General features: G+C 38.7%; 5 protein-coding genes across 13 annotated transcripts; 2 read left to right on the top strand and 3 right to left on the bottom strand.

Moving 5' to 3' along the window:
- Nucleotides 1–31116: 31116 nt before the first annotated feature.
- EFHB (EF-hand domain family member B) lies at nt 31117–42964 on the bottom strand (the record flags this gene model as incomplete). Its single annotated transcript, XM_082044597.1, has 13 exons — nt 31117–31281; nt 32379–32560; nt 33089–33295; nt 33667–33874; nt 34690–34844; nt 36218–36285; nt 37246–37329; nt 37706–37835; nt 38895–39005; nt 39642–39822; nt 41370–41513; nt 42522–42584; nt 42731–42964. 13 exons carry the CDS (start codon nt 42962–42964, stop codon nt 31117–31119), a joined length of 1932 nt encoding a protein of 643 aa, XP_081900723.1.
- Nucleotides 42965–51618: 8654 nt separating this feature from the next.
- On the top strand, nt 51619–69389 carry RAB5A (RAB5A, member RAS oncogene family). 2 transcript variants are annotated; one of them, XM_082046046.1, is made up of 6 exons: nt 51619–51905; nt 58404–58654; nt 62383–62534; nt 63566–63688; nt 65479–65572; nt 68519–69389. In XM_082046046.1, exons 2-6 carry the CDS (start codon nt 58492–58494, stop codon nt 68632–68634), a joined length of 648 nt encoding a protein of 215 aa, XP_081902172.1. In that variant the 5' UTR covers nt 51619–51905; nt 58404–58491; the 3' UTR covers nt 68635–69389. The 2 variants fall into 2 exon arrangements, with proteins under 2 accessions (XP_081902172.1, XP_081902173.1); XM_082046047.1 differs by having other exon boundaries at nt 51619–51959.
- Nucleotides 69390–70030: 641 nt separating this feature from the next.
- Nucleotides 70031–85886, bottom strand: PP2D1 (protein phosphatase 2C like domain containing 1). Of its 5 annotated transcripts, none has more exons than XM_082046041.1 (4): nt 84619–85886; nt 80804–81122; nt 74945–75963; nt 70031–71440 (listed from the first exon to the last, which is right to left on the bottom strand). In XM_082046041.1, exons 3-4 carry the CDS (start codon nt 75960–75962, stop codon nt 70197–70199), a joined length of 2262 nt encoding a protein of 753 aa, XP_081902167.1. In that variant the 5' UTR covers nt 75963; nt 80804–81122; nt 84619–85886; the 3' UTR covers nt 70031–70196. The 5 variants fall into 5 exon arrangements, with proteins under 5 accessions (XP_081902167.1, XP_081902168.1, XP_081902170.1 ...); XM_082046042.1 differs by having other exon boundaries at nt 80977–81122; XM_082046044.1 differs by having other exon boundaries at nt 85278–85886.
- Nucleotides 85887–87253: 1367 nt separating this feature from the next.
- On the top strand, nt 87254–131052 carry KAT2B (lysine acetyltransferase 2B). Of its 3 annotated transcripts, XM_082045329.1 has the most exons (18): nt 87255–87488; nt 95720–95846; nt 99666–99811; nt 100323–100412; nt 102120–102301; nt 104757–104948; nt 108271–108377; nt 110110–110235; nt 112537–112673; nt 114069–114277; nt 116620–116746; nt 119911–120021; nt 122124–122267; nt 124576–124690; nt 125446–125482; nt 125788–125851; nt 125949–126033; nt 129057–131052. In XM_082045329.1, exons 1-18 carry the CDS (start codon nt 87291–87293, stop codon nt 129248–129250), a joined length of 2391 nt encoding a protein of 796 aa, XP_081901455.1. In that variant the 5' UTR covers nt 87255–87290; the 3' UTR covers nt 129251–131052. The 3 variants fall into 3 exon arrangements, with proteins under 3 accessions (XP_081901456.1, XP_081901455.1, XP_081901457.1); XM_082045330.1 differs by lacking the exon at nt 125949–126033 and having other exon boundaries at nt 87254–87488; nt 129057–129207; XM_082045331.1 differs by lacking the exon at nt 87255–87488 and having other exon boundaries at nt 95720–96016.
- Nucleotides 131053–133322: 2270 nt separating this feature from the next.
- SGO1 (shugoshin 1) lies at nt 133323–139063 on the bottom strand. 2 transcript variants are annotated; one of them, XM_082045333.1, is made up of 9 exons: nt 138933–139063; nt 138038–138180; nt 137759–137955; nt 137308–137412; nt 136640–136704; nt 136329–136480; nt 134891–135745; nt 134137–134308; nt 133323–133904 (listed from the first exon to the last, which is right to left on the bottom strand). In XM_082045333.1, exons 2-9 carry the CDS (start codon nt 138171–138173, stop codon nt 133763–133765), a joined length of 1824 nt encoding a protein of 607 aa, XP_081901459.1. In that variant the 5' UTR covers nt 138174–138180; nt 138933–139063; the 3' UTR covers nt 133323–133762. The 2 variants fall into 2 exon arrangements, with proteins under 2 accessions (XP_081901459.1, XP_081901458.1); XM_082045332.1 differs by lacking the exon at nt 138933–139063 and adding an exon at nt 138772–138872.
- Between the last annotated feature and the right edge of the window lie 5116 nt (nt 139064–144179).

Raw genomic sequence — 144179 nt, 5'->3', positions numbered from 1 at the left:
GGGAAACAAAATGCTCCCTCAGGGGCTCCTCAAATAAGGGGAGCAGCAGGCAATGTTAAAAGGACTTGCACAACAAGGGCTTTCAAGGGTCAGGTCCATAGGAGGGAAGGGTTCTTGCAGCACTTAAGGATGCATGATGCTCTGGAGTGGAAGGTTAACTCCTTATTAGGAACTGGGGTTTGGGAAATGCCAAAAAGTGCATATGTGGGAAGCAGGGTCCCAGATTTATTACAGAGGGAGGGAAAAAAAAAAAAAGAAAAAAAAAAAAAAAAAAGAAAGAGGCTGTCCAAAAACATTAAAAAGAAATGGCTAGATAAATCACATAGCCTGTAAGTTCCAGAACAACTGCAGTGTTTTGCTTAAACATGCACAATATTGATTCTTAACCGTAAGAGTATTTGATTTTTCTAAGCCAAGGAATTGAGCAGGATACAGAACACATCTGTCCATGTGCAGAGCAACAGGCTGCAATGCATAAAGTCCCTTATTCCATGAAGTCCTGCAAGTGAGTGTTCTGCAGATTTTGTCTGGTCTTATCTAGACTTTAACCTGTAAAACTCATGACAATATGAAAGAGATCATTATCAGTTTTCAGAAAGATAAATGAAGCACACACAAAGGAAGAGATTTTCCTACCACCATAGAGTTGCTATATGGCAAGAAACCAATTTTTTCTGCATTGCAGCCAAGTACCCTGCTTTGAAACCATACTGCTTGACAAGAATAGGATCTCCTTTGTTGTTTAGACAGTCCCAACCTTTCATTAAGTCACTTATACCCATCACAAGGCTCCTGTGGCTTTCCAGATTAGAGTAGATACTATGAATGTAAATCAAAATTTTGTTGAGCATATTATTGCTATAAATGAATCATAATTTGTTTCAAAGGTTAAGCATGAAGGGGCTTTACTATGGATTCACAGCCTTAGGAGACCACTTTCTCCACAGTGCACTTCTCAGTACAGAATGACTGTTACAGGGTTACGTGCAGTACCTTGACTGCTGTTGTGAGCCTTCCCCCTACTTATCAAAGACTTCCAGAAAAGAACACATTTATTTACATAGATATTTCAAAAAAGATACCCAAAATGGAAGCTACAGAATTCTTTAAAGTGTCACAAGTACCACAGATGTACTTTTCTCTTCAATCTGCCGCTTAAACTCGTGTCTTTAACCTTTAAGTATCCATCCTCCCCCCTGCTCCCAAACAGCCTCAGGAAAATATGCTGAAAGAGTGCAAATCCACTCTTGGCATAGCTCCACAGACCATTGGAAGTGTACCAGGGACAAATCTAACCCCTGCCTTTAGTGCAACATGGTGCTTAACTGCATTCATCTTGGCAAACTTCCAATTAAATTATAATGAATGCTGTTAGAAAGTGTGTGTTTGGTTGGGGGTGGTGTTTCTTTTGTTCTTTTTTAATAAAAGCACTCTAAATATTCATTACCACCCACACTGCTGCTCTAGTGTCACAGAAAGAAGAAAGAAATTGCTTGGATATTTTCTATAGGCAGCTATCCACACTGCTGAACTGCCATTTAACCTAAAAAAAACCACTAACAAATTTGTACAACTAATGATATTTCAAAGAAGACATGCTATGGAAAATAACAAGCACATAGTGGTGGACCAGGTAAGCAGTTAAATCCAATGAAGTTATTTATGTCTAGTATCAATTAAATTTGACACTTATTCTGGGAGTCATAGGGTTGGTGAAACTCACCCCATGAGAGACAGCACCATATATTAGCTTTGTCCTAGCAGTGTCCCATCTCCCTATCAGAAACATCAACAAATCCCTACAATTTGTTAGGCACTGTAAGAGTAGCAGGTAAAATAAGGATGGAAGGATGACTCATTCACCTTTTTATTTTCCAATCTGAGAAAACAGCTTTAGGGAGGAAAAAGAAAAATAAAATAAAACAAATCAATGTTAATTGGCTCTCTGTATAGCACACAGGAGAGCAACACCTTTAATCCTAGGGAACTGTCATTCACAAAGCGGGGGAAAGAAACCTACCGCACATTCACACATTTGCAAGGATCAGCTGCCTTTGTTGCAGAAAAGCCTTTGACTACAAATAGGCTCCCCAGGACCCTGATCTTAGGACACACAGACTTTTCAGGGCTTGACTCTTTACTGAGACAGCTGAGGCTTATGATGCAGTGCCAGAAAATAGATTGAAATGCAAAGCATACTGAGATGTGGAGCAGGATTCAGACAGCCACTAATGGGGGACAGGAACAGTCTTGTACAGTTTGTGCTTCCCACTATCTTCATTTTTACTCATTGTGGCTGTGAAGAAACATCAGTGTCACTGGCTATCTTGGGCAAACTTCTGAACAGAAAAAAGAAAATCTTTCAAATGGTGACTACGACACTCTTCTCACTGTCCTCACATGAGCTGGGTTTGCCAAATCCTATTTAAAATAGTTCTATGGACATGCCTAAAAAAAAAAAATCACCACACACACCAAAAACACACAGAAAAAATGTGCAAGTTAACTCAGCCTGTCTAACAGATGGCAGTCAGGTTAACCCAGCCTGCCTGATGCTCACTGCCTGCGGGATGTAGGATGTCAGCACAAAGAGACAGGTTTCTTTCCATCTTCCTTTGAACAACTTCAATCTGCATAATTCAGGCAGTTCCTTTTGTTCACTGACCAAATATGGGAATATGCAGGTAGTGACCTAGTCCTCTTAGGACAGAAATCATAAGATCACAAGGAAACAAGGAAATTACATCTGCCTCCAGCTAGGTGTTAGGCTATTAATAATTATTCCCATACCTGCTGCTCACTTTTTGCTTAAGAACCAATAGGGCAAAGAGTCCACCTAGGAAAGCCCCAGCTCTGGTCCTTGGGTGCCAGTGAGCCCGACAGATGTAGGCCCTGCCTCCCACAGGCATCCTCCCCACTTATTTTATGAACGTGCAAGACCTGTGATTCTGTGATATCAACCACAGCTTCATTGTTAGCATCCTCTGATCTTCACCAGAGATGAGAAGAATTGTTGCCCTATCTACACTGATAAGATTTTTTGTGGTTTGGGGGTTGGTTTGTTCATTGTTTTTGCGGGTCTTTTGGGGTTTTTTGTTTGTTTGTCTGGGTTTGTTTTGTTTTGTGGTGTTTGGGGTTTTGTTTGGGTTGGGATTTTTTTTTTTTTGAAATCCAGGCATGGTCCAGGTCCACGGTCCACCTGGTCCTGGAAGCTTACCTTGAAATCCTGGTCATGCTTCCTCCCAACCAAGAACCTTAAATGCCATGCATCTGGAAACGTTAACAGAAGAAGGGCAGCCAGGGAGAGACCTCTGCATTCTGATGGCAGGATCCTAACTAGTAGACCTGCATCCTACTCCACCAGAGAGGGGAGCAGAATAACAGAATGTTAGGGATTGGAAGGGATTTCAAAAGATCACCTAGTCCAATCCCCCTGCCGGAGCACGAACACTTAGATGAGGCTACACAGGAAGGTGTCCTGGCAGATTTTGAATGTCTTCAGAGTAGGAGACTCCACAACCTGCCCTGGGCAGCCTGTTCCAGTGTTCTGTTGCCAACACTGGGAAGAAGTTTCTTCTCAAATTTAAGTGGAACCTCTTGTGTTCCAGTTTGAACCCATTACCCCTTGTTCTACCGCTGGTTGTCATCGAGAAGAGCCTGGCTCCATCCTTGTGACACTCACCCTTTATATATTTGTAAACATTAATAAGGTCACCCCTCAGTCTCTTCTTCTCCAAGCTAAAGAGACCCAGTTCCCACAGCCTTTTCTCATAAGGGAGATGCTCCACTCCCTTACTCATCTTTGCTGCCCTGCGCTGGACTCTCTCCAGCAGTTCCCTGCCCTTCCTGAACTGAGGGGCCCAGAACTGGACACAATATTCCAAGTGCAGTCTCACCAGGGCAGAGTAGAAGGGGAGGAGAACCTCTCTCAACCTACTAACCACCCCTCTTCTAATACACCTCAGGATGCCATCAGCCTTCTTGGCCATAAGGGCACAGTACTGACTCATGGTCACCCTGCTGTCCACCAGGACCACCAGGTCCCTTTTCCCTACATGAGGCCATCGGTGCTGTCTGTGTTCACATAAGCATTCCAAATACCTGGCCACAACCTGTGTGACCACCACATACATGTTTGTGCCTGCTGAGAATATGCTTTCAGTTTCACTACTGGACCTGGAGACAAGGAGCTGCAGCAGCCTCACCTATCTCAAGCTGTGGGAACAAGCAGGAAATATTTTCCTTTAATGCTTCCCAGACCTTACAAGTTCAGCCTGCAAGGACAAATGCCCAAGCAATTAACAAATTATACTCGGAGACACATCCAGTCTATTACATCTGTCTCTTTTCTTTCCTGTTGTCATCCACTGCTCTATCCTGCCCAGCAAACACACCTCAGCAATTTTAGTCCAGACCTCTCCAGCCTGCTTCCCCATCCTACCAGGCCTGTTGTGCTACTCTACCCTTGCCAGTGGCTGAGGAGGACTCTAACAACCAGGACAGGCTACCTTAAATTTTTTTTTTTTTTCCCCTTCTCAATGCAAGTGATTTCTTTGGAGACAAGTTCAACTGCTATTCTCAGATTTTTTTAGAAAGGATGAGTTGGTGTAACTTAGGTTAAAGACTAGTATTAAATATGTTCCATGGTACACCCTAAGTGCAAAGTTTACAGAAAGCTGAGATATTCTAATCACAGTCTCTACAGAGCACAGGAAGTTACACCGGTCTTTACTCAGCTCAAGGAGACTAAACTGTGATTAGTTACATCACAGAAAAACAAAGTTGTAATTTAACTGTTCGTTCATTACATCACACTTATAATTAGTCACTGTATTTTGGCATAAATTCCAGTAATGAAGAAACCTTGCAGTACTTAGATAAAGCACTAGAAAGCAAGCTTTTAAAAATCCTTTTTCTTCATTTAGGAAGGTATAATGACTGTCAAATTCTACAACAGAATTATACTAGTAGTTACCAGCTAAAGGAGAGAAGAAATTTTAAATGGAAATTCTGTTGGACATGGATGCTTCTGGACCACTCTTTATTCATAGTTCAGGTCTTTTCTCTCCAGTGGCCACATCTATTGGAACATCTCATTGGGCTTTGTCTATTCACACAGACAAGTTAACTTAAGAGAGCCGTGAGATGTCTCCAGTCATTCACTTAACCATACAGATCAACTACTTAAAAAAAAAAAATGTTTTACCAGGCATCTAACTCTTCTGGAGACCAGAGGTGCTGCATCAAGAGGGCTCTTCCTTGGATTATCATTTAGATTCTACCACTCTTTAGGGAAAACTCACACCCTTAGCTTGAAAGGAAAATAAATCTTCCTTGACAAAACAGACTTCCAGTATCGTAATCCCTTAAAGGGACACTAGCCTTCTCAAAAAAACAAAATAAAAATAACCCCACTCAACTAAAGAGAAGACAGAAAAAAAAAAAATGGGAAAAAAAAAAAAGACACACAACAACAACAAATAAAAAATTAACAGAAAGAACCACAAATACAGACACAAAACAAACAAACACCACCACCCAGTGTCCCCACACTTCCTGGGTGCAACAACTTCAGCTGGAGGACCAGGAAACAAACAACAGCCAACCCGTTCTTTTTAAGCTACGAGGCTGAACCACTGATGGCAGAGACTATTTTTGAGGAGTAAGCCTGAGGGCTCAGAGTTACCCTATTATTTTGGCCATTCCTTCTATGATTCACTTTCCCAAGACACCTTTCAAGAAGACTTTTGTAGGAGGAACATAAAAAAATAACATCCTGGCAGGCCTCCAAAACTGACAATCCTAGCACAGGTCTCAGATCCCCTACTAAGCCAGCATGGAAGATTGTGAAGACCACCCTCAGGTCCCACCAAGCCTTTCAGCATATTACTATGGAGTCTGCCCATCTCCTGGCAGGCCTGGATCTCAGTAGAGTTTTGATTACCTGAGCCACAGCCAAATGTGAGCGAAGCAGCATTCTTTAGCAGGAGAATTTATTAGCTCTAGTAGCAATTTCTTAATGTCTATAACACTTCACGAAAACAGGGAGCAACAGCCTGACAATCTTAACCTCCCACCTCACCACCACCTTTGAAGTAAAGAGAGCAAAAGGCAGATAAATATCACTCTAGTTATAAACATCATAGGAGTAATTATGAATCAATTGCAATCCTTTCAATGCCTGACTCCAATTTATTTTTCAGATTTAAACACGGCAAGTATGACCTCAAGTGAGATAGGAAGCCACATCTGAAGTGGCAGAGAATAACCACATTCCCAATTGGAAGAAAAATATTTGGAAAATATTGTAGCTTATTGTACTGCTAACTTTGTAGGTACTCCTCCGTATCTCACTTTGATGAGTTATTAAAATTACCCAGACCATTCTCATCCACTGGAAATGCATTATTTAAGCTAGGAACATGTAATTGCAATGCAAAAGAGGTTTTCATGGCCCTGTATTTAGTTTGAGCACGTGGTACTTCAACAAACTTTCTTTCACTTAGAAGTTCCTGAGTCTTTACCTCTCATGAGGACATTACTGAGTTAATATCAGGCAAAAGTGATAGATTTAAAGGTTACCTGCCACACACAGGGAAAACAAAATAAAACACACCTCAAGCAGCAACACTCATTTTTTGTCTATTTACAGACACATGAAATACACACATAATGTCACCCAAAATCCCAAGCAAATGGATGTTTAAAGCCATTCTAATAAGAGCAAATAAAAATAAATGTCAGCCAACTGAAAATATCTATTTTGCCTTTTAGCTGCAGTTGATGCTCTGCTCTGTCTTCTGCACAAATTTTGAATAAGCCATCAAAAGACAGGGATTATTTTCATTAATCACCAGTTCTTTCCTGTTGGCAGCAGTTCCAATCTACGGGATTACAGAGAGCTTTTTTTATGCAGACGTGGATTTACTGAGGAAGAAGATGGATCTGGCCCCTTCCCTCACCCCTACTTGATGCTGTACACGGATGCTCCTGTGCCCCAGCCAAACTGCAGCGGTCCTCACCCACCTCTTTTCATCTAAAGTCAAAAGCAGCTGTACAGTTTTCACAGAATTACTGACTCACTCCCCTGGAGGGTAACAGTGCGTTACCTCCACATTCTCAACAGTTAAACCCACCCTGATGGGTTTAAAAACTTAACCTATTGCCATGAAGCTCTCACATTTGTCCTTGCAGCAGGTTTCGCCTCGGGTATTTGTTTAAGACCTGAGCTGCAAGAACTCCTGTATGTATTTAATCTACCCCAACACCATTTATGTATGAATCACCTCCTCAGTATCTCCTGCTCTTCCCCACACCCCACCCCCCTACCCCCCCCAATCTCTTACTGAATATTGTTTGGGTTTTTTTAAGGAGTGCTTTTGGAGAAGCTGATGTTCTGAAGATTTTTCTTAATCAAACATCTAATACTTAGTTGCATACAGAAGGACTTATGGTACTGTTAACCAGTTTCTATCAAAGTTTCCAATTCAGATTTGTACCACATTTCTGACGTACACATAGTGAAACAGCATTTAGGTTTACAGTTAAGTGTAGTTCAGGGAAAAGGAGAACTGAGGTGTGATGAAAATGGACACTTTTTACAAAAATATACAAAAATACAAGGGGAAAAATATTATCAAACTTGTCATAGCAGTTGAAAAAGGCAGAGATCTGCCTTTAAGTCAGGTGGGTTTGTTTTGTTGGTTGGTCGCTTTTTTAGAAAAGTGACATAAGTCCATTTTTTGGAAGCTGTGTATTAGAGTAGCTCTGTCACCTGCAACATCCTGCCTGCCAGCTCTCTCCCTCCTGCCTCATGGAACAGCTGCTCATGAGTAGGAGCTCCCATTTGGTCCATTGATTGCAACTGTCACCCACCACAAACCATCACCTGTCACTTTGTCACAGCAGCAGCTGGCAATACTGCCTGGCACTGGTACATGCTGTGTTCCCTTTCACTGCTGGCACAGGTCAGAAAGGTGCAGGATGGGAGGCAACCCTTGATGCTGCAGCCACTCTTGCTACCATCTGATGGCCACAGAAGGTTTGTAGGTAACAGACTGCTAACAAAGCACAGACTTCCTCATGGCAGTGAAGGGCAAGCAGTCCTCTTCTTCAGCCAGGTCTTCTCTAGGCAGTAGAACATTTTGCAAGTGTTCAAGTGGCTTGTGTTGCTCTGACCACTGGTATCAGCAACTTATTTCCACGTAGTATGGTTTATATTAACACTTCTGGAGATATTAATTATAGCAATAATCATAAATAGTTAAGCAAAGATGCATCAGGTCAACTACAAGCAATAATATCTTTTTCCACATCAGCTGTATTGGGAAAAGATTACAGAAGAGGCTTGTATTTGTTTTCTGTAAAAACAAATTTTTAATCTTTGCATTTTGTCACCTACACTTTAAATTATAATAAAGCAAGTATTTTCAAGGTCGGTTAAATCATGCCTTGTGATGTTCACATTTTTTGCAAGCTGTTTATATTTTAAGCTGACTCTTTCAGTTGTATAACCTGGCTCCATATCTCAGAAATATACAATTAAACTTCACTGATCTCTGCAAAAGCTTAAAAACAGCAATGCTCACTTGAAGATCTCTATGGATATTAAATACTGAATAAATCTGGATATGTAACATATTTCTTATCCCAAAGTAACTTCCCTGAAGTACAAGGTAAAACAACATTGTTCACCCCTTCTCCTGCAATTTTTTGAAAAGTTCAGCTGTATTCAATCTTTTTAAGAGTGGCACAAAAGTTTTATTTGTGTTGTTCTCAGAAAATATTTCCTACCTCCCTCAAAATTCTCTCTGGAGGCAGATGTTTACGTACAGTCATTTCCTTCAAGCAATTCATTCACTGAAAAGAAAAAGTGTGTACCAACGCCCAAATTCCTCTACATTCAGGGAAAAAGAGGCATGCTGCAACTTATTTTTCCTTAGTTCCAAGGCTCTTTCCAGACAGTATTTACCCCAAAGGCATTATCAAAACTTTTTCCAAGGACCATTTCTACAGCTCTCATTTGACTATACAGTTCATTTTCTGCAGCTTCTTTCTGTCATTTGTCATCAAAACAAAGCCGGCATGGTTCTGTTTCTGGCTAGAATTTCAGTCCCCTGAGTTTGACAATATTTTTAGAAAAAAGTAACTGAATCCACTCAAAAAAGCATTTAACAGCTTCTGAAAAGTCATTACATCTACCTGAGGTTTTAGCCAGTCCACAAAGAACTGACAAAGCTGATCCTAAATGCATCAGCTGCTATAGATTTCTTTCAGGCAGTCCCATTTAAGATACTACTAACCTTTTTCACATGGCTTTTGATAGATTATCATTATTTGGCAGTCTGCAAGTAATAACCCCTCAAAAAACAATTTTAATACAAGACTGAGAATATTGAAAAAAAAAAAAAAAAAAAACACAACACACACCACAGAGTAGAAGGACTGACAAGTAACTTATAACTGAGACGTTTTACCTCAAACAATGAGTCAACGGTCTCAGTAAGCATGCAGCTTTTCTTTCTCCACAAAGTTATTTTTTGCTCATTCTTTGAAATGGAAAAACATTGTATCTATTACTGCTTCAATATCTCTGAAAGCTTTTCTACCTCTCAGCATAAATATAGCTACATAAATTATATCTCAAAACTGTCAGTAGCACATATGAATTTTTGTTATTTGACAAAAGTCCCAAGAAAATATTGGGTTTTGCTCAAAACCATCAGTTAAGGGCTCTGAAGTTTGGAGGCATTTTGGGGGAGAGAGGATGTTTGCTTTTTTCCAAGTCTTTCTAAGAACAATAAAAGTTGTTCAGAGGGGTGGTATTGAATTTTCAGAGGCAGATGAGACACAGTGCACAGATGAAGGTTTTGGAAAGCAAATATCATGTGCTTCCTTTCCCATCACTTCTGCAGGAAGGCAGATTGCATGGTGAAGATTTCCCAAGTGCTGATAAGCTCCAGAAGCCAATGTTCTGTTGAATCTGCAAGGACTGATAGACTTGGGCCACAAGGTTCTGCTTGACCTGTAGGAGGCCACTAGCACATACCAGCATCAGCCAGGGGTTGTCCAAACCAGACCATGTGGAGACAAAGCCACGGGGACACCTACACACCTGCTGGAACCAAGGACACTCCAAGCAGCTGCCTGGCAGCCCCTGGGGCACAGACACCCCCCTCTGCATCTGAGCATCCAGCTTGGGTTGGCCCATCAGCTGTGGCTCCACCAAAAGCACTTCAGTGAACATGGGAGTGAGGTACACCAACAAATACGTGCATGTTTTGTTTGAACAGCTACTTACTAATTACCATCTAATGAATGAAGGCATTATTAATAACACTGGTGATCTGTGTTTTACACACACACTAGGGAGCAGGAAATTCATAATGCATACAGTTATACAACATTTATATCTTTATAAAGAGAAAATTTGATCAGATATTTCCACTGATGTTTTATAAACACATTTACAGAGGTATTTACCTGCAGACCTCTATGTCAGTTTAGCACATGTACTTAGTCTCCAAAAAATACTTTCTTGAGCAATAATTATTGCTAATATACTATATCCTAAAACCTTATTGTTTTCAGCTACTCTGCAGTTTCCATTTCAGAAGCACACAGTACTAGCTTTTGTTATTTCCTCTTCCTGGTTTAAGCCAGCAATTCTACACTTGCACAACAAAAACTCATTTAGAAAAAATAAATAAATAAATAAATAAATTAAACAACAAAAAAATACCAAGTTCAAATTCAGAGAATGCTATTAGAAAATATCCACATAACCAGATACTTCCACACCTAGTTACTTTTATATGCATTGACATAATTCTAATTTGTTAATCTGCTGTCTGCATGTACATTGCTTTAAAGAAATTGGCACTGTATCCAAGCTCCATGTCATATGTAAATCTAAGTGAAGATCAACTCATTTAGCAATTCCAATCTAATTCAAAAGAAAATACAACAGGCTACCTGCTTTCAATAGTACCATGCTGATCAGCATTAGCTTTGCTAACATTACTGTCTGATTGCATCCCTTATCAGTCTCAATCATCTTGCCTGGCGTCAGTGTCCAGGCAACCAGCCCAGTTACCTAGGTTATTTTGTCTATTCTGTTTGAGTGCTGAAGAGACCATACTTTTTCTTCCTATTTCCTGGAACATCCCCAGACTTACAAGATTTTTATTTGAAAGAAAATCACAACCAATAATAATGGTTGTAACAGTTCTTAGTAGAATTTCTCTGTGGACATTAAAAAAATGTTAATAGTAGCAGTTGGAAAGTTGCCACAGCGCTGTGAAGATCTGTGTTTGATATACACTAACATGCATCTATCCTTGCCACTGAATAGCAGAAACATGAATATTACAGATTCAAGATATTTAACTGGTAAACATGGTTGTGGCAGTTTATTGTGTTACTATCTGCAGCTGTTCATCCCATACCTTGCTTCCTCACAGTTAATATCCTTGTAGCAGGAGTGAAAAATCAGAATAAGCACTCAGATCCCAGCTGTCCCAGTTCGCAGCATATTGTCCCAGCCAGAGACCCACAGTCAACATCAATTTACACTTAAGTGCAGCAGCCAAGTCACAAGTATTCAAGTTCCTCCTCTTGCACTGGCGACTGCGTGGACATTGCTGAAGGAAAACACAAACTATTACGGCTTCTTACTTTGCTAGCCATTTGTAAGTGGTCTAAGTAGGAAAATGGTGCTTTGAAACTGTCAGCTGCTAAACTTGGTCAAAGAGGTTTTTGCCTCTTTGCTTCCTGGGAGTTGTCCTGTAAGTTGTCATCCATTAAGAGCTGGTTGTTTTCTTCTTTTAGGTTTGCTTTACAGGAAATATTGCCAGTGAAACTTTATTTTTTTTTTCTATTATTAAAAATAAGTGTGTGTTTTTACTTTAACGACATATACGTCAAAATATTATGAAAATTATGGGATTTTTTTTGGTCATTTATTTGCTTAAGAAATTAACACAAGAAAGTCAAGCGGAATTCTTGTAACAATCTAGATACCTTTGTAACACCCAACAAGCTATTTGTACAAATCTAAGTTAGGATGGATAAGAGCATACTGAGTTCTTTTAATATCTGCCTCCTTATTAAAAAAAACAGTGCATCCATTTAACTTAGAAAGAGGCTGTTCAAGTAACCAAAGACTATCACATAGAGAAATAAAAAAATGGCAGCATACTAAAGCAAACAAAACAACTGAAATTCAACATCTTACTCAAAGGTGATATATTCAGAGGGACTTAAAAGAACAGAAGTTTTGTCTCCTATTCTTACTCAAATAATTTAGTACAAGTAAAAGATTGTGTAGTTCTACCAGAAATGTCCTTTTGCATTAAGAACTCCATATTCAAACCTGTTCTGCACAGATGAACGGTGTATTTAAAAAAAAAAAAACAGGCCAAAAGACCATTCTTCTGGCTCAGAAAAGAACATCACTAGGCAAATGATACCGCCTGCACACATTTCAGTTTTAACTACTCTTTTTTGTACTAAATGTATGGCAAGCTGCTGAAAGCCCTGTCAAAGATTACATTTCTTTTCCACTTGCAAGAGTTATTTTTCAGTGACAGATAATACTACATGAAAGAAAGGGAAAAATTAATACAAGCTAGAGATAGACCATTGCAGTCTTGCTCCACTAGTTTGCCATTTCTAGCACCTGTATTCACTTAGATGAGCAGTAAACTTGGAAGTGTTAAGTTTACAGTAGGACTCAATGATCTTAAAGGTCTTCTCCAGTCTAAATGATTTTATGCCTACTTCTCTCTTGAGGCTGCTGAGCAAACCACAAGACTTCTTGAAAATAACTTCTGCACGACATACCTACTGACCCCCATCCTTACAACACACCCACAATCCTCAAAGAGAATGTGGGTACCAGTCCACATCACTGAAAAGAAGGTACAGCCACCAGAGCATGGCCATCACTTGCTTCCTTCAATACACTGCAAATTCTGCAAGGAAGTTCCCTCTTCCAATAGCTCTCTGTAAAGTTCCTAGAGCACTTTGAGGGTCTCACAAGTAAACAAAAAATACTTCTGGAGGAGATAACATTTTTAATGTTCATTTAGAGCATTTAAATTTGTCTTGAGAAATCACTGTATGTGTCTAAGGAAAAGCAGATATTAGAAGAAATGCAAAATACTACTCTACATCTCTTTAACATTGCAGCAAATTATCTGTTTTCCTCTCTTTCCCTCCTTTCTCCAAGAACAAAGATTTAAACAGGTTTCAGTCAATATATTCCAGGAGTTTAAATCATATACACAGTACATGAATCGTAGTGATAATTTAGTGGCTTAAATGTTGATCTAGGTAATATTCTACTGATTTCTGAACATGTCAGGGGAGACAAACTAAGATTAGTCAGTTTCTCCTCACTTTATTAGGTCATTGCATTGTAGGTGCTGTTTGTTAGCAGCTACAAAACACAAGACCAACTTGTAATTTACACCAGATCAGTTCATTCTTTCACCGCACTGATGTTTAGACAAAAGGAGGAAAATGGAGAAGAGGAACAATTTTGATTGCTTGAAGTATTATTGATCAACCACCTGACTGCTCTGGAAACCCTGCACAGAGTTGATAATTTTATTCGAGGTGTATCATTTTCACATAGCAACACAATCCAATAGAGAACATGAATGTTTTTTGGTATTTTTTCAGCAGCATCTTAATCACTGAAACAACTTTGAAATGTTGGGCAGATTTTATTTCGTGAGTACGAATGTAAAAAGACTGACATTTATTTCTAGGACTGTTTCAATACTTATCTTGTCTGTATTTCTCCTTTCTGCAATAAAAGAGCATGGCTCAGCAACTTGGACTCCAGGCTGTACTTCAGAAGATTCTAGCATGAACTCCCCAGATTATCACCCACTAACCCATGTGACTTCACACAAGTCACTGAGGGAATGAAGGTTTAGGAAGATTTAGGAGGCAGATATCAGCACCTTTGACTTCAGGCTACATGGACAGGATAAATACCTCAAGGAATGTCAGAAGCTCAGTTAGTATTTTACTAGTGACCATTAAAATATTGAAGATCTATCTAATAAAAGAAAAAAAAAAAAGCACACCCCATAATCTTGTTTAAGTAGTGCATTAGTCAACAACACTACTTCCCATCTGCACGACCTCCTCCATTTTAGAGGAGCAATTCCTTTTGCCAGCTTTTTATTTAGTAACCTTTGTTTAGCTTCATCAGATCTGATTTTCAAAGAGGCAAAAGTACATGTAAGTGTTAGGGAAAAATAGAATAGTCTCAGTGACCTCTTCAGCATGTAATTCATGCAGGAAATTTTTTTGAAACATAAGCCTTAACCCCTAAGCATTGAATTGGGTACATAGTCCAGGGGTGTAGGAGGCATTGTGCATAGTTAACATCTGTAGAACCTGTAGAAAGGATACAGGGATTATTCCTTGATGGGCAAGGTGCAGCAGCTCTGCCCTTAGAGCAGATTTATTTGCATGAAGCAACAGCTGCCTGTCTTCCCTATGCACCTATGTGCAATGAAAGGGGAATAAACCATTTCATCCTATTCTCTTCTGCCTCGTGGGACACAAAGGAAGAACTGTCAAATCACAAGTTTTATTGCAGCAGTATGGCATGATTTTTCCTCTGAAGCATTAAATAAAAACTAGCAATAGGCAAAAAATAGAGAATAGAATTCAACAGAACAAAATTACAAGAAAGGATTTCTAATCTTTTTCTTCTGAGCAGAGAAAAAAATCAGGATACAAAATATATGGCTACAATTGTTCGTCTTAGGAAGCTTTTAAAAGAACAGGTACAAAACTTCAGATAGAGTGTTTGGGAACCAGGTTCATTCTTTCCTCCCCTCCCCCTTTCTGCTTTTGGGAGGGGAGGCACAAAAGAACAATAAAATAACTATTCTGTAGATTTCTTATCTAGAGAAGACAATAGTAATACTCTTTTTTTTCTTTTAGCCTGAAAAAGGGAAAACTATTCAGTACACGTGGATTTAAAACCTAAGGCAGTTAGAGACATTAGCCAAAACATTTATTCTTGGTTAGAAATGTCTGGTGTTAGAAGGACAAAGCTAAAACAATTAAGGAACATTGCAGCTGAATTTCTGCAACCTCATCTACAGAACTCTCCACAGTCACCTTTTATTTATGTGTTTACTGTTTTCTCATCATTACTAGCTAAAAAAAGTCTGAGCACCTTCTGTTTTATATACAATCATTCATAACAGGTTCACTGTTTTCCTAATGTGAATGTTTTCAACAGTTTATTTATTTATATTCCGTTCAAGAATTATAGTCCTTTTTCTTAAACTGAATAACCAGTACTCAAATATTCTAAACATAGTCACTAAATCATGAGTGGTCATGCATCCCCCCATGTTCAAGGACAGCACTGAATATCATAAACAGCCATCATTCTGTACAGCTGAATTCCTCATCCAGGATACCACTGAGGACAGCAGTATTGTCTGATTTTGCACCAATCAAGACATAATAGGCATTTGTACCATGCTTGTCATGTTTTGGGAGGTTTTTTTTTTGGTTTGTTTGTTTTGTTGGGTTTTTAGCTAGATCTAAAGATTGGCCTTGCTCTCATCTTTCTGACAAGATAGTTTACAGCCTGTTTATAACCAGCATTACTGCAAGCAGAACCAAATTATTGACCTGGACAGCACTGAAGAACAGAGGATTTGTAACACATGCCTAAAGTAGATCTCTAACATATTACAACCAGCTTTGTTTTTCCATATCAAAAAGGACAGGGCCAAAACCACACATCTGTGAAATTATAAAGCAGATAGAAAACGGTATGAAACAAAACTTCTAAGGAGAACAAACAACAAACAAGTTTTGATTAAGTCTGTTTTGATGTTTGTTAGGGCAGCTTCTTGGGTACAGGGGGAAAGAAGAAATAAATAAATATGCTTACTCTAAGCCAGGGGTGTCAAACTCATTTTCACTGGGGTCCGCATCATGCTCACAGTTGCCTTCAAAGGGCCAAAGGTAATTTTAGGACTGTATCAATGCAACTACTCCTACATTTATACAGTCCTAAAATTCTTCAGCTCTTTGAAGGCAACCATGAGGCTGATACAAGCCCCAGTGAAAATGAGTTCAACACCCTGCTCTAACCTTAAGTTCCAAGCCCTTACGTCACTCATTAATCTCAGTTTCAAGGGTTATTTGCCCAGTTTGAAAAACATCATGGCATATTTTATAAAAGCATCAACCACCAGGAAGAATAACTCCACCCTCTTGCTACATAGTACTTTTCAGTGACTCTTCCAAGTATTGCTTTAAAGGCATAAGAATTAAAAAAGCTTTTATTTAAAGAAAAAAAAAAAAGTAAAAGTAAAATTTTTATATAACTCTAGGACTGTGGCTTGAACAAAAGCACACAAACCACATAGATACCACAACAATTAACAACACTGAAAAAAACATCACATACCTCTCATCATTCTGTCTCAACATGAAGTCACTGGAGCATTAGCTGGGATCCCACCACAAAATTACCAAATCAGCAGAACAAGGGAAAGCAGAAAGCTAGCTACACCACACCACATAAATTAGAAGTTCTCTACCCTCTTCTCCACACAAACAGAATACCAGGAGACATTAGCAACACCACCTGAATCCAATCCCAACCTAATTGTGCAGTGGAGAAACAAGAGAGATGTGGGGGAAGAAAAGCTTTTTTTTCTTGCATTCATTTTCTCATCTGAGTGTTATTTTCAGTTAATGCAAGCAGCTGTAACTCTTCCCAGGTGAAAGACATTATCATATCCCCTTTCAGGCTGAGAGCAGGCTACCCAAACATTGACACAGTGTCCAGTGCAACTAAAGTACATGTACCTGGTAGAAAGAGCAAAAGAGACCAGAGGGCAATATGGGGTTTTGGAGAAGAGAAAGTACTAAAGAAAGTACTAAAGAAAGCCTAAACCAGCAGAAGTAAGCAATGATTTCTATTAATCAAACTGGTTGCTTTACAAAAACATGCTTTGAAAGCAATCATTAACTGTAAAAACAATCTAAATAAACAGTTTTACTTTCCTTCTAGAGTTCTCATCCACCAAAGCTCCCCTAACACTGCTCATTCTTGGTCTCCATTTCCCTGAACATGTATGAGGAAGAGGAACACAGTTAAAATATTTTGTGCTTCTTTCACTATTTGCTACAGTAAGATATCATTTGAGTGTGAAAGGGAGGACTGAATTAGTTTGTCTGCTCCTGTATCAATGCTTTCATTATTTTCCATTCCACTAATACGTTTCACATAGAATATAATCTCTCTTTGTATTCCATCACACAGTCACAAGTAATATCTGAACACAATTTTCACTGTGGAAAATGCTGTTTCATGAGAAAAAAGACAGTGTTTTGCTAGATTGTCCTTTGAGTCTAGATAAATTTTATGAGAAGTTTATGTATTTATTAATGTAAAGATACACTCATCTTGATATAACAAAAACCCAGAAATAAAAATTAGAGTATTATTACACAAGATTATGCTGAAATTCACTGATTTATCCATGTTGTTAATTTTTGTTCTACATTTCTTTATTCATTAAATTTGAGTAACTAGAATATAAACCAAATACACCTTAGTACATTTGAAGTACTAACACTTTTCCATTTACTTTAAAGTTTTTTTTCACCTCTCGGACATGCATCAACCCAACACCAATAAACGTAATTGCGTTAAGGCTTTAAAACAATGGGGTAAGTACAGTAAACACAGCTTTGTTTATAATTTTAAATTGCAAATACTTAGCAATAACATTTGTCTTTAAGAATACAAAAAAGCATACTTAAAGTTAATACATTTCCTGACAATTTCACCTTACCTAGCAATAAGTGAATGAGTCATTCAAGCACAAAAACCTGTTGTATTTGCATTAAAGCATGTAGTTTTGAAGAACAGTGGAATAAGAAGAGTATAGTAAAAATGGAGGTGACTAAACACAGCATTAAGTATTGCAGCAAGCCCATAAGTTTATTTAACTATGAATTTCTAAAATAAACTTTAAAAAGGTGATGGGAAAGCTAGAAGTAAAGAAGCATCATTGCACTAACATGTAAAACAAAACAGGTATTAAGGAAATTAAAACAGAAATAGCTTTGTAAAGTTGTTTTAGGGACAGCATTTACACCTGTGGATTAATACTAATCTTAGTCCACTGCATCTGTTAATGTTGCTTGCTGTATTTGCGAAGTTAAAACCTAAAGGAAATGCCATGCAGAGATTTCAACAGAAGATGTTGCTTAAAAGTATTTTAATGGAGATGAAAAAAGGAAAAAAATCTAGCAGCTTTCACTGGGATTGTGGGGTTTCTTTATTTTTTTCTTTAGGGAAATTAGCCATAAATCATTTTGAAAAAAATTATTTTCTCTCTATTTTCATTGGGCACAGATGTCTGACTTATTCAATTTTTATTGTCTGTTAAATCACCTACAAAACATACATTAGAGTATTAGAAAAAGCAGATACATTCTTCACAAGGCAAGATCAGTGAGGGCCTCACATCCCATAGCTTAACCACCCTCAAGACAGAGAAACATTGGTTGCTCCACTACAGCCACTACAAAAGCATGAGCTCAATTACTTAATTAATTCATTATTTTGGTATCCAGTGGAAGCACCCAAATCCAACATATTTTATTCATGTTTTAGTCCAAAAGCCACAGTAAGTAGAGAGGAAAGCCGGCTTCTGCACCATCTGCAATGGAGTTCCATTTGACTCACATCTAGTAACATATACACTTAAAATTATATTTTCTCAGATTTCAGCCCAATACCAGTTGCATTTAGTTACACAAACACTTATTTCAGTCTGTACACAGGGTCTGTTTCTCCTTGCATTAGTTATTCACTTTTGTGTCTATGTGGATTTTTTTCTGCTTTATACCTACAGAAGCAATGTTAGACTTAGAGGTCAATGCTCAATGGCAGAACTGTCATAGCCAATAGAACCAACTCCTAAAAATGATCCTTAACAAACTGTCAGAGCTTGATTCAGCATTATTAGAGTCAGGAAGCTCGGGCAACGGAAGAATAATTTGTGCAGTATCCTGCTTTAATTTCAAAGGTTGAAGTAGCTGGAAGCAGCAAGTAATAGCAAAAACTTAAAATCTTCTTTCCCAGCCTGCATACATATGCATGCACACACAAAAACCTGCTGTCCCAAGTGGAGAAGAGGAAATGTTCTGAAACTGAAAATTTCAGATCAGTATCCTACTATTGTTGTAACATATAACTGGTATTTGTCTTCACTAAATCGTATGAAACATCACCTATTTTGTTCCTTTGTGCTGCTACTATATACAGGTAGTAATGTCAACACTGGCAAGGAGATAAATATTTTTTTTTCATTTGCAGAAGGACATACGCATATATCTACTTATTTTTGAAGAAATACCTTCCATGATTTTCCAATATTTTTTAAATTTGTCTAAGGCAAACAGTGACAGAATTTGGCAAGTTTTTCAGGGTTACAAGTCTAATTTAACTGTACTTTTACAAATTAAACATGAATAATAGAGGTAGATAACAAGAGCTGGAAAATACTGCTTCTTGTAGAAGCGTTTGGCAGCATCTCACTCCTATTTTCCCCGAATTTGGGCATTTCTAGTTATTGGGAGCTAGGATTTGCTGTCTTCTGTAGCTTACTAGCTGTCTAGAAGTCTCTTAGCACTTTCAAAGTAAGCCTATCAACTCACACTGATTTGGGGATTTAACTGAAAGAATCAACGTAAACATCTGTGAGAGGCAATACCTTCTAGCTCTGACCAGCTCTACTGCATGCAAATCAGAAGTCTACCTGCCCTCATAGTTTTTGAACCCTGTGCTACACCTTTGGTTTTATGTTAAGACAGTGTAGTTCAGATCCCAACCCTTTGAAGCTTTGGCACCTGACTTTCACCACCATCTGTGTCTATCCACAGGCACAGAAAGGTCCTGTTCTCTCCTCAAGGATGTCTCCCCATACATGACAAACACATGGGGTCAGATGCAGCCCAGAGAACAGAGGTCTATTTATTAAAGTACTTCAGGTATCTTTAAAATGTTTCATTGTTGAAAAACAACAGGTGTATTTGCATTTTAAGGAAGGAAGGATCTAAGTATAGAGAAGGATCTAAGATTAGGGAAGGGATCTGTTTGATACACAGTAAAATAGGGTTTGTGTCATGAATATGATTGGGAAAGGCATAAAAATAGTAGTGGGAGTAGTCACAGAAGGGTAACACAAGTAAAGGAAGGAGTAAAGGGAAGCAAGAATCAGAGAGGTAAAAAAAAGGGCAAACTACCAGATTGAGTTAGCCTCATTGACAGATACACTTAAACTTCATGGGGGGAAAAAAAAAAAAAATAGAATAAAATAAAAGGATTTAGAGATTGACATAAAAAAGGGGGGTGGACACACATTGTTCATCGTACAATACTTGTGCAGTCATTTTATTTGCGTAATTTTAAGTGGAGCAAATAGGTGAGGGGATGATACGGTGGAAGATAAGGAAGATTATGTTAAAGCAGTTAGGGAAAAAGGTTTTAGAATACTTTTGGAGGACAATATAAAATAATTTGATGCAAGATAGACTCAAGCAAAGAAGAAAAGTCTTTAGTAACACAGTAAATTTGTGGTTCCAGGAGAGAAAGCAAAGTGAAATTTAAAGAGTAGTTTGAAAGGGAAAACTTGTAAAGAGAAGCCTTCATCATGAGACCATAGTAGGAACTTTGGGACAGATGTCAGGAATGAGAGTTTGCAGAAAAAAGGGATAGCTAAAATTCAATATCAATTTGGAGTTCTGAGATTTTAGTCAGAGATGAAAGCTTTGGCAGTGAATGAACTCAAGAGCACAAATAAGTGAAAGACATAATTTTGCTAGTTCCAAGAGAATAATTGCCATTTAACCTATTCAGTTATACTTATGAAAGCATTTGAAATAATTTTCAAGTACCATAAGAAAACAGTGGGTAGGTGAATAGCCCTTAATTAAATAATCTCATTTCCAGATACAAGCCCACACACTGAACAAAGTACAGAACATGGCTCAAGCAATTTGCCCTATGGTCTGACCATGAACTGTTTGTCCACAGGTTAATATGCAGTGTCAGCCTGTCACCAACTTCTGTGTCACTATCATCACTTTCTGCAGCGCTGCCAGCGGCAAGAGCTCTTGCTAAGATGGAGACTTTCTTTGCAAGGGCTGCAACGTTTTGCTGTTGGGTGGCACTGGAGAGGATGCGCTTTTGCAAGCAAAGCATCATTCTCATTCAACCCTAAGGGTAGATTCAAATCAAGTCAAAAGACTCTTACAGTTGTAGTTGCTCTTTCAGCTGAATTTTTAGAATTTTCACTAACACTTAAGTAAATGTTAAGAAAAAAATAAAACATCTGGCACCTTGACAAGATCGGGACTGACTTAATTTTCCCCATATTCACCAGAAAAAGTAATGCACAAGTGGAGAACTGAGATGTTGGCTCAATTTTTTTGCCATTAGACAAGAGTGTCATAACCAATTTAGGACTTGCTGCCTATTCACTTCTTTTAAAGAAGAAGTTAAATTCAGGAACCCTGTAACAATGTTAGAGTATGAATCACTGGAAGATGATGGGTAAGGTAATATAAAGACATACTACTTTGCTTGTGGTGTCTCCTGCCTGTGAGTGCCTACATTTCTAGTTACTCTGTGAGGAACGTTAATGGCCTTTACTTTTAGAAAATGCTGATAGCCTATCCTTCGAAATACCAGACCTCTTAAAAGTAATTTAAGTGGTCCCAGAAAACAAACAAACAAAAAAGGCAGCAAGTTAAGTATCCAGCACTTAAAAAAAAAAAAAAGTTGAAAGTTGTCCTCATAAAAACAGATGTTTATTTCTTCCATCTCTATGACATTACAGAAAGATGTCTTTTGGGTCAAAGTCTAGGTTTTTATTTGAAAAATAGATTTGTCGAATAGGGAATTAAGAGGGGAAAAAAAATCATATACTCTCAGGTGTTGCTTAACACAGGAACAATTTCATTGATTTTCAGCTCAATTTGTTTTGGTTTCATTTTGCTTTCTATAGAGAAAGACTGATAGGTTTTAATACAGCTCAAACTGAAGGGCTGGAAATGTGTCATTCCCCTGCTCTGCAACAGTTCCTGAGGGCAGATATTTAGAGTAAATTTGTTACTGAGTGACTTGGAGTACATTTTATCATGAAGTAAGTTTAGCATTGAGCGGATATGAGAATCAAACAGAAAACGCATTACCAGTATGTGTTCGAGCAACAGAGAAACTGATTCACTGCTGAAAACCCTATACATAGCCCAATGTTTAACTCAAAACACGTTTTTTACCAGGCTTGTCAGCAGTAAAATATAGTAACCAGTTGTAATTTTTAAGAGTAATTTTCCCATACTTTTACTCCAAGTGTATCTTATCTTATTGATACTTAAAACCAAACCAACACAAAAAAAAACACAAACAAAAAATCTTTTTCATCTTTTGATTACTGAAAACCTGTATATTAACAACTAGGACATGAATATTTCTCTAATACATGCACTCACTAATTAATCTTTTCCTGTAGTTATTAGGTTATTGTAAATTGTTATTGCAACACTACCATAAAACATCCTGTGTCTTTTGGAGATCCTTTAGGGATTTTTCTTTCTTCCCATTTTAATCATGATTCACTGTGACTGCCACATGTCAAATCACAAACTTAACCATTAAAGAGATAAGTTTTTTATATATAACTTTGCATTATTATTTGCATCAATGACAAAATGTGATGTTTCCTGAAGATCTCTGAGCTATAAAATAAGGTTACTATAGATACACACTAACCCTAACAGACAAAAAAAATATTCTTATGTTAATCTGTATAAGCATTTGCAAGTTGATTTCCTACTTACTGAAGTTGACTGAGAATCTGTTACTTGCTTACATTTGTGTGTTGAAATCAAGTCACGCAAACACTACAAAAAACAAATTAATAACACAGATGTATAGGAGGATAAAAAGTATTATATGGCATTTATTTACACATAAAAATATTTGGAGTTATTAAATTTAATTTCTCTCAGAAAGCAAGGTTATATGGACCAGAATGAGCGAACAGTATCAGACATCTCCAAAATAATGCTACCCCTAAAGACTCATCAGGGAGAACGGGACGTCATTCGCTCTGTGCCTCAGCAGAAGCGACGTGCATCACCTGGCGCTATTCACTGTGGAAAATGCAGCGTTAGGCGCTCCCACCCGCTGGTGAGCAGCTGCTGCTCCTGTGCCGGAGCCTTCTGTGCCGGAGGGGCCGTGCCGGGGCCGTGCCGGGGCCGTGCCGGGGCCGTGCCGGGGCTGTGCGGGTCGGCGGTACCGGAACGGGCAGCGACAGCGTGACCGGCGGCGGTACGAGAGCGCCCCCTGCCGCGGGAACGGCCGCTCCGGCGGGTGCGGCACTGAAACCGCCACAAAGCCAGGAGAAAAATAAAAACACGTTTGTTTTTTTGGTTTTGGGTTTTGTTTTTTTTTTCCCTCCTCAGCTATATTCAATTTAAAAAGCTACAGCGGTGGAAAATTGAATCTAAACTTTTTTTTTTTTTTTCTACAGACAGACTTTTTTCTTTTTCTACAGTCTTTTCTACTGCCACTTGGTAAAAACAAATAGCTTTAAAAATCACATGAATCATCAAGAGCAAGTGTTGAGCCAACACTGTGCCACAATGCAAGGCCTTTGGTTAAAACAAAACAAAACACTAGTAAATCAAACTCACAAGTGAATTAATGTCACAGAATTGCAGAATGGTTGGGGTTGGAAGGGACCTCTGGAGATCATCTAGTGCAACCCACCTGCTAAAGCAGGTTCACCCAGAGCAAATCACACAGGAATGTGTCCAGGCAGCTTTTTAATGTCTCCAGAGAAGGAGACTCCACAGCCTCTCTGGGCAGCCTGTTCCAGTGCTCTGGCACCCTCAAAGTAAAGAAGTTTCTCCTCATATTCAGATGGAACTCCATGTGTTTCAGTTTGTGGCCATTGCCCCTTACCCTGTCCTTGGGACCCACTAAAAAAACCCATCTCAAGGAAAATTGTCCTACATGGTAATCAAATGGATGTATAAGTGGAAGGCATATTGTTCTGGGTTAGGTTAAAACAAGACCAATTCCCCATTAGTGAATTTTTCAATAACACATATATAACTTTCATATACTTCTAAACTGATGTTTATTTCCTGTATCACTACGGGAATTTATAATCAGACTTACAGTCCTAGAGAGCATATCTAGACATGAAACAAATATGATCTGTAGTACAACCAACCTGTATAAAAACTCTTTCCATAAAAGCTGCTGTATATTGCACATGCTGGGGAGCCAGGCACACATTGTACTGGCACACTACTATCATACAATCCAATACACAACATTTCTCAACATTTCAAATCATCTTTTACTATTGAGGAATGACTACTACTCTATAGACAGGTAAAACAGATCTTTCCTCACAAACCCTCTGCTGTATTTCAAGGGTCAATGTACTTTCAGGCATTTCCCCTTAGAGAATCACAGCTTTCTTCCATGTAGGCTCTTTGGCAGAAATGGATGGAGCTGACTGAAAAGCCCCTTCAGGCTTTTGTTCTTCTTATCAAAGAAAAACAAACAAACCAAGTCATTTTGATGCAAGTTTTTCTCCTCATTGAAATGAAAAATTATGTCTTTTCATACACCACTCATTTCTAATTTACGCACTTTCTCCAATTTTCTTCTTATTGTGTTTGTTCTACTTTCTTCAGTGGAATAATGAAAAAGAGGAGAGACTGTGTTTCCCTGCCTCCTTGTTTTTTTTGGCACTCAAGAAGAGAATAATCCACAGAAACTGTAACAGCATACAAAACATTAGTCTATTTTCCATTTGTTCCAAACAGGGTTCTTTTTCCCCCCACCAATTCTGTTAACTGGTTAACCAGGGGGAGAACTTAACATGACATTTGACATCTTTCCAGCCCCAGGGCCTAAGCTCTTCAATTCACAAAAAGCTCATTTCAGGATAGCACTCTGCTTACCTAATTCTCCAGCAAAGAAGCAGTAGAATGGGAAACAATCATCACTCAGTTGAACCATGCCTAGTTTATGAACAAACGTTTGTCAAGCAGCATTTTATTCAATAATCTCTCAGTTCTTCTTGTTCTCAAATAATAAGACCAATAATCACGACACTGGAGCATTGTTAGCATATCTCTGACTACCTGCAAACATTATTAGGCAGCGTGTTCCTACTATCCCCACTAATATTCCTAAATAAATTGCCTGAACTGAAAAGCTGACAAACAAAATAAATGGGCGCAAAAGGCTGTAATGAAGTACTGGCACTTTCTGTGACAACATAAGCTACTGCTATCACTTCCAGCATTTAAAAAAAATTAAAAAATAAAACAAACAAAAACCCCACCTTTTAAGAAACAACTATTATTCAAGTGAGAAATATGTTTTATTATATATAAGCTTTTGGTCCCAATCTTATCTCTGTGTTACTGGTATTAGGTTTCATGTCAAAGCAACTTTAGAGATGAACTGTGTACTAACTTAAGCATGTATTAAACATTAGTGATGGTTTAACTAGTGTTAACTGATGATTTAACAAAGGTTAACTGGTTTACTTAACCACCTGTGTGATTAAATGAGAAAAGAAAACCAGGTCTGTTACAGACAATGATATGCCTGCATGTATGCAGGGACAGTTGCCTACTGTCTTCAGCAGACGGCTGCACAGCTACAAGCACACAACACTTGTCCTAAAAAAAATAGCAGTATCAGCCTTTGTTTCCCTGCCTGTAGCATAAGGACAAAAGCAAACTTAAAAAGAAGCAGGGCAGGGGGAAGCACCCTATGCATCATGTTACTATTTATTTTAACTGTAATTTAAGTCCACTTCAAATGAGGTAATTAATCATTATCTTGTTTTTTACCCAGAAATTCTTTGTACTGCTTTCCATTCTACAGAGGGTGCAAATAAGGACTTCAAAGGAAATGCTTATTGAGAGATCAGAAGTCTGGAATCCATTCACATTTGGCTTTCAGCGGTACTGTACTTTGAGTGAATCACTGTACGAGTGCTGTTTAGTTACCCATATAAATCCAGTGGAAGAAGAAGACCACTAAGTACAGAGACAGCATTATTCTACACTCCCACTGAGACCAAACAACAAAAAGAACACTGGCAGATAGCATTAGCTTTGGCCCTAGATCAAGAGACCTGGCATTTAAGAAAGCTAGCAGGCTGAATCTGATCTTTATTTGCAGGAGGTTAGCAGGAGCTTGTGCACTAATCGAGGCCTATTATAGAAGTATGAGGTAGCTAGATCCCTTTGCTGAATTTATGCAGAGGAAGAATTACATCTCAGTACAATGAACATCTCTCACTAGCAGCTTAACAATTTACCTTCCTATATATACCATGGTGGCATTGAAACAGAGTATTTATTAAAGCAAAAGCAATTTAATCTTAGGCTTCACCTTTCATCCAACACTTCAAAAGCACTTTATGAAAGAAAACATGTAGACTGTCCAGGGGTATAAACTGAACCAAATTCTATTCTCACAACATCATGCAGACTGGAATCAAATCCACTCGATCCAGTGTATTTAGAAGAGCAAAGCAGGTCATAGGGGAACAGGTTTGCATTAAGCATACAACTACATATCACTAGGTTGCTGCCCTCAGTAGTGCTTTACTGACAGTCTGTTCTCACTGCCCTATAATCATACAAAATGTTTGAAATACAATAATAATTTCTAATACAGTTATTAGGGGAAATACACTGACAGCACAGAGGAAGCTCCCACCTGCCACTTTTAAATCCATGTTCACTGTATCTCAGAAAATGTGCTGCAGAATCAGAAAAACTTCAGAGAAAAGTAGCATGCTGAAAGAACACTGAATAATTTCTATACAGGTAATAGGTAGGCAAGCAGTCCCCAGCAAGGATTTAGGGAAGTGACAAAGGTCTATAAACATCTGTATCACTGACAGTGTCTAGAAATGAATTTGTTTGTTGTTTCTTCAAACAGAATAATTATCTTGCAGAAAATTGCCCTAAATTTTGTTATGCATTCAGCTTTGTCACTCACTGTGGGGAGGACACTTTTAGTAAAGTATCCACATGGGACTGCATATGTATGTTTCTATATTCTGTTGAAAACTGCTGGGAAAATAAAATCATCGCCTGATTAACTCGTATCAATTTAAAACCTTCTTCTCTTATTTCAGTCCTTTGTTCCAACTCAGATTCAAAGAAATACTTGGCATTTTCTAGAATCTGCAGCTATAGAAAACCTATTTCTAGAAGTACATGTTCTTAAGCTACTTTGTCTGCTTTTGATCTGATTGTGTGGTAGAACCTTATCTAGTAACTATACAACACATGCAAGATTACTGCCTTTTTTAAGATGCAGAACATATGATCTCTATTATTAGAGGAAGAGATACTTCACAAAAAACAAATTAATAAAAATCTATCAGTGATATTCAGGCCCTTCTCTTTTTTCAGTTTAGGTCTTGTTTTTGACATTTTCATTTGCATCTAGGCGCTGGACTGAGGAGTTAGGAAAACATGCAGAATACACCAAAGATTTACTATTTAGGTATTATGGAATTTACCACCTAATCTCCTAGAGTATAATTTCAGAACATAGCTGCACATGCTTTTGTCAAAAGGAATATAAATTTTCCATGGTTATGACTTTTTGAAATCAAGAATGTGGATCTGGCAAGTACAAGTTCACACATTTGGCAGAAAACAAGAAGCACCTATCTTAGCAAATGGGAACACAGTGGAGATGGTTTTACCTACCTTTCCCTTCACAGATTCATCCTGATCAAAGATGCCAAAATCTTACCTATAGGTTTGCCTAATCTAGGTTGGCATTTTCGAAATTAATATAGTTTTAAAGAGTAATAAAGAAATATAGATGCTACACCAGCTACTCAACCATGTAGCAGTTAGCGGTTCTTTGGCATATCTAAAACTCATACCCATCTGCTAGAAAAGCATTCTGGCCATTCAGCAAGGTGGAGCCACACAGGCAGATGGTGCCCAATGATAGACTGTCAAATGCAAATAACCAGTTTCCAAAGAAACACCTCCTAATGGCAAATACCAACTAATTAGGCTGCATAAGCCGTTCCAAAAACATCCTACCTGCTCATATCTGTTGGCAAGATGAAGACTTAAATCATATTTCTGGGCACTCTGCCCCAATACCTCCTTTTCTGCTTAGACATCCATTTGAAGTATTCTTAGTATAAAGGATTACTAGCATTTATTTAGCACCCAAATAATTACATACAGTTGTTTAAAAGACTAAACAACTAAACAAAACTGTCTTTTCACTTCTAAGAAATAGTTAGAGGACCAGGAAGTTTACTTGTGTTGGGTAAATCACTGAAAAAAAAAATTACTTAACTCTTTTAAAAACATACATTTAAGTTGTATCGTAACAATATCAAGGCAAGGTCTGGAACAGTTTGTACACACATTTCTATGGGACACAGTGGGCTGGATCTTTCAGCATCTCAAACACAAGTCATTGCGCAGACAAACTTTTCCTTTAGAGAACCGTAAAAAGAATAATCAGGTCTAACATCTGCTTTACAGAGCACAAGTCACTGCCAAATCAGTCACATTAGCCGCATGCTTATCTGTCCTAATTCGTATTCTAAATATTAAGAGCTAGAAATATAGAATAAGTAACAAACAATTTTGCACATTCAAATCTTCAGCCTTATCTTTCACAGGTAAGCGTTTTCAGATGTTGAAAATCAGTAGCCTTGGCATGGCTTTTGGGGAGAAGAAAACACTGGCCGCTAACTCTGTAGAAAGGAAGAGCTCCCCACTTTGTTGCTGGAAACCAATACATCTGCTCTAAGATGAACTTAAGGGGAGTTCAATTCATTTGACAGAACCAATTAAAAATGCATAATTACTAAATGTGCTATTCTTTAGAATAATCACTGTAGGGAACCAAAAGATTAGTGGAGAAATAATGTCTGAATATCCTGTGTCTTTTATACAGTGTCTATTTCTTTCAAAATTCTATCATGAAATTTAGCCTAAAATATCTACAACTCACTGATTTTTACAAAATATTTACTTTTATCAGGATTAACTGTTTACTAGTCTTGTCCACAAAGTCTTAGTCAACATGTTTACAGTCTCTGTAATTTTGTAATATAACTGTTAACAGAACAAATTCACTCAAGCGCTAAATTTGTGCATTTGCTCACAGAACTCACAGCTTTTGAATCACAGTGAGGTTGTTTTGCCAACCCTTTCTGGAAAACTTTGCCTGGGATACAGCCCACATGTTAGTGAGAGGTAGTGTGCTGTTCCGTTTAAATCAACTTTGTACGTAGATAAAGGCAATCACACTGCAATGTAGAAAAAAGCAAACTCTTTATTTTCTGTCAACTGTAATATATTAAGGGAAGCATTAAAAAAAAAAATCACGGAATACAACTTTCAGCTCTAAAGCTTATAAATATGTAATTGAATTCACACATGTTGGGAAGTCAAACAGAAATTAAATACAAAAATCTTCACAAAGACCCGTATGCATAAAGCTTTTCACAAAAGGAAAGGATTGGGAAACACCACAGAAGTAACTGTCTGTGTCACAGTGATTAAATCTTTCAGGGGCCTCCTATGTATATTGTGATGAAAAACAAGCACCTACAAGTAGAATTTATAGCTCTGAGTGATTAATCCTTTAAAGCTTCAGAAGAGGTAAGCTTAGGTGACCATCACCTCCAGTTCATTTTAAACCCATAATCAAAAGAAAACCTTTACTCTGTGGTTAGAAACACACAAAAAGCGAAATTATGATTTATCACTTTTCTTTATTCTCAGACTTATTTAGCAGACTGCCCAATAAAAACATTAATTCCATTTCACTGACAAAGGAAAAGATTCTATGGAAAGTAGAGGAATGGAAGTGGGTATCTTTACAGTAGGTTCAAGAAACACAGAATTTCCAGCTGCTGAACAAACACAACAGATCTCATATACACACATGCAGATATGGTAACTTTTTTTTTCCCCCCTGAAGTGAGCTTAAACCTTTCATCTAAAATTTCCTATTGAAGGAGAAAAACAATGTTTTGGTTTTTAAGTAATTCTGTTTGATGTTTTTGGAAGCATATCACAACAAAGGTACAGGACTCTTTCCTCCTACCTTACAAGAGCAAAAGAGGATCTTTAGAGAATGTCACTGGAGGCGGTAAAATCGTGACACAATAAATTAAATGGAAATTACCAGTACATTAATCTTTGTCATGATTTCACTTGGGATGTTCACAGTCTGCCTCCTGCATGCTTTTCAGTGCATGCACAGGGTTCCCAGAAGGATGGGAAGGCAAGGTAACAACAGCGCAGAACAACTTTCATTCACAGCAGGAAAGAAGCTGCCTTCGTAAAGCAGCATTTCCACCACCTGCTCCCTACAGATACCAGGAAGCAATTTTTTTTCTACTTGATGAAGGACAGTGACTATTGATGCCACAATAATAATGTACAAAAGGGTCTGGCTTGTGGATCTCATATAACAAGCTAGTAAATTACGGGCACCTAGAGCACTGGCAGAACAGGAATCGTAACAATTGGGTGAGTAAAGCATTACAATGAAATCCTAAGCTGGCATTACACATGCATTCCTACTATTTAAGACATTGAGAAAAACTGTAGGACTCAGTAAAACTTTGGTTAGCAACATCCTCCAAATCCTACTAGATTATTTAAAGAAAAGATAAATTCAAAAATTTATCCATGCTCAAAGTATTGCTACTTAGATTTAGAAACACTGTAAAAAAGATAAAGAAGATAAAATAAATATTTGCATTCCATTTATAAACATGTGGTATCCTCTTTTATTCCTGTGGATACCAGTTCCTACTAACTGCAATGACTGCACCAAGATTCATATATATATGATGAACCCACTATTCAGAAAGACAAGAAACAGTGAACTCAACTTCTGTAAACACACGTTATTGAAAATGTTTATTGTATTCAGCAATCATGACTGGTGTCAATTTAAATAAATGCAATGCCTAAAGACTAGAATTAGCAACTGGGTTTTGTGTGTGATCCATGTATCTCATCCAGTACATTCATGATGCTTTCTACGCAAACCTCTTCATTCTGATGTGTCATACCAGCTTGCTTCCACATCTCTTCAAACCTTTCATCTGAAGTGTACACACCCATGTTGCAGAGAATTTGTTTAATCTACAAAGTAATACAGTTCATGTAATTCTGGTCAGCATTTTATTTATATTAGCAATATCTATCTAGTTTATGTAAAATCCAGACTCCATTTGCCAAAGAATATTTTCCCTCTCTTAAATAAAAACTACAGACCACATCCTGCATCCTTAACCAAAGAAGTTCCTATTTACGTAGATCTGAATCTTCTTGGGATGAAAGCTGTGGTGTACAAAATTGTCTTTAGTTAATAAAGTAATGCCGCTGCAACTTCAGCATTGGAAAAATAAAAAACAGAAGATTCAGGGAAAAGGAAAAATTTTCTAAAAGCCCCAGGTTAGGTCCTGTTTATCCATTGCATTTTTTCTGTTTGCAGTTATCAACATAAATCAGGTTAAATGATTGTATTCACAGATCTTTTGCAGATCTGCGTCTATGACCCTGACTCAGCAGAGCACTTAAAAGGTCTATTTGAGCAGTTTGCTGAATTTGTCATTAGTAAAACCTGCAAGTTTGTTTGAGGAAAGACACCTCGGGTAAAATTTTCCACTGAACATGCCTCTGTCACAGAAACTAGTTTTACACAGATGTAAAGAACTTCTTGTAGAACTTTTAAAGACATCTACTTGTAGAATCATAGAATAACTCAGGTTGGAAGAGATCTCTGGATATCATCCACCTAACTACCTAATCAAAGCAGGGCTAACTCTACCATTACTTGGGACCTTGCTCAGAAATTTGAAAGTAGGCAAGGACAGAAATTTCACAACTGTTTTGCTCTTCTCACTGCAGCAATGATGATTCATAGACTCTTAAGCCTTAGATTAATTAGCAACCCTCAGTGACACAGCATTTAAGCATGTGAGTAGCAATAACCTGACATAATTCCTTATATTACTTATTGAAGTTGGATCTCACTAAAATTAATATCTACCACCTTTATGAATAATTATGAATGCGAAGAGTACAAATTTTTCAGATAGTTGAATGACTGTAAAGAAAGATGGTAATGTTCCAACACTGAATTTTACAACCTGCTTATTTGATAATATGACTTGCCACTCCTACACGGCTAGAGATATGTTTATCTTGGAAGAATATTCTGAAGAAATACACTATACCTCTTCCTTTGGTCTTGTTTTAAAAAAGTCGCTTTCATACACTCCCTTTTGACTGAAGACAGAAGGGAACAATAATCCATAAGCATTTGCCTCATCACCATAGTTAGTTCTGTCATCGACGCGGCGAATCCGAGGAGCAGGAATATCTGAGCGAATAGTTGGAACACCACACACTCGATAACCTGTGGGAATCAACCAACAGGTAGCATGGAAAAGTCTGTGTGGAAAGATAGTGCCAGGGATGATAAAATATTTTGTGTGAAATAAGAACAAATTTGATACTTCGTCTCACATAGGGTCAATTAAGAATTGTTATTATTTATTTTATTCCTCATCTCTTTTTTCATGTTTTAGAATTCCCCACTTCAGCTATATCATGAAGCATGACAACAGGAAATCTTTCAGTAATGTTCTAGTACTTATCCAGTATTTCCAGCTAAGAACATTTTAGGTGATTCCAATGAGATATTGCTCTCCTAAAATCACTAGTAATTTCTCAGAGACTTCTACATTAACTTTCGTGTTTTGAATGGATTAACCATGCCAAACATCCAAGACATGTCAACTTCCAAGTCACAATCCTAAACAAATTTAGATTAATTAATTCACTATGATACATTAGTAGAACCTGTAGCAATAGTTTCTGAACTTTTTCCCAATTTTGTCTTAAACAATGCTCAGAAGTGAGAAGTACAGTCCATTTTACTTACAGGTTGTTGGGAGACCACCTACTACGGCATTATACTGAGAAGAAGTTGTTTTATAATTTGCAGATACACGATCTGTTGATCTTGTAAGCGTTTTTGGTGTCTTTTCTGAGCTTCCTGCTTCTTTTAACACAAGATCTTCCTGCTTCAGCAGTGGCTCCTCATTTGTCTTTGTGTCTTCAGGCAGAGCAGGTGCATTTAAGTTTTTCCCTATAAACAGAAGTTATGGTATGGCCAGGATTTATTATCAGCACATTGCAGACCAAGAGGTAAAAAACATTGCTTGAATCCTTGAAAAACTATAAAGTAGACCACATAAGATAATTAATCTGCATATCGGATAATGATTCTATGAGATTTTTTACTTTCTCCTGATTTATGGGACACTATCAGCATGCAATACAGAACTCCAGGGTTCTGAAATACATTTGTATCTGAGGCTCTGCTGGTGACAGGCAAGGATTAAATACAATCTAAATCCTACCCCTCTAAAAAAGCACCTACTCTGTCAGCAATGTTCTTTCAATAGCTGTTGTAAGAATAGGATCATCTCCACAATTTCCCAGTATTAAGCGATTTACCTTTTGTAATTATTTTTTCTTCAAACTCTTTAACAGCCATTTTGTCTTTCCAGTTCAGAAAGTTTGCAAACTCCAGATAATTAATCAAACCATCTTTATCCAAATCACAATAGTCAAACAAGGAATCCAGGAGCTCATCATCTAGACTCAGATTAAGCTGAAAACAGGACTTTCGCAGGTCTTCCTTGTCTATCATTCCGTCACCATTCTATTATAAATAAAAGAATTTGTTTAAAAATGCCTCACCAAAAGGAATGCATGTTTATATATACAAAGATAGATAGATAGATAGATAGATAGATAGATAGATAGATAGATAGATAGATAGATAGATAGATAGATAGATAGATAGGGGTAGGCACAACATTTCAGAAAAGTAACATTGCTGAGTCGAAAAAGAGACCCTGAGTAACATAGAAATCAAAAATCCAAATATAAAAGTGTCAATAAATAGTTTTCAACAAGTAATACAGTGATTTGAGATCAAAAGAAAGTCAGAGTGACAGAGTATTGTGACAAGATAACAATCTAATAATAAATGCTGAGGTAAAGCCAAGATTTCCTTTGAAAGTAAGGCATCAGTCATTCTGTATACATTACAATTAATGTTATATATTAAATGTCAATTATATTTTCTTACAGCAAGAAAAAAAAAGGAAATATAATAAATTCTGATGCTTGGTGATTCAGTCAAAAAGTACAGCTTTGAAGAAAATACAAACATAATCCCTTCAACCATATTTATTTTAGGAAGAAATACCTGATTTTGAATAGCAAAAAATGCTAAGAATACTCCTGCTCACAAATCACTTGCTTGCTGTTAACTTGGATACTCCAAATACTCTTGTGTTTAATTCCACAGCATATTAAACATACAATTACTATAAAGTTACCTTTTCTTTATAGTCTTCATCTGTATTTGACTTACTATACTTGTGTTTCTTTGTGTCTGTATCCCCAGGTTGTCACAGAAGTCCTAATTTCACACACTCCTTTACATTTATACTTTTTCAAAGCACTAACCTTATCATAATGCCTGAATGCTTCTAGTAACATGTCAAAATTCTCATAGTTAACTTTCTTCAAACTTTGCCGAACTGCAGTCAAGACAGCTCGCTCTCTGTCTTTACCACGTAGGAACTCACAGGGAAGCCGGCAGTGAATAAGATCACCAACTCCTATAAAAAATAAACAGTTTCTCAATTAGTCGTGCATATACAGAAAACGGACATTAAAAAAAAGGCCCACACTCTTAAGGAAAAGGAGAATTTGAAGTTCAAGATGCTGATTTTCAGCACTGCTAAACATCTGAAATGGGCATTTTGTTTAAACATCAAATGCTCCATATGATGATTTCTCTACTCGTGTGCAGTTAATATAAAATATTTGAAATATCTTAATAAGGCTTCAAAAATCCATCCATTGCTTCCAAAAGCTTCTGACGGCATTAAGTTACTTGATGTTCAGATAGTTGAACACAAAAGAACACAGATTAATCTATCACTTCCAGTCTGTTGTATTTGAGGATACTCACATGAACCAATGGAAAAGTCAATTGAATATTTCAGGGAATTACATATACCATTGATTTCTAGAAAGACAATGTACTATTTTTGTGTTACACTTCCCATTTTCTACATATTCTAACTTTATTACTATTTTTAAACACTTTGGCACACTGAGCTACAATCTTCATTCCAGTTCCCAAGGTCCAATAACAAATAGCAGTAACTCACCTAATCCCCTTCTATGATAACAGCAACATACATGCATTATTTTCTACTTGTTAATAATGAATTCTTTTGTTTGGTTCCTTCTGCTATTCTCTATAGGACAAGCATACCTACACAATTAAAATATTTAACTCTATTACCCCACATAGTAAAGTATTTATAAAAACTTATGCAGAATTTGAAGAAGCCTTCTCTGGTCTTGAATAATTAAATAAATGTGAGCCACTTCCATTTTTTTGCTGCCTAAATATTCACTGTATTCCCTAGTCATCAAACATAACATTAAAACACCATCAATCCCAACATTGACTATTTGAGTTTACTACTTCTCAAAATTTTGTCATAATAAAAAGCAAAAATTTTTTATTTTCCTTCTGTTTTCTGTCTCCCTGCTACCTTCAAAAACTTATTATTATTATTATTTAATGCTTGTTACTTTTTCCTTTTTTTTTTTTTAATAGAAGTGCTGGAAAAATCATTGAGAGAAAATACACGTAAGCGATTTAAATAGTGATTTTAACTTTGTCACTTAGATGTCAATATGAGTTTTCTGCCATTTCTCATTTTGTTTACATTCAGATACCGAGGCTTAAGAAAACACCAAAAAACTAAAGTTTCTTCATTTCTGACATTCATTTATTTTCTGCTAGCAATTTCAATTCTCCTCAAATTTTCCCTCCAAAAATTTAGTGTCACTTGTACATTTTTGTACCTCGCCTCTAGGATTTTAGGAAAATTATATACTACACACCCAACACTAATTACTTCAGCATAGTTTTCATCAACAAGATAAGATGTTATTCTACCCCTGAACTTACCACACTCATCTGGACGGAGTAACACTCCAAATGTATGGTCTGGGGGAACATTCATAGTTTCTGCTATACTGTCAATAAGCACATTTCTTTGTTAATTGCCAAATACTTTGTTAACAGCCAAAATAAAGCCTATGCTACTATTAAAAAATATGCTCACACTCCAAATCTACTCCACAGTAAGGCAGGATGCAGAGAAGGGGAGAGGAGAAACCGAGTCATGTTTGCATTCACTCCCTACAGGTACTACTGACATAGTTCTCCACTGTTACTTAAGCCTGTAGTCTTGAGCTTAAAATTAAATTTTGCTACCAAAGCAAATAATGTAGTTTGCAAGACTCCAGATACAGTTTTGCATAAATCTGGAGCATTTGCAAAGGCAGTCTTCATATACATTCAGGAGCCTTAGATTTGCAGCACAGCTGGATCCTGACCACACTCTACCTTAGGACTACTATAGCCCTTCATAAGCACCACTTTGTAAAAATTAAAAAGCTGTTCCAGATCACCCAATGTTTATGAATCATTGTAGCAATATGACTGAGGGTTGATATATGCAGCTAGATAATAATACAATTTAATTACATGTCCTTTTCCAAGGAATTAATAAAGTGAGAATACAGTTAATGTAACAAAAATAACCAGAAATAGGGTCAGAGTAAGAAAAATAGTAAAATCCCCAAACAATAGGTGAGACATTTCCATTCCTGCAAACCATCCTAAATGCAAAATAAGGAAGTGTTACAGCATGCTTGTAATTTTTCCTGGTGCACATCAATCTGATCAATTCAGATATAGACTATTTAAACAAATAAGACTTAAGCTCACCATACAGACACAATACAGCCCTCATCAGTAACCTATGTGTTTATCAGACTAATCAGCGCAAGTAGAAAATCGCTTTCTGTAATTGACTGATGTAGTGGAAGCAATGAGCACATTTACAATTTTTACCCACAACAGAAAAAGACACTGGAGACTTCACAAACGGGAGTGAATTTTGTTCCTGGAATGTATCTTTGCTCACTTACGGATCAAGGACTTTTCCAAGCTGAGGCTGAAATTTTTCCTTGAAATCGTCACTTCGTTTTGATACGATTTGTGCTGCTCTCTTCCTACAAATGATGAAAATAACTCTTACATATTTAACAATATTCACCATTTTCTCAATAATATTTTAAAAATATATTAATATATGTTAGAAGGAAAGAGCAACTCCTCTGCAAGACAAACACAAATTTAGTAATTGAAAAATCTTTCTATATAAAATGAAAGGTGTTTTTACATAATACTAAACACATCCCAAGTGCTGTTATACTATGGTAGAACCGATTTGGATAAACTATCGTGAAAATGTCTCCCTGCATTTTCTATTCAATTCAATATAGTTAAAGATGGGATTGTGAGATGTAAAATTATCTTCAAATACAAAGATTCACTCTTCTTAAGAACTCACACCGCTAATTAACTAGTGAACTCCTTGCAACTTACGATTGCAGGTCACAAAGCCAATTTAAGCATTTGGAGACATTTCGCCCATCATCAAAGTGAGGGGTTTCTATTCCATAAAGAAAAGACTTGCAGAAGTTTGGAGAGTCATACTTCCTATTTATTGCTTCTCCTGTGGAAAAAAATGTTTCAACCTGCATTAAACACCTCAGGAATAAAAAAGTTTCAAGTATCTTCAATCTTGGACAAAACAATTACAAAAAAACCTCAAATAACTAATTAACAATTCTGTTCAATTAAAGACAACTAAATTGCATTCTTCATGCTTATTAAGTAGTTAGGAATAATCTCATTGTCAATAAAAGGCAAAATATAAAGCAAAAACTGCCTTGGTGGTGAAACAGTTGGATATCCTTTTATGTCTGATTAAAGACAAACCCAACAGAATTAGTGAAAAAATACCAGGCAGCCTAAGTAGTGAAGGTCATGCAAAAAAATAACTTTATAATGTCCATACCTGAGCACAGACATGCACCATTTAATTTACTAGTTCTTAAAAACCAAAAATACTAAAAGGAAAAAAAAAAGTTTTTGAGGTGCTGTACACTTGCTATGTTGATTTCAATGGAAATTCCACCACTGACTTCACTATAAACAAGACATTACCCTCATTGTTCACTGATCTATTAATCCAGTCTTGCCCATAAAATGAAGTTTCACATACAAGAATGTCACATAAGTAGTCTATGTAAGTAAGCTGTACGCATGTTTCTTGTCACAGAAAAAAAAATGTCCTTCTGTTTCTTCAAGTTCTTTTCAATCACCTTTTGAAAGATATGGCAATTAGAACTTTAAAAAAATATTATTCACTGCATGCTTGCTGATAAGGGTTTCCTCTGTTTGTATGGCAGCATGGAATTTTTATGTTATTATTCAAAACCAGGGCACATATTTGACACCTTTTTTTGCTGTCTCATTTTGGCTTGGTCTCTCCATGATCTTGTGGATAGAAGTTGCGAAAGAGACAGAAACATAATGAACTATTCCACTAAAACACCAAAGGAATGTGGGGAAGAAAGAAAATAAAATTACAAGATTATATAAATAGAGTAGTAAAAAGTAATAGTTTATATCTCAAAAAGTAGCATACAATATGTGTCAAAGACTCAAAGAGAAACAATTCTATTTATATCAGAACATTATGCAGTTTCTTATCAGCCTTTGAACTTACCTGCATAATAGTCATCATGTGACACAATGTACAGATCATGTCCTTCTCTGGCTTCTTTATCCACTTCCTCAAAAGTTTTTGGTGGATTTACGAGCTCTCCAGCTGATGCATCTGGAAAGTAAGGAATAAAGATATGGTTAGGGGAGGTAAGGTGGGAGGGGGGTGTGTTTTGTTTGGCGGGATCTTAATTTTAAACAATATCTTATTAGAGAAGAGGTTAATACTGTGGAAGAATGATACTTCTTACCACATTTCTTTTCAATCTATAGAAATAATACATCATAATGACATGGGACTAGGGAGAAGGAATAAAAAAAAAATTTAAAAAAAAAAAAAATCAGAAAAACTAAGATGACCGTAACTGTTGCAATAGAGTTACATGCTCAGCACACACGTGATTTGCTCCAGTCTATGGAGGAAAGATTCACAGGTAAAGATAATATCTTTTATTAGACCTATTAGAATAGCTGAAAAAAGGAAGGTAAGTTCTCAACTACCTAAACACATCTCCAGGGAAATAAAAAGGAACAGGGCCAAAAGTATTACTAGTTACCAAGTATTCTCAGTTGCTTGTTTCTTCACCATAACTGAAAAATACTAGTACATTTTTATGCCTTTCAATAACTGGTATAATAACAACTATTCTATTAAGATGGAATTGTTGCAAGCACAAAATATGTACTAGATACTAAATTCCAGATTACCTTGTGTTTAGAAGAAATATGTTTTAAAGCTAAATTTTCCTACCTTTGATGACTTTTGTTCCAAATGTAGTATTAATGATATCCAAGCCCTTAGGTAACATAGAAGATTGATCATGTGATCTGCCCAAGGGTGCTTGACGATTACTAAGGTAGATTGCTTCTTTTTTGTCTTGCATTTTTTGTTGAAAATTAGTTTTAGGAGGTGGATTTACCAATGAAGCTACCTAAAGACATCACGAAAAACACAAGAGGCAGGAAAAGCAGCAAAATTTAATAATTCACACCTCAATATGGCTATCCCCTCACACACAGAGGAACAAAAGTTTGATCGTTAAGTGTTCTGAGATCTTACATGATTACACTTACATATGTTTATCTACTAAGTTGCAAAACAAACTGTATTTTGAGAGAAGACCACTAATAACCAATGCTATGCTAAATCTCCAGCTAAATAAAATACATATTGTGAGACAGAACTTTTATGTGAGTTTTTCCACTTGTTAATTCATAAAATTTCAGCCTGCAGCCTTTCTGTTCTCAGAGAATACTAGAAACTATAGTCAAATTATAATATGGCCAAAAGCTTAAGTGTGAAAATGATTATAGTTGTAACATCTTTGGATCGAAGTCTCCTGGTGTTTATGATTAAAATCAGCTGTTGTCTAGAGGTCAAGACTATCTGTTCTCTTTTCAAAGTTTAGCACTAGGTTAGACAAAATTTTCTTCTCAGTGTAGACATTGGGCTTGGGTAAATAGAAGTTAATTGTAAAATTAGGTAAACTTCAAGGGGGAAAAAGAAAATCTCAAAAAAAGGTTCAAAAATGTCAAAACAGGGTATTTTGATCTTCTCAAATAATTTGATTTTTCAGGCTAACCATCAAAGTAATTGGTAGTCTAGAGAGGGTATAGTATAAGACTCTTGTTGAACGTCATATAAAGGAATACAGAAAGAAGTAGTGGCAAATACAATGGATCCAAACCCACACTTAGAGAACTCACTGAGATTCCAACTCTTCCTCCAGTTACTATTTAATTAATAATGAAAAGTGAAACAGTCTTCCACTGACAGTACAGGCTAAACAAATCAAGCCATTCAATGTAAAACTTCCAGGAAATGGCACTAAGAACCTTTTTTTTTTTTTTTTTTTTTTTTGGATATGCCTAATAAATGTCCTATCCAACATCCTCTGATATCAGGACTTATGTGTTTCAACTTCAATACCCATTTTTGAGAACTGAACTGTTATTTTTAGAGATTTGAACAATAACTGTGACAAAAATCAGCATTTATATACACACAAAATAGTCTGACATATCCAAAACATCACTTTTTAGCAAACAAAATCAGTTTCAACACAATGGTAAGAAAGGATACATAATCATTGCACTGAACTCTAAACACCTTCTCAGATAGCAGCTCTCATTAAGAGCTCAACAGGTTTACATCTGTAATCAGCAAAGAAGAAAGCAGCACAATTTGTGGGTAGAAGACTGTTCGTTTACTTAAACGTTGAAATGAGTAATTCAGTAGTCATTGTAAAAGTTAAGTCACTGATAAGAGAAAGTCATTGAACTACAAGCGTTCTCCTATTTCAATTATGCTAGTTAAATCCTATGAATTGACCTCAGAATTCAGATAATCCACAACAGTTGTGAAATGCTACAGTGTAAATGTAGCTTTATCCCTGACTATGAAGAAATCAGTTGCACTTATTAAGGACGTTCTTAAGTGATCCATTCTTAAACAAAAGTAAATGAGTCACATTCTTACACTGGGTGAAGTACGTGACTCGATGCCATGTGTCAAGTGAGCTGCAATGTCAGGATCATCTGCTCTGCCGTAGAATATTCTTTCAACACCAGGAGCCGGATTTGTTGTATTTCGAAACTTTCGCACAGTAGTTGGAGTAATGGGCTATGTACAAGGCAAAGCAAAAACAATTTTACACCAGATATTCACAAAGTATTAATGAAAAGAAAATATACTGCAGTCATTTTGGTGTGATTCCACAGAGGTAAGAACAAAATATGAAGACCTTTTTGGGCTGTAACGCATGGACTCCTGAAGATGCCAATGTTCTGAGCATAAGGTCAACATGGCCCAGCCTAAATTTTATCAAACCAGCAACAAAAGTAATGAAACAGTTGGTAAGTTTCAACTATCTGGTTCCATCTTTAAAAGGGATAACAGCTTCTTCACGTATATTTCATGAAAAGTAGATGTTACATTTATTACCTTCAGAAACCTTCAGCTTGATTGACAATTCCACCACCCATGAAAAAATTTCAGAAGTTACTTTAACTACAACTTTGATGGGTTTTTCTGTTTGGTTGTTTGTGGTGGTTTTTTTGTTTTAGTGGGTTTGGTTTTTGTTTCTTTGTTTTGGTTTTGTTGTGGTGCTCTTTTGGGGTTATTTTGAGGGGGTGTTTTTTCTGGTTTTGTTTTGTTTTTGATTACCCATTTAAAGGGAGAGTGGCTAATTAAGGGATGTTTGTATCTCAGTGCTCTCTAATTCTTCAAGGATATGGGGAACAACCTGTGGCAAGCACAACTCTGAGGGGCATCCTTCGTGAAGAAGAAGGACCTCCATCAGAAGTAATAATAATTCCTAACAATAATTGCTATAATTGTATTACCAGAGAAAAACTGTCCAAAACTCAACTACGCAGGCACGATAAATCTTGTAAAACAGGTAGAGTGTAAAAGAACTGCCAGAAATGTTTTACAATTCTACCAGCTATTACATGTATATTATACGTGTTTTGTAGAAACTACCTGTAGTTCCTACAGAGAAGTGATGTAGGGAAAAAAAAACAGGGTTTCACTGATTTTTTTTTTTTTTTAAGGTCTGTCTCAAAGCACAATTACTAATGGGAAATTATGACAGAAGTTTCGCAAGGAGTGTCTGAAAAAAAAACTCACCCTGGGTAAAGCCTCAGTGAGACAATTCGCAGCCGTCTCGCCAGTGGGAAACAACTTTCCAGCCTAAAAACACCATCAAAAAAACAAGGCATAACCAAACCCATTGTGCTAACAAGCACAGCTAGTCAAATTGGGATCTGACACCTTGCATGAAATGTTGTGTAACTGTCCCCGTTTCGATAAAAGGGGAAAAAAAACAAGAGCCACACGCGTTTTTGAGGGTAGAGACAGGTGACCGCAGCGAGGTGCGCCCACCAACCCCACAAGCTGCGCCTCCTGCAGCCTCTTCCCCCAGCCCACGGCGAGACCCCGGCCGCAAAAAGGCGCAGAGAGCGAGCAGGCGGCAGCGGCGGGACCCCTTGGGCGAAGGCACTCACGGCCGACAGCTCGGGAAACCTGTCGGTGAACTTCCCCTCGTAGACGGGCCGCAGCTGCTCCGCCATGGCTGCACGGGGCCGCGGCGGCCGGTTACCCTGCTCGCCTGGTAACGGCGGCGGGCGGCGCCACCGCGTCACCTGCAGGCAGCGACGGGAGCGATCGTGCGGGACGGGTGGCAGAGCCGCCTCTCACAGCCCTCCCGCCACCTCCCTCACCATCCCTCACCCTGTTAGACCTCCTTGAGAAATCCAGGAAACAAATTGCACTCAGGCTATTTTGTAACCATAATGATCTAAGGAATAATTAGGTTCAACTGCAGCTGTACAATTACACGGAATCACAGAAATGTGTCCAGGCAGGTTTTGAATGTCTCCAGAGGAGACTCCACAACTGCCCTGAGCAGCCTGTTCCAGTGTTCTGTTACCCTCACTGAGAAGAAGTTTCTTAATTTTAAGTGGAACCTCTTGCATTCCAGTTTGCCTTCACTGCCCCTTGTCTTACCATTGGTTGTCACTGAGAAGAGCCTGACTCCATCCTCGTGACACTCACCCTTTATATATCTGTAAACATTAATAAGGTCACCCCTCAGTCTCCTCTTCTCCAAGGTAAAGAGACCCAGCTTCCTCAGCCTTTCCTCATATGGGAGATGCTCCACTCCCTTAATCATCTTTGTTGCCCTGCACTGGACTCTCTCCAGCAGTTCCCTGTCCTTCTTGAACTGAGGGGCCCAGAACTGAACACAATATTCCAGGTGTAGTCTAACCAGGGCAGAGTAGAGGGGAAGGAGAACCTCTCTCTACCTACTAATCACCCCCCTTCTAATACACCCCAGGATGCCATTGGCCTTCTTGGCCACAAGGGCACAGTGCTGGCTCATGGTCGTAATTATTTGAAGTCCTTGAAAAGTTAAAGCTTAGACCAATTATTTAAAGTCCTTGAAAATCCATCAGCTTTCAGACAGGTGGGTTGAGTCATCTTTGGGTTGAAAGAAGGTCTTACGTGATCAAAACTCTGATCGAACTTTAAATCTTTATTAATTGTTCTAATAAAAAATACACCCCCTTTCACAAATGTTGTCACATGTATAAACACATAAAACATTTTATACTGAGACTGTTCCTCTAGAGAAAACTGCAACTCCCATCTACACAACAGCAGAGAGGTGGGTGAGAGAAGCCTGTCAGCACCACCCGTGTATCAGGACAGGTGAATGGCTCTCACAGTTTGTCTTAAATGAGTCAACACGTCACCTGCTTAAACCACTGTATTTGCCTTTCAGAAACAGATGTGGATTATTTCAGAAATGCAGCATGGGTAAGACTAAACAAGTTTCACCAGTGTTTAAAGCTCCTCGGCTCTTACAAAGACTTTTACTCTCAGGTGACATTTAGTAAAGTTTTCCTTTCTTCCCAGCAAAACATCTAAATTTAATCACATCCTGCTCCATTCTCTGTAGTCCTATGATGGCAAAACCAATTTTAGATAAACATACAGACCTTAACCTTAATTAATTAACAAACATTACCAGCTGTTGCCATTTTATTCTCAGCTCTAACATGTTTCATAAGGATTTAAAATGAAGGAAACTAAATTAAAACTGAATTCTCAGGACCCTTTCCTACAAATAGAAGACAGGAGGCTTGGGCAGCGATTGCTCTCTCATGACCGGGCCAGCACGTGCTAGGGATGCCTGACTACCAGCTCTGGCTGTTGGAGGCATCAACAGTAGATGTCAGTATGATGGTCAGCTAGCTTCTTGCACACAGGAACATAGCTTAATCTTCTCCAGGTAACATATGCTGTCTTCAGCTATTATCCAGCTGTGACACTGCTAACATCCATGACTGCTTGGGAACTAAAGAAGCTCTTTTAAACTCTTAACATGTTCAGTGCATTTATACTTCAGTCATATTTGTTGTTACTTAGTGTCCTCCTGTCAAATAAAGCAATAATTGTTGGTAGCTTAATAAATAAAGTGATCAGTTACCTCTTGCCCTGTGATCTGTTCTTCTGTCAGATGCAATTTCTATCTAGTAAAGGCTAAACTGTGATTTAAACAAAACTGCAGGTGTTAGAAATCAGGGATGGATTTGATCTGATTGAGGGGAGTAACTGGGTAAGGACAAAGCTGTCAGAAGAGGGAACTATTTATACATAGGAAGAGCGAAGTATAGCATCACAAAAATTATATTCTAATAGTATGACACAGGAAACTGGGACTTAGATTTTTATTCTTGTGTTTGTTGCAGTTCTAGCTGGCTATCTACCTGTGCTCAAGTTATTACCATTTTGTACATTCTGTTATTTCAGACTTATTTTACTTTTTTTTTTTTTCCCCAGTAGGTGGCCACACTTGCTAATTGGAAGAATCCACTCAGCCCCTATGGAGTGGCTTCCATCAAAAGCAGAAAAACAGGACCTTGCAGTCTAAAAACAATAACTATTGCTGAAACAAGTAAAGCACAAGTCCTCAGCCTTCTCTGTTTTTCCCCTCCATGTTTTGCAGCAGAGATGCAGGCCCCTATAAATCAATTTGAAAGCTAGTAACAACATATATGCTATCTTTCCACATCTCTTGGAAGCAGGCCCTAAAAAAACGGCTCTTAGAAATGCTCTCTTTTGCTAGCCTCCTTGTGGAAGAGGGGGATGCCTTGCTGGATGCTTTTATGGGAGACACATCAAGGTGCCAGAGAAAGCAGGAAAACATTTTTATCTGCAGGAGCTGCTTCTGTTATAAATTACTGTGGATACTGTAGAAAACCGGCCAGTGAAAAGGTACAGAAGAACACATTTCTTTCACCTCCTATATACAAAAGCTATTATTAAGTGGTAAAAAATGCATCTATATTTTCACCCCCATCAGAAAAAAAATAACGTTCTTAAAAATGTGAATCTTCGAGTCACAGAAATGAAACTAAAATAGTAGTGAATGTATTTGGAAAGATTTTGCCTTCATATTATATGAATTGCATTAAAAGTAGACAGGATTCAGCCTGGTCAAAGCCAGGGTAGGTGCATTCTCAGCATATTATCTGTGGATACACAGTATGAGAAACAGTAGTAAAAGCTAGGGTTTTTTACTTCTATTTTCTAGGTGTTTTCTTAAGCCCACAGTGCAGATAAAAAATGTGAATTCAAAGTTTTGTGCAGATGTTTCTAATGAGAGAGCTGCCCCTTTTCCCTATAATCCTGCTCATTTTAGGAATCAGTGACATATTCATTCTTTCTTAGATTGGAAGTTAGTTGGTCTGCAGGAAGAATATCTGTAGGGTAGGAAAGATCTATAAATTGTAAAGATAAGCTGATGATTAACGGCAACAAAAATTAACTCAATTATAGAAAAGACAAAAACTTTCTTGACTAAAGCATGAATTTGTCATCTCCTATGTAAAAAAAAAAAAAAAAAAATAGGATGTCTAGAGAAATGTGTTTTGGAAAAAGCTGAAAAAAATATTCCCTTTTACAGCAGTACTTTTTTACCTAGCAGTACTCCTCATTCAAATGTTACCACTATTTGCTGACATCCAATTCCCACAATAGAGTGCCTCTTTCTGTTTTGTTCACACTAAACCTGAGGAATGGAAACTGCTTAAACCCCTGCATTTTACTTTCTTTATGAAGCACAAAGTCCCCATGTTCTGCAACACAGTTCTCATTCTGACTATGGTGCTGGCATCATGGCAGACAAGACATCTAGTTTGTAAATGCCTTGAGGTCTCTGAACGCCAGAGAACTCAATGTAAAATGCTGCAAATTTTGTGGAACTCTTAAAGGATGGTAACCATGCTGATATACTTTGCTGTTGTTATTGCCCGATTAGTTTCATGTTTTCTATTCAACTCATTTATGGATAGAAAATTCCTGCTTTGTATGTGGTGCACACATTCTATATGCTATGATATGACCAAACCAATGGATGTATAGAGAAAATATACATAAGCAGAGATAGAAGACAGAAAAAAATAATATTATAGCAGATGGACACATAAAAAAATAGAGAAGTTCAAACAGAATAGAGAGTTTGGCATGTCCTCTAAAGCCAACTTCCGTTTATTACCGCACATCTAGAGTCATATTTAAACACAAAAAGACTGAACAGAGCATATTATTACACTCTTGCAGAGAAATGCTGAAATAGAAGAAATCCATCTGGTGCAATCATGACACACTAACATAATTTTTGATTTGTTGACATCATCCAACAGTTTCACTTTGGTATTTGCTGTATGACCCAAGATGAGATAAAATATGAAAACATGAACACTGGTAGAGCTATCTGAGTGATTTCAGAGCTTTTCTTAAGTAGCTATTTGTCCACACCACAACAGAAGAAACTCATCTTCACCATTAACATTCACAGACCAGTCAAATCCAAAATACAGTAACTGGAACTTGGTCACTTGCTTACTGCCACACATTCTCCTGCCTCTGTTTCATACATTCACAGTGAATCTTTGCTGTCTGCTGACCCTGTATGTCAGTGTCAACCAGCTGTGAACAATCTGGGAGTTTCACAAAGCAAAAGAAACATACTATAGCTCAGTGTTGCAGTCGCGGAGTTAGCAAGCCAGTAGGAACCTCATGCAGGTAACACATGCTTTCTCACAGCACACTGGTATCATAGCTCTGCTGTTGTAGAATCCGAGTCTCAGAGTGCATCCATCACATAATCCAAAACACGGACTGCCTACATACTTAACAGATAAAAAGCATGTGAGAGTTGCATTCATGCTAGCAGTTTCAGCAAAATGGCCTATTACAACGTATCTTAAGACTGCTCAAAGGATTTTCAAGAGAAAAATTGTCTTACCTCTCAAGCAAAATAATACATTATTCCATTGGCCTTTTTTGTTAGTACAACTGTATCACATGAATATAATTCTTGCATCGCAAATTCCACTCAGCCTTGAATTTCAGATACATTTGCTAATCTGAAAGATTATGCTGATTTTAGAAAGAATTTATTTATTTATATTAGAAGTATGGAATATCTGATCCCTACATATGGAATGCTACAGTTCTTTTCTGAACATTGCTGCATTATGGTTTGTATTTTCTCTCATTCTTCTTGTGTAAATTGAGCATGTGGTTTCACATTACACCTAACCAAATTTTACTGCCAAAAAAGTGGTTCTTGGCTCTTTGTCTGCTCTGAACTCATGCTCCTTTACTCTTATCTGCACCAGATCTAGTGAATCTGCAGCCACAGATGAGTTGGTTCAGTCAGCTGAGCCAAACTATGTCTTTTGGTGAATAATTTTTGCATTACAACAGTAGTTGATCAAACTCTGCAGCTGTACTCAACGTACAACGTACCCAACTCACAACGTACTCAAGAGGTATAAGGTTGCAGCTGGAAACAGAAATGGACAAGGATCATAGCTTCCATTAGTGGCTCTTCATTTCAGTAGATTAAGTAAAACATGAAATGCCACATGTGACATGAGGATTTAATCTCTAAATTTAACTTCAAGTAATTCTAAAGATTCACAGCACAGTATTTTATTTTTTTCACCCAGAACTGTTTGTGTATGTATTGGGTCTGGCTGGCATGGAGTTAATTTTCCTCACAGCAGCCTCTATGGTGTTGTGTTTTGGATGTGTGACTATTTGTGCTTTGTTGATAACATGGCAATACTTCAGCTGCTGCTGAACAGTCCTTGCATAGGGTCAAGGCTTTATCTTTCTCCTCACTTTGTCATCATCCCCACGCAGGGGGGACTCTCAGGGTGGGAAAAAAACTTGTGAGGGGAACACAGCTAGGACAGCTGACCCAAATTGATCAAAGGCATATTCTATATCCCATAGCATCATGCTCAGCAATAAAAATTGCAGGTAGAGGAAGAAGAAGCTGGCTTCCAAGACAGCTGCTGCTTGGAGACTGGTTGGACACTGGTCTGTTGGGGGGGGCGGGGCTGGTGAGTGATTTCCTTCATATGGCCTTTCCCCCTCACCTCTTTCCTTCATCTATTAAACTGTCTTTATCTTGACCCACAAGTTTTCTCGCTTTTGTTCTTCGTATTCTGTTCTCTATCTCATTGCAGGGAGGTGAGCAAGGAAGCAGCTGCAGGTTAGTTGGATGCTGGATGGTGCTTGGATATATGCTGATAATTTATAAACTAAAAAACTTCTGCTTATCAGAATTTTGATGTTTTGGTCAGCAAATCCTATAGTCTAATTGAACATACTGAAACCAGTCAGAAGGTTGTGGCAAATAAACAGTACATTAGGGCAGTATTACCTGATTTAAGGGGCAACTTCTACAAATATTCTAAAAAACAGTCTTTACGGTAAGCTTCAACAAGCTTACAGCTCAGAAAACTCACATATTTTCAAACACATTTCTCTGGAGCTAGTCTGGCATTCTACATCACTGGTGAACTCAAAGTCTTTTTCACTTTTTAAAAATTACATATTGGCCTTACAAAAACCATTTATGTAAGTGATTAACTTTTACTTAGTAAAGCAGAATGGTGAAATTATTACTCTGAGACCAATCTGCTAACAATGGAAAAGTACATGGAAAAGAAGAATTGAAGAAGATGAAAAGAAAAGTCTGGTTTTATTCCATTCACTTCAATAATTTTTAAAGCATTGAAATGTCCATACTAGGGAAGGGAAAAAAAAAAAAAAAAAGAGAATGAAAGGAAAAATCACAAACAAACAAAAACACCAAAAAGCCTCCGAAACAAACAAAACAAAAAGACACAAAAAACAAAACCACCCCCCCCAAACAAACAAAACCACAAACAAAAAAAAGCAAACAACAACCCCCCCCCAAACCACCAAATCAGCCAAATATGAGATTTGTTGATTTCCTTCTCATCCTACATGGCCATCAGCTATAATATTTCACAAGAAGCAAGATATTTCTAAAGCAGCACTACATAGTGGAGATGATTAAAAAAAAATACTGTGACATGATTGATTATACCTTTTTTTTTTTTTCCTCAGCATATTTCTAAAGTAGCAGCAAAACCAGGAGAAGTTAAGCCTGCCCTGGCAAGAGGACTGAACAACTAATGGTAAAGTCATATATTTTATGAATGAATGAAATAGTGGAGCCTCAGCCCTAGTATAATGTTGGCCATAGGCTTTACCTAACTTAATTTTGGTTCAATTAAATAAATGTGGCTAAACTAAAGCATATTTTGAGAAGACATCAACATCGAATCTTGATTCAATATTTCCAGTGACGGAGTATCTAAACAATCTTCATTAAATTGTACCAATGATTAAATATCATTATTGATAAACTTATTAAATGTCTTGCCAGTTCTGGTTTTTATTTCCTTCAAATGCCAGCTATTAGATCTTGTTAAATCTGATAGACTGAAGAAATACTTATCATTACAGGTTTGATTCCTATACAGTCCACTTAGCCTGTGATCAAGGGTTCCTTACAAGGTCAGCAGGTCTTCACATCTTCCACTGTGAGGTAAGTTTTTTTCCAGTCTTTTAACCATTCTTAAAGGCCATCCCCAAATTATTACTATTTTATTCTTTCTCACCTATAGATATAAAAAGGCACACAGGACTACAGAGGCTTCACAAAATACACCAGCAATACAGAAAATCAATGATGCTTGTCCAACAATCTCTAGAGTAAGGTGTGTTAATATTTCCATGTACTAAGTCAGATTGTATCCACCTACTAAGCCATCACGACTTGTTCTGTGTTAGCAATCTGTTCTCTTAAGTTTCAGTATTCTTCCAAAAATGAGTCTATCTCTAAGGCTTTAACAATGGTTGTTTATTTTTTAAAAAAGTTAGGTAAATTCCCAATTGTAACTCATATTTTCCAGTGTAGTTCCTTCTTTCAATTCAATTGACTCATAGCTTTGGGAACTAGTTAAAACCATTAACCATTAAACCGTGGCTTTTCTGGATGTCACTCCAGTCTTCAAAAAGGGCAAGAAGGACAACCCAGGAAACTACAGGCTAACTCTGGGCTCCCCAGTTTAAGAAGGACAAAGAATTACTGGGAGTCCAGTGGTGGGCTAAGAAGGACTGAGAGAGCTGGGTCTGTTCAGCCTAGAGAAGAGAAGGCTTAGCGGGGATCTCAGCAATATTTATAAATATCTCAACGGTGGATGTCAAGAGGATGGGACCAGAGTCCTTTCAGTGATGCCCAACAACAGGATGCGGGGCAATGGGCACAGACTGAAGCACAGGAGGTTCCATCTGAGTAGGAGGAGAAACTTCTTTACTCTGAGGGTGCCAGAGCACTGGAACAGGCTGCCCAGAGAGCTTGTGGAGTCTCCTTCTCTGGAGACATTTAAAACCTGCCTGGACACATTCCTGTGTGATCTGCTGTGGGTGAACCTGCTTTAGCAGATGGGTTGGACTAGATAATCTCCAGAGGTCACTTCTAACCCAACCATTCTGTGGTTCTGTGTGATACCCAGCTCCCACCCCTGGCACCTTGGAGGCCTCCTCAGGCTGCCCTGCACCCGCGGTCCCTGGGGGACGGGGCCAGATGCGTGGCGGCTCCCAGAGACTCTTCTCCTTGGCGCTGAGGAGAATCAGGGGGCACGGGACCCCCTGCGGATCAAACGGACGGAGCTGCCACCCTGCTGACAGGCCAGCTCCGCAGCGACGGCGCGGCAGGGCGGGGGGAAGAGGAAACAAAACGAGGAAGGAGAAAAAGGTGGGAAAGAAACGGGACCACGTGATGGGCGGGCGAACCGGAAGCGCATGCCGCGTGCGGGCCGTGACGTGGAGGCGGGCGGCGGAAGTGCGTGTGTGTGAGTGTGTGTTTTGGTCAGGGCCGAGGCGGCGGAAGTCTCGGCGGCGGGGCTGGGTGAGGCACGCGCTGCGCCCCCGCCCCCACCCCCCTCCCGCGCCCCGCCGGGCTGAGCCGCCTCCCCTCCCCCTCCTCCGCCCGCCCTGCCCCGGCTCGCCCGCCAGCCCCGCCGGACGGACAGACGCCGCTGCGCCGCCGCCCGCTTCCCCCGGCTCCGCGTCCTCCCCCTCTCCCGCTCACGGCCGCTGCGGCCCGGCCAGGTGAGGGGGCGGTGGCGGGTGAGGGGCTGCGCTCGCGGGACGGCGGGTCTCCAGGTGTGTGGGAGGGGGGCGTCTGTTGTTCGGGCTTCTGCCGGCCGCCGCCTCCCCGGGAGCCGCCGCCGGGCCCTGCGGGAAGCCCGGGCCTCGGTGCGAGCTGCTGAGGTGGGCAGCCCGCCGTGCGGGGAGGAGAGGCTGGTCTCTCCCTTTCCGTCTCAAAATGGCGCCCCCGATTTTCTCACTTCCCCTTATTCCTGTGCCTGGAAGGGAGCCGCGGGGGAGGGGAGGTGGTGGCGGCCGTGGTGGCGGCGGCGGGGGTTGGAGGGCTGGGCCCGGGGCTCCAGCGAGTAGGAGAGAGCGGGGATCCTCCCCTGCTTGCGGGCTCTCCTGTAGTGCGTTATCACTGTCTGTGTCCAGTTACAAGGACAGGGTTGTCCCTTCAAGTTGCTTGTGAGAGATGGTAGGAGAGATTGGGAGATAGGTCTCTCGCTTTCCCTTTCACTTGCGGCTGGTGGGGGAGGACGGTGAATACGGCGAGAAGTGCTCAGACAACACGTCGCCATCTGCGATATCACGACAGGCCTAGTGCACTGGGTATACTCTTAGTTAGAGCTAGACATAAAGCTGGAGTACAGTGGAGGAGCAAACCTATGCCCTCTTATGTTTTGGAGGAAGGCTGAGTTGTGTAAGAACTATCAAAATGTTCCTAACAACAGGACCATGAAAGGTTATTCTCTCAGCTTTTTTGTTGGTTTTTACATTTTTTTTTCCCCTACCTTATGCCTCTTTTAGAGTCTGGGAATGGAAAAGAGAGGCTGAACAGCTAATTAAGCAGCTGAAGTTAATCAGCTTCTTCCACATAACATTCAAACTAAGTAAAAAGCATGTCATATTTGGGTTTTTTTTTTCAGTTTGGTAGTGACTTTTCAGAGTTTCAAGCAGGCTAGATTGCATGTTGGTATTGTTATTCTGTAACAAGAAATGTCAGGAAAAAGGTAGATGTTGGCTCAAGTGGGATGGCTGGACACAGTGGTAGTACATTCATCATTACTTACATTTCCTGCATGATAAACCAGTTTATCTGAAAGCAATTGGTAGTATACATCATTCATGTGAGCTTATGAGATGGTTATTATCTTTAATTGGAAGGCTATAATTTTTTTGCAGTGACTGTGTTGACTCGTTAAACTTACTGTGTCATTTTGTTTCAATATAAACTGTCTTATATGTGACAAGGATTTTGATAGTTGTATGTATCACGGTCTCGAATACTGCAGTAAGATGTCACACTAACCCTGCCAAACCTGGAAGGGAATAACAAGAAAGGTTTTTTAGATACTTCTTTTTAGAACATTTAAGATAGTGCAGTGTAAAAAAATTAAAGTAGATAGTGGTTGCAACCTCACCATTGTATGATGGGTCACTGTTCATGAAGTGTGAAAAAGTTTAATAGAAAATACTACAACAGTGTGTTCATGGTAAGAAACACTGTCATTTGCTCTGAAATATAAAAGCGGCAGAATGTTCCAGTGTTAAATGTATCTTGAGTTTGTGTTGTGGTCTTTGTATTTGATAATGCACTTAATCACATTCATTGTAGTAACAGTGTTAGATGTCTTAATCTCTTTAGTAGGTGGGTTTTTGTCAGTAGTGTTTGTTATTTTGATATGTCTGTGTTAACTTTCTTGTAGTTTAAAACAGGCACTGCTCTGAACACTTACACACCTATGAATTATGCCATTAAATTGGGAGTTTGTAGGTATTGGATGGGACTGTTGCTATTTTGTATGCAGACTGAAATGTAATAAAATTTGTGTGGTCATCTATTAAAATACTTGTGACTCTTCTCTTTCATAAATAAAACTCACTACTAACAAAGACTATATAGCAGCATATAAATTTCTCATCTTAAGTGCTGAGAATACCCAGCATCTGCTAAAGTACTTGGTGGGATTAACTGGAGTACTTCCTTAATAATATGCTCCAAACTTTGTTCTGGCATTTCACCATGGAGCTGCTGTCCATTTGGGGGATGTTCATGAGAAGAGAGAAGAGTTCCTACTTACCAGAAGGACCTATGTATTTGTAGAGCCCAAGACTGCAAAATGGGTCTCGCTTTTTAATATATGCTGGAGTTCCCATATTAAACTCCGTTAAAGAAAATCTTGCCATCCATCTAAGAAAATTCCATAGTATTTTCCTCAGCAGTTTTTTTATATCTGTAATTCCCTTAAATAATTTCCAAATATATCTGTTTAAGAGCTGGGTTCTAGTCAAACAACTGCATACTTGCTTTTGTGTAGATGAATGAAAATGTCTTTTCAAGGTTTTCTTTCTTCACATGTTCCAAAGATATCAATAGATTCCAAATTTTAATTAGCATACAAAAATGGGGGACGGGGGGAGCACATTAGTGGACCTTTTCCTGGAGATTTTCACCAAAGCTAAGAGTAAGAAATAGATAGGGCTGCTAAGCCCTTCAAGTGAGTCTTCAAAGTTATCTTGCAAGTGATTTGTCAAAAAAGACTTGAATTTGCAGAGTGTGTAGGGTACTGAGTGTAGTATTCCTCTTTTGTGTGGTGGTGTGTTTGGTTTTTTTTTTTTTTTTGACCCTCAAAGCTAGTGTTTTACAGATTACTTAGGGAACTGGAGGATGAATGTGACTTAGTTTGTAGTGTGCATGGGATCTGTAGCATTGAAAGATACTTTTAAATCCTTGTGAAGTTCTGTGTTCAGCACACAAATCTAAAAAAACAGGCCAAACCCATTCTGTAATGGCTACATTAAACTGTAGTACTGCTTCTCTTCTGATTAATAAATTTCTTCGCTTGTGTTTCATGTCTGTATGCTGCCATGTTGTGAGCTTACTGAACAGTTTCAATACAATCTGAAACTTCAAGAGATTATGATTTCCATATACACTTATAGAAGGTGTTAGTGACTTGTTTTAATATATCCAAGTCATCTGGATGCGCTCTATCAGGTTTTGAGTCTTGGGGGCGAGGGGGTTGTGGGTGTGTGTGTGTTTTTGTTTTTAATCCTGAGCTGTTAAAAAACGGGTGGTATGACTGTAGTATGTTTTATTATTAAGTTATTAGATATATAAATGTGACTATTGAATGAATGATGTCTGCAGGGTGTTTCCAGGACTTGATGGCCTTCCTCACAGGTAGTGTGATTTCTTATCAGCTTGACTGCTGGTTATTTTTGTACATGGTGTCTGAGTCTTTAGAATGTTTTTTGGTAAGGGGAGAGAGGTGTTGTAAGGGTGTAAACTTTGAAGTTCTCTAATAACTACAGCTTCTGTAGCTTGGACATCTCTAAAAATTGAATTAGGTATTTTTCTTGACAATCTGTTTCGGCTTTGAGTCCTAAAGGAGTTTTGCAAGGGGTTTTGGAAGTGACATTAATCTGAAAACTAAAAGCTGTAAATGGCTAGTTGCAACAAATAGATATGATTAGAGTTAGATCAATCTTACCTGTTTTTCTGTTGTGCCTCCTTTTGTTCTCAATATGGAAGACAGTAAGCAAAAATGTAGTCATAGCAAGTTACCAGTGCGGTGGATTTATTTCCTCACTGTGTGTCATCTAGAATCACTTGCTCCAAAGAGGACTAACGTACACGGTCATTGGATGTAGCCCTTATGTCTTTAATAATGCTGCAGAGTCTAGAAAAACATGGGATGAGTTAAGATTAAAGGGATTTTCACTAGAATGCTACAGCAAACAGATGTCTTTTATTGTGAAGAAGAAATAACTTGATTGCCTTCATTGCATTTCTAAAGAAAAAGATAAACTAATGCATAACGGTATTCTGAGCTACCTGTATTTTGGCTATGCCTTGCTGCTTTCTTGCTTGTAGTATAATTAGGAAAGATTAACAGTTGTCACTGATCCATTTTTATCCCAATTGCTCCATAACTTCTGTAGTGTATTTCAGCAGCACAGGTAGCAGGGGAGGAGTCTTGCCTGAGAACCAGTACACCAGCTGCACATGAATTGGTTTATGCTGTAAGGATGAAAGGTCTGGTATTTTTACAATAACTGGATCCATTCCTGTATTCTAAAATATTCAACCAAAATTAATAACTCTAATATGTAGTTATCATAGTATTCATAATAAGGGTGGTGGGATATGCAGGGGCTTTTTTGCTTCATAGAAATGTTCTTTCACCATGATACACTTTCACATGTTTGTAAGAACATAAATCTAAAATTAGATATTTATTAGATCATGTTGTGCAAATAAAAAAATATATTGTTTTAAGAATATCATAATAGTAAAATGGGACACAAACTCAGGACAGACAGGGATGAACACAGTATTGGAATATCCTACCTGAAAACAGCTAAATTATTTTGAGAGGTATTGGAAATGGAGCAACATAAGCAAATACGTGTGTTAAGATGTTGAAAATATTTTTTTTCTAAGACCTATATTCACGTTCTGTTTACAGTGACTGATAAAGTACCTTTTTTTTTTTTACCCAACTGTTATGTTGGTAAAGAAATAATGCAAAGATTTCTTTCTTATGCATGGAAATTAGTTTGTAGGGGCGTATCTTAGTGGAGGATGGGATTCTGCTGGAGTGCTGGAAGCACTTTCCAGAAAAGAAAATTCTTCATTACTTGTGTTAGGTTTACAAACAGTAGAGGTAGAAAGGAGTATGAAAGCTTAGTGTCTGAGTTAGGTGTGTAGCGAACTGAAATGCTCAAGTGCCTGATACACGTGCAAAGTGGTTTGAAGTGGGAAAATGACTAAAGGCTACTGCTTAGTTTTAAAATGTAGTTGCTTTACCATGTGGAAGGAAGACCAAGAAGTCATTTTAAAGTAGTAGCTTACCTCTTTGCAATATGTGCATTAAAACCATTTTCTGCATCAGGTGAATGTGCTCTAAAGTAACTTGCTTGCATCCTAGGTTCTTGAATTGTGCACACTTGTTGGGGATACAGCTTTTGTGGAAAATAATCAACAAGGGTAAAGTTATAGGCTGGTTTGGTTTTTATTTATCAGAAATACAGAAGCGGATGTTTTTTCTCACTGAGAGCTGACTGTCGCTTAGAGGTGTTTCCTATGGGCTCACTGGGAATTTTATTTTGGGAAGTCGGAGGAAGGAGAATACAGAAAGTTGTGATGCTGGTCTTTCATAACAGAAATACCTACCTGCAAGAAAGATTTAATCTCTACTGCTAAGTGTGTAAGAACATAAATTTTAGGCTCAGAAGTGATACCAGTGGAGGTAAAGGCTTCCCTCTCCACATGAATAAATAATGTGATTTTTGTTTCATTTTGGTTTTTAAGGAGTTAAAAAGAAAAGTAGGTAGACTAAGGAATACACTGTTCATACTTGTTCTTAATAGAGATCTCTATTGTTAATATTTATCTGCTAGGACGTGTTGGTATTGGAAATATCAATTTATCATAATCATAGAATGTCCTGAGTTGGAAGGGACTCACAAGGATCATTGAGTCCAACTTCTGTCCCTGCGTAGGACAACTTCACAGTTCACACCATGTGTCTGAGGGCATTGTCCGGTCTCTTCTTAAACACTGTCAGGCTTGGGGCTGTGACTGCCTCCCTGGGGAGCCTGTTCCAGTGCTCCACCACCCTCTGGGTGAGGAACCTTTTCCTAACATCCATCCTAAACCTCCCCTGTCACATCTTCCTGCCATTCCCTTGGGTTCTGTCATTGGTCACTGAAGAGAAGAGTTCGGTGCCTACCCTTCCTCCTCTCCTTGTGAGGAAGCTGTAGACTGCAATGAGGTCTCCCCTTAGCCTCATCTTCTCCAGGCTGAACAAACCAAGTGAAAATATAATTCTCTGGTGGCTTGCACAAACTCATCCGGAATTGTTAGTGGTCAAGAAAATCCATTTTTGTACATATAGAATGCTTTGTATTTTTGCTTCTCAAAGGAAAGTTGTCAGCTAGAGAAGGTATTAGTGATTTGTGTGTCAAGATCTTCTATACTTTTATTTAAGGAAATTGCATTTGATATACATGATAGAATTTAATTGATACTTGCAAAGAACTTGATGTGGTGATTGAGTTTTCACTATTTGCTCAATTTTTTAGCACACTTTAGTGATGCTGACTTCAGAATATTGCTTAACATTAGCAAAACTATGAGAAAAAAATACTATTTCTTGTCATGTGATTTTTTACTAATAATGTGACAGAATCACAGACTGTCTGTTATACTTCAGCCTTGATATGTTAAGAAAGAAGAGCCTGAAGTCTTGGAAGAAGAAACATTATTGGGTATTAATGTCCTAATTTGAAGCTTTAATGGGAGGACTAGGTATTGAAGAAGATAACTGGTTCATTTGTCACTGATTTTGTCTGTAGCTGACATCTTAACAGTGATCTTGGCTGTGCTCTGGACTGTTGACTTCAATAAATATTAGGACAAGTTATATATAATCCATGTTGCATGGGTGAATTAGATTTTTTTAACTTGGTTTGTAAAGCTAATACTGTCCATTGTCTTTTCATAAACAGGTTGTTACTGGCAGAGGCACGACTGAGATCTGAATCCTGGAACTTGTTTTCGAGAGCGTGAAACAAAGGACTTCTTTCTAATTTGGGCATGGCTAATCGAGGAGCAACAAGACCCAATGGGCCAAATGCTGGAAATAAAATTTGCCAGTTCAAACTAGTACTTTTAGGAGAGTCTGCAGTTGGAAAATCTAGTTTGGTGCTTCGTTTTGTAAAAGGACAGTTTCATGAGTTTCAAGAAAGTACGATTGGAGGTAAGAAAGTTTTCCTGTTGATTTGTTTTACTTTGAGTTTATATTGTCCTTGCCCGTGACAACCTTGAATGTAATGGAACTTCTAGAATGAGTCATTGACAGCAAGAATCAAATCTGAGAACTATAACTTTCTAAGCTAAAAGTTGTAGTTGGCACAAGGCAGTAGCAAGCATCCATGTCAAGTAGAAAAAGCAAATGCATCCTTGAACTGCATAGTTTTGAAAACTGGGCTTTATTTTACATATTGTTTGTGGGTTGATCTGTGGTTGTTTTAATTGTTCTGTATGCTTAATGCATGAAACAACTGCTTAATAAGAATTAAGAACTTGCTTTCTATGAACAGAGTGCTGCATCTTCCAAAAAAATTGTGTTGTCATTTTTGCATCCTGGTTTTGGTTTGGGAGAACTTACTGCATTCCTTGATATTCCTTTTTTTTGTTAGTAATCACATAATATAATGTGCTGGTTTTACAGTTTGAACAGATTTTTATGCTCCCTATCCAGCAGATTTCCTCTGTCATATTTTATGTTGAAGTTTTTTGTGCTTTGAGCTGTATTCCTCCTTGGATAAATTTAAAATTATCCTAAAACTACCTAACAGCATACACACTTAAACAAAATCTGGATTTTATGGACTGATAAATATTCTCTAGTAGTCCCTGTTGCTGCTTGCATGAATCAGTCTGTTTCGTTGTAATATTTATGTGACGCTCTTTCAGTGGTGTGTCTCTCTATAGATGGATAGTTGTTGAAATGCAAAAAAAGTCTACAAAGCTTAGAAAAATAAATACAGATTGAATTTCATTGAGTCATTTTTTTACCCTATTGCTAGCTGTTACATGGATTTATTTTGTCTATCTGCCAGCATAAATGGAGAACCACTTTTTTCCTCCTTTAACAGTCTTACTAATGCTCGCTTTTGGCTTTGTGCATTTTATAGTGGCTTTAGGATAGGTGTTAGTGTGAAAGGTTTCCCTGTTATCTCCTACAGCTATGTGGTGATATGGAAAGCATTCTGAAAACATCTATAGTGAATCAGCTTCCCAATATCAGTGTGGTTTTCAATTAAAAGAACAAACAAACCACACAACACCCAAGCCTATTAAAATTAAGTGAAATGCGTTGTTCAGTTTTGATGATCTCCAATTCATTCAACCTCCTTTTTTTTTTTTTTTCTTGTTTTAGTGTCCAGGTAGAACTAAGGAAAACCCAAATCCTGTTACGCTGTTTAAAATCTATACAAAGTTTAAGCAAAGCTTAAGTTCAAGTTCAGATATACAGAGTTTAGTGTAATCTCTTTATTAACTTGCATCTCTTCTATATAAAATAGAAACAAGGTAATGCCATATAATACAGCTGAGAGATGCTAAATGCAGCAATGTGGAGATTCAGAAAAAGATATCTATATAGAAGGCTGTCTAACTCTGTAGCTTGTAGTTACCTAAAGCATAATTTTCTTTGTATGCAGAATGTTAACAGAGAGGCTTATGTGCATTGTGAATCTGAATAAAAACACTTGAAAGAGTGTGCAGTTAAAGGCAGACAAGTTGGATGGTGATGGTGTGTTTTTGCCACTCCAGACTAGTGTAGCAGTGCCTGTTAGTTGCTTAAGACAAAAGTATGACTGTTAATAGGCTTTCAGATAATTAGCACAGCTGATTAATAGTCAATTTACTATAGCCTTGCAAGACAGAAGAAAGTTACCTTGTTTGCAGAAATAAGCTGGCATTTTGTGGTGGTTGAAATGCTCCTTTCAAAAAACCAAGAGGATATCATTGAATAAAACCTATGTTTTAGTTATCTTCCTGAGTGCATCCCTTTGTTTATGGAGTGTAGATACATTCTTCCATCTAGGAGAATAATGTCTGTGAGAACTTCAAATTTCACTTGTTTAACATCTTTTTTCTGCCTTGGAGAAATATAATACTGAGCTGGTTCTGACGAGGAAATCCTTAGTCTGATGCAGGTTGTACATAGCAGGTTTTTTTCTCTTTTATTTTGGTTCTGGGCTGCTTAGGGAGCTACCAAAAGAAGCCTGTTTTGCCAGTGCTTGGATACTTAGCATTTAGAGAGATTAATGGTGATTTAACATTGGAACATCAAAGCCTTTACCTTCTCCAACCTGCCTGCTCATCTGTGATGGATGCTAATACCCCTGAAGCAGGAACACCTGACCACTTAACTAGTCAGCTTCTATATGTTAGTTACAGTGTCCTTTATAAAGCAAGATTGACTTGCTTTTGGTTTACTGTAATGAGTTGGAAGTTGCAGCACTCTTGGAATGATTCATAAGCTGTGCATGGAGTATGTGGAACAGGGTGACATCTCAGGTATGCAAGGGTTATGGGTCATTGCCTCTTCAGACATTTGATTTAAATCAGTCACAATCTGTCAGTGTGCTTAGTGATGAGAGTCCCCAGTTCAGCCAAGTAGGGGGTTTCATTCAGCATTTCAGCAAGCAGAAGGTCTTAATTTTTTTGTTGTTGTTTGTGGAAGGAGCAAGGGCAAGCAAGTCCACAGTATTTCACTGAATGTCTGTCATGACTGGAAAAACAACTGCAAGCATTTATGCTGGATTGCTCAAGCTTTCTTCTAAATTCTTGGAATTGTTGTTTTCTGCTGTGTATACATTATAAGTGGGCAAACAACATGACTATAAAGCAGGTAATCAAGACAGCTTGTTAGACAACTGTAATCATTGTGTGCTTATTTTTAAACTTCAAAAGCTAAGGTAGAATAGATGGCGGAGTTAAAACTCAAAGGGTTAGGAGAACTCAGTAGAAGGAAATCTTGGTTTTTAGTGCTTTGGTGTTTTTTTTTGTGGGGTGTGTGTGGCTTTGGGTTTTGGTGGTTGGTTGTTGGTTTGGGTTTTTTTGTTTGGTGTTTTGTTGTTGGTTTGGGGTTTTTTGGTTTGGTTGTTTGGTTTTGTTTGGTTTTTGTCTTGTTGTTCCTGGTTTTTACCCCAATAAATTCTTGAAATTCTAGCTCACTTTTGTAATATGTGTTTCTATATTGTCTGGGTACTCACCTCTTTATTTCTAATACCTACCATTACCTGAATGGACAATATTTATTAGCATTAACTGTTTGAAGACTTGGAATAAGTTACTTGCTGTTTTCTGTAGTTATAAGACCATTATTTATGGTCATGCATTGAGCTGTAGTGGTGGTGGATGCCATTTCCCCTGAAACTGCAGGCTGTCAAAATTATGCTGAAATTCTGGTTATTGCTTGCAAAGTCAAAAGCATGGCTGCTATAAGAACAAGAACTTTGAGAAGTGGTTCTTTCTTCCATACCCATTAGCTAAGGTGGAGCTGTCAGGAGCTGAAAATCAAAGCTTTCACTTACTATTCAAGTGATGTAAATTTGTAGAACTGTAAAAATCTGAACTGTTGGATTATAGCATGATGGGATGCTGTTAACTGGTACTCTGTATAGTCTGTTGAAGCAGGATTAAATGTATCTAGACGGCTTGTACTAACTCAGATTCACTATTGCAAAAAGTTATTACTTATGTGTTTAGCTTGAGGAAAGGCTGGCTGTTTAACTGTTCTGTGTTGATCAGAGTTATGGTTTGCCAGCTAATGCTTGCTTCAAACCTGCTATATTCTAATAATAGGCTGGAATTGTTCAAAGAAATTATATTTGCATCTTTATGAACATAATTTTATATTAATATAGAGGTATAAGCAGACTTCTGGTTTCAGCACCTCTATATCTTTTGTAGCTGCTTTTCTGACCCAGACTGTATGTCTTGACGATACAACGGTAAAATTTGAGATTTGGGATACAGCTGGGCAAGAGCGGTACCACAGTTTAGCACCCATGTACTACAGAGGAGCACAAGCAGCTATAGTGGTATATGACATTACAAATGAGGTAAGTACTGTATTAAGGAGGCACAAGGGGGATTTGGAAGCTAGCAGTCCTGAATTGATCTTTCCTTGATTTTTCTGACTAACTTGTGTGAATCAATTCAGCATTTCGTAGAATGGTTTGGGTTGGAATGGAACTTTAAAAGTCATTTAGTCCAATCCCTTCCTGCTGTGGGCAGGGACATCTTCAACTATATCAGGCTACTTATTTCATATTTAGCTATGTAATGTTATATTGTGTCTGTAAACTTTTCTTGCCAAAAGACCATTTCTCATTTTTGGGGGGTTTGGTGTTTGGGTTTTTTTGGTTGGTTGGTGTTGTGTGGTGTGGGGTTTTTTTGGTTTTGTTTTGTTTTAAAGAAAAGGGCAAATCCCATTGTAGAAGTGTTTCAAACCCACCTTTAAATCAGTTCACCAGAACAGAGCTGTTAAGCTCACCACATTGTTTATGACAGTTTATTTCTGATAGTGAAGGACATTATTTTAGTATTGTATTATTGCAAGTTATAGGTGAGGACTGGAAAGGACACAAGCCATTGAGACCAAAACCTGAGATTATTTGATTTCTTTTTCTTTAACTTAAATCAGATAAGCACCACTTTCTTTGATAAAATGAGACTTAAGACCCGAAAACCCAGAAACCCTGTACCATAATGAACAGTTCTCAGTAATTAGAAAGTGTTTTGAGACTATTTCAATATAGCTGCTCATAAATATTATTCTTCTAGAGGAGAAATTAAAATTCCCTTTTTTTTTTTTTTTCTCTGAGCCACTTCTCTTTCCTTACCTTGTCTACATAAAGATCTTCCTATCTTTACTTACTTTTTCAGCATTATCCCAACTAAGCACATTTGAGAACTAAGGTAGGAATGTTTCATTTTAAAAACTCAGTTGGCAAGTTGGAGTGTGCCTTTGGACAAGGGTAGCAGCCTTGCATTGGCCTTTTGCCTGAAGTATAGATAACAGAGATTGGGATAATAGGTGAGTACAAAAGCATGATAAAACTCAGTTGCATCATTTTGCAATCATTAACAGGAGTCGTTTGCCAGAGCGAAAAATTGGGTCAAAGAACTTCAGCGACAAGCAAGTCCTAACATTGTAATAGCTTTAGCAGGAAACAAAGCTGATCTAGCTAACAAAAGAGCTGTGGATTTCCAGGTATGTACATAACTTCTGTTATAAAAGTAACAATTTTGGAATAGAAAGTAAATAAATGTAGGAGGAGCTTATATGCATAACCTAGCTGGTTGTTATAGAGGTCATGCTGTTAAATATAAACGTCAACTGAGACTAAATTACACATGCTGCTGAAAAATCTATTTCTGTACAAGTGATATGTACCAATAGACTTTTTTTGAATAATTGTTTGACTTTGAGGAATAACTAATGTATTTGCATATCTTTAAAGCTAATTGAATTCTTTTCTTTGCTGTGACCTCTCCCTGTCTTCTACCCAAAATTACCAGTAACTAGAGCTTCAATGGATGAGATAGTAGTAACTCTTGGTGCAAACCATTCTCTCTAACTTGTCAGCAGGAGAATTTTGAAAGCTGATTGTTTGTGCTGGACTTGCATAGGCTATACTGTTAAAGCAGTGTTTAAGTTTTAATTGTGTTTTTCATGGCATTCTTTTTTGGTTTAATGGATTTGCGCTGCTGTGTTTTATCTTCTAGAAAGTTTGACCAAGTAATCAGAAAATAGCTTTCGAAGCAAATAAAACCTACAGCAAACTCTTGATTGATTGAATTTGAATTAAGATCGTATTAGTAATTAATTTTCTTACAGACTTAACCTGTATGTGGTGTCACTGAGTGAGATACTGCTGTGTATAGTAAATCCTTTTGTAACTATAGGAGTTAGATTATGAAGGTTAACAGTGTTTTAGGTATTTTTCTGCCAGAAATCTACAGCTTGCTTTTCTAATTTTGTACTTCTGTGTCAACTATAACATAAAGCTGTTTGACAGAAAACCTTTGTGTCTTGTGAAAAATGGTGGTATTTAACAAAAAATACATAAGCGTGTGTAGTCAAAAACTTAATCAAATTTAATTACCACAGTAGAACTACCTTTTATCCGTACAATTACAATCTTAATATTTTTCAAATGTTTTTGGTTTTTGTTTGTGTGGATTTGTGGGCTTCTGGCAGGTTTGACATCCTTTTTCCTTGCAAAGCACATTTTAGATTTCTGGTTATTTGTTAGTGTTATATTTCAGATATAGTCACCTAGATCTTAGCAGATGTCAGTCAAATGAATATAGTATGCTGTAGATTTTTTTCATCACAGGTGTTCTGTAGTTTGGCTTTTTACAGATTTCCTATTGAATGCAAAGGCAGTTACATAATCATAAGAAGGTGGGGATTCTCAGATGAATTGACTAACAGGAAGTGCCAAAACTAGAAAACTTTTTATAGATAGTGTATTTCAGATCAAAATTCAGACTGAAAATTGAGATAATGTGATAGGATAGTAAATACTACTTATTTGTTGGTGAATTTATCTCAGGATAATGAAACTGTTCTGATCCATCTTCCTCAATGGTTGAAAGATTCAAGATCACAAACTGCCTCTTTCCAGGGTAATAATAGACTTTCTGGAGATTATTTGTTCTTGCTGTCACAGATCAGGGATGTCTTTTTAAGAAATATTTTTATTTATTATTTAGTTTTGCCTGAGATTTTTCCATCTGGATCTTTTTAAGATGAGTAGTGATTTTTAAGATTGCATTCCTGGATGTTTAACTGCTTGATGGAATTGTAACTTCTTCATAGCTGATGAATAACACATTGTCAGATGAGTGTTCCAGCAAACTTTCAAAATGGTATAGAGATTGTTCTTTGGTAGCCATAAAAGTACAATGTGTAAAGATTGTGTTTTGGATTTTGATTGTTTAGTTGTTTGTTTGCTTTTTTTAAACGAAGTAATGCATTCTTATTTTAACTTTCAGGAAGCACAGGCTTATGCAGATGACAACAGCTTATTGTTCATGGAGACTTCTGCCAAAACATCTATGAATGTAAATGAAATATTCATGGCAATTGGTGAGTTTATGAACAAATGGAGAATTTAAGGGAATTGTTTTAATGAGATATGTACCACCATAGTCTTCCTAACTCAGGACCTTTTTTTTTCACTTAAATCATTTCTGGTGCTGAAACTTCCTTAGGCACTTTCATATCCTTTTTGATGTTCAGAAGTGAGATAAACTTACTTGAAGCACAGTTGCACAGGTTTTATGTCAAGTACCAAAACACTTGGATTAACTTGGAATAGCTAAGCTAAGTTACCTTTGAATTCTATCAGCAAGTTCTGTGTACCTGTTTTGACTCCATGATGAAAATTTGTACTGCTTCAAATTCAAGCAAAATTAAGCTTTAGTTGTTATATTAAAAAAGCTTTTTCCGTGGTAGGTAACAATTATAGGTAACGTGGTAGGTAACGTTATAGGTAACAATTAAAAGCTTTACACAGCTTTTCTTGATTGTAAGATATACTTGGCATTTGTTAAGCAAGTCAGTGTAAGAACGTAAGTGTATAAATCTGTGCCTTTTGATGATACGTTTTTTTTCAATGGATTCTGCGCTACCTTAGGTGCAGAGCCTGGAATAATGTACCTTTATTGAGATGGTGGTAATTGAAGCTGGAAATATTTCAAAATGGGAGAATAATAATGGATTTACTTAAAAAAAAAAAGTGTTCATTTTACTCTAAACAAAATATTTCCTAATAACACATTTGTGATAAACTTGTTCGAATTCCAAATGCAGCTATCCAAAAGTTGTGCCAAAGATAACAATGTGTGTGCTTAAATTCAGTATCCAAGTGTAAGTAAAGGATACTTCATGTGATAAGTGAATTTACTAACATATTTTTAGCCCTAACGTAATCTTAGGCATTTCTCTAAAGATGTTAACATGTAATAGTCAACATAAATTACTAAGAAATTTTCTGAATTACATTGTTAGACAAAAAATTGTATTTCATTGTCAATAAAACACTGAAAGTGGAGGAAAAAGAAAGCACGCATTTTTAGATTGGTTACCAGCCTATTTAGTAATAACCTTAATGACACTAGTGGCTCTGCTACTGGGGAATAATAATGTATAGTGTCAAATAACCTTATTGAATCTGTTTCATATTTTGCACTACAGTTACCTCTGTATCCCACTTTTTGTGGAAAAATGGCATTGCTATCAAAACTAAATATTTCTGAAGAGCTCTTAATCTGCTTTTCAAGTCAGTAAAGCAGAAGGTAATTTGTGGTGTGGTTCAAACTTCCAGCAGATGCAAATTAAATCATCACTATAGCAACACTTTATAAGAAGTACTTGCTTCATATTAACTATAAATACTTGGGGAAAAAAACATAACTGTATGAATGGAAAGTATATTTTTCTCATAAATGATCAAGATAGACCTGTATTTAATCATACAGAAATGCTCAATTACACTGCTCTAGTGAAATTTTAAAATAATTTTGTTTAAAGGTGCAGTGTGCATCTTTTTAAAAAAAAAGAAAAATCCCCACATCTGATTTTTTTTTTTTTTATTTCAACAATAATTCTTGTCTGTCCATATTTCAATGAAGTATACAAAGTAAATTTGAGAAATTAATGCCCAATTAGTACCTGGGTATTTTGTCTTCAAGGTTGGTTGTCAATTCTTTTACATCAGTGGGTGAAATTTAGCTTTTAACGGTGCATGAGAAAAAGATCTCTGTAGCAACGGACCCTGAAAAGAAATTTTGAGAATACAAGTATTGCATGGAATTTGAAACAGCCTTTTGCGCAATATGGATTCAGTTCTCAGGACCATGTGTAAACCTTAAAAAAGGGAGAAAATGAAAAATGAGCACGTGGACAGAACTGAGAGATGCAGGCTACAACTGCTTGTAAACTGGCTGCTTTAGAGCTCATTCGGAACTTCCAATTAAACTCAGGTTAATTTACAGTTCCAGAATGTATCTAGAATCCAAAATGCCGGTGCTCCGAGGGCATTTTTCTACTGGTGCTTTGTCCCTTTGTGCTGTCTCAAAAGCTTAGTACTACATGAACTCTTGGATTCTGTCACAGAATTGTAGAACAGCTCAAGTTGGAAGGCGCCTCAAAAGATCATCTGGTCCAGCCTTCTGTGGGAAAGGGGGCCTATGTGAGATTACCTAGCACCCTGGGGCTATCTAACACCGCAACACATCTTGGTGTATACTGTGCTGGTGCTCTGGTAGTAATACTTGCATTTTGTTCCTTTTAGGGAAAGTTGTTCTTTAAAAAGCTGGCCAAAGTAGTTACTTTGGAGTCAAAGCATGCGGCTGAACTGTAGATCAGGGATGGTTGTTGGATCCTGTTAATATAGGCAAGACAGCCTCACTGAAGTTTTTTTTATGTGGGACTTAGCAATCTTCTGATGGACAGAAAGCTAGGAGGAGCTGCTGCTCAGAAGAGTAGCATTTGTCACCAAGGAGCTACCCTGGAGCTACAAGGACAACAAAGAAATTATCAGAGTCAATTGACTCATTAAGAGCTGGAGAGAAGAGGCAGCTTGAAAAAAAAGAGGAGAGACTTGCTTTAGTGCTGAGGGCCATTTTATGTGTTGTATGCAAATACTTTGCCTAGGTAGATGGGCAGTAGTTAGGCCCATTTCTGTCTCCGTTTTGTGCCTTTTCATTATTTCTGTATTTTTTGGCACTAACATCGTGATCTTAAAGCCCGTTCTGCGTAGGTGAATTCCCACAAGAGCTGTCATCTGCTGGCATAGCATAACTGTGCAGAAAGATTGTACTGCTCAGGTTACTAATGTATTTCACTCTTGACAATCATAGATAAGGTAGTTAATCATTAAGTAGTTAAGTGTCTTAACTTCTTTTATTACCAACACACTGAATCAAATAAGATTTTATAGTGATTATATTGATATGCTTATGGAGTAATAAAATGTTGACTGTTTGCACTTGAACTCAGTTTTAACTCTTTTTCTTATTGATTTTATAGCAAAAAAATTGCCCAAGAGTGAACCACAGAGTGCAGGAGCCAACTCTGCCAGAGGAAGAGGAGTAGACCTTACTGAACCCACGCAACAACCCAAGAGTCAATGTTGTAGTAACTAAAACATCAGTTGCTTTAAACTGTTCTGAATATTCTTCTGCTTCCTAACTGTTAATAACCATGGAATTGGAGTGCTTAACCTGGCCCAGTACAGCTTCCAAACAGCGAAGAGACTTACAATAATAGTCAAGTTCATGATACAGAGTTTTCTTTTGACCTAAAATTTTAACATGCATGTATCCACCACTGGCTGTAATGTTTCAGTAGTAGAGGGGAGATGGAAGCAGAATAAACTTCCTTCAGTTCAAAGGTTTTAAAAATCACTTGCCATTAGGGGTGTAGGAGAACTACTTTCCATGGACCTAATTGGCCAGTTCCTGTAGCCTCAATACTGATTACTGTTATAATAAATAGGATTGGGACTTTTCTTAATTCTCAGTTGTGCTTTAAAACTTTTTTAGAAACAGGGTCTAAAAATTACTTAAACTTATTCACAGTATTGATGCAACCAGTTGTTTCTGCAGGTATATACTGTTTAGTTATACATTCCATAGTTTAATAATTTAATTACGAATAATACTTGCATTAACAATTTTGAGAACCCTGTGCTTGCAGGAAAGTGGAGTTTTAGTTGGTACACTGTATGTAAATTGTATCAACCCAGTTAGTTATCTAAAGGAATTAGTGATAAATCAAGTTTAACTTAATTTCTAATCTGTTCAGAGGGTACAGCCCAGTAAATTCAACTTTATGACTTAAATTTTTTTTCCCTCTACAAACTGTAAGAGCTCTTCAAGTAAAACCACAACAAACTCGGTGTCTGTGACTTCTTTCTTGGTTTTGATCATTGCTGGCCATTACAGTTTTATGGGTTTTTTTCCTCTAAGGAAAAAAAATAGTGCACTAACGATTATGTACATCCAACTTGATTTTAAATTTGGGTATTAATGTACTGTAAATAGGTACTCTGCATTGTAGTCTACATTTGTTTAATACTTTCTGTAATATTTAAGAGTTGCTTAAAGGTATACAGAATGTACAGTTACTTAAAGCTAACTTTTTTCCTCTCTAATCAAAGGGGGTTCTGAGTTCTTCCTCTATGGCTAGAACAGTAATAAATGATGCTCCTGTATCTGTAACATAAGTACTGCTGTCTGTCAGTAATGAACTTTGCAACTTTGTTTTCCAAAGTACATTTTATTTTGATCTGTCCAGTATATTGCACTAATTCTTTTAGTTATTTTCATTATATGAAATCTACCAAGTGTGTCAGAAGAGATGAATTAGTCTATTTAAATGTTGAACTGGTAGCAGAAACTTACTTGTGCAGATTTTAAATTTGCGGTAATCTGGGTTTAGCAAGGAAAATGACAGTTCACCAGTGTTTAGTTTTATATTGAGGTGCTCAGGTTTGAATAAAATGGTTTAAAAAAGAAAAAAATAGATTTTTGATTACCGTTTTTTATTGCGAGTTTCAGAAGGTTTTATTGTATTTGAACAGTTTCAGACAAGATGTCTGAATATGGGTCAGCATTTAAGATGATTACAAGTAAATTCATGACACAGCTAAATGTAAGCTTGTCCTATATCTACTGTGCCACCCCAGTTATCCTATGATAATTTTTTAAATGTTGAGGTAATTGGGTATCTTATCGCATCCATTTAGAAGTACAATCAAAATAGTAATGTTATCTCTTGAACCTGCAGCTAATGCAGTCTGTACAAGTCGTTCACTGATGTAGCTTGCTGCATTGTTGTACAGTGTCTCAGAGGTGACTCTGTCTCCTCCTGCAGTTTGTGATTCACAATTGGATGGGTATGTTTCTGTGTCCTCTTCAAACTGTGGTGATAGTTTAGAACCCATTGGTGATACAGTCTTTTGCAGTTCTTGACCAGCACAACTTGTAAGTTTGTCACAAAAAATCTTGGAGTCCATTTTTTCAGCCAGTTGTGGACCTGAGTCAGTTAGGCATGCTTTTATGTCTTTTGGGGGCTGTTTTGTGTCTTCAGACCCTATTGCCAGTACATTCTCTTGCAGCTCTTTATGGTTGCAGCTTGGACCTGCTGCACAGAAAGTGTCTGTATCTGTTTCTTTTTGCACTGCAATCTGTGACTGTGGCTGAAAACTGTTACTTAGATTAAGTTCTCTGTACTCAAACTCTTCCAGTGCTTCAGAGCTACCTTGTGTGCTAGAATCAGACTGTTTTCTCTCTCCGTTCTGTGAATTTATTTTGTTGTGACTGAAAAGAGACAGTTCTGGATCAGCTTGATTTTTGTGGTCATCGCTTTCCTTAGGAACTTCATCTTCACTTTGCAAATAGCTCATCCTAGAATATTTGGGCTTATTTCGTTCCAAGTTGCCTTTTGATTCAGTGAGAAAAATGTCTGTGGAGCACAGTATCTCTATTCCGGCTTGCGGATCTTTAATGGCCTTTGAGTCTTTTAAATTGTCTTCACTGAGCGGCATCAAATACTGACAGTTACATGGAGAAGTACCATTTTGTTGAACACATTCATGCATTCTCAAATACTGAGTGAATGTTGTTAGAGTTAAAGCAAGTACTTCATTGTAATCCAAAACCTCCCAAAGCCCATTAGAAGCTAAAATAAGAAACTGACAAGTATCATCAATAGGGACAGATATAGTATGAGGTACAGGTATAATGGATCTTTTCAGTACCGGATCTCCATGATGTCCAAGACCCCTTGTAGTTCTCAGGTACCCCTCCACTAATCCGTCCGGTTCATTAGTGCTGATATTTCCACCATTCTGAAATATGCGTTTTCTCTCACTTGCATTAGAAGTGCTGTGCTCTTTTGAGAGGCAGTGACTCTTTCCATTTTTACATAAGACTGCATGTGCGTTACCTAAAATTGAAATAAGATATTTTGAATTAGCATATTGTGTTTTGTTGTTGTTTTTTTTTTTTAAGGATACTACTGTTACATTAACAGCCTTTTGCTAAGGACTGGGGAAAAAAATGAACTCATAGTTTAATTATCTACTGCCACAGGCAACAATGTATCCGTCAATTAATATTTTACAGCAAAGTTTTCTGTGATTGTTTTTTTTCTCTCTCATTATTCAGAGGACTGTTCCAGAACCTTATTCTTCTGACTGCAACTAAACTCTTATGAGGAGTCCCAAGTGACATTTCAGTCTGACAGAAATATTGCCTCTTGACTGTATTTTAAGCAGAAGTGCATGTTTTTCTCAAATACACTGTTTTTTGAGGGGGGGAGGGGAGTGTTGGTTTTGTGGTGTTTTTTTTGTTTGTTTTCTAGGAGAGTGTGTGCTTTTAAGATACTATGGCTGAATGAACTCATCAGGAAGTTTCAGGTTCAGGCTATTTTTAGCCATATAAAATTTCTAGTACCTGAAAATAATTTGGATGTGTGTAGAATTTACAGTTTATTAATGTGATGCCTTAAATCTCTTCCTTGGTTAAGGCACCCAAGGGAATAAGAGTTCTCACATCCATCATGAGAAGTCAAGGACTAACTCATTTCCTTTGGTAGGAATAGGTACTTTAGTTTTCTCTTAATACTTTTGAAATCTGCAGGGTGAGAATGAAACATGTTAGGAAATTGCAACACTGCAAGTGACTAGTCTTGTCAAAACTGAATGCAGAGCATAAACGAAAGCAGCTCTGAAACAAAGTGATGTATTGTTTGTGATCCTCTATGGCTACACTGGGAGAAGACCATTTTTTTGTGTTAGGGGAGGTTATTGGTCTACTTCCATGTGTTGGCATAAAGGCAAAAGTGATGCCTTACAGAAGGAACTTGAGAAGAGTGGTATCTTTCCAGACACTAAGCTGGCTGCAGTGTGATCATTTAAATTGTATTTTTAATATCATCTGGCTAGACTAGGGCACAGATCTATGAAAAGTATTTATAAGTAGGTACTGCTTATACAGCAGTTCTATTTTTTGGGAAGTGTTGGCATTGTCTGTTGTAGGAGACAGCTAAGTGCAGGCTGTGAAAGGCACATTTCTCTAGAATGTGATTCAGAATATCAAACTGAAGGATGCACCTGTTTTATCGATTATAGAATGTAGATGCCTTAAGTTATGCTGTGTGAATGTTTCCTTGTGCTTGCTCCCTCCTGCTTCCTCTGATTTCCATGGAGAGCTACAAGATTGTCTAAAATTTCCTTCGAACCCTCGGAGTAAGACCACCAGCTGTAAGCCTAACAAAGAGCATAATATGACCCATGTGGAATAGTTGACTGCAAGAGCGAGCAAAGTCTAGTCACTTTTGGATGCAAGTCTCTTGTCTGCGAACCAGAGACAGGGCAAAAGGATTGACAAAAACTAGCTGATCTGTCAATGCCGGACTAAATGAAAAAGGCAAAGTTGGCCAGTGCCACCATCTCCTGCTCGTCCTCTTCAGTCGTTTACCCGGTGCTGATGGAACATGTCTGTACTAATGTAAGAACACATTCCCAGGGGAGTGGGAATGAAGGTTGATGTTGTGCAAATCTTCTTCTATGATGTGATACATTTGGTGGAAAATTAAGTGTATTAGATTAAATAAATGTGTTTAGAAGTGGTTCAGAAATGTGGACTTCAATCATAAAGGGCTTAAAGCATCTCTGATCAACTTCAAGCTTTAACTCGAGCAGAGCTTGAGTTTACAGTATCTCTAATTGTAGCCAGCATAAAACCTTAATCTGGGAGGGAAGGATGGATGCAGGTAACAAGAACCAGAGAACTTAGATTGGGTGAATTCTCCACCAGATTTTCTTACCTTCATCCTACCTCTCAAGCTCATTGTAGTAAAAATGTTTCTTCCCCAGTTAGGTGAAAACGAATGCATTTGTTAGCTCTGAAAAGCTTATAACCTTTATGTGAGTTTTTCGTGTATTATCTCCTGCAAAAATACCTGAGCTAATGCTAAACTACCAATTTTGGTATCAGTAACAATAAAGTTGTAGTAGCTGCAAAAATGCTTGTTGGGGGTAGAGAAATATGGATAAAGCAACAAGTGTTGGGAAAATGGAGGAGAGAAAAAGGAGGACCACAGTTACTTATTATGGTGTCAGTGCGTGTTTGTTCTCAGACTGGCAGAGGATTGCTTATAATTGTCAAGCATTTTTTTTAAATCCGGAATCATTTTTTTCCAGATGTGGAATATATTTTTAGTTTGTTGTTTTGTTTGTTGATTTTTGGGTTGTTTGTATTTTTCCTCCTGAAGAAATGGAAACTGTTGAATGTTATCACCTTTTCCTACTGATCTTTGGCCCTTTTGACTAATTTTTGTCAAAATCCAGATGAAGAAAGATGAATGAGTCTTACAAGTTTTGTGAATACATTCACCTCAGGAGGAAAGAGTGCCCATGTTTATGGAAAGTTGCAGTATTAGTGCAGTCCTTACTAATACTAGGGAGAGTAATAGGAAAGTATTATAGTGCTGGGCATGTGCTTCAAGCAGAGACTGAAAGACACTGGAGAATATAACTATAGATACAAATCTGTTTGAAACTATTCAGCCAACAGCTTTTTTTGTATAATTCTGCATGTGTACTCCTTTATGGGAAAGCAAGTGCCTTGCTTGTAATCTTACAGCTGCCTTATGTACTTGGGAAATTAACTGGTAACACAAATCACCAAGTGGGAACATAAAATGAGTAGAGCTGCTAATATCTGCAAGAGCTTTGTCTAGTGTTGCCTGCAGCAGGGCTGGGTGGAGAAGAATAAGGAATATATCAGTGTTTCTGATTGTAATTAATGCCTGATTTCTCTACACTACAGAAAGGCAAAGCAGGATTCTCCTTCATAAGGAAACAAGTTGAATAGATCTTCCATAATAATAGTAAATAACAACCAATTCCGATTTCAGAAATTAATAATTCAGATGATCCCCACAGATCGTGCTTTCAGTTTGCTGGTAGAAAAATGTAGTGTCACTTATTCTTTTTATTAATTTTTTTCGTGGAGACTATCTTAAGCACGTTTCATTGACACAAGGGATTTACCAGATCTAAAATCAGATTTATGATTGTCTGCCCTAAAATGACGCCATAAATTTCCTCTTGAATTAAAAAAACCCACTGTCCTTACTACTCTTGCAGAGGTCACTTGTGTATTACGGAATGTTTCTTAATTGTGTCTTTTGCATTAGTGAATTGACTTTACTGCTTTAACTCAAATATATTGAAGGTACTTTATTAGATAAGCATAATATTTATTGCCTGATACCAATATCAGTTGCAAGGGAATTATCTTGTCTCCTTCACATTATCAAGTTAAAGCAATTGCAGCTTTTTGTCTCCAAATATCTACTGCAAATAAATCTCTAGATTAGCTTATGTTTCCTCTTTTTATAGGGTGGAGGAAAAAAAAGTGTCCCAGTGTGGAACGCACGTACCTACATTAGCAATGTGCAGTAACCCAGCAGCACCTTTGGCTGTCCTGGTTAATGGACTGTCTATGTTGTTTTCAGAATGTTTTCTTCCTTCTTCCTCAGTGACATCTGTCTCCTCGCTGGGGATTCTTTCCACCAAACAGGTAACAGCTGAACAGCCACTCCAGCGAACTTTGGAAACCTCGTTCCTTCCCAGTCGTAAAAGTCTATCCATTCTCCAAAAGGACTTGGCATATGCTTTGTGAATCCATTTGTAAGTATTGGTCTTGTTGGTCTTGCCACTGCCTGGTTTATCAGAGAAAATCTTCTCTTTTTTCTTGTAATCTGCATTGATTACTGTGGCAAAAGAATCTAGAATTTGCTGTTCATCCTTACTCTTTTTGTAGGAGGAATCCATTTGAGCAAGCTGGTCAAGAAATAAAAGTGGGAGCTCTGCTGCAACTGTTTCTGCAGCTGCCACACCGTGAGAGCCATCAACTAACCCCAGAAAACATGTATCTGACCTATTTCCATAGTTGTCAAGCACGATAAATCTGTCTTCCATGTCTCTCTGCCATGTGGAGTTTTTATCTTGACAAATTGCTAATGCATTTATTAAAGAATTATTTACTTTCTTAAAAGTACTAGGATTGGTAACGTCAGGAAGATCCCAATGTGATGTAGGAGTGCAATTATCCATAAGGAATTCAAATGAATAATCAATCTTCTGCCTTTGTTTCTCAGAATATTTAGGAGTCTGGGTCAATTCTGATATAAGTTTCTGTCTATGAGCTAAAAGTCGTTTGTTGTCAGTCTTTCTTTGTGGGCTATAAAAACCCAGCAAAGTTAGGGCTTTGTGGGTTTTTTTGTGATTAAAAAGGTGGTGTGGATATATTGGTTGTTGACACGTAGAGCAAAGAACTGAAATGTGCTTTGAATCATTGTTCTCTGGTTCAACCTTCTCCAGCTGATGATCTTCATCTCTGGAACGTTCAAAATCAGGTGGGTTTGTTTTGTCTTGTGACTCTTCCTCCCATGTCATTCTATAAGGGAGTTGAATGTGTTAGGAGTTTTCATATTTTTATATTTAAATATTTTAACGTTGGGTAACACTACATTTACCTAAGCCTTATTCTGACTCTCTTACAAACTCTGAATTGCATTGTCTACTATTCTGTATGTGATCAAGAAACTGGAAAACCCACATGAGATTATATAGAAAATTGTAACTAATAACTGTTAAAAATTAGTAATAGAGCAAATTCAAGAAGTGAAAAGTTTGGGATTACAGAATTCATGACACAGTTGAGGTTATTCTTGTACCTCGTGAGGTCTCAGTCAGTTGTTTCCTCTTTGTGATTCTGTACGTAGCCCTGTGCCTCCACACTGTCAGAACTGTAAATATGAAGTAGTTTCTCATCAGCTTTTCTGTATCTATTAATCACTTTCCAGACATGGCAGTGGAGTGTAATTCCTACTTTCACAAAAAATACGGCATATTTGAGATAAGATAAAAAGACCTGCCAGTCTTGCATGAAACATGGCCAGAAGCATTGGTGTATATAATCATATCTCACTCCCATTGTCATCAATTTGGGTTGTGAGGACTTTTAAGAGCCAACTGGAAAACACTGAATTGTTTTATACCATTGTTTTTAGGCACGCAGAAGATAAATTAGATTTATGTGGACAATATTCTATTGTATTTCTTGCTTACAAGAGCTAGATTTTGCAATGTTCATGTTCCTTTCATGTAGGATGGATTTTGAATGTGTCGGTTTCTAAATCAAGAAAGCATAATGAAGAACAAAAGTAGCATCAAATGGGCCAAGCAGCATTTGAGCTTGTAGGTCTCTGTGGGAAGCAGCCTTGCTGCTTGAGCTTTGAGATCTGCGAGCAGCAGCATGTGCCCTCTGTGTTCTCCAGCCATCAGGACGGAAGGAGAGATGCACTTGGCAACAGAGCTCGTGGAAGAGCAGTGAGGCTGAAAATGTGAAGTCGAGGCCATGTACTGCAAGGACAAAGGGTGTCATCTGCATAAGCCTCTCTGCCAGTTCCCCAGCCAAAGCAGACCTCTTCCTTCTGTCCCCATGTGCCTCCTTTCTCCCACTTCAGCTCCTTGGTCCAGCCTCAACTTCAGCCCAGTATCTTCTCACTCTTGTTCCTCAGCGCTGTCTTATCTCTCAAGTCCTGGGACTCTCCATACTCCACACTTAATGTTTTTTGTGTATCTACTTCCAAATACCACTCCTGCTGCTGGTGGTGGGGATATGTGTGTTTAAAAACACCTTCAGTCTTCTCCCATTACTAAAGGGAGTACTGAGAACCAGGATAAAAAAATGACATTATTCTTAGGTCTGATACCTGGCGCTACAGACCCAAGAGCTGGAGGTGTAGAATAAGTCCTAGTGAGGTGCTGCCTGATAGAGGCCAGCCGATGCTTAAGGGATTGCCTGAATTCAGCACCTACACACTAGTGTGTCTCCACTCTGCCCCAGCAAATTGACTCTTCTTTAATATTTTAACTTGCTCCGATTCAGGTGAATTTAAAGAATGATGAAAGGTGCACCTCTGATTCCATCTCAGCCAAATTTCTAGCCCTAATTTAAAACTTGGCAATCTTAGAGCTTCTCTATAAAATAGTTATTGGAATTCTATTTTTATGCAAGAAAACAAACAATTTTCATATTATATTCTCAGAAACAGCTAAACCATATTACCTGGAACTTTTTCAAATGATCCTGCATCAGGCTTGGGAAATTTCAGTATGAACAGTTAGAACCAAGCAGAATTTTAAGTTACGGAAAACATGAGGTGACCCTATTGGTAGCAGCACTAATAATTCTGCCTATCATTTGAAATGGATAAGAAAACATGTATATAACATACAGAGGAGATATTATATTGCTTAAGCAGCAGATGAAATTAAAGTTGTTTGAGTGGCTGCTGTGACCTATAAAGTGATGTGCAGCTCAGCCTTACAGCTGCTTGCATAACATCCTCTTCCCCTAGATTAGCACATAACATGCAGGTACAGACACCATTATAGCACAAAATCCTGACACCATGCGAGAAACTCAGCTTGCCAGCCTATACATCATCTGTCTACCAAGTATGAAAACAGTGTGTTTACATTTCAATTCACTATGCTTATTCTATTCAGTGTTTAGTATTTGTGTGTAAGGATGAGAAATACCAGACAAAGATTTCTGACTTTCAGTTTGTCAACTGCTGTTAATCTACCACCAGGGCAAACAGCAGTGGTTTTGCAGCGGTAATATCCCACAGCATCATCACACGAGTAGCCTTTGGTAATTTCATCCTGCTTCAGCCTCATCCATTTTTGGGGACTCTCTCTTCAAACTTGATACAACCACACTTTAACTATTTTGCAACTGTTGTATCTTCCAGAATTTCAGCTGGGAAGTACATTTTCTTCTCTGTCATTATTTCTGCCCATCACCTCTGGGTTATAAGCATTTCTAATTATTTGTTTTTCAAGGCATGCACTTTTTTCCTATGGTGATTGTTAACAAAATTCCTTTAACTCTTTGAGAATTACAGGAGCATTAAAAAGAAAAAGCCTCAGGCTTTGCCAGCTCAAATCAGTATGTCTTGAAGAATCAAATGCCTCTGATCAGCTGAGTTAGATTTTCTTTTAAAAATTTTATAATTGATCTCTTTAGTGGAGGTGATACCACTTAAAAAACCCTAATGGCACTGTAGGATACCTTGTCCTTGCAGAGAGGAGCTTGCAGCTGGCTACGGCTCTCAATCTGCTGTAGGACCAGTTTATGGGAAAGTCCATCTCTCCACAAGAGGTGAGCAGCAGACCCCTCTAGAAATGCTGCAGCCACTTTAGTGAGGCAAGATAACAAGGCGTGTGATCAAAATAGCAGGGAAAGAGATGCTGTGCAGATCCCTTTTTCCTTTATTCTGCTTAGTTTGAATTTGAGACTGGGAGATCACACAAGCCTTTTCACTGCTGTCATCGTGATGATGCATTCAGGCATGAGAAAAATTAGGACTAATATATACAGAAGATCTGGTAAGCTGCTTTTTGTCAGCCTTTTAAGTATGAACTCATTTTACATTTAGTGTATATAAAAGCCCCTTGGATTAGAGACAAGAAATTGAAAACTTCACAAAATGTTAGTTTGACCTCGGTAAACTTAATTCATAACAAACATAATTTCTAGATGTTTATATCTCTGTAAGTGGGTGTAAGTGCTAACAAATCATAATTTCAGAGCACCAAAACAGTCCCACTTCATTACAATGTGTAAATAACCAGGATAAAATTCATAATAACTCATGTAGAATAAAAAGATCTGCTGCAACTCTTCAGTTGCAATCATTTTGCTCATGATTATTAAGTCATGATTATGCTCATGATTTTTTTGTTTGGTTGGTTTGGGTTTTTTAGTATGCATACACTGCATATGTCAATAGCTGAAAACCTTGTAAAAATGAAACAAAAAAGGAAATATTTCCTTTGTGGATTTCTTATGAAGTAATAAGATTAGTCTGTATTTCCTTCTCCTTGCATTTCCCTCATCAGGAACACAGACAGACTCTCAAGTTTTTTTGCTGTCAGCTCAACTGACAACACAATACATGAAGCTGAAGTGCTCTCAGCCTCAGAAAGCGAAAGATAAAATTCAGCTTTTTAGTTCACTGCACTTTCCCTGTGCCTATTTAGGGAGCCAAAACCCAGCACTGTTTAATGTTCTGACCTGAAAACAGAATCAGATTAAAAAAAAAAAAAAGTAGAAGAATGGGGAGTGAACCACAGTTTGAGATTGTATGTGTTTTCAAGTGCAAAGATCAAATGTACTGTTTGTGTCACAACAGAGACCTCCTTGGCCAGTGCTTATTCCTGCTACTAGGAAGGGGAGTCTGTTTCACCTCTCTGCCCTGTTGGTAAGAGGAACAGAACTGAGGGAGAGCACAAGACTGCAGACCAGGGACTTGTATGGCAGAGGAGGACATCATCCAGGTAAACCTCATATTTCTGGCAACCCTCTCTAGCTGCAGGCACTTGGGGTTGCTTGCTGTTCATAGAGCAAGGTGAGGTTATTTTTCTGTTTCTGCAGTTTGGCACTACAATCTCATTTTTTATTTAGTGAAGATGTCACTAATTCACCTTTGAGGACCCAGGATTTGTATCGAGAGGAGTCCTATATGCAGTCATCTCCCTCTGACACATGTCATTCCTGTCTCCACCCAGAGTGTGCTTCTTCCTCACCTTTGTCAGTCAGCAGTTAACTTGCACAATCTCTAGTCCTGACCTCCTTCCTCCATGAGGTCTGTTTTATTATTATTATTTGCTACATTTGCTCTTAGAAAATGGTGACTATTATTAATGCTGAAAGCAGCACTAGAGAGATGTCTGCCTGCCTGCCTGCAGGTGACAGGGAAGCAGAGGAGGGCTGTGTGATGTAAAATTGAGGTCACAGTCTCCCTGAGCTTCTCATCACACTATTATCAGCTAATATATATAAACAGGCCTTACTGCTGCAAATTCTTGATGAATGAGCATTGGCTTGCCTGTCTTTTCCTTCTTCCTCACTTCTTGCCATGCCTTTCCTCCGCTCATGCCTCAGCCAGTGCTTTCCTCTTCACGCCCCCTTTCCCACATGCCTGTGATGCCACAATATGGCTTCTGTTGTCTCCATGCATTCAGCGCTGTTCCTCTGCTGACCAATGGCACAGCTCCAGCCAGGGTACAGGCAAGAACTGTCACCTGTGCAGGGACCGCCTTACCAAGTCCCAGTTTTACATGGTCACCTTTGGCCCAAGCAGCAAAGAGCTAATATCTCATGTGAAAACCCTTATGTAGCCTTTCTTAAACTCACATAAGGCCTCCGAAAAACTCTTCACCTGAAAAGACAAACTCATTTGCTCATCTGGCATGCATGCCCTATGCCTTCCACCAGTTTTAGCAGAGCTGGTTTTCTCATTCTCCAAAATCATCTACAGAAGGAATGATGCAAAAGGAACAAGACATCTTCTCCCAAGTGAGTCAACTTAGGTGTGCGTAGTAGCCTACTTACTGTATCCTCAGAAGAAACTGATGCAGCTTCAAGGAAGTCTTGTTATGAAAGGTGTGGGAAGAGATAAAGATGAACCTGGTGAGTCATAGGAGCATGCTGGGGGCAGAGCCTGCCTTCAGGACTTGGGAACACTCCCACCTCTAGACCTGATAATGGGCAAGAAAGAAGGAAGTGAATTATTAATTAAAATAATTATAGAATAAATTAAGATTAGTCTCCTTATTTATCTTCTTAAGTGTTGTCCAAAACTAGAATCTTAGGAATCCAGGCCCACTGGTTTTCTGTCATCCTATAAAGTGGAAACAGCCTCTATCATTAGGTCTTCTTAGATGCAAGTTATAATTTGTAACACTGTCTGCTTGGGCAGAGGTGTAGCTTTGCAGCTGGGAAGAAGCATCAAACTAGGAAATGAGAGTAGCAAAACCAGTACTTTCCCCACCCCGGGTATTTTTGCACCTGCTCTTGGTAGCTGAGTCTGTCTTGGTGGGGCAGAGATGGCAGTTTGTAGCCCATCGGGTACTTGTGTGGGGCAGAGCGAGGGGGTGCAGAGAGGGTATGAAGCATTGAGTGGGGGTTGCAAGCCCACTGTGCTCAACACAGGAGGGGAAGCACACAGGACAGGTGAGGTTTTGGGGATCCACAAGGAGAAAGCTGTGGCAGAAGGTGGAAGATGGGTGAAGATAATATAACTGCCTCCTGCACTCTCCTCCCAGTGACACCCTGCCTCTCCCACACCACAAATCCACACCTGGGGTTACTGCTGTACTCCTGGGGATCCTCTACTTTTTCTAACCATACACATTGCAATTACAGTTGGCCTAAATGAAGGGTTTTAACCTGTTTCATTTCTGAGGTTTAGCCAAGTGACTAGTCATGGTGCTTGTGGTTGTGTCCATAGTTCTTAGCATTTCCAGGTGCTCTCCCACACAGATATGGGGAAGGCCCAGGAGTGGGCTTGGCCCAGTCAAATGTGCTTAGGCCAGTGTAATTTCATCTTACAGAAATAAAAAGAATTTTCAATGTGGAGTTCTTTTATTTAAATCAGTGTCATATCAAGGGTTCTGGTCAGTGGCTACTCAAGTGCCCCTTCCCTCCCACCTGCCATCAGGTGAGCCTGTGCCAGTTGCATAGGGGTCTGTAAGGCTGCCACCACTAACTAACCTGCCCCACACAGGAATGGTAGAATCATAAAATAGTTTGGGTTGGAAGGGTGCTTCAAAGCTCATACAGTCCAACCCCCCTGCAATGAGCAGGGACATCTTCAACTAGATCAGGTTGCTCAGAGCCCCATCCAGCCTGGCCTTGAATGTCTCTGGGGATGTGGCTGGCATCTACCACCTCTCTGGGCAACCTGTTCCAGTGTTTCACCAACCCCATTGTAAAAAAAAAAAATGCCTTCTTCATGTCTAGCTTGGTTTAAAACCATTGCCCCGTGTTCCATCACAACAGGCCCTGCTAAAAAGTCTGTCCCCGTCAATGGGGTGGTTTAGCAAAACGGTCAAAGCACAGGCAAAGTACACTGAGTGAGGTCCCAGAGAATTGTGGTGATTTCTACCACATATTAAGTAGCAGGAAGAAAAGTATGTTAGAGGAAGGAATAGACAAAAAAAATGTGGAGAGGCTGGAGAAAAAAAAGGTAAGGGAAAAACAGATAGTGCATCCTATTCTGCATGAAGTAATCTAGAGTGCTCACTGACACAAAATAACACAGTGTAAGCTTATGTAGTGACCACAGATAGCTAAATACCTTTAGCAAAGAACTTCTGAACTTGGCACACACAATTCATATTGTACTGGCAAAAGCAGTAAATGTCCTGTCCTGCTTGAGCCCTGCCTTTGCTTTTCCTGCTTAGTTTGTGTTAAATCAAAACTCTGACTGCAGTCAAGAAGAGCATCATCAGGGTAAGAAGTGAATAAAACTGGCTAAGTGCTCCATCACTAACAAAAAGTTTATGTTATTAAAACAGCCATGAGTGTTGCAGTGACATTTTCTCCATTTTCTTTTGCGTTTTTTTTCCACATCTTTAAAACCTGAGTAGTTGGGCTGTGAGATTCCTTATAACAGACAAAGGCCTAATGGGAAGGTCTGCCATCTGTATTATTTAAGTCATGTGTAAGCACCATGGGAAGCTGACAGGATGCTAAAGACAGCATAACAAATAAAACTCTCATACTGTTAATACTTCCTGTGATTCTCAAAATATTGATAGCTTTCCTGAATATGTGGTAGCCAAGAAGGAGGCCACTTCACCCACAAGAAATGCACTAATGAAAGGACACAATAGGATTTTATACTTGGAGAAATTCCCAGGAGGGGCAAGAGCTCCTCTTTTCACATTTGCGTTGAATGGCAAGAAGAAAAACAGGTGGGAAAGCAGGAATAAAGTCCCATCTTGAAAAAAAAGGAGAGGTAGAGAGGGCTGGGATGGGCAGGCTCACTCCTGTTAAACTGGGAGATGGGGATGAGGGGTAGGGGTGGGCCCTGAAGCTCAGCAGTGGGCTGGGAGGTCCCTCTCAGAGAGGCAGCATTAGGCACTTGGCTGCTATTAGTTGAGTCATTCTTTAATTTATGTGACCAAGATAGGCCTCAAAAGCCCTAAGTGATAACTAGGTAATAACCAGGCATCAGGCACACCCTAAACTGCATTTTAATTTCCTCTTTTGTGACTTGGCATCAAGAATGCACCTGCCTCCCTTACTGGAATAACACACATGCTCTTGCACTTAAGCCTGTCAGGTGTTCACAGTGAATTTCGGGCCAGAGCAGCAAATGCAAGATGCACGTGTTGGCTGGGAGAACCAGCCCTGAGCAGGCACCTCCTTAGGGCTGTCAGCGGCCTGAGAGACCAGAGAAATCACAGGAGCTGGCACTCGGGTCTCATCCAATTCCTGGCTTGCTTCATTTGATGCAGATGAGTAGTCTTCCTGAAGTCATGGGGCTCCTCATCTGCGTTTGCCAGCTGAGAAGCACAGGCAGGTAGGCTCACTCTGCTCCCACCAGCGCTTGCTAAATGCCGGCTTCAGAGTCAGCTTGGCTTGTGCAAACCCGCTGATGTGCCCCGAAGGACAGAAACTGAAAAAAACTGTTTTTCAGACAATGCTTGGAGTTTGAAACTAATTTAGTATCTTCATAGTGTGTGTTTAATGGTGAAAAATAAGCACCAGAGTGATTCTGTTGTGTTCTGTTGCGCAGAGTTACTCATGCATTACGATTATAAAATTAATATATACTTGCTGGTAAACTCAGTCAACAGAAAAAGCTAGCTTGGATATATGAAATAAAAAATTATATGCATACATTCATATGTCAAAGCACTTTTTTTTTTCCTAATGTAGTGTAACCTGCCATGGCCAAATTACACTCACCGAAGCCACCACAACTCAATACAGCCCAAGTTATAGGCCCATGTTTCCAGACAGCTAATGATCTTTTCATTCCTTATTCTTGCCAGAATTGTGAATGTAATATTTTACCTGTCATTGGAAGCAGTTTAACACAGTTTAACACAAGACCACGCTACCTTTTTTTTTTTTTTTTTTAATGTATTTGCACAGAGTTAGAATGAGAGCAATTATTTAAATCAGGCTTTAGGGTAAAAAAAAAAAAAAAAAAAAAAGAAAAAAAAAAAGAGAAAGACCTACCTATTTGCAGTTAGAGAGTGATTTTTTTCTAAGCTGTTCCTCTGCAGTAGCAGGCGGTAGTTCGGCATGTGTTGTGAAATTAGTGTTTATAAATGTTACTATAGTAACTGTATCCCTAGCCACAGGCTGGTAGATTTACTGTTCTCATTATCTAGTGAGCAGCAAGGTAAAAAGGTAAAAAAAAAAAAATAAAAAAGGTATAGTAGAACAGCTGTGCTCTTGAGGATTCAAGAAGGAACCGCAATAAAAATATTATTTGCCTTTATACTAACCAGTGCCTTATTGGATGCAATACAATGGTGTTTTTCCAATTAGACCCTCATAAACACACCATGAAATGTAAACAAATACTCGGGAATTTAACCAAAGTCAGCATCTGCTTCGTAACAACATCCACCTTTGATTTTTCTTTAATGGAATTAAAAACTTCTCAGGTTTTTAAGGACCTTGAAGAATAAGGTCATTTGCCTATGCTGTGATCCTGTGAACACTCCCCTGTGCAGCTTCAGACATAAACACATGCTGAGTGGCGTTAATAAACACCAGTGGAGTCACTTATCTGTGTGAAAATGGTAAACATACTTTCGGAATTGAAAATTTCTAATTCATTTATATGCAGCTGTGCAAACTTAACGCTGGGTTAAATATCATTAGCTTACCGTTTAAAGGAGAAGCTGGTGACAGGAAAGGATAGGAAAGGAAAGGGAAAAAGAAAAAAGGAAAAGAAAAAGAGAAAAAAGAAAAGAAGAAAAGAAAACCATATTGGGTGATTTAAAAGCCACAGCAGCTCCCAGGAGAACTAAGCGTCTATGTTCAGGCATGGACATTAAGTCGTCCATAGGAGCCAATTTGTTGTTCCAGATGCGCTCTTTGCTTGTAACGTTTGCTACCGAAGAAGAGTAGTTGAAAAGCTGAAAGTGAAACTAAGCAGTAACAGTTTCATTTTCAAGTCAGAGAGTAGAAACCTAACCGGCATTAAAAAGATGCAAGCAAAGATGTTCTTAGGTGACTGTTACCATACAGCGGCTATTTGTTATTTTAAAACATGATTTAGACACGTAAAAATTTTTAAAAATATTATCTGTTAAATTTGAAATAAATCTACTTTCCTCACCCCTCCCTCCCCGTTTAACTTGCTGTAAAGCTTGGGACAGCCGCCTCCCAGGGCAGCGGCTCCTCCACCTTAACAGTCCGTCTTAAAGTACGGGGGATTGCAGCAGCCATCTTACTGGGTCGCTGTCACAGCTGCTGGGAAGCCCTGAGCCAGCCCCGAGCCAGCCCCAGCCTCCGCCGCGATCTCCCCGGGACCGAGGTCCCCCGGCGCCGGGAAGCCGGGGTGCAGGTCCCGACCGCCCCCTCCATCAACCCTCCGTCGATTTTAATACCCGCCCCCCAAAAAGAAAACCAAACCCAGACCTGCTTTTTCATGAAAATACTACAGCTTTTTATTACATTTTCACCCATATCATCTAATGTAAAAGCCAACTGACCATATAACCTTCTGCTTGAATATATCCCCAGGAGCTGAGAAGATGAGGGAAGAGGGAGACCACAGGGAGAATGTTTTCCCTCTACCCCCCTCCCCACTCCTAACTTTGCAGAAGTCTGGAGTCATCTTTCCTTGCCCCGTGCAAGGTGTTAAGGCCCTGCATCTGTGAGAGCTCTTAATAGGCTGGGGTTCCCTTTCAAACTAATATTGCAGCTTCAGGTTTGCACATCAAAGAGCTGTAGATCACATGCAAACACCCAGTCTCAATCCCAACCTTTGAAACCGTGCTGCCGTGCTATAGAACTGCCATTTGTGGTTTCTCACAGCTCAACCACGTTTTTACATATGTGCAACGGAGCGCAACCGCCTCAAAACCGAAGCACTTGCTTCTGTCCATCGAGTGCAGTTTCTGTAGCTGGATCATTTACTTAATTTTAGCTTTCAGTTAAAAGGCAATCCCTTTAAGACTTAAGTTTATGTGCTGTCAACACTTGTTCCTGGATAAAGGAAAAAAAGCCAGCCCCAAAAACATGATGCGAAGAACTGAGCGGAGTTGTTGAATTCTCCTGTATTTAAAACTGAAGGCTATTTCTATACTGAATCAGAAATCATCTGGGGGAAAAATGAATCCTTTAAGAGCTGCCGCAAAGTGCACAGTGGAGAAATACAATGGTTAAGCCAAACGAAGTAATGGCACTAGGAGGGGGAACTGAGCCTGTGGCAGCCCCGCGGGCTCACTGTGGTTCGGGAGCGCGGCCGCTCCGCGCTGCCACCGCCGCCGGCCCGGGTTCAGCGCAGTGCGCGCAGCCAGCCATGTCGCCTCTTTCTAGGGCAACTTTCCCCGCAACCTCCCGGAGGGCCGGGATGGCTCCGTTGCAGCCTCCCGCACGCAGCGAGTGCCGCCGCCACCCTCTCCGCGGGGGCGCAGGGCGCCGCCCGCCCCTGCGCAGGGACGCGGGCGCTCCCCCCGCGGTGCGCTCCCCCCGCGGTGCGCAGCAGCGGGAGGCGGGTGTCGGCCCCCCCCAGCCCCCGCCCGGCGGGGCAGGAGCCGCCCGCGGAGCGGCGGATCCCTCCTCCCGCCCCCCCCGGGGAGCAGCCGGCGGCGGCGCGGCGAAGGGGAGGGTCTAGGGCCGGGCGCACCGTGCCGGCCGGCCGGACGGGCGGCTGCCGCCGCGCCGCGGGCATGGCGGAGCCTGGCGGTGCCGGGGCGGCGGGCGGCGGGCCGCAGCAGGGCTCCCCGGCCGCCGGGGGCCCGGCCCGCAGCGCCGCCGAGAGCCCTGGGGGGCCAGGCTCGGCGCGCACCGCGGGGAAGAAGGCGCAGCTGCGCGCCGCGCCGCGGGCCAAGAAGCTGGAGAAGCTGGGCGTCTACTCAGCTTGCAAGGTACCCGGCCGCGGGCGCCCACCCGCCCACGGAGGGTGGGGATTGACGGAAGGGAGGGGAGGGAAGGAGGCGGTGGGGAAGGGCTGTGCCGGGCGGGGGAGGCGGCCCGGCTGCAGCCCGACGCTCCCCGCGGAAGTGGCCGTGCCGGTGAATCCTGCTCCCTGGAGCTTTCCGGCCGGTGGTTGAAAAAATAAAGCCCAAACGCACCAAAGACGGGACTGTGGGGGCAGCGCCGCCCTCCCTCCTGCCCTAGCCGGGCGGCAGTGGAGGTGCCCAACCCCAGCGCCTGTCTGTCCGTCCTTCTGCGGGAGGCGGCGGCGGGCGGGGTGGCTTCTGGTGCCGGCGGTGAGCGCTAGGTTGACAGCGCTGCCGCAGCTGCCAGCCGCGTAAAGACCCCGGCGGGGAGGGGGGACACCCGCCTGCCCATGGGAGGCGGCCCCCCCAGCCCCTGCTCTGTCCCCGCTCCGCGGGAGCGCACCCCCGGCCCCGGGCGGGGGCTGCCTGTCGGCCAGGGTGCGGCGGCGGCCTCGCAGCGCAGGGCTGTTGACATCGCAAAAGCCGCTGCCCCGAGCTGGCACCGTCAGCAGCCGCTTTGGCAGAGATGCGAAGGGGCGCGGCCTCCGGGTTTGGGAAAGTTGTGTCCCCGCCGGTCACGTCGCGCCGTCCCGCTGTCCGGTGCCCGGGTCGGCAGCGGCTACCGCCGCCCGCCTGAACCCTGCCCCGGCGGGGATCTCTTCTCCAGCGCCTGCCTGGTGCTTGCTTCTCATATTCGGCAGAGCTGCCCAGGGTTTTCCTCCACAAGTACTTTCCCTCCACCCGCAATTTTCTAATTGCTGGGAGAAGCAGGACTTGCCTGTGTGTCGGAGATGGAGGAAGCCAGGTCAGAGCTGTCGCTCCTGCCTTTGGAGGCCTGTGACAACTGGCATTGTCATCTGTGCGCGTGCACATGCGGCACACACAGGAGGACCAGTGCGGTCGGAGCACGGGCCGCTGGCTGCAGTGCTGCTGTCAGGGCATTTCCTGGCTGAACAGCAGGTCTGACATATTCAGATTGGCAGTGCTGATGTCAAGTCCGCTAGTAATGCTTTTGTTATTGAAAATAGCTGTTCGGGAGAAATGTGCATCTTATTTTCTCTGTTCCATTACTTTGGAAGCCTCGAAAGGGCAAACATTAAGTGAAAGGCCAAAATAAATGCTAATGTACATGGGGAAGCATCGTAGTATGACTTCATAGCCCTGTCTGGTGGTGTGCGGAGCTTTAACTGTATGCTGAAGGTGTGGCGCAATGCTGTCATGTGAGGGCAAATTAAGGAAGCCACATGTTTCAATTTTTTAGCTGTTTCCATGTGTGCAGGCACCTCCACTTCAGCTTTGGTGCGTATATAGGACATTGCAAGATTACACCCATGTCAGTAAGTTAAAAGAGCAGCTAGTGTACCTGAAACCTGTGACCCTCATTGCAGGCTGGGTGGCATGGTTTGAAGCTTTCCCAGTGCTGAGTCCCCTTTGCACCCCCATATTGTAAAGTTACCAAGACTTGCTGTTAAATGATCCTGGATGTGTCACGGGCTGTTTGGAGTGTGTGTGTGTGAATTGCTTTTTTATTCTGTGGTCGGTTCTTTTTTCTTCCTCTGATATACCTCCAGATGATCTTCGTGAGGGCAAAAGTAAAAACCTCTTCTGAGGTGCTTTGCCCCACAGAGGTAGCTGTGCTGCGAAGAATTGCAGGCAGCCTTGTCTCCTTTCAAACCCTTGGCTTTTTTGGGGACCCACCAGTGCCATGTGTGCACTGCCACAGGTGCTTTATTGGGAGGGGGACAAGGGCCATTTCAGAGGCGTGGAGGACGTCCTGTAGCCTGCTGCCAGCCCTTCTTTCCCTCTCACAGAGCTCTGGTGGTGGGGTGCACTGTGGTGACAGCTCGTGCTGCTGGTGCTCCGCTGGGGTGGCCTTACTGTCCCTCTTCTGTGAGAAGCCCTGTGTGTGTGCCCCATTGGCACTCCAGTGATGGATGGAGCAGGACCCATGGCCGAGGGCACCACAGGGCCTCTTCCTCCCACCAGGATCAAGGCAAAGCCACAGCACTAAATGCTGTTCTGTGTACAGATTAAAATGCAAAACCTACTTTTGCTATTTCACTTAAGTAATTAAGTGGCAGGCAGCTTTCTTTCAGGTCTCAAAACAAGCAAGTAGGCAGACGGGAAGCTCCTTGAAAACTAATCAAGTGGCTTCTCCTGTGGGATATAGGGGGAAGGATCCAGCAGGGTGGAAGAATGTGTTATTTTTCTTACTGAACACCTGGCAGGTGCTCCAAAATGACACTACTTGACTTGTAACATCAGTGGTTTGCAAGAAACTGTAGCAATGCAGAGTGTAACTTCGAACTTTTTCATACTTTGGGTTGCAACTTCTCTTCCATTAATTTTGCATTTCTGTGTGTGAGTGTAGAAGAGTGAGAGAAGACAAACATACCACCTCTGAAGGGGGCATCTGTATGCATTAAGTAGTGGTTGTATGTGAATCTTGTGTAAATCTACACAGCGCTGTACAAGTTGGAGTGCAGAAAATACGTAATGGCATCCGTAGCATCCATCACCTTCCCTCATGTAGATGGAGTGATTGGTGGCCATGTGAAGGATGAATATCACTGGTAACAGCAGAAATGCTAAGCAGAAGAGGGTGGAAGGCGTTGCTCTGAGGTGGGATGCTCATTCCCCGAGAGGGACCTCCTGGTCCTTCTTCAGTGATCCCTTCTCTTCACAGGAAACATGGACAATGACTGCTGGCAAAGACATCTTCAGTGTGCACATATTCTGAGCAGAACAAGAATGAAGTTTAGGGAGCTGCTGCCCAGGTTAGAGAAATGTGAGGTTTGTTTCTTTTTCCTGGTGAAGAATTAGGACAGGAAAGTTGTAGCTGTTGAGCTGCTTTACTTGACTTTTTCCCCTGTGAGAAAAGGTCGCGGTGGAAGGGGGAGAACAGGCTCTGCTGTGTAAAAAACAAACCAAACCAAACAAAGCTTCTTAAATGCCCAAGTTTGTGGGGTGGTGGTGGGGAAAAAGCATGTTCTAAACAATAAGGTATATATTAGGAGTTGGCACAGTTTTCATGACTTTTGGAAGTCCATGGTAGTGCTGTTTGCTGTGCAAGGTTTTGTATTTAGCATTTGCTATATCTGTACACATATGAATGGCTGCATACATCATTTTGGTTTTGTCCAGTGTGAAACTGAGCATTAGGCATGCAAGCTTGCAGCACTTTTATATAAGAGAAGCACTGTGTGACTTACACACATAAATATATTTAATGAAGATGTAGGAGGAAGTCTCCTCAGCTTTTTTTTTTTTTCCCTATTGGTTTACAGTATGTGGAAACACAACTCTTTCTTCAGTCTCACTGGGAGGTTTTTTATAAATAAATTGAAATATGTGCTATTTTAGTACACTAAGTTTTCTGTAAAGTTGGCTATTTCTCATTACATACATCTTACAGGAGTGCCTGGATGCTTATAAATGTAATTAGAGCCCAGTAGCCTATGACATTTGCAAAAGTAGCAGGGAATAATCCTTCTTGAGGAAAGACTTTGTGCTTTAGATAAACAAAACAGAGAGTGAGAAGAGTTATGATGAAATGACTTGGCTGAGGCCCTGCAGCAAGTGAGCAAGTGGCAGAGGTCGAAGTAAAATCTGGGTCCCAGGCTCTAGAGCAGCTGCTGACCCTTGGTAGAGGTGCTGCTTCCCGCATCTCATCCTAAGGTGACCTCTATGGCATTTTCCTGCTCTTCCACATAAAACAGAGTTCATAGGGTAAATGCGTATCACTGTTTCCATAATGAAATATTTTTTTTCCTGGCTTTCATAGATTAAAATGAGGCAGACTTGGCTGTATTACTACTTGGCTCTGTATAGTGCAAGTACAGCTCCTTGAAGCTCAAGTGGAAATGTATCAAAGTTGTTTTCTGTAGGAGTGTATAGGAGACATACAAGAAATCTAAAGTTTTCTTATGATCATTTTCATATTTGGTAAGTGAAACTGGAAAATACAGGGGATAAAATACTTGGATTGATTAATAAATGAAGAACGTTGAACTAATTATTTTGTATTGTTAAAGACAAATGGGTCAGCTAATTTCCTGATACATATGAGTAGCTCCCCAAGCAGTGTCTGACTGTCTGATTGCTGGATACTGGACATCTGAGTAGGAAAAATATGTATTTTAGATTCATCAATGTATTTGTTATGGTTTGTGTGATATTCTTTGTTAAAAGCATCAATTTGAGATTATTGCTTGCAGGAAAGAAACTTACAGGATATTTTACACAGCTTTTGTGTTGGGAAGATCAGTGTTTTTTTCTAGAGTAATTATATTTCCTGGAAATAGAAAGATCTGTAATGTGTATGTATAATCTGTTGAGTCTGCTTCGCACTCCAGTAACCACACAGGGCAACCTGCATGATTTGGAGTTGGAAAGAGCCCAGCACAACAGCTGTCTTGAAAATCAGTTTTAAGATTGTTGGGGTCTTTTAAATTGTAATTAGGTTAGTTTGGAGTTTGCATGCTCCTATGCTGATTTCACTGTCTTAAAAGTGGAGGAATGTTTTAGTCTATAAGTCACTGTAATATTTCCTTTTATTCGTGATTATTTAGACACGTGAAACTCGCTGAAAAGGGGCCAAGTTGTGCAATGTTGTAACTTTCAGGTGCTTCCTTTTAAAATAAAAAATACTAACAATATGTGTTAAAATGTACTGTGTTTTTTCACTGTCCATTTTTGACCTACTATCAGTATATTCAGTATTTTAAAGGAAACAGTAACTTCAGAACTTCAGTTTGCCCACAGCTGCAGTTTTCACTGCCCAGAGCTCCCAGAGAGCTTGATTTCCTGCATTGTAATGCTCCGCCTAATGTGGAAGGGGTCAAAAATTATTTCAATTATATTGTATGGTGCAAAATGTACATAATTTCTGCACTGTTTTTGTTTGTTTGTTTGTTTGTTAGTTTTTCTTGGTGAAGGTAGGCAACAGTGTCTAATGATTGTGTTTTATTATACTGCACTTATCCAATTTTATTAAGGTGTGGTGTTTGTCGTCCCCAGGCCTGCAAAGATGACAGTCATTACTTTGCAGGCTTCAGTAAGGCAGAAGTCCCCAACTTTCTCCAGTGGCTTTATCAAAGCTCTGCAGATGTCCCAGAAAAGAAGGCTTCAAGGACTGGATGTACTAGTTCAAATGCTTCTTTTCCTTCCTCCCCTCAAAACTGTTTTGATCTTAAAGTAAGTTTTTGCGGAGGTGAAGTCAGACTTTATTTTCTAATGAAAAGCAGATGAGTGACATTTAAAAAAAGAAAAAAAAGGAGGGAAGAAGGAAAAAGCTGAAGATAGTCAAAGAAAGGACTTACTGAATGAAATGCTTTGGAAGACTTAAAACAACTCAGCAATTTAAGCCACTGAGGAATGCACATTGCGTATTCATTGCAAAATACTTGCACTGTCAACATCTACAATGAAAGCTTAGTTTTAAAGAGGACCTTTTCGGGTTGTGTTTTCTCGTGGTTAACAGAACATTTATGCTGATTCTGGTGTTTTATAGAGAGATTAATGAAAAAAACCACCCTAGTAGTTGTTTGAGAAAGGTCTCTGGAATAATTTGAACAATACAAATTAACATCTGCTTCAGAAAGATCTGGCGAGGAAATACTACTGAGGGCAGAAAAAAATCTGCCGTTGAACACGCTGTTTTTATTCTTCTGTGGGTGGCTTGATACTTATTTTTGGCAGTTTAACTGAGCTGTTATCACGATTCATGCATCTGTTTGTTTGCATCTTTGCTGTTAATTATTGTGTGACACTAAAGTTTGTGTAGTTACTCACTGTTTATAGTTTTTAGGCTTGATAGTAAACATTGCGTGGTGAGCTTCTGTGAAATACTGCTTCCACTTGGAGAAAAATATTCTCAAAAAGCTTGTGCCTAGTTTGAGGGGTTTTTTTTGGACATGTTTTATTGTGGTATGATTTAAGACAATTAATAATAAGCATGATATTATGTCGGTCATTTACAGTGTTGAACATTTGTGCGGACAGCTGCATGGGAAGGATCTCATCTTACTTCCCTAAAATAATATTCAATCAGTTTTTGTTTGAGAACTTCTTTGTGATCATCTCTTGAATTTTCTTTGGCAATAATCTCATTTTCTGACAGTTTGTTTGTTTGTTTGTTTTTTTCTGTGAAAGTTTCTCTATCCTTGTCTTAACTGCAAAAACGCTCATGGCAGAATTGCCTCTCCCACAAAGCAAATGTGAATAGCTTATTTGATATTTATTCTGTCTAGCTCAAGATGCTAGTTGAAAGTGTGGTTTCACATAATCTCATAGATGTTCAAAGCCCCACACCAGGGCAGTCCTTGGTTCACAGGTGTCACTCAATCACTGATCTCTCTTTCTAGTCATTAAACTTTAAGAGGTCCTGTAGGTCTGGATAACAAACAAAAGTAAAACTGGCTCAGTGCCTGTGAAACTGTAAGAGACAGTTTCTGCTGTAAAATAACATTCAACCATCTTCACTTCTCTGCCAATCAGATTACTCATAGAAAACATGATAGAAAAATAACATTCAGTATAAATCCATCCAGATTTCATTTTATGAGACTTAAATAGTTTTAATCTTCCCCCTATTTAGTACTGAAACCTTCCTGATGCCACATTACGAATAGGTGGGTGGCAGGGGGTCTGCACCCCTGCAGTGAGTGTGGAGAGCCAGGGGCTTCAGGCGATGCAGGTTGTCCCCCTTCCATTGGAAGTAGTTTTGCTGGGCACTTGCAGGTGGATTTCTGAGTCATGCTGGTGGCTCTGGGTGCTGACAGCATCACTGGTACCCCTTGGTGCCTGCTGGAGGAACCCAGACGGAGAAAGACTAAAGTATTAGATATGGTAAAAACATCATGTGGTGCGCAGCAAACTGCAGGCAGCAGTTTTCTTGGTGGTCAGGTTGCTGAATATTTAAACTACTTTGGAAGAACAGTTTACCATCAATCTCCAAAGCTGTCAGTCTTAGGAGCTGTCAAACTGTCAAACTTTCTGCTTCTCCTGGGTAGGATGGGATTTGGAAACATAAAAGGAAAATGAAATAGATTCCTGAAATAAATTTCATTAAATATATTCAGAATTGATTTTGAAAAATTACACCTTAATGCTGGATATATTAACATCACAATTTTTCCTACTAAGGTTGTTTCAGTCATAAGTATTATGCAGAAGTTGGCATACTTTCCTTACTGAGGCCCTGGCACTACAAATTCATGAGTATCTCATTACAGCCTAGTGCACAGATATCTATGAGAAGCAGAAAAAACACACTTTTCTTCTAATCAGATCTTCAAATGGGAGCACGAATGATGTTAGTAGTACTTGGCCATCAAAATAACTAAGATCTTTTGGACATGCAGAAGAAAATCCCCTCCTATAAGGCTGCTCTTTGGTTAACTAGAATTGAGACTTAGAACTTCTGCATGGTTTGGAACATGATTACGCAAGTCACAACCTCTCCCTTCATGGTCACCCCATTTAGCTGCAGTCTGTGGGTGGTGTTTCACAGTCACTGAGTGGAAATAAACCTTCCAGGGTGAGCAGTAGGTTTCATTGGTAGGGTCAGTGTCTTTGGCATCCCTTGCTTTTGTGGCCAAGCCTTGCTGTAGCCAGCTTTCCCCAATACTGCAGTTGGGTTGTCATGGGCTTGTTTTTAGTTGCATGATTCCTTGTTACTGGTGTAGCTGATAAGGCAAAGATAAACGCATTGCCTGTTAGATAACCTGTTTGTGTTTAAATCATTATAACTGTCTTGGTGGCAGGATCTGTACATGTCGATATACTAGTAAATGTTTGAATACTTCTTTCATATAGGAGCTAGGGCTTTCTGTTAAGGAATTAGCCAGAGTTTTTGTATTTTTTTGAGCATGGTTTACTTACCAGAACCATGTTAATCTCTCTATATATGGTGATATTCTGTTTCTTTCTAAAATATAAAGCCGAGTCGTGTGGTAGATTAAAAGCCAAAACCAAACAAAATAACAATGACAAAACACCCCCAAACAAATATCAAACAAACAAAAAAAAGAAATTAATAATGTAACTTTTTTGTTGCTTTTGAAATAGCACAGTGTCAGCAAGCTTCTGGTTTGTGTTTGGTTTTGTTTTTTTTTAATGCTGTTGATCGATAGCCCCTTTTGCTTTGATTTCAGGCCGAGGAATCCTGTAAATGCAATGGCTGGAAGAACCCCAACCCGCCTCCCACGCCGCCACGGGCAGAGCTGGGGCAGGCGGGCGTCAGCCTGGCTGAGCCGTGCCGCAGCTGCAGCCACGCGCTGGGTAAGGCTCCCCTGGCCCCCGCGACCCACGTGCTCCCCCCAGACCTCTCCGCTCCTGCGGGACAGAAGCCAAGATGCCATCGAGAGACCTAGAAATGGGGGTTATGATTGGACATAAATGTCAATTGACTTAGCATACCCTAAAGTGGGTTTTGAAGGAATTGAACTAAGGTACAACTTGTGACAACTCTGGCATTTTAAACTGTTAAAATGCAAAAGCACTTTTAAGCTATCCATAACAATTTTAATACTTTGTGTCACATAAGCATTAACCTCACATTGTTTTATCTGTCAGATGCTTTAGTTACAATCATAGAATCATAGAATAGTTTGGGTTGGATGGGACCTTCAAAGCTCATCTAGTCCAACCCCCTTGCAATGAGCAGGGACATCTTCAGCTAGATCAGGTTGCTCAGAGCCCTGTCCAGCCTGGCCGTGAATGTCTTCAGCAATGGGGCATCTACCACCTCTCTGGGCAACCTGTGCCAGTGTTTCACCATCCTCATTGTAAAAATGACTCTTTCCTCTAGGCTGTGTTATGTTTTTTACCATAGGATAAACAATAAAATATTCTTGAACAATGGTAAAACAGGTACTCTTACCTATAAAAAGAGCTGTGCCTTTTCTGTGTCACAGAAAATAATATTGGGCTTGTACTTCTTAGCTTTGTCTAAGCTATTGTGCAGACCGCTTGTGTATCTTGAAAGCAACTGCTCAAAATCCACTGTTAAATACTGTTGTGAGGTTTGGGTCTTTTGTTACAGATTGATAATAAATAATGATTCATTACCAACATAACCTGAAAAATGAGTGATGAATCACTGTGTTATTTTTTTAGGAATTTGTGCTTGTCCAAACTAAACGCTGATGATTTTTCTATATGCATTCGCAAATATTGAATAAAAATTTAGCTAAAATAAAATTCAGAACTAACTGAAAAGAAGAAGTTGCTATTTAATTTTTGTTGATGTCCAAAACTTAGGACAGTGAAATAAGAAAAAGGAAATAGAAAATCTTCACAATGCATCATTTATGTTTTACTTTTGAAAACAATATTGTACTTTGTGTGGAAAACTTTTATTTAAATTGGGATTTATTTCTATTTCTCCTCTGTTTTCTTTTAATGCTCTCATCACATTTGATCTATTTCTGGGCTTTTCAGCACATTTCTTTCCTGATATTGCAAATATCTGGGTTTGCTTGCAAGAGAAGATTAATAAATGCACAGTGTCACAGAAAGTTTGGTTGCTTTAGTTTCAACCTTTCATCATGCAGCTTCCCTGTGCTGCTTTTGGTTTTGCAATTAGGGCAGCTTGTGTTACCCATCCCTTTCATTCCTGGCCTTTGAAGAAAGAGGTTTTTGGTTGTTTTGTTTTTAATCTTTGGAGATGTCATGTCTGTCATTCCCTGTTCTTCAGCAGAATTTGTGGATGGCTATGTATTTTGTAGCAAAACTCAGCTCTTCTAAAGGCTGAGACTATTTTTGGTCTGTTAAAAAATCTTACATTGCTCATTAGCTAGGAAACTAGGGAAAATCAGTACTGTAAAACCAGTACCAATGAAATTGTAGCTTATGGGACAATATTTTTATTTATTGCTGGTTTTAGGGAAGGTAAAGTTTCTTATTCTGCCATCTGCAGCTAACGAGGATGATGTTTCATTTGAAATAACTGAAATAAGCTGCTGTCTGCTTCCTCATACTACTGGCATAAATATGTCTTTCAGTGGTGTTTTCCAAGATAATTTTCTTACTCATCTCCTCTAAATCATTGTGTTCCTGCTGAATGCCTTTAAAACCAGACTGACCACAATGTGTGCAGACTTCAGATTATTATCTGTACTGTATTTTCTCTTACTCAGAGAGCTGTTGAAATAGCAGTGTGGAAACTCCATTACTGGTTTAATCCATACCTGATGTAAAATGTAGGATGTTCATTTTTTTTGCCCCTTTTTTTTTAAATTTATGATTTTCTTCTAAAGGTAATCCTACACATTAGTTTTGCTTGAGCCATCTGTTTTGGGGGGGTATGTTTTGATCTTCAAGCCATTTTACTAATGAATTCCCGCAACAGTTGAGGAATGGGCTGTGAACACCTGAAGAAAGATCATTTGTTTGCCTGATATACAAATGTAGGTGACTGCAGTAAATAGTAACTGGCAGCAAATACATACTGATGATACATTTATTTTACTTTTAGATTCACAGTATGGGTAATAATTCTCTAGTTTAATATGGCCACTAAGTAGTCAAGGTAACTTTCAGTGTTGTTATGAAAAGTGCATAGAAATGGCTTCTTATGCTGATGTTTTATTCATTTGTTAGTTGAATGCAAGGTTTTCTTCTGTATGTTATCAATTCCTAATGCAGTGCTTGTCTAGGAGGGAATTTGTTACTGTTACGAGATCAGAACAGACAGCTGGGAGTATTAAAACTTCACATCTGACTCAAGGACAGAAATGGAATCATTTTGTTCTGCCCAGAATGCTGAATATTTCTCCTTAAAGAAAGCCCATAATGGCCATCCTCCTTTCAGTGCTGATAATATGCTCAGAACTTAAAACATTATATTTTAAATGTTAATTTAAGTGGAAATAATTGTTGGCATCTTTTGAACGTTCTGAGCCATGGTGTCACTTTTGCTTGAAGCTGCACAAATTTATTGAATTTCAATGTTTTGTCAGCTGTCATACCAAACTTTCCAAAACAAACTATTTTTGCTGGGTGGCCAATAAATATGATAGTTTTCCAGTCAAGTGTTATTTCTCCCCAGTTTCTCTCCCCTGAAAGAATCAGATTTATGCTGAAAATTTCTTACCAGTCCTAATCACACTGGCACATCTAAGGTAATATAGGGCTTATCTAAAAGTAAATATCAATAACAATTATTAAAATGTGTAAAAACTAATATGCCAAACCTTTTAAATATTTTTCTTGTAGAGGATTTTTTTTTTGTCCTTTCAGAGCAAAGGATATACATACCGTTTGTCTGGAGGAAGCAAAGATTGTTGCTTTTTGTAATGAAAGCATCTTCTTCTGGGAATTGGCTTTTTGTTTTAAATTGCCTTCTCTTTTCCTGGAGCCAGTTGTTCAAACTAGCTTGAAATGAATGTCCCTCTTCATGCGTACAAACCTCAAGCATTTGAAAATTACAAATGTGGAACTCTATTTACCTTTGGAGATGATAAAAGGGAGTTTGTCACTTGGAAATTGTGATATGTTGAAAGTTGCTGTTTTGTAAACTTCTGAACAAATGACCATATGCAATCTCTAAAAGCTTTGTTAATGTACTGTACACAAAGCATAGTCTGACCTTACATGATACGAAAGTAAGAGACTTAGCCAATAATGTCCAGTTTAAAACAAAAAGCCTATTTACGGAGCTGATTTTTCTGTTAGTCTTCACAGAATAAGGTGCTACTTGCATTGACACTTGAATTACCTAATTTATGGGAATTATGGATTTATTTTTAGTCAAGAAACCTTGTCTCAAAAGCTTAACTTCTGGACAAAAATGTATGCATTTATTATGTATTGTAGCATATTAATACAGACAGGACTTGTGTGGTCTGTTCTAAGTAACAGACACCATGATTCCAACCAGCAGTTGTTCTTCTGCTGTGAGAATTACCACCACTGAACTATCTTTACTAATTGCTCCAATGTGACACATATTTCAGTTACCTCATGCTCTGTTTAAATAGGTTATTACAGGATGAGTGCCTTTACTATTAAGGCTTAGTTTGAGATATCTTGGGGAATACTTGTGCTATTGGTTCTCTCAGTGGGCTTTTTACAGGTTTGGATTTTTATTTTGTTTAGCTGCTCATGTTTCTCACCTGGAGAATGTGTCTGAAGAAGAAATGAATAGGCTCCTGGGGATTGTATTGGATGTGGAGTATCTATTCACCTGTGTCCACAAAGAAGAAGATGCAGACACCAAGCAAGTTTATTTCTACCTATTCAAAGTAAGCTGAACTTGTGTAGTATCTTCTCAGGTTTTTCACTTTCTCACACAGAAGGCAGTTTCACTGCCTCTCATGCATGTGTGACCTCATCTGGTGAGAGGTTTTTTTCCCTCTAGTGTGATGCTCTGGTGTGGGTTAAACATTGTGGTACCTACAGTGTACCGTACCTTATTCCAAGAGACATCCAGATGGTTCAGGAGCTGACTCTGAGTCCCATTCATAAACTCTGCATGCGACCACCTGCAAGCCTCACCCTCTTCACTGACACATGGGGAAAAGTCAATTGACGTAGATGCTGACTGACCTGCCTACATTTGCTCAGAGAAGCCTCTTGTAGATGTTTCAAAGAAGATATGCAGCAGTTCACAGTAAAGTAGCTGTAAATGTAGATGACTAAGCAAGCAGATATATAGCCAGGACATTTTCAACACTGCTTGCAGTGTGTTGTGCACCTGTGACTTCCATTGACCCTGTGTATGCAAATATGCTAATTTTAAAAAATTTTTAACAGCTTTTGAGGAAGTGCATTTTACAGATGGGAAAACCTGTAGTAGAAGGATCTTTGGAAAGTCCCCCATTTGAGAAACCTAGCATTGAACAGGTAAACAAGCAACATCTGGGTTCGGATGGTGTGTTTTTTTTGTTTTTTTTGGTGTGTTTTTTGTTTGTTTGTTTTTATTATTTTATTTTATTTGGTGTTGTGTGGTTTGGTGGTTTTTTTTTTTTGTTCATTGTGGTTTGTTTTGTTTTGTTTTCCTTAGGACAAAGTAGGAGACTGTACAAGTCTTCTGCTTTAGCGTTTGTACAATAGCTACATTATTCGATTTCTCTCATCATTTGTCTTATGCTTTAATGAAATGGAGTTTTTTGTGGGTTTAGAAAATGAACTTAAAATATTACTTTTATCTGTGGCAGTTCTAATCTTTCTTTGTTTCAAGTGATGAAAAATGCTGTTGAAGCTTTGAAATCTAATATTAAAATTACGCTTGCCTTCTATAAATGAATGAAAATGTTCCAATCCAATTCAGTGACATTATAGCCTTCTCTTTCAAAGGGCACACAACAAAAAACAAAGCCAAAACCAAAGAATAACTGAGGCTTTTGTAACTCTTAGTGGATAAAGAACACATGACAAATTCAGGTTTTGGTTAAGCAAGTTACTGAGAATGCACTTTTGGCACACAAGTGGGCCCATTAGCTCCAGCAAGGCTCTGCAGAGGTTCACATACCTTGCTGAAACAGAAGCTTAGTGTTTTCTCATCAGTGTATGAATGGATGCTCTATTGTTAAACAGGATAATTTAAATGTGAAGACTCTTATATGTAATAATTATTTTCTTGCAACTCTCATTTCTTATGATTTAGGAAAATCAAAACACTGCTGAATTTCTGGGAAGTCTGCACCTTAAATTCTTCTTTAGTTTGAGTATAAACAAAGATTAAGTGTATGTAATCCCCATGCACTGCTAGGCCTTAAAATATACTACTAAAAAGGTTATGTGCAATATAATTTTTGGTAACATTCTTCATACTGTTTAAATTGATTGACAAATTGAAGCATAGAGATGTAAGGCTAATTCTTTTTTCAGTTTATTTTGAAATAATTTTCCCTTAAAACAGGCAAATATTTTCAACTGTTTTTAGTATTTCAGCAGCTCAGTCACACAAGATTACTTGCTAAGCAGCACTATTACTGGTTTATAATGTATATGTATTGAAGAACTTTCAGGCACACCTTTTAAATATTCAGTAGTTTTTTTTAAAGTAGACAGTATACAAACTGCAATGAAGTGACCTACTTGTGAAATACTGGCACTTACTGAAGAAATAATGTGATCTGTAGACACAAACTTAACTAGAAGTCCACAAGGCCTAGTCTATGATTGAAAAATGGCTGGAGGGTTTTTCTGGTCATACTTAATTACAGAGGAAATAAATAATGCAGCATGGTTATCAGCAAAATTGTGCATATGTGAGCATATAGAGGAAACCCCCCTGTATCTTTCTCTATTTGCTGACAAAATTTTTTACTTTGAAAAGCAAGGAAAAATAAAGATATTTCCTTCTCTCCCTTTAAGTCAGCTGCTGAAGGTGGATAGAGTAAGAACATCTGAATGAACCTGCAGATGTGTACAGGGGAACCAGCTTGTGGCAGCACACAAGGATCTGAGCGAGGAGTTCATGGTCTCCAGTATTTGTTTTCTTTCCCATGTAATGCAAGTTCAGGATTAATAAAGTGAGAAATGTTCGAGGACACGCCTATAAAAATTATGGCTAAATAATTAAACATAATTTTCTTCTGTTTTAAGGGCGTGAATAATTTTGTGCAGTACAAATTTAGCCACTTACCCTCAAAGGAAAGGCAAACGATAGTGGAACTGGCTAAAATGTTTCTGAACCGCATTAACTACTGGCACCTGGAGACACCTTCTCAGCGAAGACTAAGATCACCCAATGATGATATCGCAGGGTATAAAGTGAATTATACCAGGTAATGCTGATTTTGCTTGTTATGTGTCTTGTTTACAAATATGGCATGTACATACTTATAGTTGCACCTTGTGATTTTTTGCAGTCATGGAGCTTATATGAAAACCTGAGGATTTTAGTGAGACTATATCAGAGTTTCACATGCATCCTTATGTTTTGAGAGGTGTGTTTTATCAGCCAAGAACAGGGAGCAGAGGTCACCAACATCTGTTTCTAACACTTTTACATGTCCTGTGTTTGCAAAGTTGCTCTCAGTCTTCTTAAGATACAAGCCTCATGTAAGATCCTTATTTCATGTACTAAAAAATCAGGCACTTTGTTATTCAGCTTAAAAGAAAAAAAAGAAGAATGAAGATAACATTAAGCATTGTAAAGCATCACAGTTTGAAACAAAATCGTTGGAGATGTGAAAAATTAAAATAATTTTGTAAGTGCTCGGATGCTAAATGGTTAATAGATTTTATTAGGTTCTTTAAAATGCTAGTTCTTGTTATGAACTTTTAATACATTGTCAGAATTCAAAGGAATGACTTAATCACTGGGGGAAGAAGAGCTAGGATAAAAAAGCTGGGTCTCTCTTAATTTTGCTTGTCTCATAACAATAGCGCAACGCCTCTTTCAGTTAGCGCAGTGACAGCAGTTGAGGTTCCTGATGGTGCCGGCAACAGTTAAGGTGCCGCCCGAGCACAGGCAGCAGTTACCCAACGTCCTTGTCAGTGCACCCGTTCCCAGGAACGGCCGGGGACACTGGCTGAGGATGAGCACTGCCTTCTGCCTGCTCTTCTGGTGGCCTTTCCTCTGACAAACCTCAGCTCTGTGGAGGAGACAGCAAACCCTGGCGTGAGTTGAGACTGTGGGTGGTGATACAACAGAATGCCCTGTGTCTGTGTCCGACCGGGATGCCCTCAGATGACCTGTCACCTCAAATAACTACCTGGCATAAAGGGTAGTTGTTCATAATCCATGGGGCTCCTAAGACCATATTTGGTGGGTCTTTGACCTCCATTTATTTGTGATACTGAGGTCAGATAGGCAGGGTTGGTTGGAGTCAACTTCTATTAGGAAACAATAGCTAGCGTTGGCTCTGCTTGGTGACTTTTGTTGTTAATAATTTTGTCACTTGTGGTTTCTCAAACCTTCCTGCCCACAGTTGCTAAGCTTCCCTCCAACCCAAAGTGTCACCTTTTTCCACCTGATCTAACCTGCCATTGTGAGCTTCTCTCCTCTGTGGTGTGCCAGGTGCTCTCAGGGTGCTGAGGAAGCCCCTGTGCGTCATGGGTGCACCTCATGAGTTCTTGCAGTCACCAGCTTCATTAGAAAACCTGATGATTTCAGTGAAACTATATCAGAGTTGCACACTCATCCTTGTGTTTTGAGAGGTGTGCTTAATCAGCCAAGAACAGCGAGTAGAGGTCTGTGAACAACTGCATCTCACGACTTTTTTGCAACTCTTGTGTTTGCAAAGATTAAGACACAAGAGTTTAGGAGAGTGTTTTGAGACAGACTGTACTTTGGGTCTGGATGAAAAAACCTGTGCAGGACCCAGCACAGTCTGTTTGCATCCAGTTCTTAACATTTTCTTTTAACTATTGAAGCTTTCATAATGGTTCTGGTCTGATTCGGCTAGAGTTACAGATACCAATGACTGTTCACTTACATGCAGATACTGACTTTTTTAGACTTTTTAATAAAATTAACAGATATTATGACCTACATAGTGTACTCCTGATTTACTTCTTCAGTAGCATAATCCCTTTTCCAAGAAGAGTAACACAACATGCTCTGTTTTCATATGTACTTCTCAATGCAAAACTCATTATGAAGGGAGTTACTGGTAAATGAATATGTGTCAAGTCAGGGTGTAATGGGAAGAAAGCAGCTGGTGGGAGACCAGGGTGGGAGTCCAGTTGGATTAGGATGGAGCTAGTTGAAAGCATCACCCCTTTTGTATCTGTGTGGGGAAATGTAAAAGTTTAAAGAGGGGAGATACAGGCTAGGGAGTCCAGTTGGATTAGGATGGAGCTAGTTGAAAGCGTCACCCCTTTTGTATCTGTGTGGGGAAATGTAAAAGTTTAAAGAGGGGAGATACAGGCTAGGCTAATGGTCTTTGGAGTTGCAGGCAAGAGCCATAGGAGGCTGAATGAATGAGCTGTGGAGTGAATCCCTGACATCAACATGAATTTTATGTGATGTATAATTATTGTCTGGAACGAGCACTTTGTGGAAACTGGACTGCAGAGAGAAAGAATATATGGAGACTTAAAAGTACTTGGCTGTCATTTCTTTAAAAAACTGGGCAATATAAATGCTGCTTAACTCTGTCCAGACTTGCTATGGAACTGATTTATATGGTCGTAGAGCTCTCAGCTGTGTTACAAGTGATGCGGGTAGTGGTTTTAGTGCATTAATTCATATGTTAGATGGTAAAAATTATCTGGCTTTTTTCCCCCTTACAGGTGGCTTTGTTATTGCAATGTCCCTCAGTTCTGTGACAGTCTACCTCGGTATGAAACCACCCAGGTTTTTGGTAGGACATTGCTTCGCTCCGTTTTTACTGTAATGAGACGGCAACTACTGGAGCAGGCCAGGCAAGAAAAAGACAAGCTTCCTCAAGAGAAACGAACACTAATCCTCACCCATTTTCCAAAGTAAGGGATCGTGATGTGCCTGCATTGAAGGGTAACCAGTAGTATGCAATTGTGGCATGGAAATGGAAAAACTACCTGCAGCTTAAAATAATTTCTCCATTTATTCAGTAACAAGTACATACTGCCGCTTTCTTTTCTGCCATAGCTTGAACTAGTATGTTTTACATACACAACTGCTTGTTTTCCTTTGTGCTAGGGCTTTACTTTATCAAAATGATTGTTCATCTTGCTGGGGGATTGTGCTTATTGTAGGTATTGTTGATCACTTTTTTTTCCTGTAGTCCTTGATAGCAACATAGGTCCAGATCTCCAAAGCCATATGCTTGCTTCTGCTTTTGTGATGTAGCTCGGAAAAAGGGAGTGTTGTATTGGCATTTGTATACACTTCAGAATTTCTATTTAATTCAACATTGTAATAGGGAACAAAGTAGTCACCTTACCCCAAAAGAGATGTGTTAATTTGATAAAGAGGAATATAAAGCTGCATCAGTGAATACTAAACCCATGATTTTCATATTGACTACCTCTTACAGTATTGGAATATTGATGATGATCTCTCACAATTAAACAACAGTAATTACATATTGCTGTATGAGGGAGAATGACTTGTCTTGAAACATGCTCAACTTTGACAGTCCTTAATTTCAAACATTTTGCTGGTGGTTAAAGGTGATGGCAGTGACAGGATCATTTATTGTATGCTTCCCTGTTAAAATAGTGTATCACTTCAAAAATATAATTGTGCTGTGAAGGTGGCTTGGCCCTCTAGCCCACGTTTTAAAAGTCTGTCCCTCCTAACAACAAAGATACTGAACCTACAGGGGAGCTGGTGGCACTGATGCTATGCAAGCTACTGTCTGAGGCTGGAGCTGGGTTAGTGCTCAGGGGAATGAAGAACAACAGGAGCTTTCCAAAGCTGGGTAAAGCCAGGATTTGTTGGTTCTACTGTTATTAATAGTGCCTTTTACCACTTTGAAAAATGTAAACTGTCTCCGGGGTAAACTGTTATGGATACAGGAGTGTTTGTGTACATCTGAGAATAGGATCATGATCTGGCCCTGATATAGGTATAAAAAAGGATTTAATGCTGGATTGATACAAGGAGCAGATTTGCAGAAGGAGTTGTGCACCCGCCCCTATGTTTCCACTGCCTTTTACAGCCTAGATAAGTAATTTGACAAGCATTATTATTCACTGCTGTTCCTTTTAATATTCTGCTGGGGAAAAAAAAAAAAGACAAGCACTGTTTGCTGATGATCTGTGGAAAGTATGAATAACGCCTTAAATCTTTTATGGGCTGTACTTGTCTGAAGCATTTGTCTCTCTGCTGACGTGATGCAGAGCGAACCCTGCGGAGGAGCTGCGGCTCAGAGCTGGTGCCTGGGTTTGGTTCAGAGCTCCCAGCTGCACCTTCCTGGGCAAAGGGAGCACCCACACATGTCCTGTACCACTCAGTGGGGTGAGGACAGAGTTAACTTTTAAATGCTCTGTGCAGTAACTGGGAGTAACGACAATTACTCAAGAGGTTAAATTAAAGCATGAATTTACTAAAAACTCAGTGGAATTACAGTGAATAGTGGTTTGGCAAAAGTTTGTAACTATATCATAAAACTTGACAAGACTTCAACAACAAAACTCACAACTGTATTACTGTTATGGGCCCAGAATAAAGTTAGAAAGGGAGAGATAAAAGAGAGATAGATTAAGACATCAGAAGAAAGGTACGATTTCAGCACACCGAGGGTCCATCGATCCAGCGATGATCTCTGTAGCTTTCTTGGTGGTGGGTGCAATGAAACTTCATTACTAGTGTCCCAAGTGAGAATTTTTTTATACTTCAGTTCATTTGCATGCAGGATAGGAGAGGGTGGCTCATCTCCTCCCTTTGCTTGCTCTTTATGCTAGTTGAGGAGATTGCTCCAGAAATGGGTCCAGAAGTGCCCAGAATTAGAGTCGGTTGGTCCTTGAGGGATAGCTGGTGATTTGTTATTCCCCCTAGCTGGTCAGTGATCACTGAATGATGCTGCCTTTGTTCAAGCCAAATTAACGAGGGCTCAAGGAAGAGATATGGTTAATGATACCCTCATTTTGCAAAGAATTGGGAGGCCTCAAGGAAGACTTAAGTGCTGTCTCCACAGCACTTATCTATTTCTCGCTCCCAGAAGTTACAAAAAACAGCTGTTTAAGGCATAACGAGGTGCATACCATGTCCATCACAACAGGTTACACCTGTGTGCACCTAGGAAGAAGTCACTGAGAGGTCTGAAGGCAGAGTCCCTGTGCTGCCTGTGAAGGTAACGTTTGCTAAGGTTTAATTCGTGCTTCTGCTCCCCCACAGGTAGTCAAATAGCTGTTGCAAACTTTTTAGCTGTTATCAGCTGTATAGATAGCAGGAAACAGTGCACATTGCTGTGCTTAGGTATAAATGTCCTATATATAAAATACCAGAGTAGGACTTGATCCTGAAAATCCTTATCCTGTTCAAGAAAGTCTGACTCGACAGTCCTGTGGTTCCAGCTGGTCAGTTTCTATACATATAGATGACTAGAGAGTAAAAATGTGCGGTGTCAACTTCTGTTCTGAAAACTCCTTTTGTGCAATGTAAGATAAGCAGCTATCTTGCTTCTGAGAGAACCAATGTATTAGCCCTGTGAAGGCAGGTGTGCTGGATAGTCTGATCTGTGGAATTTCTTTCACATATAATAATATGAAGAGAGGCTTAAAATCACACTTTGTATAAATGTACCAAAGTAAGATGAAAAATACTGGTATGCAAGCACAAACATGCAATTAAATTTTACAGTAGCACGCTTAAAGAAATGAAAGTATCTTCCTAAGAGCATTGTTATTAACTAACACTGGGATTTTATAAATCTGTAAGAGGCAGAAAGCAAGCGCATCTGCAAAACACCGGTTTATCAAAATAGACATATTTTGTCATTGTTGTATAACAGAAGTTCCTTGGCATCTGTCAACTCATAGCTTTCCTATTAGTGCACAGTTTCGTTCCATAAAAGTAGTTTGTAACTCTTTCTTCCTGCATTTATTAGTACAAATTAGATAAATATTGCTTATAATCAAAGATAAATTTTCACAGTTGTAAGCACTCTGCTGAATTCAAATACTTAATGTCTGCTCTGGCTTGTGATTTCATGTGTGTGGTGTTTTTTTTTTTTTAAGGATTGGTCAACAATTTTATTACTGATTCATTAAATATTTTTAAATCTTAAAAAAAACCAAAAACCTGCAAATGCTTATTCCAAAAAATAACCTGCTTTGAATGATCCTATTAAGTTAATATTTCACCTGGTTTTGTGCCTAGGTTTCTGTCAATGCTGGAAGAAGAAGTGTACAGCCAGAATTCTCCTATTTGGGATCAGGATTTCATGGTGTCTAGTTCCCAAACTGGACAGCTGGGAATCCAGACAGGTAATTTGCATTTAGCGATGGGCTGGGGAAGTACCTGAATATAAAGATAAACCTGTACAAGTGATGAATTCTAAGGAATGAGCTTTAAGTATGCAGCTTTATAAATAGCAGCGTATGCTGAAATCAGTCTGCATTGAGTAAGCACAGGTGTCTGACTTTCTGGTTGTTTCCTCACATAAAGATCCCATTTTGATGATGAAATACAGCAAATTGAAGGTGCCAGTGGAGCAGGCTGGTTGCTGAAACAAATCACCTGAGTATTCAGGCAGCACGAATGCACTCGGTGTGCACAAGTGAGAATGATCAGTGGGTAAATGGCTGTGGTGGGTCACCTGCCAGACCATGGTCCTCTCCCATGAGGACACTAGCCAGTTGTCCAGCTCCGTGGCAGCAGGAACTTGGCAGTAGGAAGGCAGAGAGTTTCCACATCAGATGTCCCATTGCTTTTGCACATGTGCTTTTGATTTATTCTTGTTTTTCTATAGCTTTTCCTTGCTTTGTTTCTTATTCACTTTTCCTCAATTAGGATACTGAGGTATAAATCATCCCTAAAATTGCAGGGAGGCACTGATGATGTGAGGGTTTTTTTTTTTTTTTTCATTTTCCCCTTCTCCTCTTCCATTCTGCTCCAAGGTTTTTAAAATCCACTTATGCAGCTCAGGAGTTGTCTTCAGTTTTCAGTATTTTAGGAAGCAAAGACTGGAGACATTTAATTCAATATTTTGTGACAATTCAGTATTTTGAATCATTTTTGGTTATCAATTGACAAAACCATCATGTTAGCACTTTATCTGATGGTGGATTTCGAAGTGTAGCTGGGAAATTCCACTGTGACAGATACAGGCTTTGTTTGTGAGAAATTCCTGGTCTGCACTGTGAACTGGTGAATTATACCCTAGGTACAAATTCCTTGCAACTCTGAAATCATGTTGCTCTTAGAGTTCATTCTATCATGTACATTTCTGCAGTGTTTCATTTTTATGTGTACCTTTTAAACACTTGATTCTTGGTGTGAATATGGAACAAAAGAGCTGTTGCTGGTATTGACACCAGGATAGAGGCATGCAAAGAGAAAGACTGCAGGTGTCCAGACTATGAGCTGTCACCTCAACTTCCTACTTGCCTGCCAAAAGTCCTGACACAAATAAAAACTGAATGATTTGGGATATATATATATATATTTTTAATATATTAGAGAGAGAGATGTTAGTCTATGGCCTTTTAAAATAATAGTTTCATCCTCTTAACTGGTGCAACAGCTTCTCCCTTTATTGAAGTTGATTTGTCCAGCCAGTCTTTGAACACAGCGAAAGTGGACAGCTGAAGCTGAATGGCGTGATTTTGCTTTTCAATAGACTCCTACAAATAGCGTTTTCATGAGGCTGAATGCCAATGGGCTTGGCAGGTGTGTGAAGGAAGTTTGTTTTCTTAGCTTATATTCAGCACTGCAGAATAATGAAGCCTGATATGTTCAGTCAAGTAAAGCTGACTCTGTCATGCAGCAGTAATACAGTCCCTTGTTAGGTAGAAATTTAGAAAAATATGTTGCAATAAAGCTCTAATGTCTCTTGAGGTGAACTGATGACATTGCTCTGTTGCACAACATCAGCTGTTACTTGGCATGTGGTAGGTGTGAAGTTGTGTCCCTTGTTGGGACAGTCCTTCAGTCAGCACTGTAATAATGGGTTCCATGTCCTGATTTTTTTGGTGTTTGTCTTTTATGCCATTGCAGTTATCAGTCCTCCTCCTGTTGCAAGATCTGTTTCATACAGTGCAAGTCCTTCGTCTCTGGAGCAGCCCAACAGTGGGAATATGAGTCCTGCTTGCAAAGTTTCTTCTGCCCTTGACCCAAACCTAGGTAACCAAGAGGGAGACTTGCTTTTGGGTTTCTGTCAATGTTATCAGCAGTTGCAGTATATGGTGACCATTGCCTTCAACTCTGCAATAGCAATCTTGAGGTGTTTTTGCTAAAAGGCATAGGCACACATATTTTTTTCTCCACTGTGGTAATGTTTAACTAGCAGAAATGGCAACTGTATTTGGAAAAAAAATAGTTTGTTTAAATTCATTTAAAATGGGCAATGGTCTGCGGGTGTCAGAGGTTGTTGAAAAACACTTTACTTGAAGTACCTGTATCATGAGCCATGAAGAAAGGTTTAGTTTAAATAAAGACAGAGTAGAAGAGGACATCGCATTTTTTTTTCTTCTTAAAATCTTTCAAGGTACTGAAATTTCATACTGTTGAGGAATAAAGAAAAGCAGAAACACACCAGGCAGGTTAAATTTAAAACCCAAGTGAGTTCAGGTTAAAAAGCAAAGTTATGGGGGAAAAAAAAGTTGTTGAATGCATAAATTCTCCTAATAAATCCTTTTTCAAATACCTCAGGATTAATGAGCCTGTCAAGAGAGTTTGTAGGTCAGAGAGATGATCACAAGCTCATGTAAAGTAATTCCTCAAGGAAGCAGAAAAATCTAAAAGAATTCTTAGCCTTGGTGTTTGCTACAGAGGGACTTAAGGTGGCTCCTAAACTGCAGCTTTCTTTGAGGGACAAGTTGGGAAATTATCTTAAAAGTGGCAATGAGTAGATTTTTTTATTACATATCAGCAGAATGAGTAGTAAGTAGTCACTAGAAGAGTGGTTTTGTTCTTTTTTTTTTGAGAGTATGGAAAGAAATATGGAATTGACAAAACTGATTATTAAGTTGTGCAGCTGAGCTGTCATTGGAATTGCCCTCAGCACCACAGAGCTGAAACACACAGATGCAAAACTAGTTTTCAAAGAGGTCCTAAGAGAATTTGGGAAACTGTCAATTTTAAGTCTCCTATTTCAGACAGTTAGAAGAAACAATAATAAACTGATTAAGAATGCAATGAATATATGTGTGGGCAATGTGATGTGTGGAAATTCAGTGTTCCTTTTCTACAACTCATGAATTGTATGTATCTGTGAAGGAAGTGATGAGCATTTGGAAAGAGTTTTGTATACCTGGATTTCCATAACGCTTTTGACGAATTGCTTCAAAAATTCTGTTTTAAACCAAGAAATTAATGCTTTGGGAAATAAGGAGGAGGGCCCATTCATATATGAATAACTGTTTAAAAAGTAAGAAATAAACAAAAGAAATAAACAGTTTTCACAGTGAAGGGAGGTTAACAATAAAATTCTATTGCTAAGAAAAAAAATTGTCCTGCTTGAAAGTCAGAAAAGGGCAGTGAACAGTTTGATCTTCATATATTTAGAGCACTATAGCTGTGGAAAAACGATCTGTACAATATTTGTTAAAATAGTGGGCATTATGGGCCCAAAACTTCAGAAAGAAGTTCTTAAAATTATGTGAAAGAACTTCTTAAAGTTAGTTCTTAAACTTATATCACTGCTAAGTCCTGATCACAAAGGCAAAATTCAGCATCCTGCCTCTGACAATGACCGGTACCAGATCTTTAAGGAAAGAATAGAGGAAGAAGGTAACCATGGAGTGATATTCCTGTTTGTATGCTTTCCTAGTATTTGGCAGTTTGCTGCTTGGATAAATTCTGAGCTAGCAGCTGGGTCTATCGGGATTATTGTACCCACTAGTCTTTGGTGGACTTTTCTTTCATGAATTTGTTTCTTTTGCTGCATTACATGTTGGTCTGCCCTTAGTAGGGCAGTTAATAATTAACATGGTATATTTTGATTTGGAAACTTCACATGGATTTTCTAAGTCAAATATGTGTGTTGTGTCAGACTGTATGTGCTGCTTGGTTTAGAAAAAAGGTGGAAGTGATCTATAATGGATATTTAATTCCAGTGAATCCCAAAATGGAGTTTCATGTTATCCAAAAGTATGCACTATAATTTGTTTATTTACCACTGACCTTCCCAGACAGCACCACAGAGGTTCACTGCAGAGGATGCTGAGGCAAAAGGAAGAGGAAATAATTTCATTATGAATTTACAGAGGTATAGGAGAAGGAAATGTATACTCATCCTGCTTCATGCTAATATCCCAGTGCAAAGACAATTGCAGCAGTGATAAGTATTGTTCAGATTGCATTTCTTTCTCTCTTTCTGCAAGGAGTAAAAAAAAAGCCCCAAACTTGGCATACAAATTAAAGAATGTAACAGAACTGCTAGACTTCACAGCTAGTCTGATTTGTCCTGGTTTTGTTTTATAGGGGAAAAGAGAAAAAATAATGAACCCTATTCTCTGGAGGATTCAAAAAAACCAAGGGTTGTAGGAGACATTCCTATTGAGTTAATCAATGAAGTAATGTCAACAATTACAGATCCTGCAGCAATGCTCGGGCCGGAGGTGAGAAATTTATAGACCTGGTCTGTTTGCAAATGCCTTGTTTTCAATAAATGTTTCACGTGGATAGAGTATGATAAGCTAAGAGTCCATAAAACTTACCATGCTGTGAGTAAGAAAAATAGAGACTTTCAAAGAGTATGATTAGGTGAGCAAAAATTATTGATGAAATACATCATTAACATGAAGAATTGGTTGTACATTTTTTTAATGCATTGTGTACTGTTTGCAAAGATACTTGGAAATAGTGACAGTAAAAATGTAGATCCCAGGTTATTTTGCAAGGTACTTTTGTTACAGAACAGTTCCAGAGTATGATCTTTATTGTTAATCACAGATGTAGCTCATAAGACACGGTAAGTGGTGTTCAGATATTGCAGCAGAACGAAAGATCCAAAGTTAAAGCTTCTGTCTAATGCAGAAGGGCTGTTATAAAGAGCTATTTGCTCTGTCTTCTACAGTTGCTCTTTTTTTCTGCTGGAAGAGAAAAACAAACAGAATTGCAGAATTGTGCCATGTACAGAATTGCACTATTTTTTTTTTTTGGCTGGCTTTTCCTCCTTCTGTTCCCTTTGCCAGGGTATGTTTTGCCAGCAGCTCTTGTTTGCCAAGGTTTAGCTAGAGACTGCTGAAGATCTGGAACCACCTACGTTTCTTACTCAAACTATATACTGTTACTGATGGCTCTGCATATTACAAATGCTGTGCCAGTCTGGCTGTTGGGGCTGGCAGTGGCTAGAAACCCAGCAGCCAAACTTTGCTCTAAAAAGTAAACAGTATGTGCATGCAGAGATGTTTTGGCATTGTGAAATGATTGTTAAAAGAAAAGTTAAATAAATTGTCTGCGTTAATGTCATCTCCATTCAAATATAGGGATGCAATTGCTAGATATGTAACAGGAGAATCAATAGGAATTAAAATGTTCTTTTTAGCCTCTTACAATAGTGGCATAGATAGTGGAAAGCATTACTAAGATGAAAAAATATGACTTTGCCTGCACTGCCATTAAAATACGTGATTTGCAATATGTGTAGGCAAATGCACTACTTTTGTCCAAGCTGACTAGGCTAAAGAAAATGTGAAGACTTGGTGGCATAGGTTTCAACTGGATGAGTGCTGTCCCCCAAGAGATTTTGGAACATGTTGAGTCATAACCGTCACTGTTGTTACCTAATCTTTACTGAAATAAGTTTGAATAAACCTTTGTACACCATAGCGTAGACTTATATCCAGCTTATTTGTGTCACTTCTGCTAAAAAATGGTACTAATTGGCAGCTCTATTTTTGTAAAAAGCTTGGAGAAAAGTGGGGGGGTTGTTTATTTATTCCTTAAGGCTGTTCTGTCAGAGGATGTGAAATCTCCAAAATGTGGTTTTGTTCCCCTTTTGTATGGTTCAGACCAACTTCCTCTCGGCGCACTCGGCCCGGGACGAGGCGGCGAGGCTGGAGGAGCGCAGGGGAGTGATTGAATTCCACGTGGTTGGCAACTCCCTGAACCAGAAGCCCAACAAGAAGATCATGATGTGGCTGGTTGGTTTGCAGAACGTCTTCTCCCATCAACTGCCTCGAATGCCAAAGGAGTACATCACACGCTTGGTCTTTGATCCGTGAGTACCACTGATTAGCAGGCAGTGGTGCAGGAAGGGTCCAGACGAGGTTGCATGGAGGGCAGCTCTGCCTGTGCTACCCTTTTCCCATCTTTTAAAACCCCTGCAGCTCCTGGTCAGTCTAATTGGATTGTACCCAAATACCATCACAGTGGCTGTATTAATGACAAGTGGCTTGTTGCTGTGGGAAGTGAGTCTGGAGGGAAGGCTCCTTATACATTTGAATGCTAAAACTGAAAGTCAGAAAGTGGTTCTAGAATCATACAATTGTCTTAGTTGGAAAAGACCTTTAAGATCATTGAGTCCAACTGTTAACCTAACACTACAAAGTCCACCTCTAAACATGTCCCTAAGGACCTCGTCTATGTGTCTTTTAAACAGCTTCAGGGATGCCACCACTTCTCGGGGCAACCTATTCCAATGCCTGACAACTGTTTTGGTGAAGATGTTTTTCCTAATATCCAATCTAAACCTCCCCTCGTGCAATTTGAGGCCAACATTATGTTGCTTATTAGTGGTTTTCAGGCCCACACTAACTTGCAGGCTACTCCATCTTCTGTGAAGATCATGAACTAAATGACAGCAGAGACTGAAGATTTTCAATGAGAAGAACTTGTGGGATTTATGAAGAACAGCAGCATTTAAGTCAGCATGGGAGAAAGCTTTGGATAACTCCCCACTCAAGCACATTGCTTTTCTCTTTATCAGTGTAGGTTTTCTGTTTTGCTTTGTGTGTGACTCTACACCACAGGCACTTGAAAAGAGACACGGTGGCTGTAGCAGCAGCCACAGGTTGCACATGGTCCTCCACCCACCCTCGTGTCCTGATTGAATTGTGCTTTAGCTGCTTCAGCCAACTACCCAGCGCGGTTTCTGGAAGAGCCTTTCTCCACCACTGGTGATATCAGTCTCTGTGCCTGATATTGTAGCTGCAGTGGTTATGAAAACATGTCAGGAACCACTTCCTCTGCTTTTAGGCTCACTAGCATTCCCTCAGCAACATTCTCCTGGTGCCAGCAAACACTGCTGCTGCTGGGTCTGAAGCACAAACAGCCCAATGCTGGGGAGTGTTGGACACGACTTTGGTCTCCAGGCACAGGAGACTATCTTGGGGCCTTTTATTTTTTTCAGAGTGGAACAGAACTTTTCTTGTGAAGGTCAGTACCAGTCTAGACTCTTTTACCTCTCCTGTGTGGGGGTAAGCACCACTCAGGTGGAAAAGAGAGGCAGCACCAGTATGTCTGAGTTTAGAAGCCTTAGCAGCACTGTGATATCAAGCAGAGGCTGCTGGCTGACAAAGACAGGTTCTCTCATAACCGAGCACCAAAGCAAAATTTTGAAGTATGGATGTTGAGCCATGGCCTCCTCTCATATTTCTCTATGTTCTCCCTTATTAGGAAAGCCTCTTCTAGTAGGCTGAGAGGATTGTGGTAAAGTGCTCTTCAGCATAGATAACTGTCTGGAGAGCAGTCTGTGCTTGAGAATGAGGTATGGATATTACCACAGCAAGAAAATGCCCTCCTTTATGTGCTCGTGCCAAACAGTTGACCCAAAGAAAGTGAAGCACATTACCTGGACAGCTCAGAGAACCCCAGCATCTGCCGTGAATCTATAGGGACACACACTGGGGACCTCTGCTGACTAGTGGCTACACATAAACCTACGTCAAGTGGAAGATAACTGGAATCCATATGATACCATGTATTGAATAATCTAGAGAACAGGTGCAGTATAAATCTTTTCAGACCTTGAGGATGACACTAACATTCTTAATCCTTGACATGGGAGTTCAGATTGCACCTCGTTATATCTTTCCTGGCAGTCAATGTAAATACAACAGAAATAGATATTCGTTCTGGTCTTGTTTCCACTAAATATGAAATATCATTTCTTGCTTCATCAGCTGCATTTGAAACTGATAGCTGAGCTATAGAGCGTGCATGCAATGAAACAAAAATCCCTTAGGAAGCCTTACTGTCCTGTAACTCCATTAATTTCTAATTTAGTCATGGTAAAATCATCACGAGAACTGTGCAATGGCATAACTGTTAGCAAGAGAGTCAATGAAAGCAATAAAACTCTTATTTATTGGGCATTACCTTAGTACTAGGAGTACTTGGCAAGACCAGGACCATGCTGCGTGCATGATGAATTTTATGGCAAATTCAAAGTATGATGTTAAAATAGCAACTCTTCTGTAGATACCAGCAGCTAACTTAACAGAGGCATATACAATTGCATTAGCATCATGGAAAGAAGTGAATCAAGTTTCTGAAAAAAGGAACGTGATGGCCCTTTATGTACTATGCACATGAATTAAAGTGACATTTTTGTCTACTCAGGAAACACAAGACCCTTGCATTAATAAAAGATGGTCGTGTTATCGGTGGTATCTGTTTCCGGATGTTCCCCTCCCAAGGATTTACGGAGATTGTTTTCTGTGCTGTGACTTCCAATGAGCAAGTCAAGGTAAAAATAATTCTCTACTAGAGTTTATTAAATGCATTTGATTCCCATTCACTACTGCATATGCTTCTAATTTTGTTAGTCACATTGAATATGTTGCTGAGTTGCGAAACAGAAATAGAATTTGAAAGATATAATCATTCTGAATATAATACACTAAACAAATGTGCAGATTTAGAATCATCAGCATAATAATAGGATTACTTGTACTTAATTAAATAAATACATTTTCCTCAACAATACTGGCCAGTGGTCTTGCATTCTTGGATTATTTATTCCTCTGTCATCAGCAATTGCCACTCCTTGTAGTGTAAGACCTTATGGTTGACTGAAATAAGTATTGCTAACGTGTGACAGTAATTTGTATTCGATCACTTTGTGGTGTTACATGACTTCAAATGAAATGCAATGCATCAAAAAATTAAGTTTAGTCTTACATCTTAAAGTAAGCACCTAGTCTGTTCCGTATACTGTTCTTTGAGTTAATTTCACAAAATGTTCTTTTAGTGTTGAGAATTAGCAACTGTGTTGAAAGGATATAGAGCACTATGAATACAGGAGATTCCTCCTTGCTTTCCTAGGGACTAAAAGTATTTCTGACAATCTGATTCAGGATTTTGCCTTTAGATGGTGCTATAGCTTTGTTTTTCAGTTGAAACTTTCATATGAGATGTGGGTTAATTCAGCATTTGTAGCAGTTGAACATGCAGAAATTGTGTGCCCTGTTTTGATGGGAAGAGCTCTGGGTGTGGAAAGGTAACACAGTGGGATTGAAAACCTGTGACAGCTGTTAATACTTGGGTTATATTTGATTTTATTGAACTCTGGTGTTAGAGAGGAGCGTTCCCCTGTACTTAGCAGTGGCCTGTCATAAAAGCATCAGAAGTGTTTTAGCAAATAACAATGGAATATGCTTAAGTTGTGTCTATTCTAAGCTTGACTAATTCATAAAAGGTGTTTTTATTCTAATAAAACAACCAACTGCAGTGCACAAGTTAGGCTGCCAAAGGTATGTTGTGATTCTCTAGGAATAACCTTTCAGAATATAATAGAGAAAATAAATCTGGGCAAATAAAATAGATAAATAAAGCATAAAAAATAGAGCAAATAAACCTCCTAGGTTGCATAGGAACACATAGTTCACAATTTCTTGTGACCCTGTGGGCATCTTACTGTATCAGTTGGCTACTTCTGAAAATTTGCCTTCCCACATTCCTGTCTGAGTAAGGTGACCCTTCCCAGCAGGTAACTGAGAAAAACTAAATGTTCACACATGGTTAAACTCCCTATTCTTGGGAAAAATAAATTCCTATTTTAATTCAATTTGAGGTTAGACTAAGAAGTATGGGTACTGTTTTCCTTTGTATGTGATATTTAAAAGTTGTATTGTTTTTGAGATAGTTTGATCCTGTGTTACAAAATTATTTTAAATTTTACTGTATGTGGCTTAGTTTCCCTTCAGGATTGTCATACTTTGGCAAATGTTTGTGTGAATGAGTAAATCCTTTGAAGGTTATAAAAATAATAGGCAAGCAGAAAATGTTTGAAGTAATTGTCATCGTAATTGCTGGAATTTCTTTGAGATGCAAAGTTGACTTTTTTTTTTTTTTTTCTCAGAGATTAGATGCTTTGGAATTATTGGTATGAATTGCGATGTTTCAGGTGTAAATAAAATGTCAGTCTCTCATAGGCTGTTGCTTTCACCCTGCTGATGAGAAGGGAAGTAAGGCTTGCTCATGTACCGCTACCTTGCATTTAAGGAAAACATTTTTCATTAAAAATTTTGCTTCAGATGTTTTGACCTCTTCAAAGACTTTGAGAACTCAATTTTGCAATTAGAAAGTCTCTTAATTATCTTGAGCACTTCTCAGTTCTAAGAAATGCTGTACCCTTTAATGTGTTATCATTGGTGAAACTGCTTCTTTGTATTTGATGCCATACATGATGTGTCCCACTTTAACAGGTCAACATATGACTTTAAGAGCTTCGTCAAATTCAGAAGTACTGATTTTTACACATACGAGGTCTTGATTTCGAATATGAGGTCTGATTACCAGATACTCCAAACATGAGCTGGAAAGGAAAGGCTAATGCAGAAATTTTGTACCTAGATTGGTAGGATTTTAAAGAAAATGTGTCACTATGGAATTTTTTGGATGGAGCTTCAACAATAAACTAACTTGCTTTCATCTGGCTATTTCCAGGTTTGAGGCTATTAAATTGTGAATTCAATCAGAACTATATATTTCTAATTTATTTTTCCAATTTATGTGCATAAGTAAAAATTTCCTCAGTTTTCAAGAACAGAGTACCCGAAAACATTCCATGTCCAGTTGTTAGCTGTGATGTCAAAACTGGAACATATGCAGGAACAACACATTATTATGGGCTTTCCTGTCTGTTTTACATTTCTTAACCTCACAGCAGAAAGAGAAGACTACAGCTTACACAGAAATGTGAATAAATGGTACCTTTTGTTTACGTTGGGATTGAATAAAAATGGAAATTATTCTTTTGTGCAGTCAGAATGCATAGGCATTCATTTGATTGTGGACTCAGTAATTTTCTGCTGCCTATTATGGCAATAACTGTTTCACTATTCCCTTTTATGCCCTGTGATAAGTTCAGATTATAAATCCTTTGAGACAGAGGTTGTTGCTCTGACAGGTACACAGAACCCAGTAAAACAGAGATCTTGTCTCAGAATGGGTTCTCCTAGAAGGAGTTATTTTGTTTTCCCTACTGCTTTGCAATTTTTACATGATAAGGCTCATTATTATTACAATATATGTAGTTTTATAAGTATGTGACCATTAATGGTTGATATCTAACTTAAAAGGAAAAAAAATATGTGTGAACCTTGGTTTACAACTTTCAGGACAATGTACCTCTTTAGAGCCACAGTCTGGGTTTTGGTCTCTTTTAGGTTAAAAGTGAACAAGACACTAGAAGCTGTGATATTTTGTGTTCCCTTTTGGGTCACAAAGATACCCTTATGAGGCTTGAGTACACCTCACTAAGTTAGTTATGAGAAAATCTTTAAAACGAGATGTAGAGGAAAGGCTGTATTTTGAAAAACAGCCTGTAATAACCCTTGGTTCATGGTTTTTAATATGCACAGTCCCCCAAGGCTTTGTAATGGCTTTTTCCTTGTATGTTTCACACAGGGTTACGGGACTCACCTAATGAACCATCTGAAGGAATACCACATCAAACACAACATTCTCAATTTTCTCACATATGCAGATGAATATGCTATTGGCTACTTCAAAAAACAAGTAAGTCAATGTAAGAAATTATTTGGTGTACATAGCTAACATCTAGGAGTGATGAACTAAACAACTAGTCATGACAAAGTGCTGGATAAAATGCATAATGCAATTTCATCTGCATATTTTTTATCTACAAAATGTCTTTTGTGTTTATCTTGTATAGTGTTATTGGCTTATAATGCATTTGACTATGGTGGAATCAGCTGAATATAGGTGTATGGTATAGCCTGTAAATTGTAAAATCTAAACCCCAGTTGAATATGAGTTGGTTGCTTTTTCATTCATTTAATTCCCTCACTGATTCTGTAAAATGTCTAAAGAAGTACCAGACATACCTGTGGCAGACTAGAACTTACCTCACCTGTGCTCACAGCTCCTCCTGATTTGAAGCATGAGGTTCAAGTTCAGGAAAGACTGCAGTGTCTAATCTGTCAAATAAATTTGATAGATTAAACAAGTGTCAACTATCTGATTGGGTGATAGGGTGGAGATGGAATCAGACTGTTCTCAGATGTACAGCAATAGAACTAGAGGTAATGGACACAAGTTGGATAATGGAAAATTGCAACTAGATAGAAGGACTTTTTTTTTCCTTCATCTCCTAAGGGTGGTGAGATACTGGAAAATGTTGCCCAAAGAGATTGTGGAACTTCTGTCACAGAATCACAGTATGTTTGGGATTGGAAGGGACCTCGAAAGATCATCTAGTCCAATCCCCCTGCTGGAGCAGGAACACCTAGATGAGGTTACACAGGAAGGCGTCCAGGCAGGTCTTGAATGCCTCCAGAGTAGGAGACTCCACAACCTCCCTGGGCAGCCTGTTCCAGTGCTCTGTCACCATCACTGAGAAGAAGTTTCTTCTCAAATTTAAGTGGAACCTTTTGTGTTCCAGTTTGTACCCATTACCCCTTGTCCTATCATTGGTTGTCACCGAGAAGAGCCTTGCTCCATCCTCGTGACACTCACCTTTAAATATCTGTAAACATTAATGAGGTCACCCCTCAGTCTCTTCTCCAAGCTAAAGAGCCCCAGCTCCCTCAGCCTTTCCTCATAAGGGAGATGCTCCACTCCCTTCATCATCTTTGTTGCCCTGAGCTGGACTCTCTCCAGCAGTTCCCTGTCCTTCTGGAACTGAGGGGCCCAGAACTGGACACACACTGTCCTTGGCAGTCTTCAAGACTGGACATGGCCTTGGGCAACCAGATTTGATGAGAACCTGCTCTGAGCAGGGATGGGGTTAGATGACCACCTTAAGTCCCATCCAACCTCAGCTGTTCTTTAATTCTGTATATAAAACTGATATAATTCACTCTTCTCACATTCAGAAAGAATAAAAGCTGGGCTTGCACTGCTAATATCAGATCTGTACAGATCCTTTTCATGTCTGAAGTGTCCCTACCCCAATTTGGAAGTGCTCAGTCTCCATATAAGTCTGAAGCCTTTGATGTTAAATTGTCAAGCAGAAGTCCTTGTATGGTTCCTGATTTTTACTGAGATTTCATAGATACCACTGTAACAGAAGAATAAAAAGTAGCCAAAGTGAGAGTCCTACACTGGTTTTTATTGTCTTTGTTAATTCTTTTGTGGGTTTCTTTTTCAATTAGCTTTTGAACTGTATAAAGACTGTAGTATAACTTTGGAACTTTTAATAGGATTTGTTATCTTATTTTTTCACTTGAGATACAAAAGTGAAAAAAAAAAAACAACTCTTGGTTTTTTTTGGCTATAAAACTACTGTCATCTCATTGACTTCAACAGCAACATTCCTTGACTGAGGACTATAGGACTGGCATTCTTTAATATTAAAATAGCAAATTTTTCGAAAAATCCCAGAAATTTGTCCACAGTAAAAATATTTTCCTCCATCTCTTTGTCTCCACTATCTCCCTTCTTTTCCTATACATATAAGCAATTAACTATTCTTGTATCAGGTGTGTCCCATGGCCAGTTGGCAACACTATGAAACATGGTCTGTAACTCTTTGTCCATTGTATTGTCTGTATTTTAACATTATGATGAATTTGGTTCTAAATTATCATAGTATTTCGGTTAAAAGAAATGTAAAAGGAAAATGGCATCATGATGATTTGTTTTCTTTTATTCTTCAGGGTTTTTCCAAAGATATTAAAGTACCAAAAGCAAAATATGTTGGCTACATCAAGGATTATGAGGGTGCCACGTTAATGGGTTGTGAATTAAATCCAAGGATCCCCTACACGGAGTTTTCTGTTATCATTAAAAAGCAAAAAGAGGTAAAGGCTGAAATGAAACACTAAACATTATAATCTATTTGAACATTTAGAAACAATTCAGTGAATGCCCGGCTGCTTAAAACATTGGAATGTATACTTTTATTAGTAAGCCAAAACTTTGCAGTTGAGACATTACATTCTACTTTACTAACTTTATGATAACAGAAGTGTTGAAAAGTACTGATATATGGAGGAGTATTTCATAGGTAATTTTTGTCATAGATGATAACAAAGCAAAATCTTGTGAGATTGATTTGTTCTGCAGCTTTGTCAATTTTTTTTTCTTCCACCCATGAGAATAGTGTTCATTAGAGTGACTTTTGAATGCAGTGTTTGTACTGCATGTCCTGTGTTTTACTGGAAAGAAAGAGGATTATTTTTTCTGCCACTGTTTTAATATACAAGTCAAGGATGGGCTGTCTTAAATTCCAGACTGCCCCTCTTTGGAGTTTACATAGGATGTTTCTTACTTATTTGTTCCATAATAATAGTCCATATAATAAGGCAGTTTATTAGCAAAATAACTAAGATGTTTCCAGTTGATTTTATATACCTTCCTTGGTTTTCAAAGAAATACAAATGACAAGAATAATTTATTCTTTCAAGGCTAGTCAAATTAATGAATTTTTATTTTGCTTAAATGCATCTTCACAAGACAATAATTTGCCCTCCAATAGTATTATTTGGCCCATGTCTGCAGAAAGAAAGAAAATAGCTGAGTGCTATATATTTAGTTTACAAGGTTTCTTAATTTCATTCACTGGGAAAGTTTTAATGTGCCCATATAACACACAGATCAGGCTTTTTATTCTCCCTGTTCCAAGGAAATTTAGAGATAGCCCTCCCAGTCTGCAGCTTTATGAAGCATGTTCACTGATCAAATCAAAAGCAATGAAGATGATACCTGAATATAAGTAGAATTTTTAATGTTAACAGTATGAATTACATACTGATTTGGTTTCTTGCTGGTATTGGCCAGTAAGACTTTCCTAGTCCTGTCCTCTTAGAAGGGAAGCTTTTCATGTAATCTAAACTTTTATTTAAAACATGAGAGTATATGCCTATGGCTGCTAAGACCATGTCATCCAATGCTGGGTACTATTCACAGACCACCATTTGTGAGTTTGCATTGCCTGATTTGCAGCTCATATACAGTCATTCTGAAAAATGTGAAAAATCCCTTTATGCAAAGACTTGTGACCTGCTGACTTGTGAGTAATCAGTGTTACTGATTGAACAGCTTGATTTAATCAGGAAGAGGCACTAATAACTAAATTATAAGAAGGGTTTAAGATGGATTTAACAATTAGTTTGGCAGTATTTTGACGTTATACTGGAATCTGGCCATGGTGCTGTTGTATATGGTATTTCTCTTAACGTTTGTAACCTCTGTTGAAAATCTGTTTTTTTTATTTTCCTCTTATTTGAGAGAAAATACCATGTGTGAGGGAGTGAAGCTCCTTAAAAATAAAAATATGTCCGTCCTTATTATTTCCAAAGAAAACAGTCTCTCAAACTGTGCTGGTCTGAATGTCTGTGCTTCTGTTTACTCCCAGTTATGAAGTAAGCAATTTTGAAAGTGACATATTGAGGACACACAAAGCTTAGGTAAGCCTCTAAGTGTGTATCAAGAGCACCAAAGCACATTACTTAGAATTGAGGTAATGAGATTGCAAAGCAGAACAGAGTGTACCCCAGAACTGGAAAAGCATTTACTGGCATTTACAAACAGAGTAGAATTTCTGTTCCAAAGACTGGCATCATGATGACGTCCTCAAGAGAAAATCTTCAGTAAGAGTATCTCTGACTGATATCTAAGCAACTCCTACAGTTACATGGAAACTTCGATGTGAACAGGTATTTCTAAAGTTTTGAAATGTGAACATATATGTGCATTGAAAGATGTTCATTGAAATACATGCCTTGAAATTTCCGACGAGCTTTGCTGAAGCAGTTCGCAAGCGCCAGAAGTTAGAATTAGAGCCAGTTGCTGAATCTGCTTTGAGGAAATTTCCTTTCCTACCTCTGCTACCACCTTCCCAGGAGCTGTGCAGCTCATGATCAATACAGCAAACAATGACTCCTTTTCTTCCAGATTTGTGCCTAGACAGGCAGCTGAGAGGCTCGGTAGTCTCATCTGCAGCATCAGTGTTTGGCCAGGGACCTCACCCTTCAGCTTCAGTGCATCTATAAGGACCGTAAGATTAGGAAGTGAGAGTGTTCCTGTACGTCACAGTTCTGCAATAATCCTTTGGGTTACTTTTGAGCAAACTAATTATTTTTTATTTTCTCTGCTGCTTTATTACAGATCATTAAAAAGCTCATAGAAAGGAAACAAGCTCAGATAAGAAAAGTTTATCCTGGCCTTTCTTGCTTCAAAGATGGAGTACGGCAGATTCCTATAGAAAGCATTCCTGGAATTAGTATGTATCAGCCTCTTTTAACGTAGAACAGAAGCAGAACAGCCCAGGAAAGGTCCAAGTCTAGAAATACTGATGTAGTCATGTATTTCTTCTTGATAAAAATGCAATTGTTTTGGTATGCTGATTTGATTTCTGTGAAGATTGTTGTGTTTCCATTACAATTGCTGTCTTTGAGACTTCCTCAAGGCATCCCAGGCTGTTCCTCTTTTATGTACGTGTGTGTAATTTTATTTATATATGATTCCTCTGATTTGTATCACAGTGTAGTCAGCCGTTTCCCTCTGGCACCACTGTTATGCACTGCAGTCCTGTACAAAGATGAGTTCTGTGCTAAAGAGGGACGTACAGGGCAAAACAGAATTAGAACATTTAATTACCATCTTTGGGGTATTTTTTTCTACTGTGCTTTTCTGCAATTTATTCTCTGTCTCAGAGGAATCAAATTGGATAACTTTGACATCATTATTCTTTACAGAGGTTGTCGTAAAATAGGTATTGAATTTTTGAGAAAATGTGTATTTCATGTAGGAATATTTTAGAAACTTTTCAGCAGTCTGGAGCTAGAGGCACGTAGGAAATTGGATGGGGCTGTAGGCTAGATGGTTGTGTTATTTGTTAGGAGTAGCTTTTATTAAAACGAACCCATTTTACTGCAGCAGTGCTGAAACGGCTCATCTTTTTAGAATTGCAATAACTCAGATAATGCTTTGACCTACTGTACTTCCCATGTAATCTCTCATGTTGTTGGTGTACAGGAGAGACTGGCTGGAAACCAAGCGGAAAAGAAAGAGGGTAAGTGCTGCACAAAGTAAAATGATTAAACAGTTTGGAGCTTCCTTTGAGTAAAGTCTTTAAACAATGTCATTTGATGTTTCCTTCCTTCCGTCGGAAAATAGATAAATAATCTGCAGGGATGAGTTCTTAAGTGAGTTTGGCTTTGTTTTGTTTTGGGGGCGGGAAGTGGGTTTGAGTTTAAAACATTTATTTCTTCCACAAAATGCACAAAACTTTGGAGATGCTTTTAGGCAAGATGCACATCGTAAGAATGAAGATAAGGGATTCAAGCTAATATTATTGTGTTCATATTTTCTTTCAAGTAAGGAGCCCAAGGATTCAGATCAACTTTACAGCACATTAAAAACCATCCTGCAGCAGGTGAAGGTGAGTGCTAGTTCTAGTTTACCTTCTGTAAAGATTTCAAAATATTTTCCAATATGGAGTTTCCATATTAGATACCTTACTTTTTTCTTTACCAAAGAGCCATCAAAGCGCTTGGCCCTTCATGGAACCTGTGAAGAGAACAGAAGCTCCTGGATATTATGAAGTTATAAGGTTTCCCATGGGTAATGCCATTAACATTTTTTAAGTATAGAGTTTAAAAATCTTTATAGCTGGAGACATAGCAGATAAATTGTGATCTGATTGTTTTATGTTCAAAGGTACATATTTCTTGCAGCTGAATAGCTTGCAGCTCTGAAGTGCCAAGAGTACGATGCTGTCATTTGAAATTTATGACTGCTTTGTGACCTTTGTGAAGCATGTATAGCATATACATGCGAAATCTTAGGATGCCCTAGAGAGCTCTTAAACAGTGCAGTCAGCTAGAAACTTTCAGAACTGAGCTGGTTTATGTAAGTTGTACAAGTATGTTCTTGTGTGTGGTAACTGGTCATTGCAGATCCTACTAGTATGTTAAAAAATCTCAAGACAAACTTTCAAAAACACCTGAGCTTTCAAATTGCTTTGAAAAACATATTTAAGCGTTCTAAATCACATAGAGAAAACCTTTTCAAAAGTACCAGGGTTTTCTAATTAAGTCTTAACAGTTTGTTCCAATTTAAGTTTAGGAAAATGCTTCATCCAACTGATTGTAAGATAACTTTTATCTCTGTATGTTAGATCTGCCAAAGTTGTCCAAGGTGGTATGTTCATTTACTTATTTATTTTTATTTTAAAATCATGTAGCTATTGTTTATTCAGGATTACTTGCAAAGGGAAGTACACAACTGCTAATAATGTTCTTCTTTGCTTTTGGCTGCTGGGTCGTATAATTTCAATGACGATTCAGTGCTGTTCTAAACAGAAGCTTGTTTTGAGTTGTATTGCAGCAGATTCAAAACTGAATCCTTCTACTTTTTAATTGCTTATGCAATACTCATCTCTGTCTTTCTGATTATAGTTTCTGAACCTTTTAATGTTCTTTGCAGGCTACTGTCAGTCAGTTTCTCAGTGAATTAAAGTGTTTGTTCATATTGCTTTGCATAGGCTCCTACCCTGTGTATACCAATTTGGCTTAAAGTTTTTTTATATTCAATTTTTCGATTCCAAAGAGCACATATATGTACACTTCCTGTATCTCTGACACAAATGTGTTTTCTAGCAATGAAGAAAAATAATGTTGCATCTCTGCTATGGCAGTTTTCTCCATCTGCTTCTCTGAGCAGAGACTAGATTTAGGTGGCCCTTTAATCTGAACAGTGGTTACAAAGAACTTCTGCCTGGGTTGGCAAGCCCAAAGTAGGAATGTTGTCTGCCCTTTCCTTGTTCAGGTGCACATTGGAGGCAGGGGTAGCAGCTCTCATTTTAAGATTTGTCTCTTCAGCTAGGGAACCCAGAACAACTAAACCACATTTTGATTCATGATCAACTTCTGCTTGCTTTCTGCTCTCGCTGCCAGAATGCTGATACTGTACAAAAATCTCAGACATACTTTCAATTAAAAAGAAACAGCATTGTCTTTTCTTACACTATCATGTACAAGATACAGCATTTGTCTTTACGTTTGCATACAGAATAAATAGTACAATATTTGAGAGGTATGGCTATGAGTTTTTTTACTGTGTCTTCTAAGGTCAGTTCTCATGTATAAACACTTTCTTATCCTTTTTAAGTGCTCTTTCAGCTGCTTGTTTTCAAGGAATACCATTTGATTTTTTTTTTCCTTTTCATCTGCAGTACAAAAGCAGTACAAGTGAGTGACAGATGGAGCCAAACTTTCACTGTAGTTAGAGGAGTGCAGTTTAACTGACCAGCCAGGCAATGTTTGCTTTAGGGTGAGCTGAACAGCCTTCTCAGATGGATAATATAGTCTATAGACATGTGGTTTAAATGTAGGCACCTAAATTTCAGACTTAATGGGAGCTCAGTGAGCCTTTGCTTTTGCAAAATATTGTGCAACACTAGTGAATGGCAATTTATATATCATTGGAAGAGGTATTTGAGAGCACCCATCAGACGTTTCTTAAATAATCCCCTCTTGTCAGTTTGATAGGGTTTTTCTCTATTTTACCAATGTCAAATCTCCCTTAAAAACAAAACAAACCCCAAAAAACAAACCAAACCAAAAATGCCCACAACCATATTTTTAAATCTTAAGTTTTAAGGTTTGATTCCTTTGCATTGGAGGTCTTTGGTCTCTGCTTTCCTTGCAATACTTGTTGGCAGTAAGTCTGCTCTATTTCAGCTGTTTCTGTTATGGTTTCACAAAGGTACTGCTGAAGCCTGGCTCAAGCAATGCTAAAAAAAAGTAGTTGTTAGAGCATCTGAGGTGAGAAAAGCCAAGGCATCTAGCACACCTCCCACTACTTCTATTCCAGTACTCACTACTAGAACACTTGTAATGTAGATAAAATTTTTAAATGCCTGATAAAAATTACTGGGAAAGCAACCATGTGAACAACACTGAGATTATTTATGTATTTTATGGGTTATTTATGTATGTATTTTATGGATGATTTGTTTTAGTATAAAGGAAAACATTTCTTTAAGAATGTTCTGTAAGTAAAGGTTTTGTAGGATGTGTTGAAAGCAGGAGAGATCTGTTCTCACAGGACTGTTAAAAAGGGATACATAAGTGAGGAAAAAATTTAATCTTTTTTCAAAGCTGCAAGTACTACTTGTAGTATAGACAGATGTCTCTTCTCTGCTGTGCTTGTAGCAAAGTGAGGATTTTAGCTTAACACACATGTTTTGTGATGTTTGAATTGTTTGCTTATATGCTCCTAAGGACGCCTCCAGCAGAGCTGCCAACAGCTTTGCCTCACTGAGGAGTTAGGGGAGGGTTAGGGACACCTAACACCCAGTGAAAACTCAGAGGAGTATGACAACACAAAAGAATGGTGCCTTAATCTTTTAAAGAAGAAGAAATAAACTCTACACAAAATGATTCTTACGGTGAAATATTGCTTAGTTCCAGGGCTCAGTTGGTGTTGAAGATAAAAAAGGGACCAAGCCTTAGATGAAGGCGATTAGGAATTCCCAATCCTAGCTTTGCCAGTTCATGTTAAATGGCAAATCAGTCTAAAGGAATATTGCATACAAAAAGTATTTGAATCAAACGCTGTTAATCTATTTTTCTCCTGTACAGATCTCAAAACAATGAGTGAGCGACTCAAGAATAGGTACTACGTGTCTAAGAAATTATTCATGGCAGACTTGCAGCGAGTGTTTACAAATTGCAGAGAGTACAACCCCCCCGAGAGTGAATACTACAAATGTGCCAATATACTGGAGAAATTCTTCTACACAAAAATTAAAGAAGCTGGATTAATTGATAAGTGACACTGTTTTTTTACAACCAATCAGTGTGCCTACTTTATGGGCAGGGGAAGCCATTATATATATCTGAGTTTTGGGACTTTAAGATTTCAAGAAACTTCTGTTTAATACTTAGCACTTTTAAAAACCCTTTTAGTTTTGCAAACATGTATTATACTGAAATTACAAAAATTATTTTATTAAAATGCTTTATAATGTATTTAATTACAGAAAATTTCTTTTGTGTGCCCATTACCGTATGTTCTTAATAGGTTTATCAGCCTCAGAAACCCCACAAAGCATGTGGGAAATTGCACATGTTTGAGAATATGAAGAAAATTCTCAGACAACAAATGTTATAGCTTACCTAATGCAGTACCTGTTTGATAAAGTTTTATTATTTTTTTTCCAGTAAAAAAGAAAACAGTAAGGGAAAACAACAGTTGGGAGGGTCTGAAATATTTGTTTCTTTGTAGAGTCTTTTTATAAGATATTATTTTTTAAAAGAAACACTCAGCTGGTTGAGAAGCTGTGAAAGAAGAGCAGCCAGTTCTGAAAAGGGATTGCCTGTAATCTTTGATAGATGCAAGTTTTTCTAGTCATTTTAGGTTTTGATAAACATTTTACCTGCAAATTGTAATCTCATAACCACTATTTAAAAAAAAAAAAAAATCTGGCTAGATGTGTAATGTCATAGTGACTTGGCTTATGCAGGACATAAGTACCCAAAATAACTTCAGAGAATCTGATTCATATCTACTAGACAATTTCAATTGGCTTAGTAGAGTTAAGGTTTTGATGCACTTCATGGTCTATCCTATTTACTATTCTTCACTGATAAATTCTTTAGATTATTCATCAGAGATAAAACTATTAGACACAGAAAAGACAACATATGACAGCTTCTATAGCTTATATACTTGGCGCTGTGGTAAACTGGATTTTCTACTAAGCTTTATTGTAAATGCGTATTAACTGTGATTATTTAGACCCAGGAACATATTAACATTTTACAACTCATTAGTATATCTTCAAATTGAGCACTTATATATATGTCATATATATATTTTGCTGCTTACACTACATTTAAGAGGTACACCTACCTTCCTAATGGAGATCAGTACAAGCCAAAAAGTTGTCACTTGGCATTTTCTAATTAGAGTTTGTAACTTTAAATTATAATTGCTTTTGTGAAAAACAGATTTAACTTTTGTTCTTGGTGTTTTATATTTACAGATGTTACACTGGTAAAATTCAATAGTTCTAAGACTGAAAAACCCCCAATCCTGTCGTGTGTCAAAGAATATATTCCTGCAAAATGTCTGTGAATGTTAAGTCACAAGTTGATTCAGCAAGTAGATATCGGGAGCTACTTGGAAGTATTAATAGTAAATGTGGTACACAAGGTATTCAGAATGTTAACACTAGACTTGCCATAGTGTTTTGTATGAGATTAGTCTGACCTACATTTAGATCTATAACAAAGGTACAGTGAGTACTTTTTTTTTTAAATAGCCAGTACTGGATGCTATAATCCTGTTTTGTAGATTGGGCCTACAGATGCACCTGTTGAGATTGGTATCCTGTGAAATTTTATTATTTTCAAAGTAGATTTTCTTATTGTCTTTCAATCAGATTGTCTCTTCTATATTGAAACATTTGTTTTCTAATTTAAGAATTAATATTTTCATAGATACTGTGCAATAAAGTTACAGTAGGATATGTCGTTTTGCAAATGCTTTAACAGCTGATGAACTTTACATTTGTAAAATTAATATATTGTACTGGTACAGAATAGTTTTAAATTATATATGTACAAAACTCTACTTATTTTGGTCTCTGTTTTCATTAATTAGTTCTTGCACTACAAGTATGCCTGCTGAAGCAATTTCACAACTGAACAGTGAATCTACAGAAGTACAGTCAGTGCAGCTTCCTACTACACTAGAAAATTTGCAGAAAAGCCTCTGAGTTGACTGGGAGGCTGGTGTGCTGAACTGAGCATTCACTATGTGTCGAGGTTTTGATTGTGGGGTGATAGTAAAACTGTAGCAGATGTATTGTTAACCCCCTTTCCCCCTGCTTCCCCCTTCCCACTAAGGACAGGCAACTGGGAGGGAAAGAACAGAGAGAAGAGAGTTGGAAAAATTAAGAATGCTTTACTAATGCTATTAATAAGAATAGAGAAAATAATACAAAATATACAAAACCAATCTTGAAAGTCCCAGCAACTGCAGAGCCGGCACCCAAAGACTCTGCAGCTAACCAGAGCTGGATTCAGTCTGTCACTAGGCCTCCATTCACAGGGAGGACTAGCAAGGTCCTCTCCTAATGTCAGCCATAAGGAAAAAGGGACAAGATCCTCGTGATCTCCCACTTTTATATGAAGTATTCACGTGAATGGGATGTTATACTCTGTTGGTCAGTTTCTAGTCACCTATTTCTCGTTGCCCCTCTCCTGAGATGTATATCCATGCTTATTGATAACCTCACATTCCATTGCTATGTTTACCAAAACATGTATCTGGTTTTCCAGGAAAGTGCAGCTAATATGAAAGCTTTAGCTGACAGGCAAATTCACTAAAAGAGAAACTTGTTTTTAACAAAACCAGGACACTATGGAAAGCTGTGACCATTCCAAGTAGCATTCCCAGCTCCATACTACTGGAGCTACAGTGCTAGTACTGCCATCCTCTCTACATCTCAGAACAATTCTTTGACCTGTTCACAAGTTTTGGTTCTTCCCCTCAAAGCATGCTCATGCTGTTTTCTCATTTTTGTCTACTAGAGCCCTTTATTCACAAGACACAATATACACAGGAGCAAGCTACTGTCCACTTTGAGCTTGTGCTTACCTACTCTTACCCTGAGGTCACTCAGATGGTACAGTCATTTTGCATACCGTAAACAAACCCTGCACCTGTCCACTACCTGACAGACAATTGAAGAGTACAAAGATATTTATTCTTTTCCCCATCCACTAGGACTTAGTCCTGCACCACATCATGTGAAAGTGTACTGTTCAGAGGGTAGCAAACAGCAGTCAAGAGGTTTAGCTGTTTTCCTAGACACACTTCTAGAATATCAATTCAGAGTAGGTCAGCTAGACTCAAGATTCCTTCCTGCAGTTGAGATGGAACAGCAGCAATTCTTCTAGGGTGCTCAATCTAAACAAACTTCAGACCCACCACACCTGCCTTGGGCTGCTGTGCTATCACATTGTTCAGTATCTGTCCCTGATAAACAGGTGTTACAGATTTGTTTGCTGAAATAAAAGACCACTTGAAGTTAAATCATTCTGGTTAGATTCCTATGGTACTGAAAAGTTTCAGAATGAAGATGGTACGAATTTTAGGATATAATAGAAGATTAAGTTTCAGTTCAAACATCCAAAGGCTGTACTGTAAGCAAGCATTTTCCCTCAGTAGCTGCAGCCTTTATTATTACTGTTGAGAGAGTAACCTAAGAAGTTACCATTAAAACAGTAATTAATGCTATACATTTTTATTACAGAAAGGGAAAGATCTTACACCTATTGAAGTGGGTCAGGTGAGGCAGGCCATCTTGCAAGGCAAAAGTAATTTCACATTATTGATTCTGAAGGTAGCTTTCCTCTTTAATACTTCTTACATGTTTCTCAAATAAAGAAAAGCTAGATTAAGTGCTTTGAATTCTTGCTAGACAGTTCATAACTATCTCTCAGCATCATGCCTGTTGTGGTACCAGTTCAGATCTGGCAGATCTTCCTCTAGTAAAGGTATCTGGCAAAACAGCGCCAAAGTTGTTGTGAAGTCCCATAATAGCAGTTTACACTCCACCAAAGCAGAGCACTTGTCACCAGCCTTCACAGATAACCAGACAGGAACAAAGCAAACATAAGCTGATTCACAGCAGTACCAACCAAACCTAAAACTGCTGCTTTTGAGAGCTCCAGCTACATATTCAAAATATAACTGGCAATCTTGCTTCTAAACCATGCTTATGCCAGGTAAGATGGGGAAGGAGTAGACTGGCTTGCAGTATACCTACTGCTGACATTGCTGCCCTTGAAGCAAATACAGAAACTGTGCAGAAAGAGCACCAACCAACTCTGAGCTGTTTCTGAACGCTAAGATGTTTATTATGAGCTTCAATATGAAACTACAACCATTACAAAAACAAGATATTTACAAACATGCTTATTAAGAAAATTGACTTTAAGTGTCTCAAGTTTGCCTTTGCCAGCCACTCTAAGATGAAGCAGAGTACAAGTCATAAAATTAAATTCACGATCTTTTCCTTCAGATATTTCTGATATACTCTTCCCAAAAGAGTCTGAATGGAATCACCTTAGTTATAAAGTAGTTTTGTGTCTTCTATATCATTAAAAACAAGTCACTGGATTAAAACTAAAACCCCTTGCTTTTATATCCTTAATGTTAGACACATAGAAATAACTACATACTTGTGCAAGATATTGTGCAACAATAACTTCCTGGATAAAAGATTTCCTTTTTTGATGGAGTGAGCATGGTTTTGCCATCATGACTGGAAATCTCAACGACAACCAACAAATTTCTCGTTGTATTTTGACAGAGATTGATTCTTAACAGAACGGCGTTTGGCGTCTTTTTTCTGCTTGAAAATTGGAGAATTCAGAAAATTTGTATCTGTAAAGGGATCTCCTCTCCTGAGCTTCCTGTAAACAACAAAAAAAAAGGCAAAATTGAGTTTTGTTCCCCACCTCACTTAAAACACCAATTTTCAGCTATTAAGTACAATTTCACCTTAACTATTTGGTATTATAACAACAGACCTCTCTCAATGTTTTGTTAAGAACTTATTTCCAATATTTAAACAATCACCTTAACTTCTCCGTATTTGATGTAATATCATGAACTTCATATCAAACTGGAAAGGAAGACACCTACCCTGCAATACTTGGTTCTTTATAGCTCACAGCCAGAGTACAGCTTCGCTTGCGTTTTGGAGATCGTGGTCCCTCACCTTCTGGGACAACAGTTGCATTCCCAGTGCTGGGGAGCAATGAAGCAGTATTGGTAACATCACAAAGATGAACACGAGATGGCTCAGAAGGCTGCCCTGTTAGAAAATTAGGCACACTTAAGACAATTCAGGCAAGCTAGCTTAACAGAATATGTCATCAAACATATTAAGTAACTCTCAGCTATAACTATTACCTTCATTTTTTCACTTAAGTAAGAGTAGGTAAAAGAATCAACGTGTTCCTGCTCCAGCAGGGGGATTGGACTAGATGATCTTTCAAGGTCCCTTCCAATCCCTAACATTCTGTGATTCTGTGATATGCAGGATTTCAATTTGGAAAAAATAAATTAACACTAAGCAGTGCCAAGTAAAGCATGATTTGTTATTCCATGTATCTCTCAGCTTATAATCTTGTTCTCCTCTTTTTCCTCAGCTTTAATACATCATTAAACACATCTAAAATACAGTATTAATTAATTGTTAATCAATTTCTTAAACAAAACATATATTTAAATCCAATTTCTGCTGAGGAAATAAAGTGGACAGAAGAATGAATCTAATGATTTTTATAAGTGTTCTCTTTATTAAAAAAAGCTAAAATAAAAAAAGGTTAAATCCTTTAAGCAATGTTCTCTCTCAATAAAACTAAACCAAATACAAAACACTTTCTACACTTACTAATAGACTTGTCACTTGACTTATTGCTTTCAGTCTCTTTTTCATTATGGAGTTTCTGCTCACGCTGTGCCAAACATCTTTTAGACCTTGGCCTTGCATGGACTGGTGATGTATCTTCCTTGTCCTCTGAACTTTTCCTTTTTTTCGATTTACTCTTGTAAGGTTCATAGAGGCTGTCGTCTAAATCTTCTCCAGTATCACTTGACTCAGTGGTATCAGATTCAGATAAGTCTTCTCTGTCATCCATACTAGTATCTGTGTCATTCACCTTATTTTGTCGAAAAGGTGTAACATGGACACTCTCTTCAAAATGAAAGTCGTAAGCATCACTGGAGCCACCCAAGAAATCCAACTTTTTTTTGGCTGCCTCTTTACTCTGTCTTTTTTTCGGCCTTTGTCTGGAAGTATTTTTACGCCATTCCAGTTTTCCTTTCTTATGCTTCTCTTTCCTTACTTGAGAGTCTTCTCTGCTTTTACACTCACGTTGTTTAAGATCAGAATTATTGTCCAAGTTGGACTGTGCAGTTTCAGAATTTATCCGCCTCAATACCAGCTCTGAACTTACTTTGTTTTCATTCAACTGAGAAATATCTGAATTTATGTTTTCCACTGTACACTTCTCTAGACTTTCTTTAAGTCTAATTTCATCCTGTTTAGAAAGCTCTCTTGTTGAATCAGGTGCTTCTGAATGGTCCAAGACACTAGTGCAAAGTTCATAGTGACTTCCCATCTTTGAACAGTGACGCCTGGTGGATACACCTTTTGGTAGTGCGTTACCAAATTCATCCTCTCCACTTGAAGAAACGTTTTCCAGCTCTGACCCTGTGTTGTCCAGATGAAAATCAGATGTTTGCCCTTGTAATTGAAGGGGAAAATGTCATGTTAAAGCTAAATAGTAACAGCCTGGAAAGGTCATGTACAACTTCTGAACCTATCAAAAATTAAGACTATTCTTAGAATTTTCTCCACACATTTGTATAAACCAGTACATGGCAATGAAGATAAGTTCCATTTAATACAGCTTCCAGACAGAAAGCAGTTAGGTACACTACCTTATAATTTTGCTCTAAACTGTTCTGTTTGGAAAGGTTATATACAGGTAGTTTATTTTTCTGAGTATTTTGCTTTGTTAGCAATTGTTGATTTCATAAATTATAAAGCATGACTAAAGATGACTTTACTCTGTTGATCTGTTTGGCAGATAATAAAACTAGATTGCAGCTGTACAGAAGACAAGCATTTTCAAATTCCTCTCCCATTTTGCTAGGCACCTTAATTCAATAAGTTTACCAGTTGCCAACGCTATCTAACCTTTATGATAGTAAGTGGAAAATTACTTGACAGTTACTTCAAATGCAGCAATTACATTTTAAACTTGGACTCACATTTTTTTCCTGTTTCAGAATAGAGCAATGTCTGATAGCTTTGATTTAGTTACCTTTGCCTGGAACTATTTTGATTAGGGAAGTGACGGTGTCAGATTCCTCACAGGTCTCTGACGCAGTATGAGCCAGCTCATTTCTATCACTATCAGCCTCCATCCAACTTGAAACTATTTTATCATTTTCATCAGCACACTGCAGAGGTCCTCTAGAGAAAATACAAAGGTAGTACTTACTGAATAGCAATATATTTTCTGACAACACACTGCTTCATTACAGTGGATTTCTTCCTTTTTTCCAGTCAGAAAATTAAGCCTACTGTAACAGAGTTTTCAAATATAAATAGGTATTAATAAAAGATACTTACACTGAATGTATTTGTGCTACGACACTGGAACTATTTTCAAGAACTGAAGAAAGCACTCTCTCATTCTGTCAACAAAATAAATCTTACTGTGACTAAATAGCTGAAACAAACTTGCACCATATACAAATTCTAGACAACAGCCAAGTTACCCACAGAAAGGCCAAAGAAGCCCTTGACTCTTATTCTTTCTGGCTGGCTGAGGCATTTCACATACTCCACTCCTGCAAGCCAGCACATTAATAACCAGCCCAATCAGATAGTGGACAGAAGGAACTGTGAGGACAGTACAGGGTGCAAGACACAAAGCCATAGAAAAATCAGACTGCCCCTACCACCTCATAGCAGAGCTTCAGTCCCACTAACAACCTATTACACACTCCCACAGCCTGAACTCCATGTCATAAGGCTCAAATCTCAATAACTAAGTGCTGGAAGGAATAAGAATTAACAGAAACCATAGAATCATGTAGGTTGGAAAAGACCTTTAAGATTGAGTCCAACTGCTAACACTGCCAAGCCCACCACTAAACCATGTCTCTAAGTGCCACATCTACACATCTTTTAAACACCTCCAGGGATGGTGACTCCACCACTTCCCCAGGTAAGCATACAGCATATTGCAGGTAAAGACAATTTTTCCTGCCCCTCAAGAGGAAAAGTGTACTTACTACATGTATTGAACACAAATCCTTCACTGGGCCAAGTAGATCAATTGAGTCCAGTAAATTCTGAGAAACTTTTGAAATTATCACATTCAAGGCTGAAAGTTGATTCTAAGGGGAAAAAAAAGAAGGAAAATAACATTGTTATTGTTATACTCTAGTATCAACTACCAATATAATAACTTCTTAACAGTATAACAAGATTATTAAATCCTGAAGATAATTGTGTCATGTATCTTCACCTGTGACAAAAAAAATTTCAAAGATGACATTTTTTAATTAAAGAAGAAAGAGTAGCCAGAAAATGGTGGATGACCAGATTAGGTGAAAATATAAACAACTTGTCCTATATACTGAGTTAATATTTAATGAAACATTTAAGATCATAAACATCCGTGGATTCACGCAGATTCTGATATCCAGCTTCACTAAATTATAAATTTATTATTAAAAATACCTCAACAAATTCTTGTGCTTGCTGGAACCTATGATTTTTTTGCAAGTCAAACATCCGAACCATCAGATCTTGATACTCTTTCCTTAGATGAAGAATGGTATCCTGAGCATCCTTCAGCTTGAGCTTTTCTTCTTGCAAAGCCTGAGCTAGAGCTCTGTTGTTTGCTTGGAGGCTCTTCATTTGCATGGAGCTGTTGGCTGCAACAGAACAGTGAGTATTTCAACTCGGGTCAAAACCAGAAATAATTATTAAAACTATTAAGATATTTTAGCATCTTACTTGCTACTTTGCACTTTACAGTGGAGATCTGGCTAATTTTACCCAATCTTGTCCATTTCTGACTTCTTTTTTCTTTCATTCGTTCCTTTATGTCATTCAGACTGTCTTTGAAGGGCTTTTTCAAGCACTTAGCCATCTTCTACCTTCAGAAATATAAAGGGTGAAGAACTGATTTAGCTGGTGTTGCACAGTAGAACAGGAACCAAAAAACAAGTAAAGTTTATAGCCTTTTGAGTTAAATCACAGAATCACAGGATGTCAGGGATTGGAAGGGACCTCAAAAGATCATCTAGTCCAGCCCCCTGCCAGAACAGAAACACCTAGATGAGGTTACACAGGAATGTGTCCAGGTGGGTTTTGAATATCTCCAGAGAAGGAGACTCCACAACCCACCCCGGGCAGCCTGTTCCAGGGTTCTGTTACTCTCAATATATAAAACATACACATGCGGAAATATAAAACATACACATACAGAACAAACATTCGCACAAACACGAAAAGTCACACAGAAGTGGCCATTTTCAAAACAACTTTTGCAACATGGCTACTGTCACTATTCCCCATTATTTAAACTGCAAAACACAACGGCGCCCGCGACGAAGACCAGGCCGAGGCCTTTAAGCACCCGCACTGGGGCGGCACCAGGGGTACTGGGAAGGAGGGCGGCGGGTGTCCCCAAAGCGTGGAACACTAAAGGAAGACCCTCGCGGCACCACCCTACCGACCAGCCGTACCTCCTCAGAAAGGCGTACACACCGCCGGGCACCTCCCACGCACGGACAGAGCCGCCCGCTCCTCAGGGGATAGCGATCCCCCGCGGCCACCCCCGCGTCCCAACAGCCGCCAGCCCCCGGTAGCAGAGGCGGCTCCCGCCTCCCGCGGAGCCCCGGCTTGCCTGACAACGGCTGCCCGCGCGACCGGCCTCCGCGGGCAGCAGGGCGTCCCCGCGCGCGGCCGGACGGTTGATACCGCTCGCCGGCGTTCAAAAACCGCCGCCGCGCCCTCGCATTGGTGGGACCGCCGCGTGACGTCACCTTGCGGCCGTCGCGCTCATCCGTGCGTCACCGGAGGCTCCGCCCTCCCCCCCCCGCCAGACGCGATCCTTCACCTGAGCCAGGGGCGGCATGTGGGGGCGGTGTTGCGCGCTGGAGACGGTAGTGACCGGTAGCGGTCCCTCAGACCGTAGTGGGGCTGCCGTCCACTCGCCCTCTGCGCCCAGGCGCTCGCCTTGGGTCCTTTTTTTTCACCTGCAGCACCTCAGCTGCCATACTGGAAAAACCCCGAGGCAGAACAACAGCTGGTTGTTCTTTCAAACAGCAAAGCGAGGAGAGAAAAATCATTAATCTTGGATGTTCTACTTACAACAATTGCTTGTTGCAGCAGTAGCAAGATGAGCCTTTCTTGCTCTTCTTGGACCATGCTTCTTGTGGAGTGCTCCCAACTCCTGTTGTTGGTAGCCTGAAATGAAAATACTACAAAATCTGCAGAGTTTGTAAATTTTGTATCTTCAAACGCTTATTTTGTGAAAGAAACCATTCCAGAATCTCATGGCAACTGCCCCTTAGTGAGGTTTGAGTGTGACCAGGCTATTGGAGACTCAGAGCTGAGGTTTGGGTCATGGCCTGGCCCTGAGGGAAGCCTCCCCTGCGAGAGCCAGCCTTGAGGCCACTCTTCACCTCCCTACACCCCCAAGAGTGTTTTCTTTGATTGTGTCACTTTTGTAACAACTGTAACAGATTAGTATATGCTAATCTCTCTGCATATTTAGCGTAGAGTGCTGAACTCTGATTAAGTGCTGCTTTGTGATGAGAGAACTAAAAAAAATCAGTTAAGCAATATCTTATGAGCAGTAGAATAAATAGTATTCTTGTATCTGAGAAATTTGCATTTTGTAGCTATTTCATTTTTTCTTTTCTAACAGCTACTCCTGCCCACTTGATTTTATTCATTACAGTTTGGATGTGGTATGGCAAGCTGATTACAAACTTGAAAAATTAGATCATGGCAGAAACCATAGTCCATGATGTTTATGCATTTATCCTTTCTCACTGCTTGGAAGATTATGTAGTCTTTGTTTTTCCAGCTCAGAATAGCTGGCCTCATTTATGTAGTTTTTACAATAAATAGATATAATTTAACTTACTTCATCAACAGATACTATTAAAGCTGGGGTTGTATTTCCTGTCAGCAAGTAAGTTGCCCTGCAAACACAGTTCATTATGCAGTATAATGATTCCCTTTTGAGACATGAGATTACATAAAAAATAATTACTATTTCTTTAGGGTTCAGCATGAAAAGTTATGACCAAATTAAACACAGTAGATCATCTTAGTTAGTAGTGTCACACAAAACCAGAATATCACAATTTCAGTTTATCTTTACATCTATTTGCTTCTTCCTATCTGCTTGCTGAGCCTACCAAACACCTAGCGACCTGTCCTTCCAGCCCCTAAACAATCTTCCCAAAACTGAACAAAAAATCCCACAAGTCTGGGGGGGGAGGGGGAGGAGGGGAGGGGGAAAAAAAAAAAAAAAGGAAGTACTGGGTATTAAAAATTACACACACAGTAGAAACACTGTTTTTCTGATGTTGCACAATTACCATCACATCCACTTCCTACAGGCCTCTTGCTGTTTTACATGCAATAATTGAGCACACTTCACCCAACAACAGCTAACAGCCTCATCTGAACCCCTGCAAACAGCTCACTCTGAACAGTAGATGAAATTACGTAATTGAACTCAACTTCTGGGTTTTTGTTTTGGTGGGTTTTTTGTCTTCTTTTTTTTTTTCTTTCCAACTAAGCACTGGATATTTTGACCAAAAGTGATACATTTCCATACATTGTCTCACTTAAAGCTAGCAAGTGTTTTTCATTGGCTGAGTAGCAATTGGTAGTTTCCAGCAATGCCAGTAAACTCTTTTAGCCATTAGTCATTAATTTGCTTGACACGAACACACTGATTGTGAATAAATGAACCATGCTTTCATTGAAAAAGAATGCTTTCCACATTGTTATCTAAGTGCCACTCTTATTTACTTTTTTTTTCCCCTAAGTATACCTATGTCAAGATTAAAAAAAACTCTCTTCACCTTTTTTCTTTCTATTGTATTTAATGTTACCCATCAATTCTGCTACACCTCTTTCAGAAACACTTTGGAATCTTTCTGCAGATTATCTTTTGGTTATTACAGTTGAATTTCTATATCCTGATAATGGCATTTTCATTTTTACCAAAGTGTGCTCATTTCTGCATAATTCTTATCTCAAGACTGTTGTTTTTCTGTTAGATTATTTGCAGGTTACACTCTCTGTATTATTTTATTTATAATGTGGGGTTCCTAGTAGTAAATTTTCTAGCTCGTCTGACTCTTTGCTGTAAGCAGTTTCACGTTTTCCTCTATGAAGATTGATGCTGTGATTGACACCAGAGGTGCTGTAGATAATTAGTTTATTTCTAGCGGGTGTACTTATGTGGCAAAACAGCTGCTGCGGTGACTAGCATTGGAGTATTAAAAGATTTTTTTCTTGGATTTATGGACTTATATTACAAGGAAAGAGTTGCTTCATATGATTACAGAAAACTACAGGAATCAGAGCTGTGATTCTGGGAGCATTCTAGATACTTCTTGTCAGAGTTCAAGTCTGAGTGGGATGTTACATGCTGATCTCCAATGTGTTCTGTTATTGGTCTATGTAAAGGGCTCAAAGTTAGAAAGTTGTACTGTTTCTCAACTAAGCAGGCAATTGAATATGAAGTATCCTATGGAATGTTAATTAGTTACTTTTATTGCTACCAATATTGAAGCCTTCAAATAAATAGAATTTTAACTTTTTAGTGGACGTTTATGAGAGGTATCGATAATCCAGTCCTTGCTGGAAAATATTTTAAAAACTCCTTTTGATTTGAATAATAGGATAAATTTGTATGGCTCTGTAGGGACAGATTATTAGACTCACTGTATCAACTTTTTCACTCATTTTTGGTGATCACCAGTAGGGGACTGAAGAGCAGCCATGCCATGGTGACCAGTGGCAAGCTGGTGTTCATGCAGGTAGCCTCCAGATACCCAGCTTAAATACCCTGCCCATCTTTTCAGCTGCCCCATATCCAGCCCTACTTCAGGCAACTGCAGTGATAATATTCATACCATCTGGTTTTAACTGTTAGAGTAGCTCAGTTAGGTTCTGGTTGTAGATAGAACTCATATTTCACTACTTCTATCAAAAGAAGATACAGAGGTAGAAACTACAATGTATGCGATGCAGTGCATACTGTGAGGACAAAGAAGAAGTAGGTACAATATACTGTTATGTGTAATACCAAATTAATGAATATTGCTAAGTGTTTTCAGTTAGAGGACATCCTTAGAAGTGGCTCTTAGGCACTACCAGTATTTCCTTCCTGTTGCTGGAGAGCGAACTGATTAGTGGCACACAGGACTGTCACGCTTTCCCTTACCTTTGGGGTTGGGGAACATTATTTATGCTCCTATGGCTTGCTGAGTCAGCTTTGTTCTTGTTTCTTATGACTTGCACACCCATAGAATCATAGAATCATTCTCCTTGACCATCAGATTGCTCATTTGTGAACTGCCTTCAAAATGCTCAGTTCTCCTCAGTTTTGTGTAGGATGTGTGTAGCTATCATCAGCTTGGAAGTGTCATATCAGGAGTTTAAGAATATTTGGTACGTGACAGCTGTGGGGACTGTAAGATGCTGATGCACCCACTGCTTCCCTGAGAACAAAAGAGCAGCAGATGTTTTTTGAAGAAGCTGGCACAGCAAAAAGGTCTTGTACTAATTTGACCAAGTTTGGCTGAAAATCCTTTAGAAATAATGACCTGAAAAGATTTTGACAACCATACAATTGATGTTTGTCCTTGAGCAAAGCTAAAAAGAACTGTGAGCATTATCTAGGTGTCATTATTTTTTATGTATGCCCATATGTGCTATTTCTTTCACATTTCAGAAAAAATTATTAGATCATACCCATGAGCTGCTAAAATGCAGACCACTTGTGTTTTGGAACATGTTACTAGTAGTGTATTCTCTATTCTAAGTTATCCATAACCACTTTCTAACTACAATTTTTATATTTTCCTTTCTCAAAAATACTTCGTTCTACTTACAACTAAAACTATATATGTAAGAGGAAAACAAGCATGAAATAATTGAAGTGTGAGACAACATATGTTTCATTAAGCTAAAGTTAATAAGCTATAAATCAACATACCTACATTAATTGTATCAGTGTCTTTTTGATGTACATATATATTTGAAAATGTTTTCAATTATTAATCAGTTTAATATAAATAAGGAGGTGAAGGAATAATAAGTATCTGGATCTGTTCATAACAGAAATTCCAGAGAGGAAAATATTAATATATGCAATTATTATTACATGGGTCAGATACAGCTGTCCCTTCCACTACAGACATGATTTAGTATAAGTACTGTGGTATATACTTGTATGAGTTGCCACAAAATCTTCCCTTTCAGTGCCAGGGCAAATCCCAAATCCCAGAAGGGTGTCTTGATCCTATGGCACTATTACAACGATACCAATCTGATATCTTGAACCTACATGGATGTAATGAGCAAAGAAGGAACCATGGGCCAATGAAGTGTATATCAATGTTTAACATTTTCTCAATGTTTCCATTGGGTATGTATCTTGATTTCAGTATACCATCTGTCAGTTGACTAGAACCCTGACTTTCTCCAATATGCATCAGTTACAGAGCATGCAGTCAGAAGCAGCTTCCTCCTCCTCAAATTTTTTATCCCCAAATCTCATACCAACCCTTGTCTCAGATTACTGAAATGAGACTTTTCACTGGTTCTGGGTTTCCAGGTAGTTTTAAGTAAGGAAACTTTTATTTTGGTTGCTGTTTTTAAAGTTTGTGTAACTGCTGAATGGAATATTTACTAATATATATATATTTTTTCCTTATGGTGTTTGTATAAATATGTAGTATTCCACTAAGTGGCACCCATTTTTTCCTGATGAATAAATAGCTTAGAGACACACTGGTGTAACAGTGGCAAAAATGTGCTCTCTTATCTGCATAGTGGATCTTGATTGTGATGATAATACTATCTGACATAATGGAAAGAAACTAATTCATACTAGTCT

Source organism: Streptopelia decaocto (assembly GCF_964273445.1).
Source record: "Streptopelia decaocto genome assembly, chromosome: 2".
Taxonomy (NCBI): domain Eukaryota; kingdom Metazoa; phylum Chordata; class Aves; order Columbiformes; family Columbidae; genus Streptopelia; species Streptopelia decaocto.
This window is presented reverse-complemented; position numbering and strand designations above follow the sequence as displayed.

Coding starts and splice junctions, on each gene's coding strand:
- SGO1 (XM_082045333.1), bottom strand. CDS start 138,173: ATGGCTAAGTGCTTGAAAAAGCCCTTCAAAGACAGTCTGAATGACATA. Junction 137,956..138,037: donor TGTAAAGTGCAAAGTAGCAA/GTAAGATGCTAA, acceptor GTTCTGTTGCAG/CCAACAGCTCCATGCAAATG. Junction 133,905..134,136: donor AAAGAACCAAGTATTGCAGG/GTAGGTGTCTTC, acceptor TGTTGTTTACAG/GAAGCTCAGGAGAGGAGATC.
- KAT2B (XM_082045329.1), top strand. CDS start 87,291: ATGGCGGAGCCTGGCGGTGCCGGGGCGGCGGGCGGCGGGCCGCAGCAG. Junction 102,302..104,756: donor TATAAAGTGAATTATACCAG/GTAATGCTGATT, acceptor TCCCCCTTACAG/GTGGCTTTGTTATTGCAATG. Junction 116,747..119,910: donor CTTCCAATGAGCAAGTCAAG/GTAAAAATAATT, acceptor TGTTTCACACAG/GGTTACGGGACTCACCTAAT.
- PP2D1 (XM_082046041.1), bottom strand. CDS start 75,962: ATGACATGGGAGGAAGAGTCACAAGACAAAACAAACCCACCTGATTTT. Junction 71,441..74,944: donor ACTGCACATTGCTAATGTAG/GTACGTGCGTTC, acceptor TTTCAATTTTAG/GTAACGCACATGCAGTCTTA.
- RAB5A (XM_082046046.1), top strand. CDS start 58,492: ATGGCTAATCGAGGAGCAACAAGACCCAATGGGCCAAATGCTGGAAAT. Junction 58,655..62,382: donor TCAAGAAAGTACGATTGGAG/GTAAGAAAGTTT, acceptor TATCTTTTGTAG/CTGCTTTTCTGACCCAGACT. Junction 62,535..63,565: donor TATATGACATTACAAATGAG/GTAAGTACTGTA, acceptor AATCATTAACAG/GAGTCGTTTGCCAGAGCGAA.